Source organism: Anas acuta, chromosome 1 (genome assembly GCF_963932015.1).
Source record: "Anas acuta chromosome 1, bAnaAcu1.1, whole genome shotgun sequence".
Classification (NCBI taxonomy): domain Eukaryota; kingdom Metazoa; phylum Chordata; class Aves; order Anseriformes; family Anatidae; genus Anas; species Anas acuta.
The window spans coordinates 130101301-130234097 of record NC_088979.1 but is presented as its reverse complement, the minus strand read 5'-3'; the positions used below and the strand labels follow the sequence as shown (position 1 = coordinate 130234097).

The 132797-nt window shown below is 42.6% G+C and overlaps 2 protein-coding genes across 4 annotated transcripts; one reads left to right on the top strand and one right to left on the bottom strand.

The window, feature by feature from the left end:
- Positions 1-23789: 23789 nt before the first annotated feature.
- BHLHE41 (basic helix-loop-helix family member e41) lies at positions 23790-27535 on the top strand. The gene is made up of 5 exons (XM_068655952.1): positions 23790-24181; positions 24349-24412; positions 24591-24698; positions 24836-24947; positions 25028-27535. The coding sequence occupies exons 1-5, from the start codon at positions 24120-24122 to the stop codon at positions 26008-26010; spliced, it is 1329 nt and encodes a 442-aa protein (XP_068512053.1). The 5' UTR covers positions 23790-24119; the 3' UTR covers positions 26011-27535.
- Positions 27536-42657: 15122 nt separating this feature from the next.
- RASSF8 (Ras association domain family member 8) lies at positions 42658-130822 on the bottom strand. Of its 3 annotated transcripts, XM_068655911.1 has the most exons (7): positions 130604-130821; positions 109367-109452; positions 88900-88998; positions 63235-63428; positions 52740-53629; positions 49043-49187; positions 42658-47943 (listed from the first exon to the last, which is right to left on the bottom strand). In XM_068655911.1, the coding sequence occupies exons 4-7, from the start codon at positions 63335-63337 to the stop codon at positions 47822-47824; spliced, it is 1260 nt and encodes a 419-aa protein (XP_068512012.1). In that variant the 5' UTR covers positions 63338-63428; positions 88900-88998; positions 109367-109452; positions 130604-130821; the 3' UTR covers positions 42658-47821. The 3 variants fall into 3 exon arrangements, with proteins under 3 accessions (XP_068512012.1, XP_068512003.1, XP_068512020.1); XM_068655902.1 differs by lacking the exon at positions 109367-109452; XM_068655919.1 differs by lacking the exons at positions 88900-88998; positions 109367-109452 and having other exon boundaries at positions 130604-130822.
- Positions 130823-132797: the final 1975 nt, after the last annotated feature.

The following is a 132797-nucleotide window of genomic DNA, read 5'->3' as shown; positions in this document are numbered from 1 at the left end:
AGATGCAGAAATGGCAGGATCTGGCCTCAGCTTTGCAATGACACAGTCTTTCCTTTTTCTTCTCCTGCCTGCGAGCACACATAGCATTACACGGGGCTCCAGAAACCTTGGATTTTTCTCCGCTACAATTTTTACACGGCAAATAAAGGGGGTTTGGCAAGGCTCAGCCCATGCAGACACATATGCGCACTCACTCCCACGTAATCACATTTGTGCAGCTATTTCTCCAAGACACCAGCAGCCCAATTGAGTGCCAGTTGCAGTGTTGCAGCTCAAAAACCCAGAGCAACAGCGATGGGGAGGAATGAGGGCTGGGACAGGCTCGCCGTGTCACCCAGCGAACCACAGGGCATTTGGCTCCCTTCATCCCAAGAGCAGCCATGGGCCACAGAGTTGGATCAAGCGGTGCTGATGTTCCATCAGGCACCGAAAACCCAGACTCCTCCTGCTAAGTAACAGGAAAACAGAGGGCTCCCCGTCTAAAACAAATGATGAAAGAGGTTCTCCCTATGAGCAGAGGTATAAAGTCAGCTGCTGTGATTTCCGAAAGCTGATGCACATTGACAGCAGGTAATAATAATATCTAGCTCTTGAAAGTGCAATTACAGAAAAGACAACACCAATTAGAAATGGGTCTGACACACGCAATTCAGTCTGTCTTCTGACATGAACATTTTTAAAGTTCAGGGTCATCTGGAGGTGAAAGTTGTTTTCAGCACACTCTTTTGAGGACAGTTCATGTTTCTGTGTCTCTGTTGGCTCTGCTGTGAGTACTGGGTTAGACCAGAAAACCTCCAGAGGTTCCGTCCATCCTAAATTATTCTCCATGTGTGCTTCATATGCCCTCTTGGCATTACTAGGAATAAGACCAAGGTGTGAAGCACTTCAGGTTACCCAGATGGGGTGACAGATGTGAAAGCAGTAGAAGAGGAGATGTTTTATGCGAGGTTACTCTAAACTCAGCAGCTGTGTACTTAACAACGCACTTTACTCCCTCCAGCAATCACACCTGACCACCAGGTAAATCTGTGCATATGAAAGAAATCAGACCTTCTTGCAGATGAAAAACATTGCATCTTGCACCCTCCACAATGACTATACTACAACCAATTTACATTCCTAAGGCTTCTCTTTTGCTGAAGCTCCTTTAGGTGCCTTGTGCCTGATGGTCCTCACCTCCAGCTAGGGCTCCCTGAGTCCAAATAGTGACCCAAGCATTTCCAGGGGTCTCCCATAGAAAACTTAACAGTAATTACACTGTCCGTAATGATCTCATTGTTTCTGTCTTGCCTTCTACTATTATTGCAGGTTCTTTGGGGTGGAAGCCATGTTTTATCGAGTTTCTGTATGAGGCTTGCAGTGGGGTCCTTGAGTGCTGCTGCTGACAGTCCCTCAAAACTGGGTTGGAGCAATAAGAGGCAAGCAGCTGTGATACAAAGAGACATAGAATCATAGAATCATAGAATCATAGAATATCCTGAGTTGGAAGGGACCCTTAAGGATCATCAAGTCCAACTCTTGACACCGCACAGGTCTACCCAAGTTCAGACCATGTGACTAAGTGCACAGTCCAATCTCTTCTTAAATTCAGTCAGGCTCGGTGCAGTGACCACTTCCCTGGGGAGCCTGTTCCAGTGTGCAACCACTCTCTCTGTGAAGAACCCCTTCCTGATGTCCAGCCTAAACTTCCCCTGCCTCAGCTTAACCCCGTTCCCGCGGGTCCTGTCGCTGGTGTTAATGGAGAAAAGGTCTCCTGCCTCTCGACACCCCCTTACGAGGAAGTTGTAGACTGCGATGAGGTCTCCCCTCAGCCTCCTCTTCTCCAGGCTGAACAGGCCCAGTGCCCTCAGCCGTTCCTCGTACATCTTCCCCTCCAGGCCTTTCACCATCTTCGTAGCCCTCCTCTGGACACTCTCCAACAGTTTCATGTCCTTTTTATACTGTGGTGCCCAGAACTGCACACAGTACTCAAGGTGAGGCCGCACCAGCGCAGAGTAGAGCGGGACAATCACCTCCCTTGACCTACTAGCGATGCCGTGCTTGATGCACCCCAGGACACGGTTGGCCCTCCTGGCTGCCAGGGCACACTGCCGGCTCATATTCAACTTGTTGTCTACCACGACCCCCAGATCCCTCTCTTCTAGGCTGCTCTCCAGCGTCTCGTCGCCCAGTCTGTATGTGCAGCCAGGGTTTCCCCGTCCCAGGTGCAGGACCCGGCACTTGCTCTTATTGAACTTCATGCGGTTGGCGATCGCCCAGCTCTCCAACCTATCCAGATCCCTCTGCAAGGCCTTTCCACCCTCAACAGAGTCCACAACTCCTCCAAGTTTGGTGTCATCAGCAAACTTGCTCAAAATGCCTTCTATTCCTACATCCAGATCGTTTATAAAAATATTGAAAAGTACCGGCCCTAAAATGGAGCCTTGAGGGACCCCACTGGTGACCGCCCGCCAGCCTGACGCAGCGCCATTCACCATAACCCTTTGGGCCCTGCCCGTTAGCCAATTGCTCACCCATCGTATGATGTTTTTATTTAGCTGTATGCTGGACATTTTGTCCAGTAGGATCCTATGGGAAACCGTATCAAAAGCCTTGCTGAAGTCCAAAAAAATCACATCAGCTGGTTTCCCTTGGTCCACCATACGGGTGATCTTATCATAAAAGGAAATCAGTTTAGTTAGGCAGGACCTACCCTTCACAAACCCATGCTGGCTGGGACCAATGACTGCATTGTCCCCCAGGTGCGCCTCAATACGTTCGAGAACCATCTTCTCCATGATTTTACCAGGCACTGATGTGAGACTGACAGGCCTGTAATTGCTAGGGTCTTCTTTCTGACCCTTCTTGAAAATCGGCACAACATTTGCCAGCTTCCAGTCTACCGGGACCTCTCCAGACTCCCAGGATCGTTGAAAAATAATTGAGAGAGGTTCCGCGATGACGTCCGCCAGCTCCTTCAGCACCCGGGGATGAATCCCATCCGGACCCATGGACTTGTAGGGATCCAGGTGGAGTAGCAAATCCCGCACACGTTCAGGGTCGGTTGGGAGTTTGTCATCCCCACCGTCCCGGTCCTCCAGCTCGGGGCACCCTGGGTCCCGAAGCCCATCATCGGCATTGAAGACAGAGGCAAAGAAGGCGTTAAGCGTCTCTGCTTTGCCTATGTCATCGTCTGTGAGAAGACCTTCCCTGTCAAGGAGCGGCCCTATGTATTCTTTAGTTCTCCTTTTTCCATTCACATATCTAAAAAAACCCTTTTTATTTTCTCTCACAGACACAGCCAGCTTCAACTCTAGGTGTGCTTTAGCCACACGAATTTTCTTCCTACAGACACGAACAGCATCCCTGTATTCTTTCCATGTCACCTGGCACTCCTTCCAGTAGCGAAACACTCTCTGTTTCTGCCTAATCTCCATAAGAATGTTCCTGGTCAGCCACGCCGGCCTCCTGCCACGCCTGCCTGACTTGCGGTATTTAGGAATTGCCTGATCTTGTGCTTCTAGGAGGCATCGCTTAAAGAGTGACCAGCACTGGTGGACATCAAGGCCTTCAAGAGCAGCTTCCCAGGGGACCTTGCTGACTAGTTCCCTGAGCAGCCTGAAGTCCGCCTTCCCCATATCTAGGGATGAGGTTTTGGTGGCACTTTTCCTTCTGTCACCGTAAATTTTGAACTCAACCACTTCATGGTCACTATGACCGAGGCGGCCACCAATCACCACATCTCCCACCAGACCCTCTCTGTTTTCTAGCAACAGGTCTAGGAGGGCACCTTTCCTAGTTGGCTCCGTTAGCACCTGCACCAAGAAGTTATCATCTAGGTGCTTCATGAACCTCCTGGACTTGCTCGTGTCAGCCGTGTGGCACTCCCAGTTAACGTCTGGCAAGTTGAAGTCCCCCATAAGGACAAGGGGAGTTAATCTCGAGGCCTCTCTTAGTTCTGTAAAGAATAAGTTATCGGCGCTATCGTCCTGGCCAGGCGGTCTGTAATAGACTCCCACAACGACATCCCCTTTATTCGTTCGTCCCTTGATCCTTACCCAGAGGCTCTCAACTTTGCCATCGCCGACCTGGAGTTCCACACAGTCCAGCCCCTGCTTCACATACATCGCCACCCCACCACCTCGCCTACCCTGCCTGTCCCTCCTGAAGAGCCTGTAACCATCTATCGCAACACCCCAGTCACAGGACTCATCCCACCAGGTTTCGCTTATGCCGATGATGTCGTAGTTGCGGGACTGGGCCAGGACTTCTAGCTCATCCATTTTATTCCTCATACTGCGTGCGTTCGTGTAGAAGCATTTCAGGTGCGTCTCCTTACACTCAGCACCTTGTGGATCTGACCGAAGGACCTCACTGGCACACAGCCCCTCTGATTCTAGCATACCATCCCTTAGGTCTTCACCGGCGTGCCTGGTTTTCGCCCCTTCCCCCTTCGACTCTAGTTTAAAGCCCTATCTATCAGCCCTGCCAACTCCTGACCAAAGATCCTTACCCCTCTCCGAGAGAGGCCCATCCCATCCGGTGCCATCAGGCCCGGTGTAGCATAGACCTTCCCGTGATCAAAGAACCCAAAGTTGTGCCGGTCACACCAGTCTCGAAGCCACGAGTTTATGCGAACAGCGCACCTTTCTGCTTCGATCCCCCCTATCGGAAGGACAGAGGCAAACACAACCTGCGCGCCCGAACCTCTAAGTTGTCACCCCAAATCCCTAAAGTCTCTTTTGATCGCCTTCGGACTTCTCTTTGCTACTTCATCGCTACCAGCCTGAAAGACCAGTAGCGGGTAGTAGTCAGTGGGCCGTACCAGGCGCTTGACTTTCTTGGCAACGTCCCTGACCCTGGCCCCAGGGAGGCAGCAAACTTCCCTACGGGTAGGGTCAGGCCGACAAATAGGACCCTCTGTTCCCCTAAGGACAGAGTCTCCCACAACAATCACCCTTCTTTCGTTCTTGGTGGAGGCAGTCATGATGCGTGGAGTCGACCTCCTCACCCTAGGAATCCTCCTGGGAACACTTTCTACCTCTTCCTCAGTTGCTGTTGATCTCTCATTCTCCAGGGCCTCAAACCTGTTTTGTAAGGGCACCTGGGAAGGTGGGGTCGGAAGAGGAGGGCATCGCCTGCCATGTCGAGCAGGGACCTGTCTCCATTCCTCCTCAACTCCCAGATCCCCTCCCTCTGCCCGACGGCGACAGGGGACATCATGTAAAGCTAACTGCTGCGGCTCAGTGTGCACATTTCTATGCTCTGGCAAGTATTAATACCAGCCTGGAGTTCTTCACATCTCCCAAAGCAGAGTGAGGGAGTTTGGAGATGAGGGAAGGCTAGTTTACAAACATGCTTTGTGCTCTCTCTAAAGCTTGCCTTTCTTCAAAGTGTGTTCATAGAGGCTATTGTCTGTCAAAATGCACTCATGAGATGTAATGGTCACTAGTCCTCACCAGGTGTTGATTATTACTTGCTTAAAGGGAGGCAAATCCTCTTATTCATGCTCTGGCTGCGGATAACGATTAGGTCTGTTTCTGGATGTGCTCACGGGGATGTGTACACACACGCACGCAGCAGGGCTCAAGCTGCCATGTTAGGCAATGCCCAGAAGAGCAAGGGAGCCTGTCTCTGGCTTTATGCTGTGAACAGGGCTGTGGGGGAAGGACGAGGGCTCCTGCTCGCTCTTTTTATTAATGGAGGGGATGAAATGGAGGAGCTTGACCCTGCAAGAGGAAGAAAGAAGCCTCTGCAGTAGGACCACGTCTGTCACACCCCAATATGAATCAGTCTCGTTAATAGCTGTTATATTGGTCCCATAGCACAAATTGTTTCCACTTAAAGGCACAGGTCTCATCTTTTCCCAGTGAAGGCAAAGCTTAGGAGATGTATGATGGCATGGTCCCAATGGCATGTGGCATGCCATGGAGGCTGAATTAGCTCAAAGCTCTCCCTAGAAAAGCCCCACCATCCCCACTGGGGATTTTCTCCTGGAGCAGGCAACTGCAGCCTTTAGCTGCCATATAATGTCAGGACCATGACAGTCCTGGGACACAACCAGCACTGCAGGCAGCAACATCTCCCTCCAAGGCTGCTGATCTCAATTTTACCCTGAAGAAACCCACCCAGAGAAACCGCAGTCTTCTCCCCCCAAATCCCAGCAGGCAATCCCTCACTGCTTGCACGCCATGGTGGGCAAACAAGCAGAGGGGAAGCAGAGCTATGAGCCACTCAGACTCCTCCTGTGTCCTGAGGAAATTGGTGCTGGCATGAGGCTGGAGCAGCCTCATGGGCCAGAAACCCTGTGGTGGTGTCCCACCTCCAGGATGGGGCAACCCCTGTCCTTTCCATGGACAAGGCGTGGTGGCATCTCCTGCTGCTCTTCTCCTCTGCTACCAACACAGCTTCAGCGTTTGGCTACCACTGGTTTATTTTCTAGATACACAAAGTGCAAATTTGGATTTTTATTACTATTTTAAGTCAAGCAACTGATACAATGCTGCAACTGCAGGAATAGGAGCTTTGGATGCAGGACTGAGTCTGTCTCTGTACAGCGTGAAGATGACTTGAAAGAAAAAAGCAAGGCATAGCTCTCACTGTTCAGCTCTCTGGGTTTACATCCCTCCCAAATAGGGAGTCCACAGAGAAGGGGAAGGACAGGCAGCAAAAAATTCCACCTGGTGTAGCAATGATATTTAAAGCCTGTCGAAGCTCTTGTTTTACTCAGTTCCGGCTTTGCAGGTGGGATGCACAGCCAGGATGGAGGGATCAGTCGGCATAGGAGCCCAGGAGCTCTCCTTCATGGCAGCGGGTGTCAAACATCCTCAGTTCGTCCCGTGCAGTCAAAGCTTTGTAGCAAAACTAGAAAGTCATTTTTTCAAGAGACACATGAAAAACAAAGTTCTCCTGAGTTGGTGTAATGCTACAGGCAGCTCTAATAAGGTGCTCTCTCCACAGATCCAGGACAAACTTTGTGGTGCATATGCATATGTATCTCATTTTTCAGACATTCTGGCACTCACAGACACTTGGGGCTTTGTTTCTGCAGCTGGCTCAAGGTCTCATGCTGGCACTGAGGCAGTCTCACTGAGTTATTCACTGCTCCAACCATACTTCAAGGTCTGATGTACTCACAGGCACTGCAGTTGCCTGAAATACACATTTGGGTCTCTCTGGAAGGCGTTGACTGCCCAAGAGGTCCGGTCTGTGCTCCTGAGTGGAGCTTGCTGAAGAGGTCTCAGTCTTTCAGAAGCAAATGGTCGTGACCTTCCTCCAGCCAGGCCCCACACTAATGTCTGGCTTTCCTCAGAGAGTCACCTTTGGATCCATGAAGCACCTCAGCACTAGAATGGACATCTTCAGCCCAACCAAAATTTGTTGCTGACTCTGGCATGGACAAGACATCCCCCTAGCTCTTGGCATGGTCAAAAACAGAGCCCATGATCTGCCTTGGAGACAGGAGAACTGAGTATATCAGAGTTCATTTCTTCCTGTCTCCCTCTGAGTTTGTCCTAGAAACTGAAGAGTTGTTTACATACTGTGCCATAATCTTCTGCCTCGAAAAAAAGCCTGAAGGATACTCATCAGTAGCCATTCTCTTTCTTCATTGATGCATTGATGCAAACCATCTCTAAATCACCTCTTTAAAAGGTCAAAGCTGCCTACTCTTTATCGTATGCAAAAAGAGGCCAGAGCTGTGTGATAGCAGATTATGGACCAGACTTCTTCCCACCACCCTCTCCCTGAAAAAGCCATCCAACCCTTGTCTCGCTCTCTACCTTTCCCCAGGCTAGGTTTCCCTCTGATCAGTCATAACAGCATGGCCTGGTGTCCTCAGACTGGTGACCTTTCTGTGAAAGGGTTCTTGAGGACATGGATCTTTCTGCACCGCCAGAATGACAGCATATGCTCCACCAGATGCTGAAGAATATTTCTTCTCATCCAAAGTTACTCTGAGCATTATATTTTTTTGGCTTAGCATTGTTATGAAATGTCAGGGCTTTGCAACTTCTCTGACTCTCTTTTGCAATGTCCCCAAGGGAACACAACCTCTTTTAAAGCACTGGTTCTGTCCGGCAGGCCCTACAGATTTGTATCATCTTTCCTTCTGGAAGAACCTCAACCATCTCTGCAAGATAGGTGAGACAGAGCAGCATGGGAGATGAAAGCAAGATGTGCTGTTTGCGGAAGCTAGTTGCTAGTGGAATTATATGAGGCCCACTTGGGGACTGCTTTTAGTTAGTATTTGCCTGTCACACAAAAGAGGGAGGAGTGCATCATGAAATTTCCTGATGACACAGAAATGTGAGTGCTTGTCAATACACCAGAGGCTCCAGCCTATCAAACAGGAAGAACTGCATGACCTTGAGGATGGGAACAATGGGAATAGGACAAAATCCAATTGTGCCAAATGTAAGGTTTGGCACGTAAGGCTCAAGTGTCAGAATTTCTCTGGGAAAACAAAAAGTCAGTGAAAGATTCAAGCACATTGGCTGATCACAGGATTATTATGAAATGGCAATGTGACACAGCCATGAAAAAGGTGAATGTGATAGAGGCTGTATCAGACACATACAACAGGGCCTGGAAAGGACCAATGCCAGAGAACAAGTGCTGGTGGACCCCATGAGGAGGCTGCACACAGCTTTATTCACCTCTGTTCAAGAAAGATGGAATGTGGCTGCAACAATCATAACAACATGTTGGTAGGGTGCTTGGTGGGGGGCTGGAGACCCTAATTAACAGCAGGAAGCTGAAAGGGATTGTCGTGTTCAATACAATAAAATTAAAGGTCAGAGAGGAGACGATAGGTCTATAAATATCTTAAGCTTAAAACAATGTTGGCACAAAGACAAATGGATACAAATTGGCTATGAGTACATTTCGTTTGGAAACCAGAAGAAGGTTTCTAACCATTGGAGCAGTGAAGCTGGGTAACAGCACAAAACATAACTTGTTTCAGGACAGTGCACTATCAATTTTTGAATTATTCCACTTGACATGATTGCTTGAGATGATTTGGTGATCCAGGAATTGCCCTATTGTCCAAATTCCTGTTAAGCTCACATTGCTCATACTTAACTCAGCTACAGAAGGAGGCAAGACTTTCAGTTGCCTCCTCAGCTCTTTTAAAGGGCTTGGCATAATCTAACTCTTAATTTGTTAGTGGCAATTACTTAGATTTCATGCATTTCTTACAGAATACAACGGAGGGTTACATCAGTAACCAGGGCTGTGTTTTTTTGTAGTTAATACTTTGTATTTATATAGCATCTTTCATCTTTCAAAGTGCTTTACATACATTAATTATTTACTTCTCGCTGTACCCCCTTTGATCTAGGAAAGTATTATGATGCTCAGTTTACAAGAGGGGAAAACAAACACAGAAGAACAAATTCTTGCTGCTAGGCTCATCCAGGCAAGACTGATGCATCCTTGTTGCCATAATGGACAGGGGGCTCAGGCAAGGAAAGGTTACGTGGTGTGCACAGCATCAGCAAGTGATGCAGCCGTGGGGCCGGGGCAGTAACACAACTTCTGGATACACACTGCTTGTAAACAGGGAGACAGAGTGGGGGTATAAGGGGAGGAGTTGTGCGGGGCAAGGTGTGGGATGCTGGGTGTGCAACAGAGGACCAGAAAGCACTGTGTCCAGCACTCCCAGGAAAGACCCTGAATTGGTTTAATCAAAGCATCTAGAACAAAGGTGGGTGGCTAAGACCCAAATAAGGGGAACAAACTCAAATAGTTAAAAGCAGCGAATGAATGAGAGTTGACATTGATCTGTCAAGCATTTGCTGAAAGGATGCAAGCCTTCCCCTTTAGTTAAAAAAAAAAATGCATTTTTTATTTTTCTTGGATTGAATGTTTATGCAATTTTTCAGAGTGATTGTCAGGGGCTGATAGAAAGATTTTATTGCTAAATAACTGCACATTTTTTTATTGCAAATTCATGAACGGATGTTATTTGTGTGTTTGTATTGCTGTGATTATTTGGGGATGCTGCAAATGCCCAATTTCAAACAGAAGTCTCATGTTCCTCTTCTCTTTTTCACCCTTTTTAAAGGACATTTCTGTCTTACAGAAACAGGGACCATGGTTTGCTACGCAGAGCAGGAGTCCAGGAAACAACACACTTGGGGTCTAGTGCTCATTCTGCCAGTGTTTGGTGTCTGATGTTGCACAGGGGTTGTAGCTCTGTTCCAGTGGCCAGCACCAAGAGTGGGAATTAGAAGATCAGGATACTGATTTTGGCAGATATTGACTCACTCTGTGGCCAAGAGAACACCATTTAGCACTAGCTTACTGCCCAGCCTTACAGGGCAACTCAGCCTGTGGCCAGAGCAGCTCCTGTGCTCCTCCAGGTCAGACAGAACTACAGCACAATTGCTTTTTGGGGAGGAAGGGCCTGAATTTGGTCATATTTTTGCTTTACCAAATATTTTTCATGTTACTGCCAGCACAAATTCCTAGAGAAGCGAAATGACTAAGGTTTTTCAATTTCATGGTCATTTTGATATGCTAAATGGTGCCAAGAGAGTTAGTGGAAAATTAGCAGAGTTCAAATCCCCATGGAACATGGAAATTGCAGTTAAAATAGTGCTGCTAAATATTAGTAATTAGTAAAAATTATTTTAAAGTGTAGTATTTTGATTAGCTGCAAACTCCTCTCACTTCGTGTCAGTGTTATGCACAGAACTGACTACACATAGGACAGTTAAGCCCCTCACCTGTGCAAACCCCTTGGGCATCCATGGGTAATAACCATGAAACATACAGGGTAGTACACTAAATAAAAGGAGAACTGTTATTAATGAAACAAGACTGATATCTTCTAATAAACATGGTAGACCCAAAGACACAGTGGCCACAGCTCTCTTGTTCTGTCACTCCCTCTGGCCTGAGTTCCACTGCATTTCTTAGCATTATTTGGTTGTCACCCATTCCTTAATGGACTTGTGTTAAAATAGGGCCCTGTCTTACCCTGCTCCTGCTTATTCAAGCTCACTGCATCCATTGGCTTTCTTATTCAGTAGCAGTCTATCAGAGCCTGTCAGGACCAGAGAGCACGCAGCAACTCCTCTTCCCCCAGCCTTTCTGCAGAGGGAGCAGGGGCTGGGCCAAGTGCTTTCTTCAGGGCTTTTCTCATAGCATGTACATCCTTGTGATTTAGGTATGTAGAGCACATGGAGTGGCTGCAGTGGTCCTTCATTCCAGGAAACCTCATTCTGCAGTTGTGGACTTGACCCTCAGGAAGGTTCCACCTTCTCTCCCGTCCCTCTCTTATTGTAGAAAGTCCCACAGCATGAGAAGAGCAAAGCACCTAGTCTGGCAGGAGGATTAGTCAACAGCCTGATAAGGTGCCCCTGAAAGACCAAGGATTTGCTTGTATTGCCATTTTGAAATAATGAACTGAGCCACAGAACAATTGACTTCTATAAAACTGGGCTTTCCTGAGGACGCTTATTGCTGAAGGTCCACCAGAGTACTCAGGTGTTTATCTCCAAGCCATGCCATTGCAAAGTGACCCTGAAACATACCTGTGCTGGGTCACAGTCTGTCCAAGGCCATACGGGCTATTTATGGTCATCCCACAGGATGTATTCCTGCCATCTGAGCCCAGCCAAGTCCCTTTAGAGTAAGATCATTCATTATTGCATTCATACATCTCACTGTGGAAGAAGTAACAGTATCAGAAATAGTATGCTGTAGAAACTTCGGTTGCCTCCTTACATAGCATTGTTACTGTTAAAATTATTGGATGTATTTCTTTTATAAATATCAGTTGATGTGGGTCTTGGTACAGCCAATGATCAGATGATAGGGAGAGACTGGTGTATTAGACAATTATGATGGGGTCGGTGTATGTGGCCAAGAACACACCGAATATCCTGTGCCACCCCATGGTGTGGTGTATCACAGAGCCAGGCTCCTTCTGCACAAGCCTGCAGGTTCACAGACATCCACAGAAAAGCTGGCGGGCAAATGGCGAAAATTGGTTCTCAGTCCTAAACATCTCTTTCATGCCGTTGATGCACAAGCTGCAAGAAGGAGTATTGCTTTTAGGATACACAGCAACAGTACGTTTGTGAAATCTCAACTGATCTAAAACACTTCCGGTTGAAGCTATATTGAAAAAGCAACAAAAGACTGTGGGTTATCAATACACCGTAACTAAAACTATGTGAAACTTCAGATGGGAAGGCCAGCTGTGTAGGACAAAGAAAGTAGCGACAGATATCTCTTTTAAACCAGTTTTGGAAAGTGAATTGAATTTGCACAGGTCAGTTCATTCCTGGCACTTCTAAACTTCTCAATATTTGACTGTGTGATTATAATCATTTCTAATACAGCTTTCTGGGTGTAGTTTTTCAAGTCACAAAAAAGACAGAAATCCCACAGTGTATTGACACACTGTATTGACAGCCCCATGGCTCATTAGCAGGGCTGTATACCAAGATGCACAATGCAGCAAGCCAGAGATGCCTTCAAGTCAGCGTTTCCCCTACCACATTCAAGTCAGGCTGTTCCTGCTCTGGTCATGCAAACCCTGGGTGGCCAAAAGGTCATTTCACTCCATGCCTGCCTATACTGAGCCACAGCTGCCACTGATGGCCACCAGGACCTTTGCCCATCAGCCAGTCAAGTGGCCTCCTCGGCACGGTAGATATGCAGGCTGGTGACCACAGGCAAGCTGTAGCTCCTTCACTGTCCTTCAGTATTTAAAACTTGACCAAGCAGAACAAATTTGCTTATGGAAAACAAAAAGCAAATCCCTGACACAACATCTGTCCCTCTTGCCAAATTTCAAATCCCTACTCCAAAGCAGGGGTGTGCTAGAGCTGTTCAGTGAAAAGGTCACCAGAAACGCTTGGTGTGGTGTGAAACAGATTCTCCTGCCCCTGCCTCTTGCACTGGCTGCCAGGAGCTGGCCAAACCAGTCTGGATGAATCTTTCCCTCAAAAAAGTCAGCTTGAGGCAGACATCCAGCATGGAAAAATCACCTCAAAAAATCTGACAAAGCTTTAGTTGACTGAAAATGGGACCATATAATGGGATGTGTTGAATAACTTGAGAAGCAAGTAACCCTACCAGCACTGCCTATCATACAGCTGTCTGTAAAGGGCGTACAAATGCCCATTTTTAGTGCTGTTCCAGCTGCGGCATGTTCACCCAGCCTTAAAATTATGGCAGTAGTATCTCTGACTGTCTGTCATCTGCCTCCTGCCAGCACAAGCCACTTTACTTAGGCACAGTCACAGGCAGCCATGCCCTGGATGTCCACTGTATCAAACCTTAAGCTAAAACTACAAGGAAAAAGAAAAACAACCTTGTCTCCTGAATCCATAAGCAGTCCAAATAAGAACACAAGGGAGTGCTCTGTAGTGGCAGTAGTGTTTCTGGCAGCTCCTTGCAAGCTTCACATGGCCCCTAGGGCCCAGATCACCTCTGGGCAGGTAAAGGGCCCAGCTGAACTGGGGAAACTTGAGTGATCTGCTTTTGCTTTCCCAGGCACCTTCCAAGAGATGCTGTCAACTGAGCCCTCACTCCCATTGCTCTTGAAGTGCCATAAAAACATGTCTTGCTAATTTTTTTGTGTGTGTGTCTCTCTGACAGTTGTAATTGCTTTTTAAATCCCTCTCCTACTTTGGTTTCTCCTTTTATATCCATTCTACCAGCCATTACTACCAAGAGCAGACTCACCACTGTCTTTACTACAACTCACAGCCAGGGGCTCTTAGGGGTACATCTTTCTACTGCAAAATTAGATTTCTGGTGCAAGCAAGGCTTTGTGCAGCTGTGTTAGCCATCCTGGCACCGACAGGTCAATGGCTTCAATATGGTAGGAAGCTTCCTGAGAGCCTCAAGGATGGTGAGGGAGGAGGTCTGGCCTTGCCAGGGTGAAACAGAAGATGGTAGATGGTGTGACAAGGCCCTGGCTGAGGTGCCCACTGTAGTCTTGGCCTGGATCACAGTAAAAAGATTGAATCTTATGAGCAACACAGCTGAGACAGCTCCTGATCTCAGCATAGTTGTATCTAGAGTGTGACTCAGTTTGCCCAGACCTCAAAATAATTCATCCCACATCTGCAGTCTTGGTGAATCAACAGCAGGGATGTCCAGGAGGGCAGAGTGTTTTGTGCATCAAGGACCAAAGAGACTCCTGCTGAAGATGATGGGAAAGCTCTTGTGTAAAGGTGGACCCGGGGGCGGAAGGGAATACTAATAAAGGTGGTGCTGACTGACCAAAACAGACAGAGACAGAAAAGCCCAAGGGAGGCTGGCACAAGAAAATCTAAATTATTGCTCAGTAGAAGGGAATGGGAATGTTTGATTTGATTTTAAAAATGAACAGCAAATGGTTGGAGAAATGGGGATGTGTTTGGCGGCTTGTTGCAAGACTGGGATTTACTGCCACAGGAGATTGCCAAGATATTCAGGAGGTCAGAAAAATGCATGGGTATTTATATCGGTTGTGGGTATGGGTTACCTCATTTGAGATAGTAATGCAAAATAGATATACACCGGAGTTCTTCAGGGGACAAGACAAATGCCTAAGGTTAGGAAATGTTTTTCCTATAGGCAAGTGATAATTGGTTGTTCAGCGCTCCTTGTTGTGGTTTTATGGCACTCGGCAGTCGGGTACCTTCAGAGACAAGACAGGGGAGCAGACAAGCTGGGATCCCGGTCCAAGGCAGCAATCCCTGCATTCCCGTGTCCTGCTGTGTGAGAAAGCATGTGAGGAATGATAATTCCCCTTGGACGTGTGACCCAAATTGCAGCAGGAATTTGCATTCCTGGTTCCTGCTTCCATTTCACCTCTCCTCCCCATGCAGAGCAACACCTGCAAGCGCATTTATCTCCCTTGCTGAGAGCACAAGTTCTATGATATTTCAGAAGAATTAAGAAGAGTATCCACAAAAGAAACCAAAAAGTAAAAAAGAGTCAAAAATATGTCAATGTAACATGTGAATTTATCCACACAAAACAAACTTGGTAAAAGAAAAATCAACTGTCCCTTTAAAATATGACATTAAGTTTCTCAAATCACAGCCCTTAATCAGGAGTAATACTTGAAGAGGAACAAAGAGAATTTATGATGAAAAATCAGGACAGTTGAGCGCTAGGCTCAGCGGGACTAACTGCATGACAATATGGATAAGAATGATAATTGCATTAGTTTAGCCTGAAATGACTGGCCAGAGCTGGTTTTTTTTTGGTCAGCTGGATTTTTGTAATGTCTTCATGTACTTTTTAAGCAAACTTGGAAGAATTACAACTAGATTAGGGCATATCCATCTATTCTCTTAAGGGAACAGAATTACAGAAATTCATCCTAAAAATGTCTTGGAGCTCTTTGAAATGCATGGGCTTGTGTTGGTCCAACCAAGGGTCTCTTTTTGGACCATTAAAGACAAGACTAACAGGAGGAGGTGATGAAAATTAGAAGATGTGGGATGACCCCAATCCTGGCTCCCTCTGCCAGCTCTATGCAGCCGGGACCTCCTGTAGCACCTGGTGGGGACAGATAGGGGTTGTGGGGCACTGTGGGGCTGCAGACAGGGGGGAGGTAGCACCCATTTGCCTCTTGCCTGTATCTAGGACACTTGTTCCACCACTGAGCCCTGCTTTGGTGGGACAGGAAACTGCATGCAGTGGGAGCCCAAAGCAGGGAACATGAGCGATGTGAAGGAAACGTGAGCATTGGAGAAAGTTGCTGAAAGCCTGGTGCTGCCCCACATGCAGAATCAACAGTGTGGGCAGTGTTATGTGTCTTGGTGGGTCCAGAAAGTCGGCAAGATGGCAGCTGTGAGGGCAGGAGCAGTGAGCCCTGTGGCACAGGCAGCACTAGCAGGCAGCAGAGTCAAGGGCTTCTTCAGCCCCCAAGTCCATCTGTGACTCTGTGCAAAGGGCAATAAGTTAAATTCACCTGCACTGCACAAAATAACCAGGACAAAAATCTCCAGGCTTGATTCCTCCTTCAGCAGCCCCACAGCCCCCATCTCCACTCAGTGCCTGGCAGGCAGGACACCCCCATGCAGCCTCTCAAAGGAGCGCTGCTGAGCCCCAGCCCAGTACCAGGGAGCAGGCTCAGGATATCAGTTTGTAACACCCTGGCTCCAGAGCAAAACACAGGAGAGGCATTTTCTGGCCCTGTCGAGTGAAGTGGGCTGCCCCACAGGCAGCTAGCCCTGCTTGCAACACCACTGGCCCCTTTCAGTGGCTGCTTTTATTCGCCTTCCTCCAGGGCTTAAATAAACAAGAAGCAGGTTAAAAACAAACTCTTGGCCCTGGCCCCTTCCTGAGCTGGCTGTTCTATCGCTGCTTCCTGCCCCACACACAAGCTTCCTCCTCCCAAGGAAAGAGGCACTGGCCTTCAGCTGCCCATGGTGGGAGAGAAGGAGTCTACCTGGCTTTGATATCCATGCCAGGCTCGCCCTGAGTTCGTCGCTGGGGGCTCAGAGGGGCTGGCTGTCCCATCTCCTTGGCGCCAGGGCACGGGGATGCTGGGCTTTGATGCCAGCCACACTTGATGGGGCTTCTGTCTTGCCCTGTGCTTGGGACAGACGCTGTGCACCACTACAGTGTCCTCACTGAGGGGGGATTTTTTTGCAGTCATAACCTGTAAGGAACATAAAAACATCTTGAAAAAGTCCATGAGCTCCAGAGATTTTGCTTTCGGTAACTGCAGTGCATCCTGTGCTCCAGCAGAGCTCCTCCATCGCTGTGACAAAGGGACTTCAGGAGATCGCCCCCACCTGAGGTCACCATGTGGTGACAGCTGGGCATGACTCCTGGGGAGGTCAAAATGCTTCATGTGCATGAATTTGCCTCACAGCACCTTTTCTACTCCTGCCATTTGAAACACACAGAAACAGATAAAAAGATGCCAAGTCACGTGGCGAGAGGCTGCATTAGGCAGCACTCAGCTTCTCCTGCCCCTGGCTCTGCACCTTTTTGGCTAGGCCCAAAGGTTTTTTTGCAGCAGAGTGTCTGAGGTTTACTTTTCTGTGCGTATTAAAGGGCTTTATGCCCATCATACTTCTGCTAAAGCATGCCACTGTCTGGTGTTGGCAATATGATCTAGGGCTTTAAACTGTTACAGATAAGTTATGTGACATTTTCCATTTAAATTTAAATGGATCATACTAAACTTGAAAGAAGCTGATAGCTGCACGTTCATTTTATTTCATTCTATTTCCCCTTTATGACCAATTTTACCCTAATAATCAAAGTGTTGATTATAGATCCCTAAGGCACCACAGGGCATGCAGAACCAAGCTGGAAAGGGCCACCAGCTTCTACATCATAAGGGCTTCAGCAGCCAGCAGCACAAGCAGGGTGACAAACAGCAACAACACATCGAGGTGGGTTTTTTTCCCTCTCTCTGCTGAGAAAGAGTTTGATTCTCAGCTGTCCCAAACTCTACAGACATGGAGCTGTAGATCTGAAATCTGACTGGCTGTTGGCTTCACTGCATCGAGATGCATCTGAGTGCTCTGAGGAGACTCTTCCAGTGGGCAGGCCCAGAAAGGAAGCTAAAAACCAGTTTACCCGAGTGAGGGAACTGCTACTGCTGCCCCTTTGCTCTGCTTATCCCCACAGAAGCTGGGGAGATACTGTCCCACTGTAGGCACTTGCCATGAAACCACTGCCAGCGCCCAGCTCCTGTCCCATCCTGCAGAGCAAGTGTTATGGGATGGTCAAACCCTAGGGGCTCCCCAGCACAGAGCTGCATTGTTTTTGGCTACACCAAGAAAAGGTTTGTGCTTAAAACCAAAATAGAAAATGAAATATCATATTAACCCACATAAAAGGGCAAGTAATAATAAAAATGCAAGCTCGCTTTTTGGGTTGAGCAGTGGAGCCTGCCTGGTTGTGCTGGGAGATGAGTTACATGGGGATGACTTTTTTGTACAACAGGAGCCTGGGTCTTGCTCTTTTGCGATGGGACTGAGCCCCCAACTCAGCCCCCTCCTTTGTTGTGCACGAGCTCTAAATGACTAGGCTCTAATAAAACCAAGCCAAACAGAATGAGGGAAAATCATTCAAGAAGTGATGAGTGACACATTCTTACTTATCTGTAATTACCCTATATGCTGCAGCAAGGTATTTTCCTATCACTAATCTGAAACATTTTTGCTCCCCTTTCTCAGTTTTCCTGCTCCTTGATTTATTTCTAGACAGCCACTTGCAGCACACTCTCCAGGTGCATTCAGGATTTCTGGAGTCTCTCTTTTCATGACTACTTTTGCAATTACAGAAGAGTGGAGGAAGAGTGAGACCCAGAAATTTTCTTTTCCAATTTGTTTTTACACAGAGCATTTTCTAATGGGCAGCACTGGACTTTGTTTCAGGACCCCACTGTACCGTGTATCACCGTAAATATCCAGGCCAGTACTACAGGCAGGTACAGGCAATTACATGGCAAGTCCTACAATGTTGCTCTAGGTTTGTTCTTTCTAAGAATCTCTCCCTGTTTTTTATAAGACTGTAAGATATCCCAGATATCCACTTTTTTTTTAAAAAAAAAAAAAAAAAAGCTATCTAACTATATGTATATATATTTGGACCATGTGTCTCTATGCGTGATCCAAAACCCTTTGTTCCTCTCCTGAAACTCTACAAAATGTCATGCTGGAGCCCTAAGGTTTTCACCAGAATAATGAAGAAGGACTTTGCTGCTCCTGAGGCGTGTGAAAGCACTGGGATGTGCTGGGTTGTACCACTTGATGCAGTTCCGAGGAGGAGTCCAGTTGACTACAAGCCTGCATAAAAACATTCCACCAACCCTTCAGGCTGTGGTCACATGGAGATGTTTTAGGGATCCCAGCCACCTCACAGATCTGTTGAAATGTTCTGGATGCAGTGTTTCTCCCTTGAGCATTGGGCAATCCTGCCATACCTCCTAGGACTTGGAGGGAGACGATGTCTTTCACTTGGACATCTGGCACTAGTGTCCTAACAGACAAGCTTCGGGGCATTTTGTGAAATAGTCTGCAGCTCCCAGAATCTACTTCAGACAGAAACACAAGAACATCAGGCAATGCAGTCCATTAATGAAATGACTCTGTCAGACATTACTTCATGGTGTCTCTGTGTGTTTCTGTGGTACCATTATTTGCAATAGGGGCATTAATCTGCACACATTCTCAATGACCTTCCTGAATCTTGCCCAGTAGAATTGTTCCCTTAGCTTAGCTAAGTTTGTTTTTGTTTTTGGTTTTTGTTTGTTTGTTTGTTTTGTTTTTTAAATGTATAGACATTCAGGACAGTTCAAAACATTTGCCAGTTTTAAAACAATAATCTAGAACCTCCCACTCCAGTCATCACTGAAAAGAGTTCTCCACAGGTTGTTTCCATGCACTGTAACTTTGATGCAGTATTTCATCTTTAACTCCAAACTTTCTCACCATGAACAGAATTCTTTTCCCTTGGTACTCCAAGGATACACATTGTTGTACTCCAGAAGCATACCTTGTTTCAGGACAACTGGGTTTCCCAGCTCACTTTCTAGCTACAGAGATGCTTTCTGTGAAGCACCTTCTGACACAGGCTGGTTTGGGAGCCCATGTTCCCTCTCTGGCATCGCCCTTCCTCAGTCCCCTTGGGTGAACTAGAAGCATTTACACACCTTCAACTTGTAATAGAGGAAACAAGCATCTCCTTCTCCGCATCCATCCTGTTTAAGAATCATTGACATTGCTTGCATTTAGCCCCAGAGCTGCTGCCTGGCCTAGGCATCACTGCTACTCTGTTTGTGCCCTTATGTGTAGTTCAATGTGCAGCGGCAAAGCTGACATTTTTCTTTATGCTTGGGCAAACTGCAATTGGGATTCCTAAGCCCACAGAGTGAGCTATAGTGGGGATGCACAGTTTGCCCTTACTATGATGTTCCTCCTGTGCAAATACTAACACAACTTATCTGCAAATTGAACCACTGGGAAAAATTGCACTAGTTGAAACTGCTAAAACTCTTTCTGTTGGCCACTGAAATGCTCTCCCTCTGTCACCCTACCTGTGCAAGCGTTTTGCAATGTTAACAAATCTACAAACAAACCTTCTGTAACAGGAGCAGAGTCCTACCAACCTGTACCTCAGTGAGTGGCTGGGGAGAGGGCCAGCTCCACAAAGTCTCAGGGCTTTCTTTGTTTCAGTGGAAATTCCCCATCACCAGCTGTGTGGCAGAGGTAACTTACGGGCTTTTGGAACAGCTCCCTTTTCTTTTGGGACCAGTTACAGGCTGCCAGCCTTGAACTTATCACCAGCCATGTGTAACTGCACCTACCACTTCTTGTTCAAAGGTCTCAGCATGCAGCCATAAATAGCAAAAATGCAACAGACCTCTTGAAAGGCTGAGGCCATTCAAGGCCTCCTGATGGCGTGGTGTGACATACCTTCCCCACCAGCCTCTGCAGCAGAGCTGGTGTGTTACATAAGGCCCAACCATCACTGGAGCACCAGATGATCAGGCTTTGCTGAGAAAGCAATTTTCCTCATCCTCCAGCTCCACTTTTGCTGCCAATGCACAGCTTTGAGGTGCATTGCGAGTGACCAAGCTGAACCCAAGGGTTCACGGACACAGCTTCTTGGCAGTGACTGCAGAAGGGGAGTTGTGTGTGGGGGGGGGGGGCGGGGGGGGGTTGTTTTACTTGTTCCTGGTTGCTGCTCCTGCAAAACTCCCAGCAGACAGATGGGGATTGCTTCTGTTTCACACCCACAGGCCCCAGGTCTCCAGGCAGGTTTCAGACCTCCCACCAGCCAGGGTTGGAAGTGGCCTCAGGCTGGAGCCACCTTTAATTTTACTGCCCCAGGAGGCAGGGCAGCTTTTAACTGCAGCCCGGCTACCTGCAAACGGTTTGCTTCACTTGAGACACATCTTTAAAGGGAATTTCCAAACTGACAGCACAGTTCCTGGTGTTTATCATGCAGTTACACCCACACGGTTCTGAGGACTGGCCTGCCCCCTATCACACCTGACTTTCTGCTCCAGTGCCTCTGTTTCGTTGATCTGACTTTCCCAGGTTTGGATGTGTCTGTGCTCTCCTGTCACCACCATTCCTCTTGAGCTGATCAGCTTGGTCAGTGGTAGCCCAAATACCACTCCAGCTTGCCTGGTCTGGTAGAGTTTGGGCCGTTTCTAATATCACCCAGGCCATGGGGTTCCATGGCCTAGGACTGCCTCAGTGACCAACCTCCCTCATGTAGTTTGTTTTGTTTTGTTTTGAATTGGTTTTGAAAAGTAGTGGGCCCTGATCGCTGCCCCTCCAGGCTGGCTGTAACCCCATTGCCGCAGCTGGCTGGGCGTCCTGCTCTCACCCAGTGCTGCAGAGGCCTTGCTGCACCTTGTGCCTCCTCCCAGCCCACCACCTGCCCTCAGTCAGGTTGTTTTATTTCTGCTTCAGAATTCAGCTGTGTATCTGCACGGCTGCCGTCTCCCTCGTTTTACATTCTTCAGGTATGCATGGCAGTCTGAAATGGAAAGTTCTCTCCTTCCTCTCGTTACTAGCTTCGCTGACAGGCCTGCCGGTGACTGACCAACCTCTCACCAGTGTCTGTTTCCTGGCCTCATGCTCTGCTGCAACCAATGATTTAAGCACCTTGGCAAACTCCTCTGCTTCTCACAGTGTCTTTGGCTTCCCATTAAACACATTAAGAGATATCACTTCTGGCTCAGGAAGTCTCTACACCATGGGCCCCTGGGACCTGGGGGACAGGGCTGGGGAGCTTTCCTTGCACGCAGACACTGCTCAGTCACTCCTCCCTAGGCATCTCCTGATGGACACCAGGACAGCCAGTCCTCTTTTTTGACCCAGTTTTCGTCTGCTCTCATTTTTTTTTTTCCCTGGTCTCCATTTGGTCATCCCAAAAGTGAAAATCTGCGCATAGGCTGATGTCCAATTTACCCCCAAAGTCCTTGTTAATTCCTTCATGAATACGGTGCTCCTAGGCACTGTATCTCGAAGGCATTCATTCCCTTACACTGTGGTTATTGACTGACTTGAATAAACCTCCGAAATGGAGTCTCCTCAGAGGGCAGCTTTTGCAATGACTCAGCTGGGACAGGCACTCTGATTCCTTCCTCCTAGGCTGAAAATGGTGGCAAGCATTTGGGATCAGTGGTTCTCTAGCTAGCCCTTGTCTTCAGCAGGAGGCTGTTTTTGCCCTGTGGTGACCTGCAAACCTCTGATTTCCTTTTCCGAGTGATTTTTCAGCTTCTTAACTCTTTGCTGTGGTTCGTCTCAGCTTGTAAATTGGTCAAAGCTTTTCTTCTGCTGCTTATTTTCTGAAAAACATTCTTTTCCGTGATGGTCATGCTGCTGATCACCTCTTTGATCCCTCTTGCCATTTTAAACTGGGACTCTTCCAGGAGAATTTTGTACTCTCCCTAGACACTGAAGCCTTTTATCCTCGTCTGCAGGTGACCTCTTATAAACCTCTCTTAGAAGTTTCCAGATGTTGCTTGAACTTCTCTTGCAAGGCCTCCAGCTGTCTCAGATCATGTTTTGCATCTTTTGATCATTTTCAATTTCCATTCCCACCCGGTTTTAGAGGAATCCCACAATCAGGATTTCTCCTCCTGGAAGCTAAGTCTCGCTCCGGACGTTGTTGCTGTAATTTGAACATTTGCAGGTTGTCCCAGAGAGGATGAAGCTGGCAGAGATGCTCCAGGTGTTCCACGAGGAGGTGCTCCAGAAGTGCTCCCCCCTGATCCCTTGTATCAGTTAGGGAAAGCAGGCACCCCACAAGCTCCCCCCTCCTCCCCCAGCCCCAAAATTCCCCATCCCGAGGGATCTGGGCCGCAGCTCTCCCCCCTCTCCCAGCGGCAGCGGCTCAGACCTCTCCCCCCAAACACCTCCAGACGTGCGGCGCCCAGTTTATTTTTAGCCCGTTTTCGTGGCACTGGCAACGTGAAAATGCCATAAGGCTGCCGGGGAAGGAGCTGCACCAGCCTGCAGTGCCGCTTGCTTCCCGGCCGGGAGAAGAGGCTGCAGCCTGCGGCCCCTCTGCGGAGCCCTCCCCGCTCCCGGCCCCTCGTGCAGCCCCTGCGTGAAAAAATCACGAGTCACGCGTGCGTGTGCCCGTGTGTCACCCCGTCTGTCTGTCTGCCCGTCTGTCTGTCTGCCTGCGTGCGTGCTGCTGCCATTTCCCGGCGGGCACCTCCCCGCCCGCCGCCCCCCCCGCACGGCCCGGGCCCCGCACGTTGCGGCACGGCCGGGGGGAGCGGGGGGCACGGGGGGCAGCGACACGAGCACACGGGCACCGGGGGGCCGCGGGGCGGCGGCGGTGGGAGGTCGGGTCACGTTGGCGGCCCTGTGCGCGGCGTGAGGAGGGATTATGTGCGGCGGGGGGGGGATGGCAGCAGCGATGGGAACAGGGGAAAGGCACGCTTGAAAAGGAAAGGGAAAATAACAGAAGTGTAAATAATAAAAAATGAAATAAAAGGAAGTAAAAATAATAAAATAAAATAAAATTAAAAAATAAAATAATGCAAGAAAACAATGCAATGCAATAAAATAATGCGATAAAATAAAATAATGCAATAAAAACAAAACCCTCCAAAATTTAAAAAAAAAAAAAAACATTAAAACATCAAAACGCAGGGCCGAAGCGCGGCGGCAGAGGTACGCAGGGGAAGCCGGCCTCTCGCAGGGCGGCCCCGGGGGCCGGCGGCGGGGACCCCCCCCCGTCCCCTCCCCTCCCCTCCGCAGCCCGCCGGGGGCTCCCCCCTCCCCGCCCCCCCTTCCCCGGGCCCCGCCCCAGGCCCCGCCTCCCCGCCCTCCCGGCGCGCGCCGCACGTGAGCCGGGTGCGGGGCTGGCTGGCGGCGCGCGTGCCCCGCGGGCAGGCTGGGCTCGGCGCGGCGCGGCGGGCGTGTGAGCGGCCAGCGGGAGCGAGGCGGGCAAGGGGAGCGGCGGAGGCAGCGGGGGGGGCAGAGCCGTGCCGAGCCGCGCCGCGCCGAGCCGAGCCGAGCCGAGCCGAGCCGAGCCGTGCTATCGCATACTTTGGCCGCTGCACGGGAGAGCGGGGCCGGAGGCTGCATGTGCACAGAGCCACCCGCGGATCTGCAGGGACCGCTCGCAGCATCCCACGGCTTCGACCGAGAGCAGCGACGAGACAGAGGCCGCCGCCAGCCATGGACGAAGGAATCCCCCGCCTGCCGGAGCGGCAGCTCCTGGAGCACAGGGATTTTCTGGGGTAAGGCGCCGGCACGCTGCCTCCCGGCTTGGCTCGGCTCGGCGCGGCTCCCGCGGGACGCGCTGCAGGGCGCCGGGGGCAGAGCCGGCCGCCGTGCCCGGCTCCGCTCGCCCGGTCGGGGTCTCTGGCTCCCGCCGCCGCCGCAGGACCTTTGTGTTTTTCTGCAGGCTGGACTATCCGTCCCTGTACATGTGCAAGCCCAAAAGAGGCATGAAGAGGGACGAGAGCAAGGTAAGAGGAAGTTTTCCGGGGCTGCCCGAATTTCTCGGCGCGGCTTCGCCCCCCGGAGCATCCCCGCCGCCGGCGCTTGCCACTGTCCCTGGGGGGGCGGCGGTGGCCGGCGTGACACTTGTTTTGCTTTCGGTCGGCGTGCCCCTACCGCCCGGCTTCTCCGGGTTTTGCTCCCTAGGAGACATACAAGCTGCCGCACAGGCTGATAGAGAAGAAGAGGCGAGACAGGATTAACGAGTGCATCGCCCAGCTGAAGGACCTGCTGCCCGAGCATCTGAAGCTGACGGTGAGTAGTGGGACTGCCCCTGCGTGGGGTGCGGGTGGGCTGCAGGCACCCCGACCCTCAGCTCGGGGGCCGCCGTCCCTGAGCCATGGGCACACCACAGGCTGTCGAGCCGACGCCTCCCCCCTCTGTCCCTGCAGACGCTGGGACACCTGGAGAAAGCAGTGGTGCTGGAGCTGACTTTGAAACACCTGAAGGCGCTGACAGCCTTGACGGAGCAGCAGCACCAGAAGATCGTCGCCTTGCAGAGCGGTAAGTGGGCCCTGGGGGGAGGCGCAGAGCCGGGCAGCCCAGGACGAGCAAACACCATCCCCTCTCGGCTTTCCCCGCAGGGGAGCGGTCCATGAAGTCTCCCGTGCAGGCCGACCTGGATGCTTTCCACTCGGGCTTCCAGACGTGCGCCAAGGAAGTGCTGCAGTACCTCTCCCGCTTCGAGAGCTGGACCCCCCGCGAGCAGCGATGCGCCCAGCTCCTCGGCCACCTGCACTCCATCTCCTCGCAGTTCCTCGCCGGCTCCCAGCTCCTGTCCCCGCCGCCGGGCCCCCTCACCAAGGGATCCTCCTCCTCTTCTTCCTCCCCGCCCGCCCCCCCCTGCCACAAGCCGGAGGGCCAGGCTAACTGCGTGCCCGTCATCCAGCGGACTCACGCCGCCGAGCTCAGCGCCGAGACCGACACGGACACGGACAGCGGCTACGGCGGCGAGGCCGAGGGGCGCTGCGAGCGGGGCCAAGCCCCGGCTGCGGGGGCGCCGGGGGCGCTGCCCGGCCTGGCCATCAAGCAGGAGCCGTCGGGGGACGAGGCGCCCCCCGCGCCCAAGCGCCTGAAGCCGGACCGCGGCGGCAGCCCCCTGCCCGTCCCGCCGGGGCTGGCTGCGAGGGGCGCCGAGGCCGCGGCGGCGGCGCTGGTGAGACCCGAGGCCGCGCTGCTGGGCTCGCTGATGGCCCTGGGGGCGGGCGGCGCCGGGGGGGGGCCCTTCGGACAGCCGGCCGCCCCCTTCTGCCTGCCCTTCTACTTCATATCGCCCTCCGCCGCCGCCGCCTACGTGCAGCCCTTCCTGGATAAAGGCAGCCTGGAGAAATATCTCTACCCCGCCGCCCCCATCCCGCTCCTCTACCCCGGCATCCCGGCGCAGGCGGCCGCCGCCGCAGCCGCCGCCGCCGCCGCCGCCTCCTTCCCCTGCCTCTCGTCGGTGCTCGGCCCCGCCGAGAAGGCGGCGGCCGCCGCCGGGCTGTCCCCGGCGCCCCACCTCCCTCACCCCTTCGCCGCCGCCGAGCCCGCCGACGAGCCCGAGCCCGCCGCCGACGAGGGGCCCTGAGCCGCCGCCGCCGGGCCGGGACCCGCGGCCCCGGGCACTGGAGGGCGGGGGGCGGCTGCGAGGGGTCGCCGGGGCCGGGCCGAGCCGGGCCGGGCCGGGGGAGGCGGCTCCGGGAGCGGGAGCAGGGCCCGGGAGCGGGGAATCGGCCATCCCCCCTTCCCGGGAGCCCTCGGCTCCCGCAGCGGACCGCCGAGGATAAAATTTGCTACTCAGTATTTTTGTAATGTTTGGCTTTATAAATGCGTAAATATGTTAAGGAGGAAAACAAAACAACAACAACAAAAAAAAAACACAACACACAAAAAAGGAAAAAGAAGGAAAGGAAGAAGAATAGTAAGGATACTCTTCTCTCTCTCTCTCTCTCTCTCTCTCTAAGGTAACTTAAATGTTGCACCTTATCGTGAGTGGGTTCGTACAGTGTCCCTGGGCCCCACTGAGGAACTTGCACTTGGCCGGGAGACCTGGGTGGGCTCAGGGTGAGGGCGGAGGGGCGGCGAGGCAAGGGAAGGAAGGGGAGACCCCGGCGCCTGTGGTAGCACTTTATCGGGGAGCGGCCCGTGGTCAGATGAACCCTGAGCCCCAACCTGCAGTGCCTTGAGCACCCGGGGATGCTGCGAGGTTTTGGCTCCAGCGAGTTGTGGGTGTGCAAGGGAAGGAGGGTCAGACCCATTATGTAACCTTGTGTTTACTTTTTTTTTTGGCTAGGGTATACAGGTGTGGCAAGTGCGTTTGTTCTCACCCCATCTTTATTTATGTTCCTGAGAGATTTTTCCCCCTAACCTTGCTGTATAAAATGAATGTTTCTGCACTGAACTACGAAAAGAACCCCCCCGTCCACTGCCCCCCCCGAGAAAACACAGAGCAATTCATCAGCCTGAATGCGTTTTATCCTAAATTGTGAATGGCACAAACTGAAGGCTGTAGGTAAACCCCTTGCTTTGCATTCAGAGGCGATCAGCCCACGGGGGACAAATTTCTCGTATGGGTTCTCTCCTCATCCCATTCTCAAATGTTGCTATTTCCCTTTCTGGAGACAAACCAGACGCCAGATAATCACACAGATAAAGCTTTTATAATAAGGCTTAAACCAAGACCTTGCCTAGATATTTTTAGTTTGTTGCCAAGGTAGCACTGTGAGAAATCTCACTTGAATGTTATGTAAGAGGTGAGACACAACAGTCTGACTTGGAGTGAATAAGTATCCTGGGTCTGTTAGTCAGTTTGGTGCATTTGCTGCTGCTGTTGCTACTGTTTGCCTCAAACGCTGTGTTTAAACAACGTTAAAAAAAAAATCTTACTAGCCTACAGAGTGGCTGTATGTAAATAGTTGTTAATACATCCAATTAATGATGTCTGACATGCTATTTTTGTAGGGAGAAAATATGTGTTAATGATATTTTGAGTTAAATATCTTTTGGGAGGATTTGCTGAAAAAGTTGCACTTTTGTTACAATGCTTATGCTTGATACAAGCTTATGCTGTCTTAAATTATTAAAAAAAAATAAATCCTGTCTGCAAGAAACCAGCTGTTTTAGAACAGTTTAGTATGTGATATATTAGAAATCAATCTTTATATTCAGTATTTTCCAGCACTCCATGAATTCTATTATCTAAATATTTCCACACTATTTTGTGATTAAAAAAAATTCTTACTAAGGAATAAAAACTTTAATACACAAAATGGGGTTGTCTACTAATTAAAAATCTCATGATAATACCTAATAATGGGCACACTGAGCTTCAAAACACATCATTGCGTGGCTTATGATAATCATTTAATGCCTCTTCACATTTTTAAGCTGGGTTTCAATTTGCTTGGCTTCCTTTAACTAACTTCAGCAAACTCTCAGATTCGCACGTTTCACTAAGCAACATATAAATCATACACATGGAACACGTAATTCTTCCTGGTGTTTACTTTCTTCCCCTCTTGCAAAACATTAATTGTGTCTTTTAAAATTAATATTTTACACTTCTGGTGCTGGGTGTAAGCTTTGTTTACCAAGAGCAAATGTTACAATTCACGTGACAATCTAATGGCACGAGCATCATGAACTCTGGAGGAATGATGCACATTCCTGCTTGGAAAGCACCTAGGAAAACTGAACATTTGGGTTGGGGGGGTTGGAGAGCAGTAGGGGGAATAGAGTAGTGGAAACAGGCAGGTAATTCATAGCGTGGAAATACAGCACTCCAAAGACTGACTTACACAGATTTGATATCTGAGCCGCTGATCACATTCTCTTTCAAAAATTCTTCCTATTCCAGGGAAATAAAATTAAGAAAACCCTCAAACGGTAGCCAATGTTTATGTAAGAGAGAAATATAAAGGAAGTGTTTCGCGCTCCCTCTACTGGTTCTTCAACACCAATGACTCTGTACTCACGGCCGTGCTGACAATGAATGAAGTTGGAGCACAAATGTCACAGAAAACTCCAAGACTTGTCCAGATTCCAGCAGTCCTCTGAAATGCAGAAGAAAATAATGACCGTGGTGAAAAATAAGCTCTCTTTTCTAAACTATTCAAACGGGATTGTTAAGAAACAGGTATATGCTTTTTTTTTTTTTTTTTTTTTTTTTTTTTTTTTGTGTAGAAACTATAATGAAATTAATTCCTACTAGAAAAAGATATAGAAAGGCTCTCTGCAGATGTGCATTTTCCATCAAGTGGTGGCAACAGGCCGAAGGCTGCTGCCACCTACAGCTGTTGAAGTCAGCTATTTGCGGGCTGAACTCAAAGGTTATCAAAGGTAATGGAAAAACCTGCCACTGACCACAGTTGTCTTTGGATCCTGCTCTGTGCCCTGGATTATCACAGGAGTGAACGTGAACGAGGTGCAGCTCTTCAACTCCAAACTCACCAACTACTCTACTTTGACCTGCATACTTAAACAGCTTAACTCTTGTTACTTTATGCAGGGATGAATGCACTTACATGCTCCGGCTCCTCGCAGCAGGGAGGGAATTGGCCTTACCAAGTATGAGGTCTTTCTCGCCGTTTTATTATATTCACAGAAACAGTGGAGCCACCAGCACCTCTGGAAAAAAAGGGAAAAAAAAGCAACAAGAAACCTGTACCCCTCATGAACAACTTGGAAAAAAAAAAAAGGGGGGGGGGGGGAAGGAGGAGAGAAAAAAAAAAAGAAAGAAACCTGTACCCCTCATAAACAACGCGGGTGGTTTGAAACCTGGATGCAGACCAGGCTGTATGTCTTTTTCATATTTCCAGCCTTTGGGAATATGAATCAGTTTAGATTTCATTGGGCTATAAACCAAGATCCTTATAGGGTTTTACCAATTTCAGTATTTACCATGTACAATAACAGGAAGGCTTATTTTTATTAGCCCTAGAATCAAGCATGCCAAATGACTTCACGCCAAGTTACAGTGTCAATAGTGTCTATTAAATTTTATTACATAAAACATAAAGACAAATATGTGTTCAGATAATAGCAATGCCCAACAAAAGCAAACAGTTTTTTGTTTTTTTTTTAAAGGGGGGGGAGTTGTAATTGAGACTGATAATCAACAGCTGCTGGAGGCAAAAGGCAAATGACAAGAGGGACCCTAAGAGTCAGCTTCAATTATTCAACTCCAGGCTTCCTCAGTTCCCTTTGGAGCCTAAGTCAAACTGTACGTTTCACATTTTCTCAGAGTTAAAAACAAAACAACAATGAAAAAAAAAACAACACACACACACCCCAAAAAAAATAAATGGACAACAGCCTGACAGACTTTAATATACATTCACTTCTGTGCAAGTATTAATGCTTGTTATTTCCTACACACTTTCTGTAACTCTGCCATATATGGAGCAACTCTCAGCTGTGCTTCCCGAGTGCTCAGAGCTCAGAGTGCAGGACTGGGTGCTGCATTTATTGCACACACTTGGGTACGTGCTGTATTATTTCTCATAAGCCACAAGATAAAGGCTTTAAGCTGGTAAATGTATTTTCTTAAGCAATAAACTTTGAAAACAGCTCTTATTCATCCAGTATATTATAGTGGCATGAAAGGTTCCATTATAGTGTGTTAAACAAACACAGTTGAGATTGTTAAGCCAATGGAAGGTAGTATCATGCAACTCCCACTAAAGGCAATGAAAGTTTTATTTGGAAAGACTACAGTTATGGAACTCAAATTGACTATCAGCTCTGTTTAAGAAAGGCCTGACCTACCAATTAAGTCAACGTGAGTCCTTTTCTCAAGTGTAATGGGCTTTGGAGTAGGTCCTAAGTCTCTGTTTTGGGGCTCTTTTCTTTGTTTGTTTAATTTTCACTTCTAGTCAGGGCAAACTGAATGGCTTCAACATCTAGCAAGCCCAGGGACTGTGTGCACTGCATTTCAGCACTGGTAAATTTATAGTCTGTGGGTCTCACAATGTATTTCCTTTCCTCCTCGAACATCAGCTCCTGGAGTCACATGATCTCAGCCTTCATTTGAGAAGTTTCCTGCCTGCTACTAGCACAAATGAACTTGAAAGTGTGACCTTAAAGAAAGCAAGTAACAAAAACACCATGTTTTCTTTTTTTCTCCATAGAAAAACACTTGGCTTTTTTAGAGCCATCTTCACTCAAGAAAGCGTTAATCTCTATTTACTCTCTCTGCTCATGCTGCAGTCTCTGTAGCTTGCTGCAAAACAGCCCAGAGAAGCCGGGGCCTTCACCTGCCACTTGCAGCAGCCATGCAAGCCCTGGACATGTGTGGGCCAGAGAGAACTGCCACTGTCACCTCACACTCTACACCCTTTCCATGGCTACAGGTCTCCAGGGCTGTCAGTCTGTCAGGAACACTGAACTCACTGCAGCCTTGATTACGGCTGTGCCGCAGGCTGCACGGAGCTGCCCTGCCCTGGGTTGAGCGGCGGAGCCCGTTCTGCCTCACTGCACTCACAGGGCGCCTAGCAGCACTGCACCTGCTGCTGCTGCCCTTTCCTGGGCCACGAGCGTGCCTCCTACTGGAATGGCACTCCTGCTGTGCCCCACAGGAGGCAGGTGACGCCTGGCACGGGCGAGAAGACATGCCCTTGTGTCTCCCAGAAAGCAGGCACTGTGATTTCAGGCTGCTCTCTAGGGCCAAGGGGCTGGGGACAGCTCTTTCTCCAGCATTCACAGAGGCCTGCCTTTTTATTTATTTGTTTGTTAATTTATTTTTATTACGTATTTTTAAAGCTCAGCTTCCCTGTCCCCGTTTATCTTGGTTTAGTCTAAAAGCGGGTGCACGGGATATCACTTGCCTCTACAGATTTTTGACTTCAGCTGAGATCTAGGATCAAATTAGAAATGCCGACTTGCTCCTCATTAGAAACACGTCCACATTCCTTTCCCCCTCGCAGTTTTTCACAGCGAGGTGTTTGATCTAACAGAAGCTGCACAACACAGACTAGCGCAAATCTTGGATGAGTGCTTTGGGAACTGGTCCCCTCAATCCTCTGGTATCAGCAGTTCCCTGCGCACAGACATCTGCTGGGCAGTGCTGTCTGTGTGATCGTACGATTGCAGCCCAGCAGCCAGTAAAGGGAAGCATCTCCTAGCTGCATCTCTGCTTGTCTTTCTCTCAAAGCTCAAAGGTGAGGCTAGCTCTCGCTCCAAAATACTTCTATCCAGAGCAAAACCTGGAGAACCAGTTACCAAAAAAGAAAACCTTGTGGTCACATTACTCTCACAACCGAGCAATTTCTGAAGAACGACTTCAGAGCTATGTAAATATGGCACCCCCTTACTCAGCAGAAAATTGGCTCCCCAAGTGCGTTCGGAGTCATATCTGCACTACAGAGCCAACTGATCTGACAGATGCTGAAGTGGATTCGATTCTCACTGCAGTCTATCAACAAAATTGCTACAGCTCCAGCCCTGCTGTTAGCTGACAGCAGGCAAGCACCAAGCCTAGCTTACAGATAACATTGTAAAGAAGCGAATCTACACAGGAACAGCAGTCAGCCTAGTTACGGTGTGAGGGGCTTCACACCTGGTGACAGCTTACTGCAGCGACCCGAGGCCCCGGGTGCGTGGTGGTAGCGTCACCCCCATCAGTATTTCCCTGGCAGAGATCAGCACTGCCGGCACAGCCCATGGTACCGCACCCCAGCGTCCAGCTGCAGGACCAGCTTTTTCCCCTGGCTGTACCCAGAGCAGCGCGGACAGCCTCTCCAACAGTGAGGCGGCCCGAGGCGCACAAACAGCGCTTTCACCGGCAGCGAGAGCTCCAAATGCGCCTGCAAGACCGGCAGCCAGGGACACAGAAAGCCTTTATTCAGTATTTCTTTCGTTTACGTTCAAGCCGAGCTCTGTTCCTCACGCGACGGGCAGCCCCTCGCAGGGCGGGACCCAGAGGCACCGCCTCACGCGGCCGGCGAGGCCCCGGTCCCGGTCCCGCCCCCCCCCCCCCCCCCCCCCGCCATCGCCTCACACCCGCCGCACTCCGGGCGCGCAACGGCCGCAACCGCCGCTCACGCGCGCGCCCACGCGAGCGCCGCGCACGCTGCCCGGCACGTGCGGGCGGGGCCGCGGCGGTTCCTCTGGCAACGGCGCCCGTTGGGGGCGTTGGGCGGTGCCGAGCGTGCCCTCAGTTATCATGGCGGCGGCGGCGACATCTCCCGGACCCTCTTTTATTAGCTGGGGCTCTAGTAAACTAATCAGGGAACAGTTCGGGCAGAGGCCATTTTTCGAGTAGTAATGTTGTTACTGTGAAGGTCTGTGGGTATAAGCAGAGTCTGCAGGGGAAGGCAAGAGCTTTTATTAGCACAGCTGATGCAAGTAAAAAACAAACAACAACGACAGACCAGACTGGCTTGCAGGCACAGCAGCCTTTCTTTGGCTCCACAAAACGACTTGAGCACCAGTAGTGCTTATCCCCCAAGTAGCATCTGCTACGCGTGTTGGATACCTGAACTTTATTCAGATGCTGCTAGCCTTCCCTACCATACCTGTTGCATATGCAGTTCTTCCATTTACATCTGTTTTCAAGGTGTACCTCGGAAAGCTGGAGGTCTTTGGCACCCTCTGGACCCTTGTGCTGCACTGAGCAGGGAACACACTAGCACAGCCTCAGCAGCTCTCCTAGTTTGTTTTCTGCTGCAGCCAAGGGGCTTTGATCAGCCATCAGTCCTGGTCACAGCATAACCCTGCTGCTGCTTACATGGCATAGCCCAGAGGCAGGAGCTGCCTGGGACAGAATTCACTACAGACAATGGGACCAGAAGAGAGCAGTACAAACCAGTTAATAGGACACATTTGTGCCCCTGCCCTCTCCGGGCCTCGACGAGTATCACTGCCTCCTAGTCAGAACTCAGCCCCAAAGCCTTTCACAGTGGTAGATGCACAAATCAGCATGTTTTCAGCAGCTGAAATAGATACAGTCCTTTACTTCAAAGCTGTCAGCAGTGGCAGCACTCGCCAGGTGGCAGGGAGGCTGTGCTGGAGGCACCTGTAGGACAACACGATAATTAGAAGATAATGCAGTCACCTGAGAGGAGAAACCTAGATTCCTGCCCTGTTTGTGCATTTTATGTTACAAGCCCAGTAGAAACAAACAAATAATGGATGTTTACAGGAGCTGGGGTAGGAACTGGCACTCTGGTTTCCTCTTAGCCCAGATTTAATACCCTAATCAATAGGCTAAAGCTATTTCTCAGTACGTGTCTGCTTAATTATTCAGTGCAAACAAGGACAAGATCCACAAGAGAGATGAAATGCAGTTGCCTGAGAACTGCTTTGAACCAGGGCCTTCCCCCAGGATGTGGGATATGCAGGGACGAACCTCCTTGGAGGAAGAACATTCTATCCAAATCACCTACTGAAAGAGAAATGTTATAGTTCCCAAACTTTTATTTAAATGCAAGGCTATGCCTCTTCCAGCTGCAGCTTTATGAGAGAAGAATGGTGCCCTCTGTTGTTCTAGAGAGAAGCTGCTATGATTTAGGGGACTGAAAGCATGAATGTGGTTGCTTTTTCCAGTTCTACAGAATCTTACAGATGCTCTGGTTTTGGCATAAGCACAGTTTGCTGGGTCTGAAAACTAAATTAACTATACTCAAGACTTCAGTTTCCAGAGTAAAGTCAGGAAGGAGGCATCTGTAGAGGGGAATGTACCAACACAATGAGTAGGGAAAACCAGTTTAGTATCAGGCTGCTTAAAAAGTAGAAAATACATGTGGAATAGACAGGAACTGCTTATTACAAGTGGTACACAGGCAACTAAAGAAGATGGGAATATGTGTGGGCAAGGATCAGAGTGAAAGCTGCCTATGCATCCTTCAACATCTGGGAGAGGAGTTACCATCGTCTAACAAGCTGCTGTCATCAGACGATGTTTGTGGGCACTCCTAGTCCATCAGTAAAGAAAAATGCATGTGTAAACATGGGTTGTTTGTGTTCTGGGCACAACACTGGGAAGGTGTGTGTTTGGACTGCAGTTTGTAGAAGGTATTTTAAGCAAGTTTGCAGATGACACCAAACTTGGAGGAGTTGTGGACTCTGTTGAGGGTGGAAAGGCCTTGCAGAGGGATCTGGATAGGTTGGAGAGATGGGCGATCACCAACCGCATGAAGTTCAATAAGAGCAAGTGCCGGGTCCTGCACCTGGGACGGGGAAACCCTGGCTGCACGTACAGACTGGGCGATGAGACGCTGGAGAGCAGCCTAGAAGAGAGGGATCTGGGTCGTGCTAGACAGCAAGTTGAATATGAGCCAGCAGTGTGCCCTGTCAGCCAGGAGGGCCAACCGTGTCCTGGGGTGCATCAAGCACGGCATCGCTAGTAGGTCAAGGGAGGTGATTGTCCCGCTCTACTCTGCGCTGGTGAGGCCTCACCTCGAGTACTGTGTGCAGTTCTGGGCACCACAGTATAAAAAGGACATGAAACTGTTGGAGAGTGTCCAGAGGAGGGCTACGAAGATGGTGAAAGGCCTGGAGGGGAAGACGTACGAGGAACGGCTGAGGGCACTGGGCCTGTTCAGCCTGGAGAAGAGGAGGCTGAGGGGAGATCTCATCGCAGTCTACAACTTCCTCGTAAGGGGGTGTCGAGAGGCAGGAGACCTTTTCTCCATTAACACCAGTGACAGGACCCGCGGGAACGGGGTTAAGCTGAGGCAGGGGAAATTTAGGCTTGACATCAGGAGGGGGTTCTTCACAGAGAGGGTGGTTGCACACTGGAACAGGCTCTCCAGGGAAGTGGTCACTGCACCGAGCCTGACTGAATTTAAGAAGAGATTGGACTGTGCACTTAGTCACATGGTCTGAACTTTTGGGTAGACCTGTGCGGTGTCAAGAGTTGGACTTGATGATCCTTAAGGGTCCCTTCCAACTCAGGATATTCTATGATTCTGTGATTCTATGATTTGTTCTACAGAACTGAGAAATAAGAAAGTGAAGATCTACCACCCGTCTGCCTGCAAAACACGAAGCAGCTATACAAAATGCCTAACACAGCTGGTCAGGGGTGCAAATTCCAGTTCTGTAAATTACAATGTAAGTACAGTTATTTTAAATGACCTTCAAGAGTAATCCGTATACCATGTCCCAGGAGCTATCTATGGGATGCATGCTCCCATCAGTGTCCTGCCAGGCCTTGAAGGCATTCCCAAGAGTCTAGCTGTTTCCTGCAATTGCTGAGCATGCTGAGTCTGCAATAACTGTTTTAGAAATACATTGTAATGTCATGGGTTTGCCTGGGTTTAGTGACTCCATGGCCATACATTCAAAGGAGTAGAGGGCAATTCATGTGTCCATCAAAGTCAGTGACAAGGTACAACATCACTTTTGTTGTACTTGGAGATCATCTGTATCTTTTTCCTGAAACAAAGCTGCCTGGTCTGGAGCAGTGTGCTGGTGGCTGAGGGCTACCCTAGCCTTTTCCCTAGTGGGTACAGTGACATCGTTTACACTTGTACAAGCCTGTAAAGGGCTTCCCTTTAATGGAAGAGACCTGTAAAGGGCTCTCCATAGATGTTACCTGTGAATCCATGTGACAATGCCATCAAGATGGATGCTGCCTCTTTTGACTGAAGGCACCACTGCATTGTGAGTCTTGAGTTTCTGGCTGGGACAGAAGGAGCAGAGGAACAGAAAGACAGGTCAGAACCACTACCCCATCACTTGTCACAACAGCACGCTGAGAACAGGAAACCTTTTTTTGCTTCTGATCGGTCCCTGTTACCAACAGCATGAAGCAGGTGCAACTGCAATTCAGCCATGCAATTAAGAACTGCAGCAGGAACAGCCCTGTGAAACGCTCTTTTTTTTTTTGACATGTAGTTTCAAACCACTGTAGATCCTGGGGTGTCTTGAAATCAAAATATAGTTATGCCATACACAGTTGTTGCTTCTGTTACAGGAACAAAATAAATGGGTAATTACAATTTGCTCTTTTTGGATTTGCTGCATGGCTTTCCTACCAAAGTAGGCAACTTGTGTATGCAAGAGAAAGCAGTTAGCTAGGTACAGTTACCTGAAGAAGTAGAAGTCAGTCAAATTTTTATCCCCAGTTGCAGCTGCCCCAGAATTGCATCACCCAGATGGAGTTCCTTTTACTAATACCCTTCAGTTACATTTTCACCTTCTGGTTTTAATCAGACATGGGAGCCATGAAATGCAGCGCACCCATCTGCTGTGCATCAGAGAGTGTATGCATTTCCTATATGAGCCAAAAGGAGACAGAATGATGATAGGAAGTTTTCACTTGCTCTTAGTTCAGGCTCTAAGAATATTTTACCTCTTGAAGCTGAAAAAGTGGTGGAGGTAACTGGAGTCTTGATGATCTGCACTACAAGAAAACACAAACCTGATACTTTATAACAAAATAATAGTTTCACCTCCCTGGGCCTTAATTACCCAATCTGACAAGAGCAATAATAGTGTCTAGTGACTGACTACATGCACATGTATGTGTGTGCTCATATTATAACAGACTTTCTTTCTTGGGACTTTTAGACTGTGTTCCAACAATGAATGAAGATGTGTCAAACATGTCGTTTCACTAGGTACTTACACTTCTCAGGCTACTGGGCTGTTGTGCATGTGCTCACATCACGTGAAGTATGTGGTTATCTGCGTTATTGCATGCCTGGGATGGACTAAGTCCATTTTTCTATCAAAGGAGAGATTTTCATAGAAGGAGGTGCTTCCAGATGTACACTTCCTGAGGTGACTGTGGACAAAGGTAGCAAGAACTTATTGAGCAGGATATGAGATAAAGTGCTGTGGGGCTGATTACTCATTGCTTTGTCAAACGCCTGTGGCTCACTAACTATAACGTAAGTGGATCAGATGGCAGTTCCTTAAAATGATCGTTAATCTCAGAACTGAGCAGAAGGGTTAAGTCTTTGTACTGAGCATCGTTGAAGGTTGCTCATTCTTTATAGGTCTCCAGAGTAAGGGCAGCTTGACGGCTTGTTGAAGATTTTTGGGGGAAGTGCTTTCAGAAAACACATCAGAATCAAAAAAAAAAAAAAAAAAAAAAAAGGGAGCCTTTTTGTACGACGTAACTCTTGTGCACTTTCCCTCTTCAGCCACTATAATACCAAAGGACACCTAGGTTTCTACAGACAATCATGAAATGGCAGCCTGTCACAGGGGATTACTAGTTGCTTGTACGTTCCTAGAACATCAGCAGGCCTGTGGAAATACTGGAACTTTTAGGACCAGCGAGGAAATCTCCGCCTGCTCAGTCAATCATTTCTATTGATTAGCTACAACACTGCATGAAGTTTAACAAGGCCAAGTGCCGGGTCCTGCACCTGGGGCGCAATAACCCCAAGCAGAGCTACAGGCTGGGAGATGAGTGGTTGGAAAGCTGCCAGGCAGAGAAGGACCTGGGAGTGATGGTGGACAGTCGGCTGAATATGAGCCAGCAGTGTGCTCAGGTGGCCAAGAAGGCCAACGGCATCCTGGCTTGTATCAGAAACAGCGTGACCAGCAGGGCTAGGGAGGTGATCGTCCCCCTGCTCTGATCGGCTCTGGTGAGGCCGCACCTCGAGTACTGTGTTCAGTTTTGGGCCCCTCGCTACAAGAAGGACATCGAGGTGCTTGAGTGAGTCCAAAGAAGGGCGACGAAGCTGGTGAGGGGCCTGGAGAGCAAGTCCTACGAGGAGCGGCTGAGGGAGCTGGGCTTGTTCAGCCTGGAGAAGAGGAGGCTCAGGGGCGACCTTATCGCTCTCTACAGATACCTTAAAGGAGGCTGTAGAGAGGTGGGGGTTGGCCTGTTCTCCCACGTGCCTGGTGACAGGACGAGGGGGAACGGGCTAAAGTTGCGCCAGGGGAGTTTTAGGTTAGATGTTAGGAAGAGCTTCTTTACTGAAAGGGTTGTGAGGCATTAGAATAGGCTGCCCAGGGAGGTGGTGGAGTCACCATCCCTGGAAGTCTTTAAAAGACGTTTAGATGTAGAGCTTAGGGATATGGTTTAGTGGGGACTGTTAGCGTTAGGTCAGAGGTTGGACTCGATGATCTTGAGGTCTCTTCCAACCTAGAAATTCTGTGATTCTGTGAACACACGTGCAAGTAGCACTTGGGAAAGGAGTTAGGCTGCCTCTTGTAATAGCATTGTTTTGGAAGAAGAATCAGTTGAACTAAAGTTGAAATAAGAGTTTTTGTTTGTTTGTTATTCTTTTACTTGCCTTTCCTTTGTATCCCTTTAGAAAAAAAAATCAATTTAAAGCTAAACAAGAATTCACCTTCAGAAACCCCCAGCTTCCCTCGTCACACCTGCATCTTGCTCTTACGCTAAAGTAAAACCAACTCAGAGTGACTTTTTGTCATTCTCTGGGTACAATGAAAATATATACTTTATCGCAATACTATCGAGATGGCACAGCCACGAACAGGACCACACAGGGCTAAGTACTGTTTGCCAAACAAATAGGAAACAAGACACCATTCCCCACAGGGCTTGCAGTATATATAGACAAAGTCAAAGGGGATGAAGCAGTATTATCTCAAGCTTACAGCTGGGGGACTCCAATCCAGAGGGATTATAGTAGCTTGCCCAAGGTCACACACAGGAAATCTGTGGCAGAGCTGTAAAGAGAAACAAGAGCTTCCCAGTCCCAGGCACAATATAATTTCAGAGACGGAATGCTTCAGCCCACGTCTGTACTGAAGGTTTCAGAAGGGCCTTAGCTTGCCTCACAGAGACTGTGGGAACTGCATCACGCCACACGCATGCTGCAACATGGGCAGCTCTTTATAAGTATTATTGTGTCTTTCCTGCAAGAATGCATTTAAAGGTGGCATGTTGTGTATTTTACGATTCCCTATTGTGTGCTGTATGCCCAGAAAAGCTGCTTTGCAACGTGGCTTTGTGACTGTGCTGTTCGAGGCATGTCAGCATGTGCTGCTGCCCTCTCGTGTAGACCTTGCTGTAATTGCAGTGATCTGACAGAGTCAAAGGGGGCACAACTATCGGGTGCCCTGCATCTCGTGTAGCCTTTCACACCAACGCACAGCTAACGGACACTGCTACCTTTCTCGTTCAGCTGTGTCAGTGTCTCAGCCATGCTGGTTTTGTTCATGAGACAAGCTACATGACAATGGAGAATCGAGGTCATAGTCTTGGTAACCATGATGCAGATCGGCTAGGTCAAGATAACAGTTAAGACAACGTTACAGCAACAAAGCATGGTAAAAGGTCAGCCAGTGTTCTTGGGTTTCTCATCAGCTTTCCAAAAGGGCACTTCTACCTCACTGATCAAAGTTCACCTCAGGTTGATACTGACTGCTAAAATCAAATCATCTTTTCTCACACACAACATTTAATCAAAAGGAGGTTGGTACACCTAATAAAAAGGGTATATCATTGCAGGTTGTGACAGGTACAAATTTATGAGAAGCTTCATGGGCAGCAACAAAGACATTCCAGTTATTCCCCATTTAAAGGCTGGCCTGCGTTTTATTTTAGCAACTGTCACTGCCTCTAAAGCTGGATGATACCCTTCACTTTCTATCACACAAGTACTGAAAGGGGCTGCAGGGCAAGTAACTGGGTTACAGCTGTTGGTGCACATCTACCCCTCTCTCCTTTTCTGTTTACCAGAAGCCTTCCTTTTTAAAATACCTAGGCAGCTGATTATTGGCAAAAGGGTTTTTGTTTGTTTTTAAGCAGACCATTCATATGCCCAGCTGGAACTGTTCTGAAGATTTTTCTTCAAACTTGCATTCATTAAAAAGAAACTTTTATTTTATCCACCTTGATCCAGGATTTAATATTAGTAACTTTATGTTGCATTTTCACACTAGACCTCCCAATTACTGTCTTCTTTCTTCCTGCTGCAGAGGGGTAAAGCAAGACAAAGTGCATAGCCAAATCAACAGACACAAAATAGCACATACAAAAACATGCACAGAAGAGGGAAAACATAGCTGGAACTAGCATCAATTTATAGCTGGAGCATAGCATCAATTCCATATTTTGCAGTAACAGCTTAAATGAAAGCATGCTGTTGTGGAATGAGCCATAATGTATGCAACTAATAACGTGATTAAATGAGACAGGGGTGTGGGATATAGCTTATAACCGTTACAGGCCAAATACCATTCATCTGTGTATTACTGTTCAGGAATCTGTCCCGTTGAGTGAGCTTCACGTTGTTTCCATAACTTTGCTTTTCCTTGATATACCTGTGACTTAGAGGACTGGAAACTGAAAGGTCATACATACTTAACTCATGTGGACCCAAGCAAAATCTAGAGACTGACACCCAACTGGCAACTGTTGCAGCTGAAGATCCCTTCTGGTGTAGCTGCCTTTCACCATTCAACCTCTGGATGACTAAACTAAACAGGTCACTCTGATGACCTCTCCCACCACATAACAGAATGCAGAGATTCCTGCTGCCCTTCCACAGCCAGGGATTCAGATCAGAAAAGCATCTCCATAAAATAAAAACAAACAAAATTTATTTTGCAAGAGAGGTGGACATCTCTTTTAGGCATGAGTCACTGCAGAGCTTATCACACACACAGGAGAGAAACACCAGGGCTGTGTGTACAACAACGAGGAAGTTTCTTGCCCCAGGGGACATGGACAGACCCACCAGAAGCAGCACATAGACACTGGCAGTGGCTGAGCTGATCAGACAGGTCGTGAGGGTGCTCAGTTAAGTTCATCACCTCTGCTTGCATCAAGTTCCTCACTGCACTACCACATTCTGAAGAGGCTCTTTCAAGTCACCCACCTGGCAGTTGCTCACACTTAACAAATCAAAGCCACTGCTTGGTGACCTGGCAGAACACAGACAGGGAATGCGTTGCAAAGGAGGGGACACAATGCACAGCATACCCACCTGGAAAAATCAAACAAATCAGAGCAGCTGAGACTGCCTCCATCCAGTATTTCTGGAGAAAGTTAATGATGAAACAGTGGCTGACCTAGAAATTACCATTAGCTACAATACCAAAGGTAGCAAATACATCATTTTCAAGAAAGGCACTAATGGGGACTGTCGCTTGTTGTGTTGTAATTCAGACACTAGAGAAGTTAGTTGAAACAGTCATTAAAAATCGGGTTTATAAGGAAATAGTACCTAGCTGACAAGGGTGCAACAAGCAGAACCCAGAATGGCTTTTAAATGAAATGGACCATTGATCTGGTCTGGTTTTGCAACTCATTAGGGGTCCAGTTACAATAAGCTAGTTAGTGCTGCAGCAGTCATGCACAAATATATCACTTTGTTCTATAAAGGAAAGCAAAAGATCAGAACCATTAGCTGTGCCACTGACTCTGCTGAGGGTGCTGGGAAACCTTGGTTACCACAGAAAGCAGCCAGTTGACTTGGACAGATGCAGAAAAGGGCAGCTTTCAGGAACAGACGTCCTCTACAACCTACATGGTCCTTCCAATATGAATGCCACTTGCTAGGGTTTCAGTAAAGCTCATGGCATTACCTTACTGCCTGTCCACAGTCCTACTACTGTTAGATCAGCAAATGAGATTAGGTTCCAGCTGGTTTAGGAAAAGATGGTTGGTAGGATATTAGACTACGGACTGTATATGGATAGCTCAAATAACAATTCCCTGGCTGTGATGAGTTCCTTGCCTTGATCAACAAAAATAAACTCAAGGGATCTTCACAGGCTCTGGTGTCTTCAGCACAAGAATTAAGCCTGAACCGAGCCTTCAGTTCCTTGCTCAAAGCTTGATTTCTTCCTGCTGAAGCATGCGTGCACCTTTTTTTTGTGTGTGCATGTGTTTTTTTTTTCTTTTCTGTGAAGATTCTGGCTGTTCAATTCCTCTCCTTGATCATCTCCAAACAAACCCCTGCCTCTCTGCTTTAAAAGTTAAACTTCACCTGAGTTGCAGACCAATTCTATCATTTTGGGATGAATATTAATCTTTGTAATAGCTCCTCATGTGAAAACAAGCTCCTCCATCTCTTCCGGTTCCCAGGCAGCATTTATACTGAAAATATAGTTTGTGCACACTTTCTGGTGGAGGCCTCACACTGACCATCTGCATGTCCCTTGCCCCCAAGTAAATTGCCATCTGGGAGCATTCAGCGCCCTAATGCTCAACATAAGGCCGTTTCTGGAAGCATTTGAGGTCTGGACATACAGAACATCACCTTCTTCTTTGATGGACACAGTTCCAGTAGCCGTATGCGAGATGTCCGCGAGATGTATAGTGCAATTCCAGCAAACCATGAACTGTAAAGACCCAAAGTTTCAGAGGGGAATTTATTGTATGGGAGCATATTCAATATCTTTCATCAACTGTTCATGAGAATAATCAAAAATAGAAGCTTTTTAAAATGACAAAATATAGTTACACATAGTACAGATTTTTATCCTGCACTGAAGCAGAGCAGTAATCAAATGCTCATTAATGTTTTCACAGTTAATTGGCATTGCTTCTCAATGTTAAAGCTTCAGCAACTCAAGTCGTCCAGTTAGAGACCCATTAGTTTCACTGGGTGACCATATTCATGAAGGTGAGTGTTATTCTCTGCATTTTGATACCCTCTACTAAATACAGTGGCCATACTTGAACCATCTCAGAACCCTCTGCCCATCTCAGAACTCTTTGAATTTTCAGAGGTACCTTCAGAGGTACTGGCTATGCTTGAAATGAGACATCTTTGCTGCAACGTAAAGATTTTTCCATCAGAATACACTTTTAGGCCCAGTTCAGAAACACATCTATGGAATTCTCAAGAATATGGTCAAGCCATATTTGGTTCAAAGGGCCCCAGATCTTTACAACCACATCTACTTGCTGTGTCTCTCATAAGCACTGCACACTAGTACGATGCATTAGCCAGTATTTGGTCACACATGTAAGTTGCTTGCAAGATGGCAAAGGATTTGAACATTCTTTAGCACTTCATTTACTCAAGGCCTAAATGCATTCACTGCATGCATGTATTTATGTATATACCACACACACATACCCTCAACCATTCCCACAACATTATTGCAACAATTCTTCGCTGGTATAACAGTTTATATACCAAGTTTCACTTCTTTAGGTTTATATAAACATAGAAAATAGGTCTGAAGAGAGCTAGAACAGCTTTCAATTAGTCACTATATTGGCATTGAAAGCTTTATTTTGAAAACTTTAAGCAGCAATACTGAATAAATAGACAGAATGATTGTTTTGTCATCTCCATACAACCGATGGCCTTCATCCAAAACATTAAAATACTGTAGCAAATAGAATAAACATGCATGTTTCAATGTTCTAAAAAAAAAATAAAAGTGTAATATAAAAGTAACACTTTAACACTTATTTTAATACAGTACAGACTATTAGAGACTATTTTATGGAAAAAAATATCTGAATACAGTTTTGTTATTTATATTGATCATTAAGGCCCAATTCACTCAAGTTAATGCACATCAGGAATTTATATGCTTCAAGATAACTCACTAAAAATGACAAGATCAATATTTTGCTCATACTCTTATGATCCCAGTTCACTAAAATAATGCAATACTCTTCACAATAAAAAGAAGGCAATTAGTGCCCTAAGAGGAGATTTATTTCACTAAACGATCTTTTCCCTCTTACTTCACAATGAAAACATGTTTGCATATTGCTAATGCTAGTGATAGGTCTCTTGCTGAAGAACTTTCTTCCAACTTGCTAGGGTTTAGTAAAGCAAGTAATCTCAAAGCTATCAGCATTTTCAGAAGCAATTCAGGCACTTGGGAACCTAAGTCCCACTGAAAGGTAATGGGAGGCAGGTTCCTGGCTCACTTTTCAAAGTAGGACTTGCATTTCTCCGTTGCTTGGGCATGTTAGAATGTTTACCTCAGCCTTACCCTATGGGCTTGCCAAACAATCACTCTCCCCTTTTTCCCCCAACAACCAGTGAAAATAAACTGTATCCTCACAGATGAGAGAGGTAACACAGTTAATTATCATTAGTAATAAATTACAGGAGTTCTCCATATAAATTCCCTGTGCACTGGAAAATAGTGCTTGTGTATTCAACTATTTAAAGCAAACAAAAGAACTATCATGCTGGCCAGTACATAATATGGCACTTGTTAGAATTAGCATGTGTAGCTTCCTTTTTGCTAATGCCCCATGAGGAGGTTTGAAACACTTCCGAAAATGAAATTTTCTATTTTTGTAAAGAAAGAGTGAGGTTCTGTAGTTGATCAGAAGCAAAACTCTTACCACCATAATGTGAGGAAATTTTATAACTAATACATTATTCAATTCACATTTAATGAAAGGGCATGCCATTTCTTTTTGGTTTATTTACAGAGAGGGTGCAAATGCTACAAACTTTAACCTGGGTGAAATTTAATAAGCAACAGGAGGGGGGGAAGAGGGGGTCGTGAATTTGTCACTGTCTCACAAATGTTCAGATACGAACGCCTCTCCTTACCCACAACAACAGTGGTTGAAACTGTAAATGTTTTCTAGATCACCTTGACATATGCTAAAGCCCTGATATGGAGGGTCCACTCAATGATGCAGTGGTCACTCCTGAGCCAGCTCCAGGCTGGCCCTTCTGTCAAATGGCTGCTGCAACCAGCAGATACCTTTAAAACAAAAAAACAAAAACAAAAACAAAACTTAAATGGGAAAATCCTTCCTAGGTTCTATTACAAAGCTGTAACTCAAGACCTCCAAAGCTGCTCCTCCCCTTCCTTTAAATCCTTTTCCTCTTCTCTCCAACCTAAAGAACAGCCTGGCAGAAAAAGAGGGCAGCTTTTATGATCCAAGAGTTCAATAACTTCAAACTGATATCTGTGGGAGACGGATCAGTTACTTAAAGTATGACACAAGCACTAGCTGGGTAAGTACACTGATCTGCCTTAAAATTGCTTCATCTCAGTACAAGGCTGAGATTGCAACAGGCTTTTCCTTGTGTCCCCCTGTGCCCCCATGCAGCATAATTCGGGCCAGACTTTGCAAGGTGCTGAGTGCCTCAGTTCTCTAATGTCAAGAGGAGGTGCTGAAGATGCAAGATATCCACTGGAGACGGCCATTTTTTTTCTGTAAATTGAACCCAGAATGTAAGGCATATATGCTCAAGTACCTTGGACAGATATCGTCCCCAAACTATGTATATTTTACACTTTTTTAATATATATATTTATATATATACACATTCTCTTTTTCATACAAAGTTATGGGCACAGTAAACATGAGCACAGAATTGTGATAACTAACAGTAAAATCTGTGAGCACTGCAAAGATTACTCGGGTAGGAACATCTCATTTTCCAGTTACTCACGAGGAAAAAAAAAGACCTGATAATTTAACCATTAAAAATTCAGAGTCCATTTGGAAAGGTCCTTTATATATTCACAGCCTTATCTGTTGCTGTTAGTCTAAATACAGCAGCATTTTTAGAATATATGATGCTATTAATAAGTGGAAAGGAAAAATGCATTAAACACTCAGGAGTCCTTCATCTACTATATCTTATAAAGCTTCCATTTGTCACTATGACTAGGACTTTCCTTTTTTTTTGTTGTTTCTTTTTCTTTTAAAAGAAGTTCCTTTTTTAAAGTCCCCCCTTCAAAAAAAAAAAAAAAAAGAAGAAGGAAATTTAAATTAACATTTATCTGCACATCAGTAAATTGACACAAGAGGATGCTAGGAGTTTAAAATTCTTCAGCATTTTCTATGGCAAAAAGCTGGGAGTTTCCTACCAGTGGTAAAATCCTCACCTAACAAAAGGCATCAGGAGTTTTGTCATTTTGCCACCCACTGAAGTCTGGGGTTACCCTTTGCATTTATGTGCTGGGGACCTAAGTATTAAATACTGCAGTGAACATACTGTGAGTCCTGTCATGTCAAGGTGAACTCAAATGTGTGGATAATAGTTTGAGTTCCTACTAAAACAGCAATCCGAAATCAAAATGCAACTAGGTAAGGCCCACCCATTCTCTGACTCATCCACAAGGTTGTAGCCTCCTAATGTATATCAAGTGTCTCACTGATGCCAGAAACTCTCTCTGGAGACTTGGTGTGCACACTCTCAATCAATGTCGAGGCCTATAACTAACATGCTACTTGGTAGTATCTTTCTTTCTGCACAGAAGCCATTTTGTCAAAAACTTTGCTTAGCTGTGATTGCATTATAGTGACATCAAGATGTAATATTATCACTTTTTTTTTGTTGTTGTTAAAATAAAAAAAAATCCAGATTTCCAAATTTCCTTCTTGTAAGCTTTATGATCTATAACTGACTAAGTAGAAATACATCTTTCAAAGGGACTAAAGCCTACCATTTATTACTGGGGACCTGGAATAAAATCCTGGCCCTGCTCAAGTCAGTAGAAGCTCTGCTATTCACTTCACAGGACTCTGCCAGATTTCTTCCCTCCACAAAACTTAAGTGAATTCTGGAAAGCTGGAAGAGGATGCTCATTTGTGTTGTTTTGTTTTCTCTCCTCCAACAGCAAGATTTATTGCAAAACAAGAACACTGTAATGGCTAGTGGTAAAAATAAAGTACAAAATCACACACAGTGAAAGCCTCCTACTCTCTTTTGGTGAGATAAATGAAGACAATTTCTTACTTGTTCTTTTCTCAAAAGGCATATACAATGTGGCAAAATATTTCAAATATACATTCTATATAATAAAATATCATCTAACTAGTGCATCCTCAATCATATGCTGTAAATATTCTTACCAAGCCAAGGTTTAAATTCCACAAGTCTTTTGAACACTAGGTGCTTCATTCAAGGCAGACTCAACAGCAAGTAAATCCCACAGACTCACTTTTCAAGCCTTAAAAGGTAGCAATGGATGGAACAGGACACACGACCCACAACAGAAATTAACAAAGTCAGTGGTGAGAAACCATCTTAAAAGTTCAGCACTCAAAACAACTCTCTGCATTGCAAGTTGTTGTACTTGATCAAATGGTGGATGTTTGTACATGCAAGTTAAAGTCACCTTGTCAGACGGATGTACAACCATACATGATTATTCACAAGTTAAAAATAAAAAAATATAAAAGGTCAACATTCACACGTCCATTGATTAAATGGAATAAATTAAACCTCAGATCAGCTGCATACATGGTTTCCTTCACCCTCAGTCTTTTATTTACGCCTATACATGGAATAATACTTTCCCGAACACTTCTGAAGTAGCAAAAACAAATGAAGGTTTTTGCACTCTAGCTGCGTGACAGCAAGTTCATTGTTGCCAATTAAGAATTGAGACAGTTCCTGTCTCTTTAGCATCAGTGCACAGGGTATGGCTCCAAGTGGTATGTTGGAGGAAGAAAAAAAAACACATGGTGGCTTAACAGAAAAAAGCTTCTTCCATTCATCATTGGCAGAATAAAACAAGTGTATCTTGTCCAGGGTACCTTGCTAGGTCCTCTCCAGAAGAGGTATATACTGTCATACGTAAATGCCCTCCGGGTTAAAACCAGACGACAAGGGATTCTGCAGAATCCGAAGGTTACTGGGGAGCTGCCTCGATGAGCCAGGGCGCTTCAATGACCCAGACTGAAATGTTGGCTCTGCACAAGAAAGACAGCAATTAGAAAAGTCATCATCAAGAGCAGCATCCGTAGAACACCTGTCTTCTTCCTGCTTAGTTGTGCAGGTTAGAAAAAGAATACCACACACACCAAAAAACCCAAATACCTGACTAGGAAGCGATGAGATCTGAGGTGCACACTTCCCACTCATTGCAAAATAGAGGTATATCTACTCAATATAATTACCCTTCCACAAGGAACACATACACATGCAATACATTTATGTAGCAATGTGCAGAAAGAACTTGTACCTGTACATAAACTCAATGCTTCCTGCACACTTGAAAGAGAAACTTCATACTCTTCAAGTGCTGATGTTTAAGGCCTGGTTGTTTTGTCTCCTCTTCCCACCTTCTTACCCTACCAATACCTTTTGGTTTGAAAGTTTACAGCTAAAGGGAACGCTGAGACAAACAGGTCTATGTAAGCAGACCACTAGATAAGGCACAACACAGCAGAGGCAACAGAAAGCAGTTTCTGCTTGTGCCGGTTCTTGCATGCATTTAAAGTGCTCCCATGTTCCTGAGCAGAAAATTCTGAATTCAGCTGTGGGCATATGCAGAATGCACTGATCTCACCGCGGGCAAAGTCAGTCTGCACATGCTGTTAACAGCCATCTGTGCAGGTGCCTGGACGCCCAGCTGGGTTAGATCCTATTCCCATGCAGCTGCTGTCTGGGATTTCTTGAGATCCAGATGCATTCCTTTTTCTAAACTGACAACATAACCCCCCAGAAGAGGAAGAAACCAGATGACGAGCAATGTCAGACATGCAACCACCCTACGTGCCAGCAGCCACATTGGCCATATTTGAGAGATAATGGCCTAACACACTACAGATGGGACAAACACAGGCTTAGGCACAGTGAGAGAGAAGCTACCAACATACTGTGCTGTATTTATAGCTTGCTAAACCCTTGAGATTAGGAGAAATATTTCACACCATTCTCCGTTAATATTTTGCTAGCTTCTTTGCTAACCAAGCATACACTTGATGTGTGAGGACTAGCAGTAATGCAGCATGTACACGTGTTGTCATCCCCTTCTCCCTCCCACCAAAACCATTCTGAGCATTGCACCTCTCTCGAGCTCCACATGTGGGGCCTCCACCTCAATGGGGTCTGCAGGCAGCACCGTGACCTTCGTTCCTGTTTGCTGGATAAACTGTTGGAGATTGACCTGTCGCAGCTCCTTTGTCAGTTGCTCCAGTTCTTGTTCCCTGTCCTGCCAGGAAAGAGAAAATATTTGCTGAGCAGCAGCAAGCAAAAAGCAGCATTTCAAGACTGTTTGCAATTGGACAACATGTAGTTCCTCCTTTCAAAGAGAAAACATGTGTGCGTTTTATGTTTTTTTTTAAAATTCAAATGCAAATGAAAGCATTGAAAGCTGTTTTACTCTTGTAATTTAGAAAGCAAGTCAATGCTCACTACTACTTCTTACTTGGGGTTACTAGTGGTCTATTTATATTGCTTTTTGAATGACTAGTGGATGTTTCTTATCACCTCAGAAAAGCAAATAAAAGTGTGGGAAAAAAAAAAAGAGCAAGCTCTGCCGAAAGTGCCCATCACAACATGGATAGCTCATTTAGCTCTTCTGTTCCTAAAAAGAGAATACTTCCTCTCTCTTCTTGTCCTTTGCATTTTCTACGCTGACTGTAAATTCTGATGGACAAAACTGTCTCACTCTGCTAGAAACACTAGCAGAGTGAGGCCAAATCCTGGCTAGTTATCCAACCCTGCACAAGTACGAAGGATGATTATTTAGGCTCTCCTTCAATGCTTTGTAATTCTGGCACGATACGCAGCACCTACAGCTCCAACAGATTATGATAGTCTTGCAGTAGGATTTTTCTTCCACCCCAGACCCAGCTTCATTAGCAGAAGGCTGCATGGGGATGCCTTCAACAGCCAGGATGGGCTTTGCCTAACTGGCCACACAAGTGATGGGCTAGCTAGCCAGGCAACACATCCACAGGCATTTCCATTCAGTGAATACTGCTGCACTCCCATTTTGGTGACACAGGAAGGTTGGGTCACCCTTATTTTCTCTAATTATCTGGTGTAAGCAGAATTATATGTGAAATTACACAAGGACTGGGGGAAAAAAGCTTTGTGGATATGTTGTAGAAATAGTCCCAGATAGCCCTTATTCACTTCAATCTTGCATCATGGTAGCAATTTAATTCTACAGTTAGGAAGAAAATTGACCAAAGTGATCTGATATTTAAATTAGGACTTTGCAAGTGTCAGTGGCTTTGTCACTGATGCGTTTTTGCCTGACAGGTTCAATCAACGCAGATCGTGTGGTTGGTCCCAACTCTGAGCTACGCTTGCTTCCATTCATTTGCTATAAGCTTTCAGAGGAACTGGACTGAGAAATGGGATCAGGCCATCTCCAAACTTTAGGATAATTTTACAGAAAAATTCTTCAATTTATTTTAGACCTACAACTGGGCACTTAGGAGACAAAAAAAAATCTCACTTGTCTTTAATTACTACAAGGCTAATTCTGCAGTGCCACATTTTATGAGGTTGGAACAAAGTTGCCACTGAAGAGAATTCAGCTTAAAAAAATAATCACTGCAATATGCAGGGTAACAGAACATGATAAATAATCTGTTCTTGACATTTCTCAACTCTTTCAGGAAATAAGCTAAAAAATGTTAAGTATTGCCCCCAAATCCTGTTGATTTAAGATGTGAATTTAATATATACCTGTGAAACCTTAGTGAGATCTTTTACTTGAAGTAGGATGGGGGGTTCTTTTTTTTATTTTTATTTTTTGATTGGTGGGTTGGTTTTGCATTCAACATCTTTCTCTAGAAAAAAAGGAGAGCATAATTCTGCATCTAATCCATAACTGAACATAGCCTCACATTTTGGAAAGCTATCTCTACTGGTGGGGGTGGGAGGATGGTAAAGAAAAGGAATGACGTAAGAGGTAAGGCAAATCACCAGACATTTCTGAAAAGTCTATTAAAAATGCCAGCTGTGTTCTCATCACTTTCAGTATAGTGAACTAACATTTTCTTTCATATTGAAAGGTCTAAAAACCCCATCTCAACTTTTCTATTTTCGTATCAATTAGTTCTATCAGTTATAATATTATTTAACTTTCAGCACGCAAGAAGCTATTTCTCTATTTCTAGCTCCCAAAACTATGTAATACAGAGCTGAATTTATTTCATTCTGATCTTCCAGATCAATGCACCTTTAAGTTTACAAGCTTGAAAGACCTGAACTTACCAGGAGCTTCCATAAGAAAGTGAAACCCTTGCCTACAAAAGGAATGTAACACAGAACATTCTGAACATAATCATAGCCTCAGTGAGTGTTACTGAGGACTCAATAATTTCAGTTAGCAGAAATCTGTATGCATAATTTCTCTAGGCTAGAAAAATACGGCCAGAACTGCTTACAGTTTTCATCTGTTTTGCTTTAGGTGAAAAGATCACATTTTTCTCACTCATTTTGTAAAGACAACTTATACACATGGTTCTGGGTGCTCAGGAGTAAGGATGCAAAATCCCTTTACATATTTATAGTGGAATTATCTGATTGCAACTGCAGCCCTGTGAAATACAGTGATTGTGAATCCCAGGAATACTGCCAGAATCACAACTCAAATGGATGTGTTGGTTCCTCAGTCTTATCTTACGTGGTACGTTAAAAGTCTAGGATTTGATCCCCAGAGTTACAATCTCTCCTTCACCTCTCTGCTAGCAGCTGTATTTCCATTTATATTTATTCTTTCGTGCTCTATTAATTTCCAAGAGATATCATCAGCTCTTGAAAGGAAGTAGAGACTGGATTCTCTTGTGACACGTGCCACAACTGCCTGATGTGGAGAGAAAATCCTGAACACTGGCAAGCTGGACAGGAAAAGGGAGATGCTGCTCTTTAAAACAATGTCCCTGTAAGATAGCAGCTGTTTTAACTCTACATCCATCTACTATCCAGATGCTGCCTTTGGACTGTACTTTTTAATTCATCATCTTTGGTAGCAGAAATAACCAACAACAATCCGAAGTTTAGCTTCAGAAAAGGCTATGGTGGTGCCAGTTTCCCTGAAACTTAATATAACGCACTGATCTGCCAAGAGCTGGGGCCTAAATTCTCAAGTTATCTCACCCTAAATCAACAGAGGTTTGAAGACAAATGCTTTTAAAAGAGTTCGGCCAAGAGCACTATGGTCCTGTTCAGCACCCTGCAATACAACCATCCCTCAGCTAGCGCTGAATGTGCTATTGTTCATGCAAGAGATTTTTTTTTTTTGAGCTGTGGAACAATGCAGACTCACCAGCGTAACAGTGCTACACTGAGGTAATGAACACTCCCTCACAGCAGGGCAAAGGGGCCAGATGCATTGCCATGGATGCGGCTGCATTGCCCTCAGCTACTTTGGCTGATACTAGCTCTGGTATTTTGCTATCACACTCCACTGCATGGTGAAGATATGCTCTGAATGATTTCTCAGAGGTCACTGAGCAGTCAGTGAATGGCAGCAAACGTGCTCTAACTGATGGGGAAGGAACTTAGCCTGCATGTGAATAAGGAGAGGTTGTCTGTGATAGATAAAATTAAAATTGACTGTTCTTCAAAGCAATCTGAATCGCAATTTGAAAATGGAAGCAACTTTTTCTTCCTTTTACCCAAGTTCACCATGGAAAGTTTCTTATGCATTCCTTTGTCAGCTTGAAATCTGTGCTAGAAAAAAAAAATGTTATAATCAGGTTTTTGACTTCTGTTTAGCCATAGATAAAAAGGTTGTTCTTACCTGTAACCGTTTGGTAGCTTGGCCCAGAGATCTTTCTACAGCTTTGATGCCGTTTTCCAATCGTAAACTTTGCTGGCCCTGAATATCAATTTCACCTTTCACCTTCTCAATCTTTTCTTTGACCTCTTCTTCATTCACTTGGGATTCTTGAACTTCCCGATGCAACTTCTCCGCTTCGAGGCCACTCTCCATATTGTGGATCTGCGACACGTAGTCCTTCAGCTTGCTCTCGCATTCTAGGATCCTCTGCCTCATCTCCTGGAGCTGCTCCTTTAGCTGTTTCTCGTTCTCTTGCTCGATCTGCAGCTCGTTTTCCCAGAACTCTTCCTCCTCGATCTCTACTTCGTTTCTTTTGATCTTCTGCTCTAGCTTGAGGATTTCTTCCTCCAGACTGGAGTTGTACTTCTGCTCCCAGTACCGGATCTCCGCCTCGTTGGACTCCAGCTGCTTCTCAATGCACTGCAGTGTATCTGTCTGGAGGTGAATCAGCTTCTTCAGCTCTTCTGCCGTCGTTTTGCAGTTGTTGAGCACCTTCTGCTTGAACTCAGACTCCTTACTTTTACCGAAGATGTCCATTAGCCCCTTCGCCCCACCAGTGAAGGTCAGGGACTTCCTTTTCGGCTCCCTCCGCTTCATGGCTTTGTCATTTGGGGGCCGCAGCTTGGCCAGGGGTGGCAGGCTCTGCCGGTACAAAGTCCTCTCGGGGCCGCGAGCCACGCTGTCCGAGGTGGGCCTCTCGCTCAGGGAGGGCCCGGTGCGGCGCAGGATCAGCTGCACGTCGCTGGCGTACTGCCCCCACTTGTTGAGCGACACCACGGGGTTCTCGTGGGGCGCCAGGTGCCGCTCGGTGTCCCGCCACTTCTCGATCAGCGCGTAGCGACCGGTGCGCCCTGAAGGGACAGGAACAGGGACAGGCGTCAGCGGCCGCCCCGCCAGGGGGCGCCGCCGCCCCAGGTAGGGCAGGGCCCGCCGCCGGCCCCATCGGCGGCTCCCGGGGGCCCTTCCCCGGCACGGCCCGCGGGGCGCTCCCACGGACGGACGGACGGACGGACGGACGGACCGACCCACACCGCACGGTCTCCGTCGTGAGGGCGAAAGCCCACGGCGTCGCGGGCAAAAAGGTGCCGAAAATCGACTGGTTTTAAAGCACGCGTTATCCCAGGGGATTTTGGAACGGTTCTGTGGTTACCGCTAGCCCTAAACACATCGTTTGCTATTTTAATGCCATACACATATCCACTGCCACGACAGGCCATCATTTAAATGGTAATTTATGTCAGCACATACACGCTTGAAATGCCAGTCATTTATGCAACTATGAGTTGGGGGAGTTGGAATAAAGGTGTCTGATGTCCATCTGATGTGTTTTGTTCACTTTCTCCACCTGCACTTTCCCCCAGGGTACAGTCTTGGGCTGGAAGTCTGCCTCTGGCCTCCAACCGCAACACTCGCACAGATTCCCCACCTCCAGTCCGTAGGAGGCAAGCTCTGCCACACCAATTGACACATGGTGTAGCCCCCTAAAATCTGCTAGCATCAGACCAGCCTTTGAAAGAGCTCCCCAGGTGAACGGGTAGTTTGCTGGAAATGGCTCCTCTGATCTCACTTTCTCACAAGTAGTTCATGATGAAGATAACAACAAAAATCAGCTTGACAGGCACAATCTGGAAAGCGGATTGCTTTGGCTGGTGGATCACACCAGCAATAGTTAGCTGGCCAAATAAGAGGCCAAAGCATCCACATTCACTTCCAAGTTAGGAGTGAAAGCTCAAAGAAGATGCAAAGATTTAAATGATTGAAGTCAGCAAAACAGGGCAAGCAGCATGGAAACATTCCACCTCCCCTAATGCCTTATAAATAAACGACTTGAGGTAAGCACTGGGGAAAAATGAAAGTCTATCGATAAACATACTACTGTGCTTAGCCCACATTTTCAGAAACAGATCTAAAAGTTTATTGTCATAAACTACTTCAAAACCAAGTTTATTATGCCAAGATACAAAGTCAGATGTTATTTATTTGTTTGTTTCACCAACCCACAATATTGTTCGTTGACCCATTAAGATTTATGGTTTGTAGTAGGCATCAGTGTTATTATAGGAAAAATAAACCTAGTGCTGTTTGCCACAGTGTACTAACAATAAAACCCCAAGGAAGAAAAATGAAAGTGTGCTACAGATCCTAGGACAAAGGTTGTATTTTCCACTCTATTTTCTTAATCTTAAAAGCTTTCAGCTTTCATCTTGTAATCATGGTAATGCTACTAGTGTTCTTGTTGTGTCAGAAACAGCCAGGTTCAAATAAGTCTTAAAATTGTAATTAGGGTACCACTAGGGGAGTGGTCAGCATGCAAGTTCTATTCACTTTGCTACTAAATGCACTGCTTAAAAGAAACATAATAAGAGGCAAAACAGAAAAGGGGGGAAGGGAATAAAGCTAGCAATCTCAACCAAAAATGAAAAAGGGAATTAAGCAAAGTGCTTGCCAAGAACTATTTCCATCTTAGATCAGGATTCCAAATCAACATGCAGTCCTAAATAATGAACTCCATGCTCAAGAGCCACATAAAGGAAAGTATTTAGTAAAAGTCATATTTACACAGTTCAACAGCAACACCTGGAGTTCAATACTAGTCTAAAACAAAATTGTCCTCATCTGAGATCATTACCTAGGTTTACTCTATTCAGGCTATTTATGACAGTGTTTAACAATACCTAGAAAACCACAACAGTGATGTTTGCTTGCATTAGAGGGGATTAATTCACAAATTAAAGGGTGAGTGAGCTGATTCAAAACTAATGACAGAATATTTAAGAATACAGGTATCCTTATAACAAACTGCTATTTTTGAAGTGCTACCACTAGCAAGGAGAAAGCAGGTTGCTTTGATTGTTGACAAAGAACAGTGCAATGTCTGTATGCTGCTTCTTGTCTTGTATGTTGTCCAAAAGCTTTCTGAAACAGACTTGTTTGTGTTTATGCAGCACCTGGCAGAACAACTCAGCCCTTCCTTATTCACACAAACCTTATTTAAAAAATGAACTTGTTAGTTTTACTTATGTTATGTGCCTCACATAAGCAACGTACAACATACATTAAACCATACGGTGTTTTTACAAGCTATATATTCCATACATTTAATCTCATGCAGATTTATGAAATATCTTCAGATAAAGCTAGATAAGCAGTGAAGCAGACTATTCAAGAAGCTGACACAGCACAGCTTTATTGTACCAACGTTCACAGCAGGTACATGCCTTGTTAGTGGATCCCTTACAACGCCTGAAAACAAACTTTTTTAGAATGTATACTATTAAAACACATTAGATGATTTTTTATTATTATTTTTTTAATACTTTACCAAAATGCCATACCAATGAGAATGGTAGAGAAAACAATCCAGTCAGCACAAACCAAGCATCATCAGTGCTGTATTCTACGCTTTCCTCCTCAGAAAACAATGATTCAGGGACTGGAGAGAAGCAGAGAGCCTCTACATCCCATTCACTGCCCAACTAGTTCTCATTAATATTCTGTGCTGGTCTGCTGAACCTGACATGGACCACGTAACATTGCCATCTCAAAACAGTCATCAAGAATTCATGTCTGTTTTGCAAAACAATGGATTACAAACTATAACAAAGTATGTATATATTTACAACATACATAAAGCACCTTGCATCTGCAGAAAGGGTCAGTGTCAAGGTTAACAGGTTAAGTTTATACCTAAAGCTACCTTGGCATGAAAACTTATCACAGGCTCTATTAATAACGGAATGTCTTCAAAACAATCTTTTATTTTAAAAGGGAGAAATAGATCAAAAAAGGAAATATGGACTCCAGAACTCTGACAGCCTGCAGTGAATCTGGGTACACTGTTTTGAACTCAGCTCTTTCTAATGCTATCGGGTATCACTTGATCAATGAGCCATTAAAGAGCTCACTACAACCAGCATCCTGTACTAACCTCTGCTTCTCTGCACAGTCAGACACCACAGATTTCAATGCCCATGTCATGTGCCTGACTGATGTAGTCTTAGTTTGAGATTGACCTAATTTGGTAATTTAAACACAGATTTCATTACAATGAACGGTGATTAAAATATTGAAACACAGGAACAATATAATTGAGCATTTCTTTTTAGACTCTCAAGGGATGGACTTCTTAATTACACTCCATGAATATAGTAGGACACACAACTATTATTCACTTCAAGCTTCTCTATCTGCTTTAATATTTGCAGCTGAAAAAGAACACATGAACGACTGTTTCTGCTGTCAAAAATGAAAAATGAATTCAAAGGAAACTAGTAGCAGCAATGTTTCTCATGCAACACTTTTGGAAGGATTCTAACTTGAGAGGTCATCAATACTGCTTTTCAGTACAGGAATGAATCATCCCTTCACCCCTTCCCAAAGGGGCATGAACCTTTACACAAAAAGCATTTCAGGGACAGGCGCATCACTGCATGCAGGTAGCACAATGTACCGTGTAAAAACAGAGCTCTTTGAATTACTGTTCTAGTCAGGCCATATGAGGTTACTTCAATAATTTTAATAATGAGGTTATTTCAAGCACAAAAGCTCATCTTTTCTTTAATTTTCTTTTCTGCTTCATGACTAGGACCTACAGCACTGAGTCAGTACAGGCAGGTGAGGCTTTGCTCTGGTCTCACATTATTTCTGGGAAGGGTAGGGAGACAAGCACTCATTCCCCATGGGGAGGGACCTCTCCTTCCCTACAGAATGGGCCTGAGTGGGCAAGAGCAGGCCTCTGTCACCAGAGGCCACACAGCTGCACTTCCAGCTTCCCCTCTTCTGACCAGAGCTCTGGGAGGCACTGATGAACACACCCTCTCCCCAGTCTGGGCCTTCTTGGCTTCCCATGGGTAACCCACAGCCCCAGACAGGATGCTGTCTTCCTGAACAAAGCAATAAAAAAAAAGAATTGTACATGGGGAAAATTTTGCAGGCACTCTTAACATATCAAACACTTCAGAGAAAATGCTCTGCCTTACCAAGGGACAACATCATCAACTCCTGAATCTTTAATGGCTCTGATGGAAAAGTAATTGGTGGCTATTTTAATAAACCCAGTATGATTTGAGCTCAGTATTTGTAAAATATGAAGCTCACATTTCATGCACTATGTGATACTTAACATCCATAGCAAATTTTAAAAAAATCATTCCAGCTACCTCAAAACTCATTAAGTACACAAGAATGATTAGAAATATTAAAAAAAAAAAAAAAAAAAGGCTTTAAAACAGAGGTTACAGAGTTTGTGTTACTCAGGTTTCTTAACTCATGCCATATTTTGCATACGCATGTATCCATACCATAGAAAACAAGGAAAATCAGAGTGGGGGTCGAAGTCTTAGTAAAACATGCCCACAGAAATATATAAAATATATTTCATATATAATGACAGTGAGGCAGTCTACTTGGTTCAGTACGACTAGCTGTGCTTGCAATGCATTTGTGTGCCTTAATCAGGCCTGAAGCCTTGGTTTATTAGTGTTAACCTTTCTCTTACATGGGGTATACAATAGTTGATTGCAATCTGACAAGACAAAGCACTTGAAGTCATCTCATCCATCTAGCTGCCTTTCATCTAAGCACCTCACAGTAATGCACTTATGTTATACTGATTTCCTAAATATGCAAAGCAATGCAGAGCAAAGATGGGGAGGCAGTTTGGCCCAGGTCAGACAGCAAGATGTAGCAAGCAGATAAACCAGCCCAGGTCTTAGCTGCATGTGCCACTGCTACACTAGACAGACCACATCAGCAAAGGTGGCAACAAATCACCCCATCCAACCACCCTGTAACTAGAAAACCATGAAGTTCACATGAGCACACTTTGGGACCACCACCACAGACCGCTCTCTTGTGCTTTCTATTATCTCTATCAACATTGCTACTTAAACCAGTAAAGAATGAAAAGCTGGGGTGAAAAGTTACACAGGTTTTAAGTGATTCTCAGCAGTACACTACATGATTAATCCAATGTTTGAAAACTTTAGTTTGTACACAACAAATACTATTCCCTTTTTCTAACCCCCCTCAAACTCACTGCTATGATTCAATTCAACCTCAGATTCTTTTTACTCAAAGCCTTTGACAGCGAGCTCTGGCACTTGCTTTAGCAGAAATTGTTTGGAGGAAGGGGTGAACATAAAAAGAGACAACACTGAAGAGGCATGATTTTTCCAGATAGAGCTCTGGCTGAGCCTTACAATGCTGTAATGCATATTTAAAACAGCATGAATAAGTCTTTGCTTTATTTTCATAAATGCATCCAGTTCATCTTCAGGAAGAATACTCAACTACAACAACAACAAAAACTTGACAGCTGCATTTGCTTAATTTTGAAGAGAGACAGCTGTACTGCTGTTCAGCAAGGCAAACCAAAATCTACTTTGGTTTGAAATTCAAGATTCACTTCTCTAGACTACAATATTCATTTTCTAGGAACCAAACATGTCATTAGGGGTACAGAAGACACACTCCAGTCTCCAGAAGGGAAGGAAATCACAAGAAATGCAGTAAAAATCTTCATGGGGCTAGAACTGGAAGACCACCACTTCTGAAGAAACAGGACAAGTGTGTTTGTGGCTGCTCCATTCATCATCATATTCCTTTGAAAGAATATTTATTTTTAAGATCTGAATGGAAAACAGATAGGAAAAGTTTTGTGGTTTTTTGTTGTTTTTTTTTTTTTTTTTTTAAATAAAACTTCTGATGTTAAACTACATCTGTCTACACTAACTTCCAACACAAGTAGCTCACAATCTTTAGTATGCAGCCTGTTTCTCCCTCCTGCCGTCCCCCCCCCCAGTATATTTTGAGAGGAGCCACCATGCCCATACACATCAGGCTGTAAGTTTGTATACAACTTTGTGAAGCACTGAGTGGATTCACCAACCATCTCTTCACACATGCAGGTGAAAAAAATCAGTAACTTTTTCACATATCTTTTTCAGTGGACCAATTTAAGAGGAAAAATTTAAACAAGCAAGCAAAATTTATATGAAGCTGTTTTAGCACAATTTTCACTGAATGCACTGAAGAGCTAGTGAAAGCAGAAAAACAGGCAGAATTTGCTGTCAAATATACATTTTTAAAATAGACAGCGATGGATGTGATTTAAAAAAATCTCTCCTGACAAAAGTATTTTTAAAACAAGATCCACAGTTTTCCATTTAATTTGTGCACTGTGGTACACTCTTGCATTATGTTGAAGTGTTGAAGCCTTAGTTTTTGATGACAAAACAACCTTTTCTTGTATGTAAGGTCAATTTTCATCTTACTTCATAATCTGCAAGCAGCTTGAATTAAAAAAAAAAAATAGTGTCCCTGAATAAAACTCATTAAAGGTAATATCAAGTATTCTTCAAGATACCAGTGCGAGGAGAATTCACTCTCTGCAAACTTGTAACCTGATAGTTTTATGACTTAATTGACCAAAATTCCAGAGACCCTCCCTCCAGCTAAGGCATTTCTGGAGACTGTCTCTCTAAGTTTGAGACAAAACATTATCCAAAATTATGTCTGATTATTATTATTCTCTTCCTCATTTGTTAAAATATATGTGTGTGTTTTTGTTTGTGTGTTGTTTGTGTTTTGTTTTTTTTTTAAATCAGCTTTGCTGGAATCGAAGAATTTTATTTTATTTTACTATTTTTTTTTTTACAAAAATTAGGTTTATTTGAGATTTAACCTTTAGCTTCAAGCATAACGAAAACTGAAAAACTAATTTGTACAGAAACTGGGAATACAATCATTTGCTACTCCTCAATGATAAAGAAAAGGGCAAAAGGGGAAGGAGATCATCATGCAAGAAGAAGAAACACAAATGATATCCATCAGGAGTACAGCCTCAAAGGAAGAGACGTGCAGACATTTCCACTGAAAGAGCACTAGTGACAGAAACTAATTTGTAAGGAATGGGTCAAAGAGCATTACATAGGCAAGTTAAGTGACAGAACTCCTATTCAATACCAAGGGATTAGGCTATACTTTGGCTACAGGGCAGAATCTTATACAAAAGTGTATAGCCTAACATGACTTGCTGGACTTGCTGCTTTCGTTTGGTTAAGATGTAGGTTACTACTGACTTCCCATGATATAACAGAAGAGCTGGAACGGAAAGAGATGAAAACTTTTTTTTTTGGGGGTCTTCCCCTACAGTGGGAGATCAGGAGAAATGTATTTGATCAAGTAGCAGAACAAAGCACGAAGGAAAACAAAACAAAACAAAACAAAACACTCCATTTCTTAACTGTGAGTGTGACCAGTGTGACCAAACCCTGACACAGGTTCCCCAGACAGGTTGTTGATTCTCCATCCTTGGCCATACTCAAAACCTGACTGAACACGGTCCTGAGCAACCTGCTCTAGGTGACCCTGCTTTGAGCAGGGGGGCTGAATCAGATGATCTCCAGAAATATCTTTCTAGCAGAACCCATTCTATTTATTTTTTAATTTTATTTTTCCTATTTTTTAATAAATTGTACAGCTTTATTTTTCTTATCTCTAGAACGGAGGCAGCTTTAGTTTGTCCATGAGAGGCTTCATGAGCTGCAGATGTCTTCAAAAGGTACTGACAAATATCTTTGGCTTGTGCATTCTTCAGCAGATGTAGCTGTAAAATAAGTTAATTTGCAGATATTCCTGCTGCTGCACTTCAACACAAACAATATTATCTATTGCAGTTCATATTGCAGGTTCAGTGAAGGTTGTACTGTTGGGAGGTCAGGGATTGCATTGCTTAAGTCAAGAACTTAACAATATATCGTAAGAAAAATAAAACAACAGGAGCATCAGAATAACTTTGCAGACAGACTAACAGGCAGACAAAATAATACTGAGTCCTGCTAAACTATGTGACTGCTGAAGGAGACAGACTGAGAAGTGGAAAATAAGATCAGAGCCAACCAAGGAGAAAGCCAACTTAGACTGGCTACTTTCCACCACCAAATGTCAGGTGGGAACTAAACTAATACATTTTAATAGCTTCCCATTCAAATTTGAGTGACAGTTATTCCTGGTAAACTGGTACATACAAGCCAAATCAAAGAAGCAGACATATGGTTGCTTTTCTGATAAATGGCCTGATAGGAAGGTTGGGAAAACCCTATCTGCCAAAGAGGTATAATTTATATGGGTGTTTAATATTGTCCAAGCAGCCCTATTGAGAACCTGGAATATGGTTACTCTAGGTGTTTTCTAGAGAAGATATTTGCCTAAAAAAAGATTTTCCAAAGTTATATGACCTGGAATTATCTTAATTTGGCTCTGGTTGCAATTGAAATTTATCTCCACATGGAAACAGAGTCGAATGCCCCAAGTGAACTGGTGATGTGTTATAGAAAAGGAAGTCTGCTCAATTGACAAAAACTGTGTGCGTTTCCAAGACTGACAGTGTTTTCAGAATTCAAGCCAATAACTGAGGGCAGGAAAAAAAAAAGACAGAAAAGAAATCACACAGGAGAAGATAAGAGTATTGTCTAGAATTGGGATCCTGACATTTTTGTTTTCTGGGCAAGAGGAAAAGGAAACAGGATGAAAAAGGATGAAAGAGATACTGTAAGTAAGGTAAAGAACAGAAAAGGCTACCACAAGCACTTCTTTTTTTTAAATGTATGTGATGCTTTTTATATCACTAGGAAATCATCATCCTAGCATAACTATCTTTAAAAATCTACAGGCAGAAAATGAGATATGGAAGAAAGCAATTCACAAACTGATTAGGAATAAATGAAAATCTGCAACTAATACAAACAGTAAAAGCACGCTTTACAGTTTACCACTGGATGCGAGATTTTAGAGAGATACTCTCAACCACTGAGAAAGACCTGAGAAGACTGAAGACAGCACTAACAAGACTCTTCTTTATTGCACTGTAGCTTCAAAGATGATTGGTTTGGCGTTGTTGATTTTGTTTTATAAGCTGTTCAGCAAATAGCTAAAACTGAACAAACTTCAAGTTATCCTTTCATTAGTATCAAGTTATGTGGAGTGCAGGACGAAAAAGGAACCTGAAGGATATATTTTAATGATCTATACTATATCCAATACAGCTACATATTCTTTCAATGTGTATAATTTCAATTAACATCACTAGCTTGTGAAAACCAATCAACTGTTTTGCATGGCTTTTATGTATCCTTGGTATTCAAAACATCGACAGTTCAGCACTCCAGACTGTATTTACAATGACAAACAGCAGCATATAATTATTCAGAAAACAAATTCTTACTGAAAGTTTACAACTTTCATTTTTTTTTAATTATTATTATTTTTATTTTAAACTTCTCTCTAGCAGGTTAAGAAAACCCAAAGACAGCAAGTTTACTTTGCCTTCTAAGACACTACAAGGTTATTTAATTGTGCTTTATATGTTCATGCTCTTCTGAGACTCAGTACAACCCCACCACCCCTTGGTTTATCTTCACCCCAAACCCAAGGCATCCAGCTGACAGTTACTTACCAATAGCTTGAGCAAGGGCTATTACAACTTCCTGGCATGTTGTGACTTCGGTGACCCCACACACAATTCTCTGGACTCCATCCACCCATACCTTGAGCTCCATGGTTCACCAGATCATCCAAGAGCCATGAATGCAACCCAGTCAAGTCATACTTGCAGCTACACAAGAGATAATGCAAGTCTTCTCTCAGAAGCTAAAAGAGAAAAAAAAAAGTCCTGGTGTTTATAGAGAGGTATTACCAATTTAAAAAGTGAATAAATTCAGCTCAGCATCTATTGGGTAGAAGAGGTACATGGTCTCATTTATTTAACTTAATAGCAGGAAACCATTATCTCTTGCTTTGGCAATCTCTACGTATTCTGTTCTTTTAGACTTGCCAGAAGTTTCATTACAGTTTATTTCCTAATATAAATTATGACAAAAAGAGCACCAACAGAAATAGCATCAAATAAACAACTCCAAGGTAAATCCATAAGTTTCCAGTAAGAAGTGCCCTCCTTCCGTTACATATTGCCTGGATGTCTCAAGGGAATGGTTAGAGACATTTTCACGTCAGGTCAGTAATTCATATCAGGTACAGCAAAACAAGGGGGAAACGTCTTTAATTACAGCCATCCTTGAGTGTCCCACCTTGCTCTCCATACAGAAGTAGTTGAGGGTTCCTAGTACCATGTAGAAAATGCTACAAAACCCAGAAAGGAAAGCAAGCAGAAAGATCGTTTCTTTCTCTCTAGAGCAAGGAGGGACATTGGGAAAATGCTGTGGAGGTACTTCTGTGCTTGCCAACATTGTGCTGATTCTGTAAATTAGACTTTGGCTTAAACGTTACCCTGGGCTTTTCCACATGCACTGCAATGACACTAAACCAAAAAGTAAGTTATACAATATAGTCTATCCAATTCTTGCTTTTGAGTATGGTTCTACTGCCTTCAGTGAAATAACGCTGAAGCTGTACCAATTAATATAGTGAATTAGCTCACAATCTCACTTAGAAGAAAATTCCTAATGTTTGCAAATGGAAAAAAATAGTCAGTGCTGCCTTCTTTTTTTTTTTGAGAGACAAAAAATGTCACGATTCCAAAAATCTTTCTGCACTCAATCAGATGTCAGTGCACAAAAAAAAAACAGTTATATCTAGGGAACTAAGTTACAACCTAGCAATCAACCATTTGCTCTCTTCTTTTTTTATTTTTATTATTATTTATTTATTTTTATTTCCAGAAACACAAACATATTCATTACGTTAAAACATTCAAGGTTTGTCTAGATGTTATCAATCTAGATAATTGCTGATTTGATCCCTGGAAGTTTTGTTCCAGGCTCAGCTCAACTAGGAGCTACTTTTGTTCTGTTTAAACAGATCCACCTGGATTACAGGTCACAAAAGTCAGTTTCTAGCTGGAACCGCTCAAATGCTGAACTTCAAAAATTTTGAAATAAAAACTCCAAGTATAACAGTCTATCTAAAAACAAAACCACCATTTTTTTTCCTTTTAAAAAACTAATGAGATGTTTGCATTATTTAAGCAGATAGGGGAAAATAAGGCACGATAATACAGTAAAGGAAGTTCATGCAATCAGGTAATCCAATACATGTAAAATGATAAAACTAAAGAAAATATTTTTGAAGAGTTAAATTCCAGAGAAATGAACAACACAGAAACACAGTAAAAGAAATCTGAAAATTAGAGAAGATTAGTAAAGACAAGCTGGGTAGGGTTACACAAAAAAAAGGTAATCTGATGATGATAGACTAAACAGAACTGCACCTGGAGGGAAAAATTTAATACAGTTCATTTTACAGCCTAATCAGAACTGCTTTCTCCTAATGAAGTCAACATCTCTTTCTGCATGAAAAAGATGTGCTAGCATAACCCTCAAGCTACAACGGAAAGGTTGTTTCCCTTCTGCAGCCATCTACATGTACTCCATTCAGCGACTGACAAGTATCAATGCATAGCCCAAAAGACCTCTTGATCTTCATCTGACAACTTGTGACATTCAGCAGCAGCACACCTCAAACATTGCAAAGGGCAGAGCAGTCAAACCACATCAGCAGGACAAGATTTAGTGGAGAAGCACTAAATGATCCTGCTGTAAAGTGAGTATGCACACCAAAATCCCTGTGCAGAAGTATCCTTTTTTAGAAAAAAAAAAAGAAATCTAAGTCCAAATGTACAAGTAAAGCTTGATTTCAAATAATTAAATAGTAATTATTTTAATAATTATTAATATTAATAATAAGCTTGCATAATTAATAAATGGAAAAATGATAGCTTTTGAGAACACCAGTGTATACAGAAGTTTATTCCTTTGAGACATTAGTGAGCACCCGAAAACTCAAAGAGGTCAATAGTTTAAACAAGCATTTTCCCATGTAACATGACATGCTTCAAAGAAAATGACTATCCACACAAGTTTGAAAAGTATACAAATACAGAAACTCTTCAGTCAGGTAAGTCAGGCCATTTTAATGCACCAATAAACTAGCAGGAGAAAGTATTTCATTAGCCTGCAATCCAACACTGACTGAGAAAACACATAAGAGGCCCCATCAGTGACCTCCATTGTTTATTCCTGGAGAAGCTGTCTTCACAAATAAACAGACCTCACATTACATGCCCAACTGTAAGGAACTTTATTAATTAACTTAATATCTTGCTGAGAGTTGAACAGTTCAAATTTACTGGCACCAAACAAGCCATCTCCCCATGTGACAATACACACGTCAGCAAAGAATCTGACAGCTCTAATTGTTTTTCTGTCCGTCAACATCCAAAGTATTATCTCAATTTAGCAAGCCAGCAAGTGCACTTCCCCCCCAGTCAGCACACACAGTGGCCTTGCATTCAGTGCAGATCAGTTTTAGTCATCTGTTTTTCTAACATCCACCTTTAAAAAAAAAAACTGAAGAGAGTCATCATTTAATAACAAAATATTTGCTGACACTTCCAATTTCCAAAGCAGCAAGTAATCTGAACAAAGCATCTTTGAAACAGTCCAAGCTTAGGGAAAAATATTCCCATTAGTTTTCTTAAAAGACAAACACTTTTAATGGACTAAATAGTAATGGTGAAACCATACAAGCGGCTTGCTGTATCACCTTCTGTCGGAAAGGTGATTGGGACCAACATGTAGGACTGAAGGAAAGGACAGCGTGACTCACCATACTACTGGTATTCTTTCCCAGATCTGTCAGTCACAAAAAATGGAACGTGAATAGACTTTAGAAACTTAAAATCTGTGTGCTGAAGTCACTAGGTCTCATTATAGTTTCTAAGCAAAGAAAATCTATAAAACAGCAAAAAGACCATCTAGGATTAGTTTGGTTTCTAGGACTGTTCAGTAAAGTTTACAGAGAAGTCTGAAAAACAAGATCTTTTGGCCGTATGTCTCTCTCTGCTTCCCAATTATAACTCCATAAAACTTTTTTACTAGCATTTGTTTTTCCTTCTTACATATTCAATTCTTTATTTGCTGACAGTTAACTCATGTACTATGAATAGCTTCTTTGCCTTTTCACTGAGGTCTCTTCTGACCGCCCCAAATAATTTTTCAAACTAAAGCTTGTGCCAAAAACATACGTCACACTTTTGCAATAGAGAAGGCAAAATAACTCACCTCCAACAGCATACAATTTTTTTCTCTAAAGCAAATGGAAAGGGTGGGGGAAAAAAAACACCTCATTTGAGGTTTCGCAATACTGTAAGTTCAAAATCAGTTCAACTTACACGTAACTTCTTGTTTTAGCAATGATTAGGAATGGAAAGCTAATTTACTGAGGAGAAGCACACAAGCTAAAGTCTGACTCTGATCACAGCTTTCCCCTCTCACCCCATCCTTCAGTCACCAGCTGTCTAGTGACAGGTATTTCCGACTAGAACTGAGCATCTGAAATTGGGCAACCCGCAGCTATTGCCTCCCCTGACCATCTCCCCAGTGGGTAGGTACCTTGCCTGCAACCTCCTCAGTCATATTGTTTGCCTTGCATTATGCAATTTTTCCCTAAATTCTTCCTTTGTCCTGTTTGGCTCAGATCTTGCTCTTTCAGACATTTGTTCAGTTTTCTAAGGGAAAGAAAGCTGTACCATATGTATACATTAAACGCACACAACTTGGCTACCTCTTCACAGCTAGTTTACAAACCACAGGAAGGCTGCTACTTCACAGAAGACAGGCAGAACTGAGAAAGTGCAAAGGGGTTTTCTGCTTAAAAAGATTGTCCAAGCAGATGTTTGCCAAACCTATCTATCCTTGATGTAAGTGTTAAGTCATGAGAAACCCTGAGAGCTAAAATTAAGATGTTGATTTCACCTCATTTCTAATCTTTGAAACGTTCACATCATCTGAAGGCAGCATGCTCCTCAAATCAAGGTTAAAATTCTCTTGCAACTGGAATTAACTGCTGATTTTTGACCAAAGCACTTCAGTAAATCTCTGTTCACCCAATAATCAGCATGCAGCATACTTAAAAGTGAGGACACATTCATTCACAGTTACCTGCAAACAAAAATTGCCTAGAGTTTGACTGCTTCTGCCTTTGTTTCTCATTCTATGCACTTCAGCCAAGTTGTGCTCCTTTCCTTTCACTACTGTGATACCAGATAGGGCTCTGGACAGACAGGGGGCTAGTTCCACCCAGCTTGCTAGGTGGAAGCTGTTGGTAAAAACAGTTTGTACAAGCAAGGTTTGACAGGGGAAAAAATAAAAATAAATTAAGTACATAAAAGCGAGTTCAGCTACCCAGAAAGAGTTTATAAACATCTAGAACAGCATGACATTACCCCAGGGTGACCAGGGAGACATTTGGCAGATCCTCCCTCCCATAAAAATTCTGAGCAATATAGTAACATTTTCCAGATGAATATGACTGCAAATAGATTTGGCTACTGGAAACAAGCTAACTGGCATTTACTAAAAAGCCTCTTCCCTTGGACTGATGAACAAGAAATACCCTACGTGATATGCTGCTTCCCATGAATAAACAGGCAAAAACATGGCAGGTCCAGGACAAAGTATCAAGTATAAATCCTTTGCACACAAAGGTTTTTTAAAATGAAAAGGTTGTGGGTTTGAAATCAGCATGCAACTTTCTTGAAAAAGAAAATGTTTATACAGAAGAAGCATCCAATTCTTTTAGTGGGACTGAGATTTCCACTTGTGGAGTGTTACGCGTTTGCTATACCAGAAGAGTGCTCAGAGATAATAAGCACTGCTTAAAACAAACAAACCAAAGGTCCCACAACCATGAAGATGACAATGTTGAGAACAAGCTTAAGAGAGAGTTTCAGCAGCGAGGAATTTCCTCACATGAGATTGGCAGAAAGATGGTCTAACACGTGACTGCACAAAACAGGCCAAAATCCAGATGCCACGAGTGTTATCCAAGGCACTCTATGCCTATGTATATACACAGTCTGTGACAGGTCCAGACAATGCTGATGTGTGAGTCATATAAACTCAACTACAAGAGGATGTTCCTAGCAACAATAGGTGCTAGAAATTGTGCCCCCAGATAGCCTAAAAGCCCCCCAAAGTCCAAAAATAATTTTCCGAGAAAATAATAATAATTAAAAAAACACAAACAAATAATTGGCATGCTGTCTCAAAGGCCTCAACAGAGCTTGTCTCTTCCACCTCCCTCCCCCCCCAAGTCAATGCAAGTCTGAATCCAAGTCTTCACTGTCCCTGTTGACCTTTAATGAGTAAACTGAAGGCCATACAAGTACACCAAGACTACCCCCAAATTTATTAAGAGGGCATCAGTGCTCTTTCTCCAATATCCTCAGCTAGCTTCATTAAACTCACTCAAGACTGCAAGTAATGAAATGAAGAATCTTTAGATTATCATTTAGCAATGATTTAACTGCAGCACAAAACAGCGTTGAAGATGTGGTACAGGAGATGAGGTAGCTAGAAAGCTTCATGATCACATTTTGCATCTAAAACTCATGTGTCTTCAGAGAAAACCAAGTTCTAACCCATTGCTGATAATATGTATTGATAATTGGAGCAGTAATACTGTCAGAAACACCACAGCCTATAATACCTTGCATCTTGATTTACTATATTGGAGCAACACAACTGTACTTCTGAACGTTTTCAGACCATCACAAAAATGTTTGAAAGAACACAAACCGGCAGGTGAGCTGATTAACCAGATTGCTAACTGAAGATTTTTCTATTTGGTAACCTTTAAGAGCAATTTTTGTTTATTTTTAGTTTTGTTTGTTTTGTTTTTTTTAAACAGTAAGTTTGACACACTCACACTTGAGTTTATTCAACAAGAACAACACTGAAATGAACGCTCTCCTTTCCCTAAGATTAGATATAAAAGAAAAAAAAATCCACACTCCACATGGATGCAAGGTACAAAAACCCACAGGCATTTTGGAAATAATGACAGAACTCAAGTCAGAGCAGTCACAATTTCAAAGCAGAAGTCTGTAACTTGAGTTACGAGCATTATGGTTAGCACATGTTCCAGTAAGTCACAACAACATTCAATACAGCACTTGCTTGCAGCTCTTGAAATTGATAGGATTTATTCTGATACAACTCAATCACATTCAAATGGGATTAATCACAAAATCACAACCTTGAATCCATTTTGGTATTAGGACTGGAGTATAATCTGCAGGTAGTTTTGAATGAAGCACTCCTTTTCCTCACTCTGCATTGCAGCTACTAACAAAATAATCAGTATAAAATAATCACACTCCTACTAGAGATGAAGGCCTGAATAGACACACCATGAAAAAGCTGTTTTCACCAAAAGGCCCCAAAAGGATTTGTTTGTTGGTAGCAGCATTATAGAGGTTAAGACAGTTAACAGCTGGGATGTATTTTATTCTGTGGCAGATGATATCCTTTTCCAGATATGTTAGCAAAGGAGACTGTACTACTGCATATACATTACATTCTATGACAAACAGCTCAGGAAAGCCATATGCATTAAATAAACATTTTGTGATTTACCATTTTCAAGGCAAAAGGCATACATTTACCACACTAATGTCTTCCAAAGCCCTGTAAGTGTTTGTTCTTTATTAGCATCAAATATACAGCGCATTTGATAAAATGACAACCACAACTTTATTAATAGCAGCAATGTTAAGTGGAAGTCACATTTATCCATCTCTTATATGGTCTAAAAACTGTGTGGGAGTGCAAGAAAACAAAAAGTAGAGGAACAAATAAGCCATTTCATTGCAGCAGAGATATTTATATGAAAGCTACAACGAAGTAAACTGTATTCTTACTTCAAAGCTGCCTTATACCTCTGGATGCCCCAGCTTCAAAGAACAGAAAATAGGTCACACTCTCGAGTTGGTTTCAAGGAAGACACTGCCTCACCCATCCACATTACCATTTGTCTGCAACCACTTAAAGCAAGTTGAGGGTTTGATTGAAGACATTTGTGCACAATTGCCAATATTTACAACTGAAAGCAATGAGGTAATGCGTTCCGTTTTGGCAAGAACTGGATTAACCCTTGGTTAAAAAAAAAAAAAAGGTTTAGCCTTTTGTAAGGCTAAATCTTTTCTTTACATTTCAGTCTAGAATACATGCTACATTTGCTATGATATGTCATTTGACTAAAGCTACCCTGAGTAACAGCTGAGGTGTCAAAGTGAAGCGTTCCTTGCACTCCAAATGTGAACTGGGAAAAAATTTCATAAAGTTCAGAGGAAAACATGTAGAAACAGCAAGTTAGACAGCAAGTTGAATATGAGCCAGCAGTGTGCCCTGTCAGCCAGGAGGGCCAACCGTGTCCTGGGGTGCATCAAGCACGGCATCGCTAGTAGGTCAAGGGAGGTGATTGTCCCGCTCTACTCTGCGCTGGTGCGGCCTCACCTTGAGTACTGTGTGCAGTTCTGGGCACCACAGTATAAAAAGGACATGAAACTGTTGGAGAGTGTCCAGAGGAGGGCTACGAAGATGGTGAAAGGCCTGGAGGGGAAGATGTACGAGGAACGGCTGAGGGCACTGGGCCTGTTCAGCCTGGAGAAGAGGAGGCTGAGGGGAGACCTCATCGCAGTCTACAACTTCCTCGTAAGGGGGTGTCGAGAGGCAGGAGACCTTTTCTCCATTAACACCAGCGACAGGACCCGCGGGAACGGGGTTAAGCTGAGGCAGGGGAAATTTAGGCTTGACATCAGGAGGAAGTTCTTCACAGAGAGAGTGGTTGCACACTGGAACAGGCTCCCCAGGGAAGTGGTCACTGCACCGAGCCTGTCTGAATTTAAGAAGAGATTGGACTGTGCACTTAGTCACATGGTCTGAACTTTTGGGTAGACCTGTGCGGTGTCAAGAGTTGGACTTGATGATCCTTAAGGGTCCCTTCCAACTCAGGATATTCTATGATTCTATGAAACCTTACTACACTTCCTACATTTCAATACGGGTCAAAATATAACATTTTCTTCCACTACATTTTTGGGAAAATTGCATACAAATGAGCCACTCCACTTCAGCGCTTGCACTGATGAATGCAGAAAAAAAGTACATCTTACAATTAAAATATCTATTTAAATTTGAATTAGCTTAAGTTTTACAATTCAATTAAAAATATGGTTTAAAAGCCAACGTACAACATGACTACTGAAAAAAATCTTGCTGTAATTATATGCAATTCGTGAAAAAGAGAAAAAAGGGAGGCATTTTCAACTTAATCAACGAAACAACTCTTTAAGAAGATGGTAATCTCAAAGCTTTATTCAGAAATGTTAATTTATTCGTTAATCATTACCTAAAAAAATTTCAAGCAACTCTCCTGGCAACCTGGAAGCCAGACAGAACATATTTCTTCAAAGACTCTTTACATAGCTAGGACAATTAAGGGCAGGGAGGCAGATGAAGGAGGGAGCCCCTTTCTGAAAATTTATAGTTGGCTATGCTTACTTCTATATTTCCCCAAACTCAAAAACTTCTTAGCTTCTTCTGTTCTTTATTTATAGGACTCAGCTTATCACTTACATATTTCTTCTCTCCAAACAACTGTAAGTTTGGGTAATTGTATTTATTAGGGCAAAATCTGAGGTAATCCTAGTATATACAGCAATAGCTTATGGACTAAAATCCTTTTAACTGCATTGACTTAATTTCCCTAGTCTTCTCAGTGTTGTGGTGGTGCTACAGCCAGCTCCAGGCCATCTACATTGCTTTGGCCAACTAGCCACACTGTCTCAAAACAGCTAAAGAACTGTAATGTTACCTCAGGATGCGAGTACACTTGCATAGCTCATCTCTATTCAGTTGATTTTAGGGAAACCATTACAAGCTTCATACCTTATAAACCGTTAATTCTCTGTAAATTTGGCTAACACCGACTTCAAGGCCCAAGGCTCACCAGGAAGGACAAGAAGTGTAGAGACGAGTAACACCACTATATATGCTTCCCTTTGAGAAGCAGTCCTACAAAGATCACGTACAGTGTTCATAGCTGTTCACGAACCCAACACATAGCTGTTCAGGAAAGACAAGAGTCTATGCCAAAAAAATTACAGCAGTTAAACAAAAACCACAAACCGTAATGCCAATAGAAAATGGATGTTAGTTCAATATAGCAGGAAAGTGGTTATTTTCACATTCCTTTTCTTACCTTCCTTTTCAGTTGCTTTTCAGTTGCAAGCATTTGTAAGCCAGCACCACTCTCCATTTATCACTTCTCTGCCATATTTTCAAATACTGCCAACATTTTGTCTCTTCTTTCTAAAATACAGCCTTACATTATAGGCCATGCAGCTACACCTTTTCACATTTGAAAGACTGTGTATTCCTTCTCTCTGCCCCCTTGGCGAACTCATCTTGTCCATTTACACATTTGCCCAGAATGATGTCAGGACAGTTTTCTGTAGTCAGCAGACTTGGCAAAAGCAGGGAGTGTGAAGTAGCTCTCCTCTTCTTCTAGTAATGCAATCTACTTTCCATTCAGGAAACCCTTCCAAACTTTTCTCTAGCCTTCTTGTTTCTCATACTATTTCCAAGTGAAGTGTACTTTGCTTCATAGTTCATTTGCAAGAGGTGTCTTAAACACTCACATAAAAAAGAAACTTTGTCAAATTACTGGCTGAATCTCCTCATTATGCTCCTACAAATCCTCCCTTAACCTAATTCTCCCCAGTTCCTGTCAAAACACAGAGAAGCAACAAGTGGTGGTGACCCCACTGCTTTTCATTCTAACTCATCTTTTATTCTACTCATCCCACTGGATTCCTGGTGTGCCTACACACACGTTGGTTGTACTTTCTGGTAGGACAAGACAAACACTGATTTGCCTTCTGAGCTTCTGGAACGCAGTCAGAGGACTGGCAACTCAGTATTGCCTTTTGGGTATACACTTCTTCCACCAGAAGGAATTTTATCATCATTCCTCCTGGTATGGTGAATGTGTGTCTGAATTTAATTATGAGATGCCTTGGATGCCAGGCGCTGGGACTGAAAAACATTCAGAACTTGACAAGGAACAGTCCAAGTTAAACAAAACAGCTCTATCAACAGCTGAAGTGCTTGAGTACTTTGGCTTCATAAGCATCAGAAGCGCAAAGTCTAGTTTGCTTTTATTTTCTGAAGCAAAGAAAATAAGTAAATCAGAAGATCCAAACAGCCCATTTTGAATTTCCACTTCTCTTTCTTACAAAACTTGAAATATTGTACCCACTTCTGTGGACCTCTCCTCTCCACAGAAACATGGAGGAAAGGCTGTGTCTTCTGGAGAGACATCAGCCATTTGCAGAGCTAGCCAGGGTTAAGGATTTAGAACTCTGTGCCAGATCTTAGTAAGAAGAGCCCAGCCAGCTTTCTTTTAAATAAGTGGTTGCTTGTATTTCTGGTATTTACTGATATGCAGCTGTGGAAGTGTACAATACCGGGTACCATTAGGAGGCCAGAATGGCTTATTAAGCACAATTACCTAGCAAGTAATCTGAATCCCGGAAAAGAACTCAAAGTTTCTTGTATCTGCTAAGATAGTGGGCAAATAAATTCCTAGAACTATCTAAAATATAATGTGTTAATGAGTTCAGACATGCAAAACATGGCATACAAAATTTACATAAGAAGAGAATGAAATGGGATTTTTTTTATTGTGCAAGTAGAAAACTCATATTTTAATATCAATGTCCAAATTACCCACGCTTCTGAGCATCTTTTTCAAGAAGAAATCCATTCCTCTAAACAAGATACTAGGTTTCACAGCCCTGAGGAACAATTAAACATTCTGTGGTTTGGACATCTTTATCATAGTTTTCTTTTCATTTTTTATGTGCAAAATAGAAAGATAGCATGAATCGGTTTTGCATTATAAGTATATAATGTATGTCAGCTTTAAAAAAAAAAAAGTGCAAGTCTCTGGGACATCTATCAGCATTACTGTAAAGGTGACAATAATGTCCTATGGCTAATGGGAATTAACTTAAGATTATTCTTGTACTTCATGTTTCTGTTTTATGCATTCAAGGGACTTTAATTTCCAGGAAGTGCTGAGGCCTCAGCCTCTGTAATTTCAATCACTTCAAACACGTCAAATTAAGCGGCCCAAAACAGATATACTTCAGTGACTTGACATTTTAATCCCATTTGCTAAGTTCTCCTCCCTCTGTTTTTATTTGCTTAAATTTTTCACTCTATATTTTCATTCCAAGGGCAAACCAATTTCTGTGTTAATTATTTTCGTTGAGTGAACTTCGAGTTTTCCAAGGAGCCTCCTACAATTTAGTCATCTAAAGGACCCTCCTCCTGCTTTGTTCTCTTTTCCTCATCTCAATTGCAGAAACAGCTTCCAGTTTCACCATCCCTCCTCACAAAATGACTGCAATGCAAGGAACAGGCCCTAGAACCAATGTTGATTTAAGCCTTCATCATCCTCTCCCCTTTCCTGCAACCTTCCCTCTTCTTTTCTTCTCTTTTTTTTTTCTCCTTTTACTGTATTATTGTATAAACAACACAGCCATTGGCATGGACAGAGGTGACCAACCTCCACAATAGCAGAATAAAGTAATATAATATTTGAAAACACATGATATGACAAATTGGGTATCGTAACAGAATTTGCAGAGGCAGTTCACTGCATTTCACAATCATGCTTCTCAGCATATCTGTATCCACTCAAAACCAGGAGAACTTGATTGCTCAAATCTTTATCAATTTAGAGTGGAATGCTCTCATGTAAGTAGTGCGTTGTGCACATAAAGGTATCCCAGTTTAAGTCCCTTGAAGAGGTACTACCCTTTAGAAACAGCATGTCTCTGAAGGGAAGGCACTGGAAGAGGCAGGCCTGCAAGGCAGATCCCAGGCTATCCCTGAACCCCTAGAAGACACTCTCAAGTATGCTGTCCATGTTCTGCGTACTGATATTGGTAAGAGAATAACAAATTCCCTGACCTACAGGTCACCATAAGACTACCTTTAGTGTTTTCACCATAACATGAATTCAAGTGCAATTCCCTCTTTAGCAAACTGACCAGCTTAAACTTTGTCCTGGCACCGTTGCTATAATTGCCTAACAACTCTCAAGCACTTAAAAATCTGTGTGTAGGCAACCAGCATAGTCAACAATAGTAGCAGTCTGGATTTTTCTGTAAAATGAGGTCATACTGTACACCGATTGCAAGAAGGAAAGTACAATCAAAACTTTCAACTCTTATTTTCATTCCCAGCTAATCTCTGTCTAGAGAGGAAGCAGTTGCTTTCACTGCAACGTCTACATCTTTTGTAGGTGGTCAAATCTGTTGCCCCTCATGTCCTCCCCAGGAAATAAAGAAAAATTCTGTGCATGGAAACTTACGAGTTTCCAACCCTCTATGTGGGAGTAGTCCACAGAGGGGAAAGCCTTTAATTAAAAACAACTTCGAAGCTGAAGCTCTCCTTGTTCAATTATTCACAGTCCTCGTGCTTACAAAAGCTCACTGGGATCCTAGATACAGTAAAAGTTGAAACATTTATACAGGACTAAAAAAAACTTCAGAGCTTTCAAATTCAGTAAGATGCTTGATTTAGTATTGTTTTAATAACTAGGTATATCCAGGCAGTACGATACTTCCAAGCTATTACTGAAACCTGTGCTTCCACAATGTTAATGCATATCAACTATTGCATCAAGCTATACTCATACAATCACATGCCTGTTGCCAGAGAAATAAAAAAGATAGAGAATAGCATCACTATCTGAATTCCACAGCTAGGCCTGGGGTCATACTGTTTCCATGTGCAGACACCATGTGGTATATCCTGTGCTTTGCTGACAAGAAGCAATCTAATATGAGGCTTCTGAATCCTAAACAAACAATATTGTAATCCACTTTCAGCTGCACAATAACTGCTGCACTCTGTCAAAACATACTTTGAAGTATAAACACACTAAGAAAACCTGCAGGAAAAGAGATCAGATATCAGCCTTGCTTGAGTCTTCATGCTTTCTTCCATGTGCCATCACCCCTCAAACATTAAGTTATAAAAACAAAAGCAAATGGTGGTATGAGCTCTTAACTTTGAATCAAAACACAAATACACTGCTGCATGATCACTTTTAAATATATTATTTAGAATAACATTGTCAGAACAGATATCTGAGCAGCACATTTTCAAGCTTGAAATGAAACTGGAGTTGATAGCACTTCAGCTTCCAGAACAGATGTGAAAGCTTCACAAAGCAGTACTGAAGACAGAAAGTAATGACAAAATTGGAAGCAACTCTACAGGGCTATCTATATTAGCTGGTAAAGACAGGCCAAGAGCAAGACTTCTTTATAGATACACTAGACACTGCTACACAATTTCTGGGCTCCTAGAACAGACTTCGTAACACCTGAAGGCCGGAGCTCTACACAGCACAGCAAAAGGAGGGAGGTGAATATTGAGGGATAGTCACCCTGTCAGAGTCCCAAACACCCCAGAGATGGATATGCTTGCCAACAAATCTCTCTTGCATTTAGTCCCCTCAGTTGGGTTTGGTGAGGTGGAAAGCTGCTCTACACAGAATCGATTCACGGCTTGAAGCCTTTCTCAAGGACCCTAGGTTTAAATATTGGACACAAGGATGAGGAAGACTTGCTTCGATAGGGTTCTAGTTCTAGACTTTCCTTTGTTTGAAGTGCCTCAAAACCCATCTTTGACTTTAGGTAAGTATCTATATTAGATGAAAGCACATCTCACTCCTCTTGTCAAGTTGTTATGAAGCCAAATAAGTAATGTACCTGAGACTGAAGAAGAAGCAAGAAGGATTTCAATTCTATAAGCCTCTTAATTAAAGGCACTGTCATAGTATAGAACAATTTTCAGTTCTTAATACTGTTTACACAGTTTGGAAAAAAAATCCTTTCATATAAATGCATACACAGTGCTGGCAGCAAAGATTACTACTCAGTAATAGGGGAAAAAAAAAAGCTTATATTTAACTTTATATAAAAAAAGTCCAGCCATTTAACATTCTGAAAGCACTAACCTAATGGAGGAAAGGAAGCCTGAAGACAGACACATCTTTGCATTAAAATTGAAAAGCTAATTCATTGACTATCTTTTATATCTTCAGTTTTTCAGTATACCTCAGACAGCAAGTTTTGAAGAAACCACACTCCAAAGCAAAACAGCACATCACCTACAAATTTATGACACACTTGAGAAATGCTGGATCATCTAGGCTGTTTCCAGAAGTTTCCTTCACCATAAATTGCTTTAATTTTTACTTGAATGTCAACGTATAGGGGTTGGTTAATATAAACATGTACATATTAACCAGGGAGTTAAACAGTCAATCTTTCTTACCTGAAGCAACCTTTTAAGTCATGGATCAAGTAAGACTGAATGTACAAATAATTACCAAAAATGGTTACTAAAATCTGACTTCCATATCAAAGGAGCAGTCAGAACAGCTAAACCATCAGTCCTATTATACTAACATATAACTCTTAAGATTTCTTGCTTCTGCTGATACTTCTTGTGATGTTGCAAGATAAGAGGACAAGTGTCTTCTGGCACAATAGTATAGGACAATACAATTGGCAGATAGTGTTCAGACACCAGAGATTTTTTTTAATATTTTTTTATTTTTAGAATTGCTTGCAGAGGTCAAGTTGCCCTTTATGAAATGGTACTTCACCTTGAAGCCCAACCCCAGTTATCTAATCTATGGTTAGTTTTAACCTTGAAGTTGTTTCAGAGAGAGAAGTGCCAAGGATGTTGCCTAGCCCACACACAGTGGTAGAAAGCACTCATTGTCTCAGAGTGGAGCCTACCACAGAATGATGTTATTTCCACACTCCCTGAAAGACAAATGGATTCACCCTAAAACTTTTGAAATAGTAAAACATGCAGAACTTTCTGTTAACAAAGAACTTAAGACATCTCCACAGAACCTCCTTAGCCCACTTATATGCTGTGGCATCAGCGCCAGCTCACTGCAAAAACACGTGGAAAGAGGCTACAACTGCAGCAGTGAAATTCCAGACAATGTCAGGCACTGGGATCCTTAAATTGGGCTAGGGCAATACATGAGCAAAGACTATAGAAGTCAGGCTACAGTCTCAATATTTAGCTATTGTTGGAAATCAAAAGACCCCAGACCCCACACTCCAGATCCCCTGCGCAACTCCTGAGAGAATACAAAAAATCAGCTAACAGGCTGTAAGGACTGATTATGCTCAGGTATTTGCTCATTGCAGCAAGAGAAAGCTAAATACAAAGTGAAGCATTAAGGAAAAAAAAAAAGAAAGTAAAGCTTAATTAAGCACAGGAAACTAACTCATTTCAAATTCAGTTTAGCGTAAATCACTGCCAATGAAGTTTATCGTTTAAACTGTGAACAAGCACAACCCTTCTCTCACTTAATAGAGGAATCAGTCCAAGTAGGCCAAAAGTCAGATGTCAGCTCGTGCAGAGGGTGCAATGAAGTACTGAGAAACAAGAAAGCTTTGTTAGATAGTGAAACGAACATCATGAAAGCCAAACAGAACTGCTAAGGGAGCACTGCAGCAGTTAAATCCTAGCTTGGAACCAGAGAATTCAGCATCAGAACGACTGGCCCAAGTATATCAAGACATATGCACAGCTCAACCTACAGAGTACCTCTGTGGTTTCATACAGAAAGGCAGGTGGCAGTTTTAGAAAATCTTTAAGAACTGTTGATACTTTATTTTATTAAAAACAAGCCAACAAACAAAAACATCTCATGCATTCCCACAAACTTTCATGTTAGTGGATACCCCATCCAATTGGCTAATAAAAATGTCACCTCAATATTCCTAAATTTTTATGCAAACTTGGCAGCCAAAGTGTTTATGACATACCTGTGAAAAGGTTATGATAATGTATGCACATGCCTTTGTATCCCTTTAACTCCCTGCAAAGGGATCTACTGCAGCTCATGAACATATTTTAAGTAAGAGCTATACGTATCTCAGATATGACCTAAAAGGGAGAAAAAAACTTGCTAGAATGGAAAAAGAATGGAAATAAGGAAAAGAATTACCCAAACTTAACCAGAATCACAAAATCCAAATCTATTTGATGCACTGCACATTGGGGTTTTTGTTTGTGGGCTGTCATCCCCCCCGCCTCACATTACTCTTCAGTTCTTTTTATGAAACTGAATTTCATTACATTTGGTTTCAGATGTCAGAATGGTGTAAATTCAATTTAGGATCAATCACTGACTTATGTTTATAGTGAACCACTTGTTATAGACTATGAAATGCAGGTCCCTTTCCATGCAGTTTTAGAAGCTCTTTGTCTTTACCTACAAAGCACTTTCATAGCATGTTACTGACACAGAGGAAGGAAGGAAAGTGGTGACTTCACTAATTCTGTATCTATTTTTGATACTTACTTTGAGATTCCATTGTAGAACTACATTACTACCTGTATTTTCTAGATAAAATTCTCTTTCCAGTTCGACCATAAATTTTGCACCAACTGCATGTAGGAAAAGATATGTAATAGCCACTATGGAACTGAAAATGAAAATTTTCATATATGATGGACATAAATATGTTTTCCACTATTGCAGACCACAAGCCATAAGGTGGAAACTACTGCTACTTGTTACTTTTTTTTTTCCAAGGGGTTTGCTGCACTCACGTTCAAGTTTCATATTTTTCAGAGCTATGTTTTAGGGATGAAACTCTAATGTACTTCAGCTCCAAAGACAAAAATACGTCAAGTACTACCATTAATCTTTGATGAAAGAAATATTTTTGTTTAAAAAATAAAAAGGTTTTATTTGGAAGTTAGAAATTATTAACTATCCCAGAACATGGGAACAAGAGAACTGAGCACTCCAACCAGCACTCAAAGAGCTTTGAATACAAAGAACAGCATGGTGATTCAAAATGGACATTAGGAAAAACTTCTTTCAAGGATGGAAGGGCAGCTCTGGAGCCATCAGGCTATCCAGGCAGGTTGCGAAAACTTCCAGCCTTGTAGGTTTTCAAGACTTGGCTAGACCAAATCCACAGGTGACTTCATCCTGTGTTGGTGATGGTCCTATTTAAGCAGGATGTTGGACTACCTGACCTCCAAAGGACCCTTCCAGACAACATTTTCTGTGATTCTATGGAAGAGATGAGAAAAAATGCATGTAGGAGATAGGGTATTGCATGTTCTAAACAACAGACAAAAAATTATGACTAAATGATAAGGAATCCCACATGTTGTGCTATTGTTTTTTTTGTGGTGGGACTCGATGAACAAGTTACACAAGCCCTTCTGAAAATCTGTGATAACACTTTTTGGCAAAGATCTCTCTCCTGTGGCTGAAATGACCCTATTTACATGCACATAAAACGTGTAGAGATACTTAACAAATTTGCACACCCATTTTTGGTCATATCCTAGAATCCGTACTAACGTACATTTATTTGTATCTGAAACTTGCAATGTCTACATACACATGAAATCAGGAGCTGAACAACAACTTGCACAAGCATATTGCCCAACAAATCACAGTAAATGATAAATGCATCACTAACATACGACGTAGTGGAAAGTAATCTGTATGTGCTTTAGGCATGGACTGCTACATTAGTTTCAGCAACAGAACAATGAGCAACGTGCTACACTTAATAGGGCTCAAATACTGATGTCACAAAAACTATACAGGTTTAAAGAGGGCATGAGTAGGGAACCGAGCCCACGCCACAAGCTTAAACTAAGAGCCATATATTAATATATCTAATGGTTCTTGTATTCACTTGTACGCCATGACTGATTTCTAAGAAAGGGATGGAGAGTGCACTTGTGGAGGGGAGATGTAGCACAGGCCACACATGCTGCACAATTTTTACAGCTAGCTGGAAAACAAGCTACTGCCTGCATCATTCCCTAACCCCCAAACCAGACAATTGCTATTATTTTTCCAAGAGCTCTGATCTGAAAGAATACAATAAACAAACAAACAAAAAAAAAGTATCACTGGTTACACTGAAATGCCAAGGACATATATATTGCTACAGTAGGTTGTTTGAATAAAGCCTTTGTTTCTATACTTAAAGTCTAGCAAGCTTCTTCAATCTATTTTAGATAGACTTGGATATACTCAAAGATTGTAAATAAGTGTCATCTTTACATTTACAGGACCCTCAACAGAACACTAAATTTCAGCTTCCTGACTCTATCTACTTCAGATGCAAGTCCTTCCATGTTTGTATAATTATTTGACCAGAGCTAATAATCAAAGCAATTTATTTGTTTGTGTTACAGGAAGTGTACTACCAGAATTTTCTCTTCAAGTACTATTACAGCTATCTGATCCTGTCTGAGCCTGTTGAAATCAAATCCATTTCTGAAGTCTTAAGTTTCTAAAGTTAGTTACGTACATGAGAAGAACATTGTTTTCAGAGAAATTCTGACCAACCCACAAATGAACACTGCCATACAATTAATATTATTCCCATTTATTGAAAACCCTGTTCAACTGCAGTCATTAATTATTTATCTTCCTGTTTGGATAAATGGGTTTCTAGAAATATCACTTCCTGAATAACCTCTATTTTCTTCCTGACATAGGGAAGATGAATGGGCATACACATAGCAGCTAGTTTTTACTGACTCTTTTCACCACTTATATCAAAAGCATCATGAATAAAATTAAATATGTATCATCCTAGCATGCTCCAGAATAAGATAGCTATCTTTTACCCAATAACAGCAAACTACTGGCATTATTACTGAATTAGTATAACAGTTTTGGAGTTTGCACTCTGCAAGTAAGGTTCTTGGATATCACAATAGAACACATTCATATATACATGTAAATACAACTCTCCCATGCCCCAAGGTTTTGCAACAGGAACACTAAAAATGGCGGTGAAGGGTAGTCCTATACTAAAATGCTATTATACAGTCTTTTAAACCATGTCATTTTTGAACAGTAACAGGAAAAAAAAAAGTTTGTATTCTCTCTTTACACCTCCCTTGGTAGACAATTTGAAAAGGCTGGAGATAAATGTATCTTAAAATTTACTTACTTTCTCTTAGAATATTTACTTGGATTTAGCTCTTTGTCTACCATTAGAGTCATCAGTCGCTGTCAGCTTGGCACAGAGTTAGTTTGTTAGTACAATTTCCACTGGAAAAGCTCCAGTCTTATCAGGTGTTTCTATAGTTACTGGTACTGATGTGCAGAGCAGCAACCTTCACACAAATAAATAATGGAGCGCAACCAGCAGCCTGGGCAGCAGCATTGGGGATTCTCCATGCATCAGGGGCTGTTTCCTTCCTCTGCCCATGCAGAATCAATTTGTATTTCTGTGTATGGAAGGAGCACTGGAAAGATTAATCTTTTCAAGCCATTCTTTGGATTTCCTCATTCCCTTAGACATTACTTCCCAATGTCTACCGAATAATTTATGAAGACAAATGTGGTTTACAAGATCTTATTTTCCACTCATGAAAACAAAGACAAGGCCTGAAGCCTAAGGAGGTTTGAACACATGCTTAGCTTTGTACATACTAATGGGTTCATAGGAAAATTAATCAAACACATAGTGTCTCTTGAGAGCAAGTATCTGACAAGGAACATCTTCAAAAATACAACCTTTCTCCAAATTGGAGAAGAACTAAATCAAAATTATAAGCCTCCCAAACTATGTTCTACTTCAGATCAAGTAATTATGCTAAAACTGCATAGTATTCCTTAATGAACTACTGAAAGTTCACGAGTACATTTATCACTCCTTTGCCAACATCCTGGTTTAAGGCATCTTTATCTGGGAAAACAAGGATGAGGATCTCCCATGCCCCAAGAAATGGTGCTAATCATCAGGCTACAAGATAGAGGAAAACAGTTCCAGATACCCTCTCACTTCGTGCGCACAACTAAGGGTCTGACTGCTACAGGGACTTGAACCCCAGGAATCTCTCAAAGAAACAGTCAAATAAAGAAGCAAGCTGTCGCAATGTACCAAACTGAGGAGATTCAGGTTAGAAAAACCTGTAGGCTGGCTGTGGCAGAAATGTTGATTCAAATGCCTTCTGGTAAGGGAGAGGCTTGAACCTTATATAGAAGTGTGCTGATTTATTAGAGTATAATGCAATGACTTCTGGCAGTCTAACCCTTCACTTCACCTTCCTTGCTAATAATCCAAATTGATTGGAAAGCCTGGGGATCAAACAAAAAGTTGAAAAGTTAGGTTTTGTTCACAAAAGTAGTAAAGGGAAAAAACAAAACACTAATTTTTTTCCTCATTTCAGAAAGAACTTTGCTGTTGAACTGGAAAAGAACACTCTGGCAATAATTCCTCCCCAGCACCAAGCCCTGTACAACCACGGAATATTTGCTTTTAGAAGAAACCTAGAATCTTAAATTTTTGTTTGAAAGCACACAGGCTTTTAGTTTGTGTATGTTAGTTATAGAATTCAAAGAGATGCTTTGTCCAAATATAATAATCCTGTTACAAATGACAGGTGTCAGATTTGATCAGCTCTGTGACAAGATGTATGGTTCTACAGCTTCCTGAAGAAGCTTTAAGACATCAATTAGAAATCTTTTCAGACTTTTGAAAGGTTATATAAATAGAATTTAAAATTAAAAACACAAAGCTAGATTTACAAGTGGAGTGAAAAACGTATCCATGCTTCTCTCCCTATCAAGTGATGAATTATCTGTTTAACTTGAAGATTTAAGAAGAAGATTTTAACTTGAAGATTGAGATTTGTGCAGATTTGATTAATGGGATGGACTCCATTCGACTGCTATTTTTTTCTTCTTCATGATATCAATTTACTAAACCCTTTACACACCTAAATTCAAAGGTAAACTTGGTTTCCTTAAAGCCTAGAAAGCCTAGGATTTTTAAACTTTCTGAAGCTATCTTTTGTAGGAAGCAATATGCAGAATTGTTGATTGTTAATGGAAAAGAAGAAAGAAGATTATATCCGACTGACATACCTCCAAAAGTAACATTTCTTTCTTGCCAGAAAAAATGACTAATGTGCATTGGAATTAGTGCAAAAATTAATAGTATGTTTGCATTTACCATCTGGGAAAACTACATTTTCAGTAATTTCTGTGCAGACATCAAGTGGAAAAACTGTTGGTAGCTCAAAGTTGTAAAGAGTAATACGCACATAGTTTTCCTCGTAAAACGCACATAGTTTTCCTCTCAAATGTTTAGTGACCACTTACCATAAAAAGCTGATCACGAGGCCCCTCTATGTCTTCTTACTACAAAGGAAACAGCATTGCAGAAGACCCTAATGACCGATATACATGTATCAATGAAAATCAAATGATGTTCTCAAAAAGGTTAGCCAGGCTAACTTAATAAAATTTAAAGTCAGAATCCACAAGAAATGCATGGTCCCATTTCTTTTCACTGTTCTATAGAAAAAGCCTAACCAGCAAGCACAGCAGTGAGAGGCAAGCACCGCCAAAGCTCACTTAATTCATGAATAGAAAGATGAAATGGTTTGCCTGCACCACCAAGAGCTTGGATTTAGCATCCCATGTCCCATATAGCAAAGAAGGAATCAAACATTTCTGAAGTATAAAAGGTAGGCTTTCCTGTCTCTACATGTACATGTATGTGGCATTTCCACATACCCCCCACCCTCATCATTTATTATCAATACTTCTGTCCTTGTTTCCAGACATACTCTCTCCACTTACATTCTATTTCCAGTCTGCCCAAGGTTGGCAAGAAAATAACGAGCCCCAATTCTGACAATATTGAGAAAAAATATATTTAATATAAGACTAGTGCATTTCCTCAGAAAGAGTCATAACATTCAACCCGAAATGCATTCAAGAGGCTTGAAGTACAGGTGTTACAAATGTTTTGGTCTTTTCTCCCACATGCCTGGTGACAGGATGAGGGGAAATGGGCTAAAGTTGTGCCAGGGGAGGTTTAGGTTGGATATTAGGAAGAACATCTTTACTGAAAGGGTTGTTAGGCACTAGAATGGGCTGCCCAGGGAAGTGGTTGAGTCACCATCCCTGGAGGTCTTTAAAATATATTTAGATGTAGAGCTTAGTGATATGGTTTAGTGAAGGACTGGTTAGTGTTAGGTGATCTTGGAGGTCTCTTCCAACCTTGATGATTCTGTGATTGTGTAAATCTGGACACAAGATCTGAGTTTTACATTACAACAAATTTACATAGGACAAGAAGTGGAAAGAAAATAAAATCACCCTTTAACAAGAAAGCAAGAAGTTACACATAATATAAGTGTGAGAAAGTAAGGAAAAGGAAGGAAATAAATGCACACACCACAGCTATGCTATCTCACCAGTCTCAACAAGCACAAGGTCATTAAAAAGCTGCAAAACAGATAGCAAGGGAACGAGGTACATTGTGTGGTATTCAACTCTGGAGTGGCAGGGGAATAGAGACAGAAGAGATGAAAAGCATTTTTTATAATCCAAAGAATGCAGCAAAATTCAAGGATCCCAGTGATAACATTGTCAAAGCAATCTCATTTATTTTTCCCTGTACTGACTCCATCCAAAGACAGCATGAGAGGTGTATGCACAATAAGTTGAAACACACAAGAGAAGCGATGAAAATGAGATGTGACATTTCCTTTAAGATTATTTGTCACCTTAACAAGAACTTCCTGGAATGTTAGAGAAGAAGCTCTCCCTGAACCAGAGCTCCTTTTAGACAGCATCTGGGAAGTTGTCCCACCTCTTCATTTCTTTCAGTAGATACTAGTAGCAGAGATGGGAGCAGAGGAGGAAAAATTACCAAACAGATCCATGAAAGAGGTATTTTCTGATTCATGACTCAGTGCACTCAGATGAAAACAAAATTCCACCCTGATTACATGGCAGGAAGATAGATCTGGAGGGGACCACACCCAGGATTTTTGAGTCCAGCCAGCAGACGTATCTCTTAGCTCAGGAGGGTTAGACATCTGCTTCATGTGCTTCTGCACAATGCAAGCCACAAAACACTCAGCAGTTGCTCACATCTGAAGAATACAAGTGAAGTTTGAATTCTCATTCAAACACAAATGTCTTTATTGTTTATTAAGCACAAGAAAGAGGCTTCTGACATGATATACATGAAGAAAAAATAGTGTCATGGTAGTGTCCCTTTGGAGGAACATCGACCAAGGACTCTGCAGCACTGACTGATGCTATTGTGGCAATAACAGACCTTGACCCAGCAAGCTAGAATACAACTACTGTATTGGAAATTAAAAATTTCAAACCATAAGGGGAACTATAAGTCATGGTAAATGCCTAGAGAAGAACAAAAGGCTGCGAGAATGCTTTATAGTTCTCCTGGATGCCCCATTGGCTTCCAGGTGGTCCCAGCTCCAGGACTTTCAAGCGTGACTTGTATTTATTAGCGTCAACTGGATTTATCTTCTGCTATTCAGCCTCCATGGCTTTGTGGCAAGGAATTACACAGGGCTACCTGCTTTGTGTTTGTTCTTCGCTAGGTTCTTATTAGCTGCTTCATAGGATGCCTGCTTGTTCTTGTGCTGCAAGGGTGAATAAAGTAAGTCCCATTTGCCTTAGTCTCATTCACAGCTTGTAGGCTTCCTTCCTATTCCCTTGCATTAAGCTGTCTTTTTTTTGGACTGAAAAATCCTAGCTTGCTAAAATTGCTCACATCTTTCATCATCTTTACCATTCTCCCCTAAACATTATCCCATTCTTTTATGCTCTGAGATGAGGGAACCAGACTGCAGACTATCCAAATTGTGTGAAATACAGAATTTTGATTTTTTAATGTTACATAGTAATGTAACTCATAATGTTACATTTGATATTTTGACACTGAAAAAAGTGTGGTTTTTTTATAAGTACAAAAATCTATTTGACTCCATGATTTCAGCAGAAAAGTGTTTTAATAAACCACATACTAGCAACTGTCCCTTTGTCTGAAGTCACAAAAATAATAAACTATACTAGTAATCCTTATAAGGAAAAAGTTATTTATTCAAAAGTGAAGGCGCATAAGTAAGCCTCCCCTTGTGAAGATGGGCAGGCACCATCTTGATGAATATTTTGCAGGCACATACCTCCTGTTCTGGTCAATAAAACCATTTAAAAGAGCATAGTTTGCACAGCTCGTTTCAAAGTGACAAATAAAGGAGTGACAGTAGTCACTTGGCATCTAGCCACAGACTTGCTCCACTGAAAGGAATTTACTCAATAATACTCACAACAAATGCAGATATATATTTAACTCTGTTCCGTTCAGACTGCAGAACACATTACAAGAATGCATTTCCCCTGCTTGCTTCACCAACTTAATTTACACCATAGAATAGAGGACTAGAAACTAAAAGCAATATGAAGAATAATACCAATGCATTCTGACAGTATGTATTTGTATAGCATGTAAATCAAAGTTCTGATATTTCTACTATATCAAGAATTAATCACATTGTCAGGAAAATCATTATCTTCTACTGCTTTCTTTTCCTGACATCTCTTCTAGATTTTGGGGAATCTCAGAGTTGCCAAGTTGAGAATGTCTCCACTGTATCCAGCATTATGTTTTAAAAACATACACTTGGATTAAGAATGTGAAACAGTTGGAATGCAGGACTGGGCAAAGGGTTGTTTTACAGAGTCATAGTACTTTACTTCTCCTGTAGAACTTTTATTTGAACAACAATAAAAATGTGCCCTCACCAGATGAAGTAAAGATTCCACAGAGTGGAGAACTCTGTCAATCTAGGAGGAATTGGGGCCCTCTGCTCAGAGCACATCCATAGCAAAAAGAGGCAGCTGCAACCTGCAATTCCAAAACCTACACACAGCCAACAGCTGACTACAAGTCACCAGCCAGCTGTTGCTGGCAGAGAGAGCTGCTGCCCAAGGTCTGACAGTGAGAGAAGCCAGCAACAAAGGAGTCTCCTCTCATTTAGGTCACACTCTCCAACAGCAGGTTAGCCTTGGGTCTCCTTCTTATACAGCTAGAAGGAATGTATGCATTGGGATCACATCATCATATGAGAGGCAAAATCGACAGGACCACGAAAGGCATGCTCCAGAACACAACCTTTTTGAGAAAGCAAACGTTTCACAGAACAGGAGCTGAGAACTTGCTCAGATTGCTAAACTTAGGAAGAAAGTGGGAAGTGATGTCTGTATACACATGACACTTAGGAAATTCTTTAAACTCTAGGGTTCTTGGTATGCTTTATGTACAAGTACTTTCAAGAGGGAGGAGTAAAACTTATGTCTGAAATTTGTCACAACTTTTTACCTGCAGATGAAGATAGACGGGAATGTCTGATTATGCAGCGGGCTTAGTGTAGTCTGCTACTCCAGGCCTAAGAGCCAACTCTACTGACAAGGCCAGTTGCTGGGGGAAAATAAAAAAGAAACATTGTCATAAATTAGAAAAATGATTCACTCTTGTCACTTTTTTTCCCACTTTTTTTGTTCCAACCTAGAAATTTCCAACCTAGAAACTTCCAACCTAGAAATTCTGTGATTCTGTGATAAATAACTAAAAGTGGTAAACAGCATTTCATCAGCTTTCCAGAACATTATGAAATAGTAAGCACTGCACTAGGTAGTCACGAGCATCTGCCACTGCTAAGTTGTAAATATAGGAGATTGTGAAATAATCTTCTTTTCTAATTTTCTTTTTAAGGAAAATAATCCTCCAACTGGAGGTCTTCCAGATGCTAAAACCTCCAAGTGCTTTAGATATACCCTGACTGCATACCCTGACTCCCTTGTAGTAGTAAATCACAGCCAATGCATACATAAAGAGTCAAACAAACTAGGCAAAGGGTAACTAATCCCAAACAGCTGACTAAAACTAATATTAATCAGCTTGGAAGGGATCCTTACTACAATGATGCTTAATCTTAATAGCATCATTGTGGCAGACCTACAAACATTGCCTAATACTATGTCATAGCAAGGAGAACATGTGAGAAGTGTTTATTTTTAGACCTTCGTCAAAGGCTTTCTGAATAATCACAGAATCACAGAATTTCTAGGTTGGAAGAGACCTCAAGATCATCGAGTCCAACCTCTAACCTAACACCAACAGTCCCCACTAAACCGTATCCCTAAGCTCTACATCTAAACGTCTTTTGAAGACTTCCAGGGATGGTGACTCCACCACTTCCCTGGGCAGCCTGTTCCAGTGCCTCACAACCCTTTCAGTAAAGAAGTTCTTCCTAACATCTAACCTAAAACTCCCCTGGTGCAACTTTAGCCCATTCCCCCTCGTCCTGTCACCAGGCACGTGGGAGAACAGGCCAACCCCCACCTCTCTACAGCCTCCTTTAAGGTATCTGTAGAGAGCGATAAGGTCGCCCCTGAGCCTCCTCTTCTCCAGGCTGAACAAGCCCAGCTCCTTCAGCCGCTCCTTGTAGGACTTGTTCTCCAGGCCCCTCACCAGCTTCGTCGCCCTTCTTTGGACCCGCTCAAGCACCTCGATGTCCTTCTTGTAGCGAGGGGCCCAAAACTGAACACAGTACTCGAGGTGCGGCCTCACCAGAGCCGAGTACAGGGGGACGATCACCTCCCTAGCCCTGCTGGTCACGCTGTTTCTGATACAAGCCAGGATGCCGTTGGCCTTCTTGGCCACCTGAGCACACTGCTGGCTCATATTCAGCCGACTGTCCACCATCACTCCCAGGTCCTTCTCTGCCTGGCAGCTTTCCAACCACTCATCTCCCAGCCTGTAGCTCTGCTTGGGGTTATTGCGCCCCAGGTGCAGGACCCGGCACTTGGCCTTGTTAAACTTCATGCAGTTGACCTCAGCCCATCGGTGCAGTCTATCCAGATCCTCCTGCAGAGCCTTCCTACCCTCGAGCAGATCGACACACGCACCTAACTTGGTGTCATCTGCAAACTTACTGAGGGTGCACTCAATGCCCTCGTCCAGATCATTGATGAAGATGTTAAAGAGGACCGGCCCCAGCACCGAGCCCTGGGGGACGCCACTAGTGACTGGCCTCCAACTGGACTTGACTCCATTTACCACAACTCTTTGGGCCCGGCTATCCAGACAGTTTCTAACCCAACGAAGCGTGCGCCAGTCCAAGCCAAGAGCAGCCAGTTTCTTGAGGAGAATGCTGTGGGAGACGGTGTCAAAAGCCTTGCTGAAGTCAAGGTAGACCACATCCACAGCCTTTCCCTCGTCCACCCAGCGCGTCACTTTGTCATAGAAGGATATCAGGTTCGTCAAGCAGGATCTGCCTTCCATAAACCCATGCTGACTGGGCCTGATCGCCTGCTTGCCCTTCAAGTGCCGCATGATGACTCCCAAGAGGATCTGCTCCATGAGCTTCCCTGGTACTGAGGTCAAACTGACCGGCCTGTAGTTCCCCGGGTCAGCCCTCCGGCCCTTCTTGTAGATGGGCGTCACGTTTGCTAGCCGCCAGTCAGCTGGGACCTCCCCCGATAGCCAGGACTGCTGATAAATGATGGATAGGGGCTTGGCCAGCTCCTCTGCCAGTTCTCTCAGTACCCTTGGGTGGATCCCATCCGGCCCCATTGACTTGTGCACATCCAAGTGCCGTAGCAGGTCACCAACCAGTTCTTCGTGGATGGTGAGGGCCACATCCTGCTCCCCATCCCCTTCCACCAGCTTGGGGTACTGGGTATCCAGAGAACAACCGGTATTGCCGCTAAAGACTGAGGCAAAGAAGGCATTGAGCACCTCTGCCTTTTCCTCATCTCTTGTAACTAAGTTTCCCCCCGCATCCAGTAAAGGATGGAGATTCTCCTTAGTCCTCCTTTTTATGTTGATGTATTTATAAAAGCGTTTTTTGTTATCTTTAACGGCAGTAGCCAGACTGAGCTCCAGATGAGCTTTGGCCTTCCTAATTTTGTCCCTGCACAGCCTCGCTACATCCTTATAGTCCTCCCTAGTGGCCTGCCCACTTTTCCAAAGATTATAAACCCTCTTTTTCCTCCTAAGCTCAAGCCACAGTTCTCTGTTGAGCCAGGCTGGTCTTCTTCCCCGCTGGCTCATCTTTGGGCACATGGGAACAGACCGCTCCTGCGCCATTAGGATTTGCCTCTTGAAGAGCGCCCTTCAACTTCAAGAGCTAATACTTCAACTGAATATATCTGTTATGCTGAACACCAAATGGGAACTTCACTTTGACAGCAATGTAAAAGAACAGCTCCAAAGCAGTAAAACTTCCTCTAGTCTTTTAGTCTCTCCTCTTCTGCTGGCATCACTGAATTTTGTCAAGGCAAACTGTTTTTTCTCTAATACCTGCCAGGGCTATATGTTAAGACTCAATAAGCAGCAACTCCAGTGTAAACATGTTTTCTGGCCACTTATGACAAGAAAAATCTCAAAGATCTAGAAAGGAAAGACTGACATGTTGTAAAATGCTAGACCACAATTGTTATGCACTGAAGCCTTATGAGAGTAGCTACTTTTAACATTATGGCCAAAAATTTCAGAATAGGATGTTCAGGATCTCCAGAGACTTAAGGCACGTATATAGTTATTTTCACCACCACAGCATGAACACTTATCTTTCAGTCACAAAGCAATACTCATTAAATTCTGAATCACCACAACATGTTTTTGTCAAGTGATGTTTTGGCTTTACAGACTGTGGATTCACTAACAATTATTAATGGTTCACATAGTTTTTTTAAATTCTTACTCAGCAGAGAGGCTGTGCTTTCACACAAGGAAGAGCACGTTAAACATCCTTAACACAGTTACTAGCAGTTACATTATGGAATATTGCTTTGGATTTTCTATTCAGTTTTTTTCACCAAGTAGTCAAAACAAGAGTAAAACAGTCACAGGTAATACTGGACATTCATCTCACCCATATCAGGTTAAATCATTAGTGTCTGAGCCTCTGTTACTTATCAAACTCCACGCAGATGTTGTATTAGGAAAACAAACCCAGCTGTAGGACACAGACTGCGACTCAGCAAATCAAGAGACGTATGCTGGAATTTTGTCAGTGGAAGAGAGCAGAAAGGAGAGAATAGTGTGGGAAGGAAATAAATACCACCACATCCCAAAAAGAGACCTCAACTTCAAGATGATATAGTTATCTTCACCAATCTCAAACTGATCGACTGCCGAGATACCAGAAGAACAAACTTTGTTCCTTGCAAAGTACTCCAGCATACTTAACATAAAAGGAAAAGGACAGTGAATTTTTACCCTGAGTCGCTGTGATCCAGAAGCAGGGTCCAATACTTCCACTCAGAGATGTATTATCTTTAGCTCCATTGAAGCACTAAAGCTCTTAGACCACTTTATAAACTGAGTGGGAAGGAATAAGAGCCACATTCTGTCCTTATAGACCCCTATTAAATCAGATTCTCAAATCTGTATTAAAACAGATTCTCAGCCACTTCCTCTTTGTTTTCCTCAAGCCATATGGCTTTCTGACGAAATCTGTACAAACAATAAATCCATTAATCAAGCTACTGTTGAAGGAAAAGACTTTCTTCCCTTCATCAATCCAGACATTTTAGTGGAGATGTTTTATGTATTTTGGTTTGAAAAAAAGGGGGTCTACTTAAGTTCCAAGAAAAATACTAGAGTTTTCTTTGTTTTCACACTGCAACCTTGTAGATTGGAGACTTAACTCCAGTTCTTACTTCTAGGAGATCCTGATTCATTAAAAATGCAGAAAAACACAGAAAGAGAGACGTCACGCACACCAATAAAAAAAGGGTCCAGCCTCATTGATTCTAATAGTAGTGATCCAATATAAATTGCTGCCAGGGATCCCTAACACGCTGGGTCAGGAAGCAATTTATTTCTTTAAAGTTAACATAAATAGGTATGATGAGAGGCATTAAAAGTCATTTTTATTCCTACAAGGTACTAAGAAGATGTATACATGCAAATACTAGTAGACCAACAAGCAGTTGACAGGAATATCTTTTGATAAGAGATGCCACAGTTTAGGACTTCACGAGTGGCCAGATTTCTTAGCAATGTGAACCATGATGACCAATTTCAACAGGCTGTTGGGTGTCTCTAAGTTGGTAAATCATATGGGTGATCATGTGCGGCGTCAAGAGTTGGACTTGATGATCCTTAAGGGTCCCTTCCAACTCAGGATATTCTATGATTCTATGTTATTCTCAGATCAGGACGAAACAGGCACTGCACATGCAAGTAACTCAGTGATAAGAAGGCAGCATAAAAAGAGTAAGATTTCTAGCTCTTGTAGAAGGGGAGAAGAGAGTTTAAAAAAAAAACAAAAAAGCAGGCTCTTTGCTTTACCATAATGAAGCAAGTTCAGACTTGAGACTCTGCTCAGGTTTGAGAATGAGGAGTATGCCAGCCTCAAGCTGCTGCAGGGTGAAATTCTGTTCATAAATACATAGTTACGCTGTTGGGCGGGTACGTAAGGTAAAAATATGGTAAAAACATTCCCTTTCTACCTCTTAATCAATAAGCTCAAAGAAGATAAGAGGCTGAGAATTCAAAAGCACAGAAAAGATGATAGATGAAAGACCTAAATTTCTTTGCTTGCAATGGTTTCTAAACAGACCATTTCTTGCATTCTCAGATGTCACTGAGACACACGTGGAGTCTGTTACACCTGTCTACCCCAAGCAACTATTTGCATCACACCTTGCAGCCTACCCAGCTGAGAGAAAGAGGTTTTGTAGTGATGATAGAAGAAGTGAGAATAAAACAATAATTAATTCATCAACTGAATATATGACCACGTTACCAAAAAAGCGGCAACTGCAAACTGAAGAAAGGTTGACATGTTGGTCACCTCTTCAGAGAATATGAAATTGTAGAATGCCTGTTCTACAATTTGATGACTCTTAACGCTCTCCTGAAATGCTGAAAAGTGTTATGAAGGTGTGCTGGTCTATAAACAAAAGAGTTAAATAAAAATAAGCAGATAACTTTTTAAATCAATTTTTACCATGATCTTAAGAGTTCTGCTTGTCAGTTTTCTCCTTGTCTGTGAAGGCCATTTGCTTTCTGTACTTCTCCAGAAGCAAAAAGCTTGAATTCATTTAATACAGATTTAAGCTTTCAGAGAACCAGTTGTTGAGAAAAGCGTAAAAAAAAAATCCACCTCGTGATTATTTTTTTTTAAATACTTCCAAGAGAACTCACAATACATAAACTATGATGACATTGTCATATAAAAGAGAGTACGTATAGGTGGGGGACCCTCTTCTCTTGCTCCCAACTAGTAGCATTGCACTTGAAAACACCCAGCATTAAAGCTCACTGAACCAATTAACCAAAGATTAAAAGGGCATGCTGATAAAACAGAGAGCCACCAAAACACATACACAGCCTGTGCATGTACTACCTCATGAGTCCCTGATCTCCTCATGCATTCTGTGAAACTCAGTTTGGAAGAATACCAGAACAATAGCAGAAAATAGTAATTCTTTTACTTGCCATAATGTTTTGTTTGTTTGTTTTCTTAAGACGGTATGTATTGCAATTGTATTGCATTACACTTGCTGATAGGAGGCATGCTTTTGTTTATTTCCTTCTGGAGTTTCAGAAGCATGAAGGTTGCTGCAGACTGCTGATCAGACACCTCTGCTAGAAAACACTGCCCAACTACACCACTGAAGGTAGACACATCCAGCCTCACTTGACCAGGCAATTGTCCAACACAACCAGTAGAGAAGGTGTGAAGTCACAGAGGAAAACTTACTTTGTTGTTGAAAACTATTTTACCTAGTCTTGCAGCTCATGATCAGTCAAAATCTTCCCTGCAGATTTAGAATACTAGAAGTTCCAACTCCTTGTGTGTCTGTTTTTCCATTTGAAACAAACTGTATGATTTCACCCTTGACTATTAATACTTTAAACAGTATCACAAAAACTCGCCATGCCTACATATGACTAAATATTTTGCACTGATTCTCAGAAAAGCATATATGAGAAAGCTTACTTACAAAAAAAAATAGGCTGAGGCAATACAACTGTGATATTTAACAGAAAATGGGATTGGGTCTGTTTTCACATCCACTGAGTTGTTTAAATTGCAGGTTACTACAAAGTGTGTCAGGTAAGATCATTTGCTATTGATCCTAACAGTTAGAATGAGTGGAAGACATTTTAGAAGAACGATACAAGTAAAAACATGCATGTCAGTAAGATATCACATGGATGTTAGGAAGAGGTTCTTCTCAAAGAGGGTGATCAGGCACTGGAACAGGCTCACAGGGCCCTGAGCCTGCTGGAGTTATGAGAGCATTGTCCAAACACTTCTTGACACAGGGTCTGGTTTTGGGTGGTCCTGTGTAGAACCAGGAGTTGGAGTCCATGATCCTTGTGGATCCCTCACAACTTGGGATAGTCTGCTCCTAACCATACAAATCTCTGAAAAAATGGACAAGTCATACAAGTGTATCAGTATTTAGGAGAAGTAAAAATGGTAGCAAAGTGTAGCACTTGCTTTACTTTCTTTCCTTAAAGGTAAATCTGTTTGACAGTAACTGGACAAAAAATGGAATGGGATTCCATTTGACTTGTGTAAGCATAGCTAAAGACATACATACATGTAACAGCAGCAAAAAAAATTAAAAACATATTTCTCTTCCTTTGCGACTAAGCATACCTCCCAGCCAGGATTAACTACTCAACAGTGTCAAAGTGGTTGTTTAACACAGAGCCTGTGATCACAAATATAAAGGCAGAATCCAACATTTCTTTGAGTTCTCTCAAACAGCAGATATTATAATTCTTGAGGAAATTATTCTTCACTTTCCAGGTACAGACAGACAGCAATTTCTATTTGCACACCATAGCAATTTGTAATCAGTTCTGGAGAGCCTGTTTTCTGGAGAGCCTCTTTTGATAGCAGTCAAAAGACTGCTGTCATCTTTGTAAACTAAGGACGTTCTTCTCTCCTTTCATAGGTTGCTTACACAGCATCATTTTGCATGATGATTTGACCTGTTTTTATAAGAGCACTGAAGTAAGATCATCCCAGAATCCACATCAGGAACAGAAAAAGAGTGAAGATACCACTTTTAATTACTGTAAGTTGTTTGTAGATTTAAATTGTTTTGGTTTAAAATTAACAAAAAACAATCAAAGAAATCCAGTTTCACATTAGTTTTGTCTTAGCAGGAACATTACATGTCACTCTGCACTTCTAGCTAACCTTTTTGGTACAAAAAAGGTTGTCATCCAAAACAGTGATTCCCCAGAGGGCTTATGGGTTAACTTAACTTCCAAATGTAGTTATAATCCACTCTTAACAGCTCTCAGATTCCAGCCTTCCTATAATTGCATAGGAAAAAGCAAAGCACAGAAGTAAAGCTAGTGCTAAGTTGTAGCAAAACTGGCAGGAGATACAGAAACCTTTCTCCTTTTCTAAAGGCCTGCAGAGGTTTATTTTGTGATTTCCATCTTGCATACGGTGCACTGCAGTCTTCTCATTTGATTCAAATGTACATAGTTCCATTAGCACTCTGTGCAGAAAGCCAGCTCTGCACTCAAAAATTGTAGCATTGTCCTACCTCTTCCATTTCTTCCTGTCCCACATGGCTGCCCTCAATTTACAGTGAGTTGGGTCTGGAATCAAATCCAGACTTTGGATTTTCAAAACCTAACTAACAACCCAGCAAAACACACAAGCCAGTGAAACAACAGTGCAAGTTATTTCATACAGCTCACCACCACTAAGTTGATAAAAAGGGCCTGTGAATACCTCCATGCACATCTACAAAGAAAAGACTACACTCATACAAAAAAAAAAAAAAAATCCGGTCTTGTAAGACATCAAAAAGTCTGCTATCTCTAGGTTTTGTCTTTTGCAGATAAGGTGAAATTATATTACTGAATGGGCACAGAGGCTTTGTATGTTTTCACCAATACGTTACAGGTCATTATTTCAAAAGTAGTTAAAAAATCTCATTAATTTAGGTTTTATGTTGATGTACAAAAGGAAGTAGAAGACAACATACAACTTTCTTGTCGATGTTGCAACACAAAGTAACTCAGTTTCAGTACAAGAACAATGTAAGTTTGCTAAGCAGCAGTCTTTTTGGGTAACTTGTGCCTTCAAATAGTCAGCATTATAAAATGAACTTCAAACGCCTCTCACTGAAAGTACACAATGGATAATACAGGGTGAAAGTACTGAGGTATGTAACTGTTACTCATTTCACCATTGTAACAAGTCACAGATGGCACCTGCAGAGGAACATGGGTCCTGAAATCTTTCAGATTTGTAGCTTCATTCACAAGCATTTGTCCTTGTTGAAAAGGAATGCACTCCATCAGACCTTTAACGAACCTGTTCACCTGCCTCTCCAAGTATTTGAGAAAATATTAGTGGAATTATAACATTTATTATATATAATAGCAGTAGCTGTTAAAATCAGATCTATTTTTGTTTAGAGCCTTAATTGCTTACTTTATTATGTAGTTAATGATAGCCATATTTTACCTTTTTCTTGCCTTGCAATTAGAGGTGAGTCAGTGGAGGAAGCACAAAGCAGACTTTTTGCTGGTTTTGCTGTACCTCCTCAGCAGGATGTTTAATCAATGCTCTCAAAGCAATCCTTCCAGTGGATTGGATTACATGGGTGTTTGGACCTTGCATGGGTGCAAACATAAAACAAATGTGGGAGATACAGAAAAATTTCTCTATCACAAGCCATTACCTCCATCTCTAACAGCAGCAAGCAAAGCAATAGCATCTGTCACAGTAAAGAGATTACCTTACTACAAGGTTTTGCAAGTTATTGGACTCCCACAACTCCCAGCTTCAGAAGTAATAACCATCTCCCATTAGACACTGAATGGTAGTGAATTATCATCCAGTAGAACTAGGGCCAACTAAGCACCAGCTACCAAGAAATGCCCAATCAAGAGGCCATTTACACAACGGAAGTCTTTGAAATTTGTTTATTTGCTAGTATAAATGTAAGTTTTTTTTTTGCTTTAACTATTACAAAATTTAACGTATCAATGGCAACACAACTGTACATTTAAAAGGACATTAGCAACTACAAAGAAAGCAAAATTTTGTAGTGCAAGACAGCATTAGGTTTACAGATAAGTAAAAAAAAAAAAAAAAAAAAGCTCATCTGGGATTTAGTTTCTAGTTGGCAACAACAGAATGACCATGTCTTTAAATCACCTATGATAACGATTGCATCTTAAGACACTCAGGAGAAAAATTGGGTCTAGATGAGAGATCCTATCACAAAAGTGAAGACATCCAATGTACTCGGGACTCGTGAGGAAAACATCAGGCTGCTTACCTCAAAGGTGAAAACATAAATCTGAAGACATTCTGCTTACAGCAGGAGAGAAAGAACCCAACCTTGAAGATATTTTTATGAAGCTAAACAAACTCTGAATGTATGTAGATAGTATTCACTTAAGCAGAAGCTTAAGGTTGATTACAAGTCGCTACATTTTTCCTGGTAAGTATAACATCACTATGAAAAATAAAACCAAACCCAGAAGGTTGATTTAAAAGTCATAACACCAACCCTTACCATAACCTGAACTGCAGAACCTTTACTCTTACAGGAGGGAAGAAACAGTGACCTAGTCAACCCTTTTACATCTCAAGCCGCTATGGTTGTTATACACAAATAAATCCACATATAATGAAAATGATAAAAGCATATTTTCTCAAACACTATCCCTACTATTCGGTATTTTAAATCTCTGAAAAAGTTAAAATAGATGATTGATACACTTAGATAAATGTGAGGTGTGAGATGGGAGACAGAGAAGCGATCTTTATGGTGATTGATCAAGCTTACCAGAGCAAGTAAATTAAGAAAGTAAGCATAGAAAGTTACGTTACAATAAAGAAGACAATGGGTTGGTCACAACGTATGTTGCACAGCAAAGTGAAAAATAAACATTAAGCTTAGACTAGCTAGCCTCTCCAAGAACTGGAACAGTGGAAAGAGAGAGAGTCTTTCGTAACTCCAAGGCCTTGTCTATATGAGAACTTGAAGTTAAGAAACATATATTTATTTTTTCCTGATTGCCCTATGAAGTCCTCACATTCATTCCAGAATCAGGTCAAAGAAGAAGACATCACCTAGATTCAAACATTTTTCCTTACAGTTGAACAACAGTTTATTTTTGCTTTTGTGGGTGACAGTCATTACTTAAAATGACGTGCTCAACATAAGCTTTCGATCTCCCTTGGAAATTCTTCAAGGTTCAAAAGCAGCATTCAGATCATGTTGCAATTAGCACAACAAGCTGAAAAAGCATCAAGATAAGAAAGCAAACAGCAATGAATCCTACAATGTCTTATGGTGCCTTCACACTTCTTTGGCAACTTCTCTCTTGAATTTAAAGTACTGGCTAGCAAATCCCCCAAATTCCCTTTAGAAAAAAATTCAGCACTGTACCATAACATGAGAGAGGTGTACACATGCACACACACTCAGCTATTGATCTTCTGGAGTTCAAAGCCAAAGAGCTGCAAATACTTCTAAGTCAAGCATGCAGTAAAGATGCACTGCAATGTTAATGCACTAACATGTAAATATCAACACAGAAAGTTTTAATCCTTCACTGTGCTGGGCATCTCCTGGGGGAAGCATGAAGACCCTTAGTGGAAGTGAAAAAAAATCAGTTCCAAACACGTCCCTGTGCATCCCCCAGAATCTGTCGCCATCTGAAGAGCCTCACTAGCTTCGGAGTACTGCTCAGTCACTGCAGACTAGAAGCTAAGTGGCCAAAGATGCTGTCCAAATCTGGTTAATAAACTATTCTCCCCTCCTCTCCAAACCAAAAAAGGTGTTTTTTTTGTTGTTGTTGTTGTTTGTTTTTTAATATATTTTTTAAGGTAATACAAACCTAATTCATCCTCAGCCAGCATACGGCTGGGAGGAATAGATATAAGGGAAAATGAAAATATCTCAAAATTTGGGAATGTTTTCAGTTAACACTGACTCAGATCCCATGCAGATTACATTTATTTATTTATTTTAATCAGTCCTGACCTGTAATTTCCAGGATTTTAATAAAAAAACTCATTAAGGCCTTAGAATGGATTCCTCCCTGAAGACAAATACAACCCATCTACATACAAAATGTAGGAATTGTCAATGACAAAGTGTACCTATTTTCAGAACCAACATTCTCAAACAATGAAAGTTTTCAAAATGGGAAATATCAAAGTTAAACAGATGAGGCTGAACAGGATGCTTTGATCTCTGAAAATGAAGACAACTTAGAGAATAACACAGTTTGCTTCTAGACACACAACTTGCTTCTAGAAAAAAAAATAATAAAATCCTAGCCATTTATAAATACCACCTTGCTCCTACATCCTAACAGTAGTACTATGAGCATACCAGGTGGTCTGGACAAAGAAACAACCAAACTATTTAGTAGCTGTAGTGACCAAAAGTAGCTGTGGTGACCAAACTTCATTACAAGACTGCAGTACAGTGCTGCCACTCTACATATTATTCGAGGAAAAAAGTGTATTTTTCCGTTTGTGATTGTATGCAGTTTGTACGATATGTATGATTTATGAAAGGATCTTAAGATACCAGCAAAAACAAATGTAATTACCTGAACAAAAGGGTACCCAAGACCTGAGCCAGGGTTACTCTCCCATGACTGCCAGCTCAGACATTCCATTGTAATACTTATACCAGCTTTTGATCCTGCAGGACTTTGGAAACAGACCACTACTGAAAACATACAACCTCCTTTCTATGCCACACCACCCCCAAACAAAACACATATAGCACTATAAGTGTTTATTGCTTGGGCTCACCTCTACTGAAATTTTGGAGGTCTTCAAATTAGAAAAAAAAAAGTTCTTGCCTGCATGCTGCCTTACAAACTAACCATCCTATTACATCACCAGGTAAACCTCACTGCAAATTGATTTAACTCAGGAGATTCTAACAATGAAGAGGAAGACAGATCTATCAGATGGGAAATATTTGATTTGGCTTTACTATTTTAAATACAGTCAATATCTTTCAATATGTTTACAAGAATTTTTAGCTATTATCAGTAGCGTTAATGGTCAGATTTATCGTTCCACTGTCAGGTCCCACCTGTTACTCAAAACACTCATCACTACCTCTTCATTTTAGAAGGGAGTCTGATAGTGTGCATGCATGGTCACTGCGCCATATGAGACGGTGGTCTTACTATTGAAAGCATTGAGAATTTAACTGAGGTCATAAACTAATTTTTGGTAAAGTTAATTTGCCACTGAGAACAGTAATAGCATTTAAGCCAGCACTGGCTGGCTGAAGCCAACATATTTCAACTATTTCCAGCGTAAAGGTTTCAAGATAAAATGAGGAGGGAGGAGCTGTACCTTAAACACCTACTGCGTACGTGAGACACAAGAAAAGCTGTAGGTCAGACCACATATTCAGCTAACTCAGTATTCCATCTCAGTGTCCAGAATAAGGTTTCCAAATGCATGCAAACACTGTGGCAAGAGTTTAACAGCCTAACCACAAATAGTTTCACTGTGGAAGTGCAACATAGATTATATGAAGGCTGAACAAGATTTCTTCGGACTTTTTCAATTTAAAAGGAAGATTAGAAGGGGTTACAGGCTCACATTCAAAGACTTCACCTAAAGACACCTGAAGATGACTAACCTGCTCTGCAGAGAAATACCAAGCTTAAGCAGGGTAAAGCATTAATGAAGCTTGCCTTATACACACGCACAGACAGATATAAAGTACCTATCACCATATTGATAGACATTTTTTGGAACCACTCTGATGACAGAGTAGATGACTTTAAAAGTTAGTTTACTTTTTAAAAAGCTGAAACAATGTGTGATCTAGTAGTTAATTTCAAACAGAATCCCTAGTGATTCCAACCTTGGCCCTCTGCAAGTATGAGGTCAAATACACTAGCTTAAAACCCAAGCACAGAATTTTATACTAAAGCATTTTAACTTGAATTGAGAATGGGTTAAGAGGCTGCACAAAATTACCACAGCTCAGCAGATGCGGATTAGCTTGTTAAACTACTGCAACTCAGTGTGTCAGTCCTCAGTCTTTCCAGCCTCTTTTGAGGCTGGAAAGCATTGACAGCATTTCCAAAGTAATCCGTAGTTGTCCTGCATCACTGATGTACTATGGTCTAACGAGAAATTGCTTTTACTCCACCTGCACACTTCTTTTTCATCATCATTTACACAGATTACTTGATCACAATGTTTTGCTGTACTTTTACATTCTCTTTGATTTAAAAGTTTATGATCTTCTTTAGCTGTGATGAACAAAGACAGAAGTTTATGCAAAGGTTTTTATATTTCTTCAGACACTGGACATCAGTTGGTCCACTTCATTCTTCCCTTCTGGCTTATAGCAATTCCCAGAGTGACATGAGACAATTCCACCCTCATAAAAGAGACGAGCACAAAGCACTAATTATCCCTTTTATAACATTCACTTCCAAATCAAGCAGGAAGCTCTAATTCCCACAGAGCCTCAATGCCTTTCAACAGGCAACATTTCACATAGTAGGTCCTTAAGGAGATGCCATATAGGCAACCTATATTTCTATTGGGAAGAATGAGTACAGATATCCCCAGAAGGTCTGCCTTTGTTTTTCCTTTATTATGCGCCTTTTGTTGCCCCATCAAGTGAAATCTATACTGCTTTCTTTTTAAATAAACATTCTGTGAAAAAACACGGGTACAATTCAACATCAGGTATTATGTTAAGAATGTGCTGACTCATTTGACTTAGTACTAGTGTGGTTAGGGTTTCAAACTATCACAAGCTTTAAAATGCATCTACCCTTTTTAAGATTAATCAAATACTAAGTGGAAATACCACCTTACAGCTAGAAGATGGGCCAGTTTTCAACATACTAATGGCATCTTTTAGAACTGACATTCATACGTCTTTACTAGCTATTGCTGTTATGACTGAAAGATGTCAGAGTTCATGAAACCTCTTCAGCTGAAAAGAAGAAAAACATCAATAGCAATGAAAATTTTATTCAACTGCACAAAAAAACTATCAACCTATAGCTTTTTAAGTAATATAATACAACATGTACACATGATATTCAGCTGCAGTGTTTAATAGTACTCTTTACAGACAAAAAGCACAAAAAAAATTGTTCTTTCATCCAATTGATTACAGCTAAGTAAACAATGCTACATTGTGGATTGAAAGGTGGATTTCTGTAATGACACCAACAACATCAGTTAAGACTTCTCTGTATTTCTAGTATCAAAGTCCAACTGAAAGTATTGCTAATTAGATAATTTTTTGAGTCATATTCTGCAGACCAGCTACAAGGGTAGCAATACTACTTAATAATCTTGCCTTCCTGAGTAGATGCTCTATGCTAAAGAAAGCATGGATAACACTGGGGGGCAGAAGCACTTTTAAGTTGCCGCCAACATGTATCATTTGATGTAAAAAGACATCTTTTCCTGAAGTTCAACAGTCTAGGTCAGCACTAGCTTCCTTTGCCAAGTTTATTTCAAGAACACTTTATCTAATTGTTTTAGTGTTAGTCCAGATCTGTGAGGTAGGCACGGCTGCAAGAAAGAGGGAGAATGGTAAATGGATTTCAAATAATTCTATACATACTGGATAATCACAGGAAAGCAAGTAATTCTTGGAAAAGAACTAGAAAATTGATTCAATGCAGTCAACTATCAAAACAATGGAAGACCACTGGCTTTCAAACCCACGCTACTGCATTCACTACTTAAAGCACAATCTCTTGCCAGCATTTTGAGGAGCAAGTCTTCCCTTTGTGTAAGTAACAGAATTCTAGAATTGATAGAAACTTTAGTAGATGATACACACCTTTAACAACACAGAACAAAAAACAACTATGCACACACACACAAAAAAAGAAGAGACAATATGTAGCATATAGAGAACATGTTACTTCAAAAATTGAGTTATCTCCCCACTCAGCTGCGCTGGTAGCATTTTGCAGAAGGCAAAAACTAGCTTTTTTTCAGCCTAGCATTCAACAGGCAGATGCAAGAGCACGGTGGCATCAGACACCACCAATGTCAGCATGGAAGTGACGCACTCCTGGCTAGAGCTGGCAAGTTCGCTGAGCAAAGCATTATACAACCTGAAACAATTCTCCCAGTAACGGGACAAAGGGATGTTTCTGAAGTCTCCTAGGTCTTAAACAAAACAGATGAAGAGCCCAATCCCTGCCACACACTAGGTGCATGCTCATGCCAACCATGCCTTCCCCACTAGAAGGCAAACAGGGCTGCCTGCAGCCAGCCCAGCCAAGAGCACCATGAAACATGGCATTTTTTATTTAAAACAAATTCCAGAGAAGGGATGAAAATTTAAGTCGTTAGGTTCTTTAGAAGAGGTAGTTTAAGTGACAAATATAAGGAGCCACAAAAATGATTTATATTTGATGTGTAACTGTAGAAGAAATATCGAACACCACTGGCATTGATAGACAACCTTACTATTCACTCTGATTTTTCTCAGATACATTTTAGAAAGGACATTCCTCTTGTGTTTTTTTTTTTTTTTTCATTTAAAAATACAAGTCTTGTTTCTCTACCCCAATCATCTGTCCTTCTTGCAATAAATCCTCTTGAGACTAACTTGATGTAGGAAAACACTTAATTTGCATAGGACATAATTCCCTATATAAGAGTGATTATTAGATTTTGTAAAACATGACCAGGCAACATCAAACAATTATTTCTTTGTTACATAAAATATTTTTAGGCTAACAGACACAAACATTGGCTCGGTCACCTCCAAAATAACTTTTATAACAGAAAAAAAGAGACGATACTAGTAAGACATTTCACTAAGTTATCATATTCACACAAAAAAACATACATTCTTAATTTCTGATTCTTGAAAACAAATGTAAATCCATTTTTACAGTGAAGTCTCCCATGCTATCGTCACTGCAGTGTTCATAAATAACTGTTAATAAATGTATTTTTTTTTGAAATGGACTGAAATCAGAATCAGCATTTCCTTGGCAGTTTGCCATTAACAGATCAACAATTATTTTGATTTTGCACTAGCAGTGCCAGTGCTAGCAAGCTGGTGGCAATCCTGCCAAAAATTATTCTGTTTCAAGCTTGACTTCTGCCCAACATTAATTGAAATTGGTTTAGATCACAGACAAATCACAAGATCACAATAAAACTAACTGCTGTCACTTGACTATAAGAGTATATCAGACATTGGATATCACACAGCTGAACAATTAATTTAATTTGTACATCTGCACAAGCTCTCTACAATATTCAATATTGGAGCATGTTATGTCCTAGGAAAGACCTTGATTCACAGCTGCAGGTTTGCCATACATGAAGTCTGAGGTATAGGCAGCCGCCTCACAGGGTAACCTGAGAGATGAGACATATCCACACTCTCATTGCACTTGCAAATACTTGCTTTCATTCCATCGTTTAGAGTTGGAAGTCAATGCACCAAAATAAAACAACATATCTGCAAAAGACATCTCTTGAGTATTTTTTTTTTTATCCAAGAAGAAACACAGAAATTAGACTGAAGAGTTCTGAAACTTCCTCATATAATAGAAAATGTATTCTCATTTAAAATTGCAGCAATAATACATACCTTCAAAACCTCCCTGAATAAATAAATAAATAAATTCCAGAACCCTGCAATGTTCTGGAGTAAGTCCTAGAAATTGGAAGATAAAGGAAAGTGCTGCTGTTCTCTTACTCGGAGGTGAATCTGGACCAAACTGGACAACAGAACTGTTTATTGTCACCAAAACACCCCAGTCCTAGTGCCCTCAAGTGTCTGGACAGATCTCCACAGCTGCTGAAAGTGCAAAACAGTTCATTCTTAACTTGGAGCTGCCCTTCACAGACAGCAGACACAGTGAGCCTTCAAGGCTGTACAAATGAGCTGTCTTTGACAAGCACATATATCCCTCCCCATAGTTATTGCATTTTGGAATACCTTCTAGGAAATCTTAAAATGACTTGAAGGAGAAAGAAAATAATGAATAAATTATTAAAGCTAAATGCAACAAGCTGTGCTGCATGTAGAAATAGAGTACAGTATTCTTCCAAACAAAATGCTGGACATCTTAAAAATAAAGGCGTGACTATTGGTACCTTGTAGCCAAATGGCTTATTGGGTAAGCTGCAAATCAGGAGCACGGCATAGTAAGATGTTTTCAAGGCAATTTTAAATTTTCATTACAGAACCAAGCCCTGATCATCATCATTCATCCAGGCTTAAAACCTTATTTTAGTTGTTACTGTATAAAGTGGAGAGAGATTAAACATTTTATTTCCATTTGCAGCAGAAAGAAGTAATCCACACACAATTCAGTTCATTGCTTACATCAGATAGATATCAAATAAGTTCTTCCTTGAAAGTACAGAATCAACATTTGCTGGCCCTCGACCTGCTGCATCATATGAAAACAAATATAGAGAACCCCACAAGGCAAACTGCAATACAGATACAGAAGAGGAACATAAACGGAAGTATAATATTGGGCACATAGGTTGTGCCCAAATCACAATCTTAGCCAATGACATGAATTAAATATATATTGCCCCAAATAAGTCTGGAACTACATATAGAAAAGTGTGTGTTGTCTCCAAGGGATGGGTGGGAATCCATAAATTTATCAAGTATGTTCATAAACCAACCACAATTACTGTTCTAAGAACTTCAGAATTGTTTTCTTATGCATATTAGTGGAAAAGTTGACCAAAAGTTGTTTTCACTTCATGGTTTTATGGTTTGCATATGTCTCAAGCATAAGATTTAAAGCTAAGTCACCAAGACAGAAACAGTTTTTTTAATCCAAGGTATGGATAAACTGATGTCACCCTCACCAGTAAAAGGAGTCTGACCCCTTCAGAATGAGTTGGAAGTAGTCCTTTTCTGAAAGGAAATATAACTGCATGTCTGCCGCTACTATACTTGCATATGTTTAAGAGATACTTAAGAGCTTTTTAATTTCACCCACTTGTACTGATAGAATAGCACACTAAGTCCCCACACAAAACAGCATTATAGTCAAGTACAAGCACCTACCTACATTAAAGGTGGAACAGCTAAATATTTAAGCCCCAGAGCAGCTTGAGAGCTTTCCTTTATATTCATATGTGTAACAGTACAAGATTATGGGACAATGATAATTTTTTCTGTGCTTGTCATTCTTGACAAACTCTGATTCTGGGGAAAACAGGTATAATCTTAGTACTAACAAGGTTATATTTTAATGCCATTAAAAGCCATTTGACCAGTACTATGTGCTAGATAATGGATCGGATCACTCTACTTAGTAATTCAATTACAGCTCCTAGACCGTTCTAAAAATAAGTAGCATAATGTAAGTAGTGTGACTACTTGTAAGTAAATTACATCCAAGAATGACGTGAATGAGAATCTTACCTCTTAGATTCTGAATGGAAGAGATAGCTATTTACAGATATAAAGAAGTGACTAATAGCACCAGAAAACTGATTATGTTGCCTAGACATATTACAGGGAGAAAACTTAGGACCTTAGGAAAACTGAGAAAAGTCAAACACAAAAGAACTGAATACTTCGGGATAAAACAAGTGGCTGAATAAGCTCCTCACTCAGATAAGCAGCAACTAATTGCCTGACAGTGCACACACATATACTGGCTTGTCCTATTAAATAACATCCATTACACAGGAAGAGAAGTTACATACAAGTTTTCTCGATGTTTTCAGACCTCAAGATTCGTTTAAATACACACACGATAAAAAACACCTGCAAGAGGGAAGGAATAGTATGTGCGAGACCAACTCTTGAAGTAGCATTTTAAAGAAGATTAGAATCTCCATTGCTTGGATTACTTAGTGTTTCTACATTTAACTGCAGGTAGTTTGAGAGTATATTCCTCCAGAAAAGATGTACATTATACATGTACCTTCTTAAAATTTGTCTTTAGCTTATAGACTTACTGACTGCTGGAACAGAAAAAAAGCAGTAATTGCTGAATAATTATTTTGTCTCACATTTGAAAAATGTCGACATAGTTCTACTTAATACACACAAACAAGATTTCCTGGCTACACTTAAGTGATACAATTATTCAATTATGGTTACTTTGGGCTTTTCCTTCCCCACTGCTGTATTTATGTTCTAAGAAAAATACACGTCATCTGTTCTGCTACCAGCTCCTGTTCAATCTTTAGTTTTACACTGGCAAATTCCAACTGAATTCCTGCCAGTGCAGCAGAGGAAGAGTCCTCCATTTTCCAGAGCAAACCTGGAACCTCCTACCCGACACAACAGACAGGACTATCACAGCAGTGGTGTTCCATGTTCCCAAAACAGATTGCCTAGGTGAAATACACATAAGTCCCCATAAGCATGGTATATTGCACCTAAACAAACAAATATGTTGGATCTGGAATTAAAAAGGGGATCTAGGCAGGGAAACACTGCTCCAGGAGACTTCAGCTCATGAAATAAGAACATCTCCAAATTAACCAATTTTCCCTTTTCCCTCCCAAGACTTAGTTTACTAGTTTACTGACCTCAGGATTATTAAAGAAAAAAAACATGAACTGATGCTTCTTTAAATAAAAGTACAAAAACCAGACTCTTAAAAAACAAACTCTTAAAATTTTGTTTCTACTCATATCTATCCAGGATAGCCTGCATTCCAGCTGCATTCATAGACTATACAACCTATACAGAAGGTCACCCGCCCTGACCAACTGATGGCTAAATATGTTAAGCTTGAAATACCTGCCCACAGAGAAGAGAACTAGAAGATGAGAAGTTTAGTGCACCTGTTGGAAGCTCAGCTGGCATCAGCATTTCTGGTGATGCTGTTCTTCATGCAGAATCAGGATCCAAATAACTCAGAGTTAATAGCCTGCGGAGATACATATATATTATTTTTTCGACCCCATACTACACCAAAGACAGAATCAGCCACGACACTTCTGGCTACAAGTCTCTAGTATAACGTGGTTTCCCCATACGCTTAATACCCTTCTGCTGTGTCAAGATCTTGTACATGAAAGTGAATGGTACAAGTTACAGAAATACAGAAGTGCTTTCAAATAGTAATTGGAGCAATTACAATGCTCCCTGAAACAGCTTTAAGTGGAATACTGATAAGAATGCCAAAATCATTAGAAAAAAAAAAAAGTTTTGTTTAACCAGCCAATGCTTCCAGATCAGAAGAGCTAGTTTCTCACAATAGAGAAACTTATCAACCAAAGGATCGGTAGTTTCTCCTATCAGCTCTCATCTTGAACACAGCTTAGCAGTACACACTTCATGTTCTCCATGGTCTTCTGAATAAACCTCATTCCACTTAGAACCCAGGAGAGCCATCAGCTTCTTTAGGGCTTCTTCTAGAAGGTTTGGCCTTCACCTGCTTTCCCCTGGGGTCAGCACAGCCCTTCTGCCAGTATGAACTCCATGCAGACCATGCCTGGGATCTCCCCGTTGTTGGCAAAAGCACAAACAGACCTTAGAAAATTCTCATAAGAAGGTGATCCACTTTAGCCCTTGGCTCACTCAGAGTGCAGATTCACGATGTTTTTAGGTGTAAGTTGCTGCTGTAACTGATATATTCCAGGGCTGGGGCAAAGCAAGGGAGGACACCTGCATTACTGCAGTCAGCCAATAAAGAACTGGAGGGAAAGCATGCAGAGGTCAGACTTATATTCTAGTTGCAGCAAGCACCAAGTTTGTTTCACAACCTGTAAAACTACACCATAATGAACACCACCAGCCACCTCCTGCCCCCCAAAATCGGGAAAGAATCTGTGATCTTATGCATTACATTGCCATTACGAACATGACAATTTAACAATTTGGTAACCTGTCATGAACTCTGAACATTTATATCTCATCTGTAAGCAGTTAAAGTTAAGTGTTTCTCAAACAAAACGCATGGAATAATTCTCGTTATTTCTGTCTCCATAAAAAATGCAGTGCTAATACACCAACACAACTCCTGATTTTGCAGGGGTTAGCGTAAGGGAACATTTTACTCTCCCCACAGCCAGCCAGCAGCTGAAGTTGGTAAGTGAGAGCACTAAACTTCCTGTTGCCATGGAAACGGAGCTTGGATCAGTACAAACAGATTTCAGAATTTAAAACCAAACCACTCTCCATCTTACAGTCTCTGCCCCAACAGTTGTGTACCTGGGAACCAAGGATTAGGGACATCTGCCATAGACAGTAGTGATCTAGTAACGCATCCTGCCCCATGACTGCTGCTTTTCAGTTAGAGGTGGCCATCCCCTCACAAACTGTGCACCATAGGGGTCAACTGAGTGGCAGCCAGCCAGATACATTTACTAAACATGACAATATTCCAAAACTGCATTTCCCAGGGCAGAAAGGTTACTAGTTACACGATGTTGATATGTACAAAGTAACTGCTTTACAGCCCAACTCTGAACCCTACTAAAACAGGGAAGTATTTCCCTGAAACAAGCACAAGAGAACCATTGAAAATCTCATTTTCATTGTTAAAACACCCCACCAGAGAGCCAGAATAACTCAGCAAGAGAAGTGAGAGATTTCTAAACTGTAAAGATCCTGTCCTTAGGCAAGAACTGGAAAAGGTTCATTTTATCACTGCTAATCCAATGCTTCTGCAACAGCTGCTGCCCAGCACTACAAGGGACAACTCCAACTTGTTGATTACAACTGCAGGATGCTCACTGACAGCTAAGACAATTTACCAATGGTATTTATGGTTCCCATTCCTTGTGTTTGGCAAGAGCAGATCAAGAGTAATTTTTATTTCTTTTTGTAGTATTTGCATTGATTTTGCAACTGATGACAACACTCCATCTGCTCTCAGACAGTTTGGTGCCTCTGCCAATTTCTTCCCAAACATATTGCTTTCTCCAGGCTTCACCAGGGTTGTTCTAGTTCAAACTGTTCTTTTACCAGTTTTGAAGGGGCCATTTCAAGTTGAGAGCAAGAACTTGCAGTATGAACGTCTAACTCTGTGTCCTAATCACAGGGATCTGCAGACAAGCAGGTGGTACTTCAAATGACACTGCCGCCCCGCAAGATCGCCACCTCCAGATGTCTGAGGATATGGCCAATTACTTCAACAGAGCCATTGGTTCCTGAAATAAAAAGTGTCTTGAGGCCACTTAAAAGAAGCAGAATTTAAAAAGAATCAACCCAACCATTTCTCCTAAGAAAAGCCAAAAAAAAAAAAAAAATGCCCCATGGAAGTCAAGATTTTGATCAGCATTTAAAAATGCACCCAGGTAAAGTAAATTCCTCTCAGACTTGCTTCTATAGCAGAGGGGATTTTTTTCGTATAAACATTTGGAATTCGACATTCTTACACAGCAAGCTGAATTCTACTGCAAAACAGTGTAAATTCAACAGACGGAAGGAATCAGTTTACACTTGTTTGCCCAACACCTTTCATACACAGGGTTAAACATCAGAGAAATTAGCAAAAAGAAGATTTGAAAACCTGAATATTTTAACTTTAAAGGCACTTATTAAGGCAGAAGCATACACAAATAATTTCACTGTTTTCTCTAGCTTTTATACAATAATCAAGCTACCTTTACACCATGCATAGGGATTTACAATGAAGTTATTCCCCCCAAAATATGATAGCTCATCTTATAACAGCAGATAAGTGAAAAATAATCTCCCAAAATTCATGTACAAAACTATTTTATCAATCCACCACAGAAAAACAGATTGCAAGGTCAGACAATCCTGAAGAGTACTAAGCAACAATAACTTCCAGCAGCTCATGGAAGAATTACAAGTATTTAAACCCCCACGGGCTCAGATAAGCAGCAGTCTGCTCATCTGAATGTTTCATTTGAAAGTAGGCAAGTAGGTTAGTATGAAATGGTGTTCCCAAGCAGTAATTCCAACAGGATGAATGCAGAAGACGAATGCTTTAATCCCTTTCATACAGTACAGATGTATGTGGATTCATTTACCATTAGGCTCTGCCCAGAGACAACGTTGGTCTGTGGCATGCAGGTTGGATTAGATGATCTAAACGCTTCTTTGGCATAAAACCTGTCTGAAATCATCTATACTACTTGTTGACAGCAAGAGCTGTTTTGTATGAAAATAGTTTGCTTGTAAACATAATAATCCTTTCTTCCAACAGTTTGCTTTTTCTTCTCGTTTCACCAACTATTAAAAAAAAAAAAAAGAAAGCAAATTGTGGCAGGTTAAAGAAAAAATCATCAGGTGTCAACCTTACCCAAGTCCTGAAATTTGTCCATGATGCTTTTAAAACCCAGGACCACAGTGCTAAGCCTAGAAAAACAAGGGATTTGAAATAAGCCTTTTTTCTTCTCAAAGACCTACAATACGTAAGAAACTTTCTTTTTCTTTAATTGTAATTTCTGAGATAATTGCTGAAAAGCTAAAAATTTTGAAACGACCACCAACCTCTTTGCACGGAGGCACTAGACTGAGATTTGCCTTTGTATCAGGAAAAAAAAAAAGACCAATTCAGCGGCTACATCAAATACAGCAGATTGTTTTGGGAACCTAGTTTTTAGAAGATCAAATTTAGCTACTCAGCTTTAATACTCTTGTTTTTTGAATTAACCATATGTTCTGCAACATTTAGAGACAGACAGACCTAGTAAAGTAGGATGTCAATCTCCAGGTCTTGGCGGATAAAATACTTCTACATATGCCAACAGACAAACAGATCTCAAGGCAATATTCAGCTCTACCAACAAGGAAGTCACATTGCTGATTTTTTTTTTTTTAATGTAAACTGTGGTTTCATTTTACTCAATTAGCAAGAGAAATTCAGGCCAACTCAGTACGCATCTTAATCAATTAACCCCCAAAAGGGAACAACCTTAAAAGACTTTATAACAAAAAGAGTTCCATTTACAACAGCTGTAGCTCAGATCTTAATCTAGGCCTTTTTAAGAAGATTACCAGAAATAATGCATGCTGTTCCACTGGTGCATGGTAATCGTCAGTGTAAAGGAAGTGACAAATTCTTAAGTGAAAAATAGAGGTAGAAAGCACCCCAAATGCAATGATAGATATTTTTAATGTACAGGTACTGTGAAAGTATGGAAGTGTCTTTTTCTCCTACTTGAAGGGATGTACAGAAGCACACAAACACTCCATTATGTCAAGATACCAAAATACAACAGGATTTATAGGTGTTGCTTGACTAGTGAACTTTAACAAACACTTTAATAAAGTGATCCCTTTAAGGCAACACACCATCAAAAAGCCATTTGTTTCAACAAACCATCAACATAAGTGGATAAAAGATGGCCAAAGTAGGCAGGCTACAGAAACATTTGACAAACTCAGAGTTGACAAATCTTTTAATACCCTTCTCCACCTAAAACCTGCTTGCAACACCAATATGTACTTTGCATATTGCCTCCAATACGAAAAACGCTATGGTTTGCAACCGATACTAACTTTCAGAGATTCTGTTGTAGTGGTATGCCCTGCTTCCACAGCACAATCAGTAATAAGGGCTTGTTGGTCCCAGACACTTAATTCTGACATCCCAAACCTTCTTACTCCCTGTACAACAGCTTTGGTGATAAGCCTGGGTATTACCGTAAGGCTGGTAGCATTGCAGTACTAGCAGTATTGCCTAATTCAATCCTAAATGAAAAACTGGAACACCACATCCCTACAGACAAAGGGCCTTCTACAATTAACTTTTCTATACCCATTTGTCAAGAAAATCTCAATCAACTCTGGTAACATACTGATACAGGCCAATTCATGTGTTCTCTCATTATTACATACAAAAACCTGCATTCACAGCACATCTGCTTTCCGCAGCACCAATTACTGTTATTTGGGGAAAAAAATGGTAGTGACACAGCTCTTCTGCAGCCTACCTCAGCTAGCACTGGGTCAGTGCTTTTGGCATCAGCAAAATATGTGCACATTGATGTGTTCCATGCTCAGATTTCAACTGTGGCCACTTCTCCTTAGGTGACAGATTGTCATTTACTGAATAAAGGTGCTAAATTATTGGCTTCTACCATGAGCCTGAAAGCAGTTAAGTCAAGTCGTACCTTTTTACCCAAATGACAAAGCAATTCCTCAAGAAAGCATTCTGACACTTTGCAGTGACTCTAAATCACTATCACATTTTGGTTTAGAAAATAGAAAAGTTATTAGGATTGATAAATATAGATGTATATGACTAAACAATCAGCAGGAGATGCCAGAAAATACTGCAGCCTAAGATTTCCCTTTAAACCTCCCACGATTCAGTTTAGGCTCTCTTAAGGGAACTTTTCATTTACCGATTCTTAATTAAGAATCTTAGGATTTTAAAATTCAGGTTCTTACACATAAGTAAACACATGCTGTGATGCTTATATTTGCCAGACTTAAAGAACTATTAGAACTATTAGTAAAACAGCGAAGAATTACCCCCCCCCCCAACTGCCATTAGCCTATTCTAGCATTGCTTTTGCCAAAAAAATGCTAATTTAAAGAAAGAAAATAAGGTTTTCATCTGAAAGGTACACCAATCCACATATTCCATACAGATTTTACAAATTGTGTAAAGTTTATGCAGAAGGACTTGAAATGAAGTCTTCCCAGAGCTTTCTTTTCTCCAGGCTGAACAGCCCTGTCTCTCTCTGCCTTTCTTCACAAGAGAGGTGCTGCAGCCCTCTGATGATCTTTGCGGCCCTCCTCTAGACTCACTCTAACAGCCCCACACCCTGTGGTGCTGGGGGCCCCAGAGCTGGCTGCGACACTCCAAGTGGGGCCTCACAAGGCAGAGCAGAGGGGGACAATCCCCTCCCTTGACCTGCTGCTAGCCACCCCTCTGTTAGGTGCAGTTGGCCTTCTGGGCTGTGCAAGCACACACTGCTGGCTCATTCTGAGCTTTTGGTCCACCAGAACCCCAAAGTCCTCTCCACAGGACTGCTCTCAATGAGCTCTTCTCCCAGTCTGTCCTCGTGTCTGGAACTGCCCCAACCCAGACGCAGCACCTTGCACTTGGCCTTGCTGAACTGCATTGGGTTCACATGGGCCCACTTCTCAAGCTTATCCAGGTGCCTTTGGATGGCTTCCCTTCCTTCTCTTGTATCGACTGTACTGTTCTCATCAGTGACACCGGCAAACCTGCTGAGGGTGCACTCAATCCCACTGCCTATATGGTTGATAAAGATATTCAACAGCACCCATCCCAAGACAGTCCCCTGAGGGACATCACTTGTCACCAGCCTCCACCTGGCCATTAAGCACGACTCTCTGGGTGTGGCCATGGAGCCAATTCCCTATCCACCAATAGCCCACTCCTCAAGCCTATCTCTCCCCAATTTAGAAATAAAGAAGACATGTGAGACCATGGCAAAGGACTTACAGAAGTCCAGGTAGATACCACCAGTGGGTCTTCCCTTGTCACCTGATGCAGTCGCTCCATCATAAAAGGCCACCAGATTGGTCAGGCACCATTTGCTCTTGGTGAAGCCATTCTGTCTGTCTCAGATCACCTCCTGGTCTCACATGTGCTTTAACATTGCTTCCAGGAGGGCCTGTTCCACAATCTTCCCAGGCACAGAGGTGAGGCTCACCAGCCTGTAGTTACCCAAGTCTTCCTTTCTATTATTATTATTATTTTATTTTTTTTTAATAGGAGTGATGTTTCCTTTATGCCAGTAATTAGGGACTTCTCCTGACTGCCAACTTTATTAAAAACTGTTCTTTTGCTCCCACTTCAAAGCCTGTAGCTCAACACTGATTTAATCACAGCGGGGCAGCAGTAGGGTGTTTCTTTAAGTCTCAGTTATTATCTGTGAATTATCAACTTGCCTAGGACACAGGCTGCAGAAGTCTAAATACATGGAGGAACTTCCACACTTATTCCTTTCACAAAAGAAACAGCATCTAAACAAGCACACCTCAAAATCTGGATCTATTACTAGGTATGTTTCCCACCCCCACATGCACCTTAATCAAATATGCATGCACAACATTCATGAATCCGATCTCATTGTCCCTTTCTTACAGGAAAGCGTATTTTCTATTATACACACACTCCTTATGTCTTTCATCATGTGAATGTATAAACCGGTTTTTGGTAAAACTATCCTGAACAAAAGGATAGTCTTTATACTTGATGCATTCTGAATTATGATCTCTAGTGTTTATTGTGTTTATGATTTTTTTTAGTTTAAAAAAGGCACTAAAGTATTTTAATATATAATATCTGTGGCAAGTTTCCCTAAAGCACGATTTCTGCTTGTCTACTGCATTTAAATACAGAACCATTAAATTCTATATAAAAATTCAGCTTCTTGAAAGCTAAGAATTTACCTAAAATTTGCAGAAAGGTCACATCAACTTGTCCCATGCCAGCTTTTTAAATAAACATTCTGCATTAGCCAGAAAAATGAAGAGAAAGTCTGAGAGATTCTTTATTAATCCAGCCAAAGTTCTATGTTCTATGAAGATAATTCTATGAAGATAAGTGAAAAACTTTACCAAAACCCACTTAAGACCAAGGATGCATGGTACAAACACCCCTTAAAAAAAAAAAAAGAGAAAACATCACAGAATTTGTCAGGCTGGAAGAACCAGTGAGAGCTCTAGTCCAGCCTCTTGCTCAAAGCAATGACCACATTTGATTCAGATCATGTTGCTTTCACCAAGAAATGAAGATGGAGAAGTCTCTCCAGAAAATCAAACTTCTGACTCTTTACGTACCTAACACCTGACCCTAACAATGATGCACTTCAGAAAGCACTCATCAACCTAGCCCCAAGCCAGTGACAAATCCTGACCTTTTTCTTTGTTAAGTACTTTTACATTTAATTAAGTTCAGAGCCATTAAGTTACTCCAGTTTTTCAAAACATTTTAAAGGCTTTAAAGTGCCTTTAAAGTGCCACCCCATTATTAATGCTTAATGCATTTTTAATCAAGTTATATTCACTTACAAGTGAGTCACAGGTAAATCTATACAAGCAGAGTTGTAGCCTAGTCTTAGAAGACAACTAGTGTTCTGACTCATTTTAATAAAGCTACTGGGTCTCTCACAGCCAGGAAGCAGTGTTTTTAAGTAGAATAAATTAACTTGAATTTCATGTGAATGACATGTAAATAAATTTGCACATTGTTTGTAGTGTGAATTGTCAATTTATTTCCCTAATTTGAGATACCATGCAAATCAGTTATCACAAACTCAAACAAACAGACAAAAGCAAGCTTACATAAGAAGTGATTTGTACACAATATTCATTTGTGGATGTTGACTTGAATAGACTCACAGCAAGTCACTGTTTACTTCATTCTCTACCATTTATGTCTGATTCTTCAAATACACCCAATCAATAAAGGCTGAAGCTTAAGAGCATCTCATATAAATACCAACATACAAAAAAGGCAACATATGAGAATAAATGGCATGTAAAAATGTGTTACTTTGTCACTATACTTAAATAGACCCATGCTTTAGCCTTAAAAAAAAAAAATAATCTGTTAAGTGTGTAGGCTTGTTTCAGATGTAGATCCCAGGAGGCTTAAGAAAGTCAACATAGGTGATTTGAGATTGTTGGGAATTTCAATACTCATTGAACAAATACTGGCACACACACAAAAAAACTGCCATCATGGTATCTATCTTTGAACATTAACCTGTGATCACAAGACTGCATCTCCTCTCTCCAGACTGCTTTCCAGGTCAAAAAGTGACAGCATAAGGATAGGCAACTTGGTACCACACAATTCTTCAACAGGAACAGAAAAGGTCAGAAGACAGGCTTCTTTTCTGATGGACTTCCAACAACTCAAGAGACTGCAAAGACATCCTTGTGCTCCCATCAACAAGTACTAAGGACAAAGTCCAGGTAAGTGAACCCAGTTCAGGTGGAGAAAAAAGTTGCAGTCACTTCCTACAGGTTATTCTTCCTCCCAGGGAACTCATTCTGCAGAAGCTTACGTAAAGATTCACCATATACCTTCATGTTCCCAAAGAAAGTTGATTTTGGATTAAGATATTACATTTCGTATCAGTGGAGTTATGAATAGAAGTCTTAAATAAAAATATGCACACAAATAAAGCAATAAAGATTTTTTATTTTTTAGATTTTGGAATAACAGAGAATTGAAGCAAAAACCTGAAGTTTGCATGGGAAGAGAGGCAAATGTAGGCACAAGTCATCAATCCAGACACACCAAGTCTCTGCCTTGGGTTCACACATTGTTAAATCACCCTGAGCAGAGAAGTACTACCAGTACAAACAGTACTGTTACAAATTTTATAGGTGTGCTTGGCTTTAGTTTCACTGAAATTAAGTCACATGAGCAAAACACAGAAAGAACATACCTCATCGCATCTAGAGCATTAGTGCTAACCATGCCTTTGTGACAAACAGAAACTGTATGGCCAGTGTGGCCAGCAGGGCTAGGGAAGTGATTGTCCCCCTGTACTCAGCTCTGGTGAGGCTGCACCTCGAGTACTGTGTTCAGTCTTGGGCCCCTCACTACAAGAAGGACATCGAGGTGCTGGAGAGAGTCCAGAGAAGGGTGATGAAGCTGGTGAGGGGTCTGGAGAACAAGTCTTACGAGGAGCGGCTGAGGGAGCTGGGCTTGTTCAGCCTGGAGAAAAGGAGGCTCAGGGGCGACCTTATCGCTCTCTATAGGTAACTTAAAGGAGGCTGTAGCAAGGTGGGGGTTGGTCTATTCTCCCACATGCCTGGTGACAGGACGAGGGGGGAAATGGGCTAAAGTTGCACCAGGGGAGGTTTAAATTGGGTATTAGGAAGAACTTCTTTACTGAAAGGGTTGTTAGGCATTGGAATGGGCTGCCCAGGGAAGTGGTTGAGTCACCATCCCTGGAGGTCTTTAAAAGACATTTAGATGTAGAGCTTAGTGATATGGTTTAGTAGAGGACTTGTTAGTGTTAGGTCAGAGATTGGACTTGGTGATCTTGGAGGTCTCTTCCAACCTAGATGATTCTGTATGCATCTCAGGCTGATAGAGTACAAAGTAAACAGACACCCTGACAATGGGCCCAGCATAGCAAAACAGAACTGAGAGGTCTCCTTGCAAAACAGAATTCAAGAATTCAAAGGACACTCCAGTTTACTACGATATGGATTTTTAAAAACAAAAAGATAAACAGTAAAAGCTCGCAAATCAGTATTGTTGGTTCCTTACTTCGTGAAGGCTTTTGAAAATCTGTATTAATTCTCTCTCAGGAATAAAGACACTGCAAGGAATCACATCACCAAAACCTTTTTTGAAAAGGGCTATAGTAATGCACCTAAAGCAAACTACTCCCTAGATCTGCCTTTGCTTCAATGTCTCACTTCATTATCAAGTTCTTCAAAACGGACCCACATTGGGACTTAGAGCTATTTTTCTAATGTGTCTTTCTGAAGTGTCATATTTCAGATGACACCTCAACAATCACAGGATTGACTTTATTAAGACTGGTTGCAGAAGTCAGTAAGACATGGAACACGACACATAGCAACACTACAATGCTAGACATACAGAAAGACTATTTTGAAATTCTGTTGGGTATAAGAACACAAAGCCTCAAAGAGTTCTGTATGTAAGATAACAGTGCTGACTGATCATTACAGATACCTGCTTTGTAGGGAAGGCTAAGGCATAAGGAGGAGGAAAAGATACTGTAAAAACTAGACAGGAGTGTCTAACATGCCCTGCCACATCTAAGTGCCCTCTCCTAGATTACACTTGACATACCTTGTTGATTCTAGCCCTTGCAGATTGTGTAAACTAACAATTCACCAGTATCTCTGAAACCAATAACAAGCTTGTAATCTAAATACACTCTTCTAGGCTGCAGCTATGTCAGAAGTGCTATTTAGGAGAGGAACCTTTTCTTTGACACCTGCTCCTTAAGAGGTCGTTCAGAGTGCTGTTGGTAAGTGCGCCATAAGAACATTAAGCTTTAGATCTTTCTTTGAACTCCTTGCCTACAGAGATGCTGCAGTTCAACTATGTGCACACAGTTATCACAGGCAAGGTGCTACATAAGTCACATTAGCTTAATGTCTTGGGCAGAAGTATCCTCCAACACTACCTGACAGCCAAAGCGCATAGGCAGTTACTAACAGTTACTGTGGCTCACCTCCTAGGTGTCATCTTGTTCATCTACCATAACTTTACATCTGTGCATTTGAAACTCCAGAAGAGCACCCTGCTGTTAAGCATTTCAGAATACTGAGAGAAGTAAGTGGTCATGTTGACATACAAGTTAATTGAGCACTTGTTTGCAGAGTAGGACTTTATTACAGTGACATCTTGCTGGGATCTCCCTGACTCAGGGTGAGACATACACAAGCGAACTGCTGGTTTAAGGTCTAATTAGTCATCCAGTAGCTATACCAAACTTCTCTCTCATTTGCATGAGAAAAGTTGCTGAGTAGTGGTTAGATATCTAAAGGAGGTTCATTCTGTAATCTTGTACTAGGGCTTGCATTATGAATGACACATCCCAGATGATTCCCTCTTCAATATTAAGACCAACTCAGTGAGATTCTCATCTGCCCACAGCCCTTCCAATCCCAGCAAGAAAAGCCTCGACAGTACTGCTGTATATAACATCACACACCCAAGAGATTGAAATACCATCCATTGCTTCTAAGAAGTCTTTTTTTTTCTTCTTCAAATGAGATCCCAGTTTCAGATGTCATCCAAAATTATGTTGGCTCCATTTCACACATGTGCTTGGAAGCACATCTTTCCTCATAAGCCCCAGACTTGAAACAGAAGTCCTGTTGAGCCTGAGCCTCTAACAAGGGGCCATGGTCCATAGCTAGGAAAGCTATGGACCTAGCTAGTTAGCTAGGAAAGCACTCTGTATTCACAGAAACAGCCTGCCTGTGTTGCCCAGATTGAGCAACAATATGCATTTTTGAGAACTGGGGGTTGACAAGAAACATCCCAGCTTCCCAGACATTACCCACCTTCTTCATGTCAGAGAAGGTTTTACAGCAGGAACATTGGGAGGACACTTCAGCTCATGCAGCATGGTCTTCCCTCATTTCATTGTGTATTCTATTATAGCAGAACTGTCTTCTGCATACCACATGCTTAATGTCCCCGGGAGAAAGAAACTGACTCTTAAAAACAGCAAAAAACATTGAATACTATGCTCATCCGTACTAGTCATGATGAAAATGGAGATTAATTTGAAATTTTATCTTCCAAAGTATAGTTTGTCCTGAGATCATGATAGGTTATTAAAGTAAATCATAGTCAGGAAGCATACAGATAACGAATTATTTAGGCTTCTGCATAAAAGCTTAGGATGAAAAGTGCAGAGGGCACTACAAAATAGGGAAAAATATCTTTCACATGTATATTTAAATAAATCCAGTCATCTTTACTACTACCCACATAATTAAAGCAAATACGTTTTTAGAAAAGTTGAGGTAAATCATTTAAGTCTTTCAGAAGAGAAGACTTGTTTAGAGGTAACACTATTTCTCAAGCAATTAGAAAGTCCTAAGTCTGACAAAACTTCATTATAATTCCTTCTATCTATATTACACTTATAGCACATAAAAACAAACACACACACCCACCAATATAAGTCATTAGCATTTTCTACTCAAAAAGAGTTTGAACTTGCATGCTCTTACTATAGCAGTGGTTTATGCTTAGAGTGAGAATTAGGGCTTCTATTACAAGTAACATGGGAATACTGTAATATGCAAGTATAACCACTGTGCTGACTTACCTCTGCTGAGGACAGATATTTTTGCAGTGACAAGTAATAGACATAGAATACATCCACCTGCCATAAGCATTTTCGTATTAGATTCAAGATTTAAAAAGTTAAGGAATTTGACTGCTGCACATCTGTAATGGTTGATATTTCTAAGCAGCTCACTCCTGGAAAAATAATTTAAGGTGAAGAGTGAGAGGCTAAAGCAGCAGATAGGTGAAACTAAGCATCTTGTCAAGAAAGATTAGAGGTCAGTGAAGGACAATGTGAGAGAGGGGAGCAATTCTGGAAAATTCCTGGCTTGAGTTTCCTATCAGGATAAGGCAGATTGCTGCCCAAAACAAACAATCTTCTGAGGGGCAGAGGGAATGAGTCCTGACAGGATGTCAGAATCACAAGTGGACAGGTGCTCAGTGTAAGCTAAAACCAGCTCCAGGCTGGGGAAATGGCAAAGAAAGCGTCCCCCCACCCCTGGCCCCAAACAGCTGGGCAGTGGGGGAGTTAAAGGCATATCTCTATCTGCAGCTGTGAGATTTGAAGAGAGCATTCCAGTATCTCTCCCTCCCTTCCAAAAACAAATACTACACTGCTACCACAAACACCTTTAAGGCTCATGAACAAGTATTTAGGAAGAGTCAAACAGAGGGAAGTGGCAGTGCTGTCAGACACACAGAGCACACAAACAGTCCATTCCAAATTAGAAGCGTTAACAGAAGGCTAGCAGGTGCCGTGGGAAATTGGCAATGCGGAGTTTAGGACAGCACATTTTAAAGAGGCACAATGCAAACTGTACATTGACCAACGCAGACAAGGGGAGGCAATGATCGGCTACAAAGTCACCCGTAATGGCCGATGCAGGAAGGGGACTATGCTGGGCCCGGGACTCAGCAGGCCTGCGCTGTGACTCCAGCTCTGCCAGTGGGGGCAGCCCACTGGCCGCACGCTCCCGCCATGAGAGGAGGACAGGGCTCATCTCTGGCCAGGCATTCGAGCAGGACCTGGCAATACAGGTCAGGATTTCATGCAAGGCCTCCTGTTACAGTAGTATTACTGTAACATCTCATTGCTGATGATTTGTTTTGCAGTGCCTCAGAACAGAAGACTGGCAAGCCCTGAGAAACTGAACACCCAGAAACTGTCTTGCTAAAAGTTTAAATAAATCAAAACATGCCACTTGAATACCTTATAAAGCATGGTTCTTAGCTTATGGTGAGAGCCCAGCTCCCTGTCACCTTATCTAGGAAGAATGAGCCTCTTCCCTTTGCTCCTGATACAGAACATGACCCCTTGTGCACAGGGCTTCGGTTTATTGACAGCAGACACAATCTAGCCTTCCCTTATGGCTCTTCCCTCCTCTTAAAGGTATGCCCCCTTATCTTCTAGACTTGCCTACAGAGACAGCAAGCTTCACCGCCTCATTAAAAAGCAAGGGGCAGATAATCAGCTTTTCCTACTGGTAAGCAACAAGCATTGGGAAGAATACTATCTTGAGTTACAATGATGGACTGAGTTTTTTTGCACTAGATCACCCTTGCAGATATCTTGTATCTACTTGTATTAAAAGGCCTCTGAGAAAGTTCTTTGACAATCTCATGCAGCATAGTTTAATCCCATGGACTGCTGCTGTCTTTTATATTAAGTTGGTTGCTTTCTGGTCTGCTCTTGGGAAAGAAGGAAAGGTCACATACCACAGATAAGCTTTTCACATATCATTTCATTTTGTCACCCCCTCCCCCTAAGTCTTCCATTCTTGGAAGGCGCAAAGCCCAAACACTTTTATTTACATTGTATCTCAGTTTGAAATAAAAGCAAAATTTAAAATATGAGTTAACAAGTAAGCTGGTAAACAAGCACAGGAACTGCAGTACAGCAACACTGGTAATAAGAAAATGACTTCTCTATTCAGACTATTTTGTAAATTCTTGTTAATTCAGTCATTTTCTGACAGATCTTCTTCACCAGAACAAGTCCTAATGAAAGATTTCACTAAGCTATTTCCCAGCTCCTTCAAAATCATTGTTCCCTTGTATGATAAATAGCCTTTGTTATCTCTTTGGAGTATCAGGTTACCAATTCCAATCCCATTAATAGCATGAAAGCACTGCGCTGTATTCAATGACTGTTACTCCTGTTGCTCGTCTGTGCCAATTCCACTACTTGAAATACACAGCATCAAGCATGTAGCTATTCATTAAAAGTTTCTGTCCTCGCTCCCAATGACACCAGTGCAAAGGCTTTGATTGACCTGAAGCCTTGGATGAAACCCAAAGCAAGCATTTATACCAGGGGAGCAATTCTGATGAGTGAGAACATGCTTAAAAGAGCCACACAATCACTTTCTGATGGGCATGGATAAGGGCATTCCATTACTGCCATATGTTTCTCTTAGCACGCCAATTATTCTAGGTAGTAGGGCTAAATTAATATTGCTAGCCATACAACCTCAAAGGTGCATTTAAGCTATTGGTACCTTGATTCCCAATACCGTCTTTTATACCTTATTAGTTCTGGCATCTTTCTACTTTCTTCTTCAGAAAGAGTCTGACACGTGCAGACATCTCCTGAGTTCATTACTGGTTTTCTTTCCTTCGCATGTCACATAGAAGCAGAAGAAGCAAGACAAGGATCAGAGATCTCACAGACCTTCAAAAGACACTTACCAAGAGACCAGGCAAATTTATTAAAGAACAGGGGGAAAAAAAATGCTCTCCCCCCTACTGTAATTGAAAATTGCTTTCTTTATCCCCCCCCCCCCCCCACACACACACTTAATACCACACTAATCAGAATTAACATTAGCATTAGTCTAATGGAGAATAGCTATGAATTCGCTAAGTGCCAAGTTACATGCTATGGCTTTAAGCTTAGTATTAACAAAACCCACAAACTGACAATATCTACTTTTTCTAAAGGAACAAAGAATGCTTTGCTCTCAACTTCTGTAGGAGGCTGTCACAACCAGTATAAGCACAGCGGGAAGGAGGGAAGGGGGGATAAGCAAAAGCTGGCATGATTTGCTGAAGATTCCCATACAGGCTAGTGACAAGAACAACAGACCCTCCAACTCCTGAAGCCACACTGTCTCCCCACTTTGGCACAGACGCAAAACATCTGGCTGCCCAGTGGAATTACAGACTTTCCTTATCCGTGCTCACAAAACTGCTGACTGACAATAAAATGCAAAGTTTCAAAAGGTTGCTCCGGAAACTCCAAATCCCCTTTGAACAACGGCTTAAAAACATTGTCAAACACTTCAGGAGTCAAAAAGTCTTCTAGCAAAAAGCTTTCAGTTCAGTTGAAACAAAAGGAAGTTAGAGATCCTAAGATTAAAGGGAAACTCACAATAAAGCACCACCACTGCCTCGCCATTTTAAAACTGGATGGTCCAGAGACACAGCAAGGTGCATGCTGGAAATACATCATTGTGCACTGTTGCAGGAAGGGAAATGAGACAAGGTTACACCTAGTATAGCTTGCAAATGGAATAAATGAATTCAGACTACAACCTCAGCCCTCAAGCAAGGGCAGAAGCTGAATAGAAGTCAGTTACATTATGCATTTTGAGAGGAAAAGGAATGGAAGTTTCTAGAAGAGGCAGTAAAGCATTAAAACACGACATCTCAAAATACCAACAATTGCCGACAACAGGCAGAAAGAACTCTCTTCTCAGAAGCGTGTCTCATCACAATACGAAGGCAGGAGTAATACTACAGCAGACGACAACATCCACACTTGCCTATAGAGCTGTACCATTTGTTTGTTGATGTAAGAACAAATACTAGAGCATCTCACAATTTTTCAAGGCTCAAGCATCTTCTTAGTGTACCTGCATGACCATATTCCATTCATAAAGGAACTTAAACCCTCTTAAATGAAAAACATATTACTGTTTCAACAGTATTAGACCCAATCCTCAAAATTAATGTTAGTCCCACACCAAAAAATTTCGAGAACACTCAGAAGTTATCAGTAGTTCCTTATAGTCTCCCTGTTAAGATTCCCCTGATTTCCAGTATCTGGAACTATTGAAAACACACAGGGAACAATTTTAAGATTCATTGGCAACTATGAGTTGAGATCTATCTTACACAGTGGACTCAGACATAAGAACTTAGAGAAAAATGTAAATTATAATATTTGGAATTAGTAGCATACTCTTGTATCATAATATACGTACATGTACACAGTTTCCATTTTTGTTATTTTAAACTTTGTTACCAGGGGTTGAACTACAGAATATGTCCGAAACTCCAACTGATACATTACAATATAATTGACTCCAATATTAAGACAGGTGACTTTACTGCTAGTGTTTTGGAACTAGACTTAATTCAGCAATGTATTGTGTTCAGCTACCTTCGCAAGCACTTGAGTGGTTTGTTAAATATCCCATATACTTTAGGAAAAAAAATGCTAATAACATTTATTCATTTGAATTATAGATCTGGTTTATTGCACATGAAAAGGAAACTACAGAATTGACCTTCTGTCCTCATTACCATTCTTCCCTTCTTGTGCTAAAGATAGCATAGAGAGTAAAAATAAATAAATCCTCAATAGCATTAGGAATTAGACAATGTCATGTTGAAAGATACCCTAAATGATGAGCCTTATCTGTTCTTGCTGGCTGGGATGGCAGGGGGCTCTTAGGGGGAAGGCAGCATTTAAGTGTTCTCTAGGTGGTCTCTTCGTAGCCAGCTCCATTTCCAGCTGTAATTGCTCGTCGGCCCTAACTGGATGACTGAACACTCTGGAATAGCTCAACAAAGTATTTAAACAGATGGATGGTACAGGCCACTGGAACAAAACTCGTTTTTTCTCTGGCCATGGCTCTCTTTCAGCACATTCCTTTGAAGTCTGTGCCACTGAGGAATCAACAACAGCTGAGAAACATGTGTTATCATACAACATTGAGCACAGCAACAATATTGCACAGCAAGACACTTTTGTTCAATAACCCCAGACTATAGGGAAGCATTACAATGCTTTTTGTTATTGGTAAACCCTTTTTCCAAGCACAAGAAAGTAAACAGATTCCTCCCCCCTGTAAGTAGTAACTCTAGGTAAAAAGGTGAATTAAGCACATTTCTGAAGAGCCTCCCTTCCAAAAACTTACAGCATGCATCTTCTCAATTCCTCTCAAACATAATCACCTATCTCCGTATTTATGTTACCACAACAACAACCAGAAGCTTACAGAGATTGAGCAAGAGTAACAGCAGATGTGACAAGTCCTTATAAGCTATAGCTCAAATCCATTTTCCTTTCCCAGCAGGGTAAGGTCTCTGATCTCAACTTAGAGGGTAAAGAACCAGGGCGAGCAGAAGCACTGCGCAGCTTGGCATGCACAGGCAGTTCTGCCCTCTCCCCATATTTTCATCGGTACAGAGAGAGATGCCATACAATCCTCACAATAGTAAGAGTAGAAAACAACGTGACTATCCTTTCATTAGCCAGCAAAACTATTATTGTCAAAATGTGAAATCACCATACACTTTGCATGGGGTTTTAAAGGATAAAAAGAAATTAGTTATTTGTGGAACTGAATCTGTACCTAGACTGAGCTGCCCACAGCGTGAGAGCAAGGAGCTAGCTACATGCATAGGCAGGAGGACAGCAAGTTATAACCTACAGCTGATGAAGCTGCATAACAGCAAGTTTCTACAGAATCAAGTCTCTCATTCAGAGCAGAGAGAACTACTTGCAACAGGATAGAGCCTTGTATTTACACAGCATACAAATATCAAATGCTACAGGAAGGCAAGCACTGAGATTATAGTATGTCCTGTTATATTGTAGAGTCACATCTCCTGGCTTGAGAAAGTTAAAAGAAAAATCTAACATTTCAAACAAGCCCTAGAAAACCACACAGCATTTACATTTAATTTCTAGAGATCTTAAAGACTTAAGAACCCAAGCAGAGACCTAAAATTAGAAAGCAAACAGAAAACCCCACATGCACTAAGCCAATCTCATAATTACAGAGTTAAAAAAAAAAAGCCAGAAAATGCATGCATTGCACTGAGTGGGGTCCTCAGCCCAGCCCCCATGAGATAATCCTCTACCCTGCAATTAAATCTCATGGGGTTTCTTTCTGCAGAGCAGTAACTATCAAATTCACACACCGATTAGGTACCATGGATGAAGCATGCACTGATATCTCGAAGTTATACAGGGGTTAAAAGGAAACACTCTCAAAACTTTTACAGCAATGCAAAGTCTTGTGCACTGTCACTCAAAATGAATGCTGATTATCAAGAGTTCTGCTTTACAACTTCCTAAGAGCAAATATTAGCACAAGAGTAACTATCACCTGACTAGCATTCAAAATATTACCACTAAACAGCAATATATTTGCACATAATTATTCTTAAAATCATGTGTAAGAGTACTTAACAGAGATTCCGTAAATCTCCATATCCTATGAGGTGCAGGTAGGAAGACAGCTTAGGTAAAGGGCATACTGCCATTCGATGGCAGAAGCAGGAACAGGACCCGTGATCCTCAGCTCTCAGCACTGAACTTGAGCAGCTCCATCTCCTGCTTTCCAGCTAACGTGTTCCTCTCCAAAGCTTCTCTCAAAAGGGTTTAAGAAGTAATGCTAATCATCTTAATTTGTCTCTTTGGAATTATTGGTGGTGTTTCCAGACACAGTCCATGGTACAGTTTTAAGAGACAAACTTCTTGTTAATGTTACTTGCTACTTTTCCCCCCATCTATTTTCCCCGATCCCAGAGATTTTAATCTTTTTCTTTCCTAGATGAAAATGAACAACCACAGTCAAATTCTGTTATGTTTGTGGTGGTGGGAAGGATGGAGAGGCTATCTTAGCTCTTACAGTTGGTCCCAAAGAGCATGCAGCTGAACACTAGAAATGACAAGCAGTTATTTCTATTCCCTCACAGCAAAAAAAAAAAAAAAAAAAAAACATTGAATTTGCAATGAATTGCTAAGACACAAGAGGAAATACTTCTTGTTTAACATCCAGCCTATTTTCTAATTAGATATTAAAGTTCAATATGAAATTGTATTTCCCCCCCGTCCTTAGAGAAGGTGGAGAAGGGGGTGTTGGACTTACTTTGCAATTTAACCTTGTGGTCTTTAGGAATGACATCTGTCAGGGGAGGTAACAACACAACCCAGGACTACACTCCTTCAATTCTGACCTAAGGAGTTCACATTATTGGTAAACTCTATTTTTCTAACATCAGGCTTTGCTTTTACAGCACAACACAATCACAACACTACCCAGCACAATTAACTGAGAGCACCAAAGCCCTTAAACAGGTGTCAAGCAACTGATTGACTTACTCTGCACAACACATCCTTCATCTGAATGCATGACGCTGACTGGAGATGAGACAGAAGCTTGTGAAGTCCAAGCCAGACTTCAAAAGCCACACCACAGAGCTTTCTGTCACGGGTGTAGGTAGTTCCCAACTATCCTGCTAATGGGGCAAGCTCTGACACAACTGCAATTTTCAGATGTAAAGCGTGACAGGTGTCATTCCAGAGGGGACACAGAAATCCATAACCTTCCCCCCTTCGGATTCTCCCCGGCAACAAAGCCCACAAGCCACAGACCCACATCCTGCTTCACTGGCACGTGAAACCAGCACCCCACCGACAGGCGCGCGGCTTGGCATACGCCGAGCTACGACAACAGCCCCAAACAGCCCCAGGACCAGACCTCCGCACCAGTGCTGCAGGGCGGCACGAACCAAGGACCAGAGCCCACTGCCATGCCCTGTGGAGCTGGTGCCTCCTGACCGTCCCGCTGCTGAAGCTCTTCTCATCAGTGCTCTCCCCTCCACCCAAACATAAATAAATAAATAAATAAACAAACCTCATGCATTCCCTGCTGGCAAAACAGCTTTTCTTTTAATTTTTTTCTCAGTGAGGGAGAGAAAGGGGAAAGGAAGGGTTGGGACAGGAATAAAGGAGATTAATCATGAAACCAACCGGCACTGTCTGCATAGAAGGGGGGGGGAAGGAAACACCAAAACCAAACAGTCCACGTTGCAAAAAAAAAAAAAAAAAAAAAAAAAAAACAGAGGGGAAATTATCCCGCTGGGGACAGCTAGCGAGGAGGATAAGAAGTCCTGCGAAGGCTTCCCCGAGCACGAAGAGCTGCCCAACTCCGCTCGCAAGGGCGCCGAGCAGCACCCTCGACGGAGGGAAGGACGGAGACCAAACGCCGGGCAGGGAACGGGAAGGGAGAAGCGCGGGGGCAGGGAAGAGCCAGGCGGGCGTGAGGGGGAAAGAGAGGGAGGAAGGAGGAAAACAGAGCCGAGGGCAGCCGGTGAGCGGGCAGCCAGCTCTCCCCCGCCGCGCACTCACCGCTCCGCCGCCGGCCACCCGTCCCGCGGCGGCTCCGGGCAGTGCCAACGGCCCCAACGGCCGCGGCCCCGCCTCTGCCCCGCGGGGAAACGGGGCGGGGGGACCGGGGGCTCGGCTCGGCTCCGCCCGGCCCCGCCGAGGGCGGCTGCAGGGGGGGACGTGCGCGGCCGCCCCCGCCTCCTTCCTGCCTCTGACCCGCTCCCCTTCAGCGGGGGAGCCATGTAACGGAACTGGGACGCCAGCGCGGCATTGTGGGAGCTCTTAAAGCCGCAGCCGCACGCCCACCCCCGGCCCTGAGGCACCGGGGACGGGACGGGACCGAGCGGCGGGGCCGCGGGTTGGCGGCGGTGGGGCCCCGGGGAGGCCGGGCCCCCTAAGGCGAGGAGGAGGAAGAATAGGGAGACCCCCAGCTGGGACCTGGAACTGGGTTCTGTTGCTCCCTCTCTTTCCTTTTTTTTTTTTTTTTTTTTGAAAATTTTCTCTCTCTCTGACTTTTGCCTAATGTTTCAATGTTTCTGGGAAGAGTGAGAATAAGCGACTGAAACGTGGAAAGCCGGCAGTCAGTGTTCGCTATTGTTTCCTGCGTTGGGCTTTTGATGATGGAAAATTCCCTGAGGGGAAAAGAACAAAACAAAACAAAACAATCCCAGGGCAGCAAAGAATCTTGAGCAAGAGGCTATTTTTGGCTGAAAGTTTAGAATAAGAACTTTTGATCAGTTCTGTGATTGTACAGCTTGGAATAGGAAGATAACTGTTTCTAAGGCGAAAAGAAAAAAAAAAAAAGAACTTGAGAGCTGTGATTCACAGACTTTACTGCTGTCTACGAATGTTCGTGCTGGGTCTGCTCTCAGCTGCCTACAGTGGTGACACCTGGCTCTTTGTGGGGCTGGTGGCCTTCCCAAAACATCCCCTGGATGACGTCCAGAGGCTGGGAGACACTGATGGTTTGGGAAGGAACCTTTCCAAGAGAACTCCTTCGGCCGTTCCTTTTACCACTGTTAACGATGTAACATTCTTCATGGCTCAGAAGCGCAGCATGGCACACTTTGATCAAAATGCAAGCACAGAAGTATCTGCAAGATTTGGGCTTGGGGATGCTTCTACAAATATTTCTAGTTGGTGTGGATGTTGCATTGCAATCACATCATAACCGTACCACTGAGCACATTTTTCATAAGCACGCCTGGCAAGGCAAAGTTCCTGCTGAAACAGTTTTCTGGAGACAGGGATGACACTTTTAGGTGTGACCTGCACCTAGGCCTTTCATCCTCTTTTTTAGATGGGAGGAGGTGCTAAGCAGTCTGTGTGAAAGGCCTGAAGCACACGAAATGAGGTATGGTTAGGAAGAAATTACAAATATCTGTGTATAGAATCATAGGATATCCCAAGTTGGGCATCTGTCATGTGATCTACATGGTCAGCTACATACACACCTTAAGAAAAACAAACGCTAGAGAGATACCTCTGGCAATGCTGTTGGTGACCAGTTTTCCAGTAGTCTACAGGATGAGATTTGTTTTTGGAGCTAGAAAGAGCCCTGACATTTCTCATATTCTAATGTTTTATTTTCTGTGCTTCCCTCTTGTAATGTAGTTTTTAAAGGCACTGAATATAGCACGTGTCCACTTCTTCAAAATAAAGTACATGAAATTTCAGAGCAATTTTTGCATGCATTGATAAGCCAAGTATGTCCAGGGAGGGCATCAAATACATTTTCAGGAGTGATTTTTTTCCCTGTCAAAAACTGAAAACTTTGGAGAGGTGAGGTGGTTTAAAAAAGGAGGAAAAACAAATCTCTGTGTTGGGATCATGTAAACATGTAGCATTGACCAAGGTTAGCTCTGAGGGGGAAGATGACTGCAGCCATTTAAGAAAAATGGGGGAAAATAGCCTCAAGTCCAGCCGTAAAATAAGGCTAAAATTGCATAAATACCTCCTCCACTATGTAACACAGCAGCCTGGTTGTTCTTTCAGCCATACTGAAAGAACAAGACACTTTGTTTCTCCAGAAATTTATGAGGAAGATATGATGGAGTGATGCTTAATTATACCGACCAAGGACAAGACTTTGTGTAGTTGTAGGATGTCTCTGCTGTGGCAGTCAGTTCCTGGCTCCCAATGCCCACCCCAATTGTTTCCTAACTTAATTGCACTATATTATAATCCTAAAATAATTTGTTTCATTCACCTTGAG

What these genes read in the sequence shown, in the direction of transcription:
- BHLHE41 (XM_068655952.1), top strand. Translation starts at nt 24,120, where the DNA reads ATGGACGAAGGAATCCCCCGCCTGCCGGAGCGGCAGCTCCTGGAGCAC. An exon ending in GAGCACAGGGATTTTCTGGG is followed by an intron (nt 24,182 to 24,348) that starts GTAAGGCGCCGG and finishes GTTTTTCTGCAG; the next exon opens with GCTGGACTATCCGTCCCTGT. An exon ending in CCGAGCATCTGAAGCTGACG is followed by an intron (nt 24,699 to 24,835) that starts GTGAGTAGTGGG and finishes CTGTCCCTGCAG; the next exon opens with ACGCTGGGACACCTGGAGAA.
- RASSF8 (XM_068655919.1), bottom strand. Translation starts at nt 63,337, where the DNA reads ATGGAGCTCAAGGTATGGGTGGATGGAGTCCAGAGAATTGTGTGTGGG. An exon ending in AGCCCTTGCTCAAGCTATTG is followed by an intron (nt 53,630 to 63,234) that starts GTAAGTAACTGT and finishes CTGTCCCTTCAG; the next exon opens with GGCGCACCGGTCGCTACGCG. An exon ending in AAGCTACCAAACGGTTACAG is followed by an intron (nt 49,188 to 52,739) that starts GTAAGAACAACC and finishes CTTTCCTGGCAG; the next exon opens with GACAGGGAACAAGAACTGGA.